The sequence below is a fragment of the Stegostoma tigrinum genome, chromosome 26 (genome assembly GCF_030684315.1).
Source record: "Stegostoma tigrinum isolate sSteTig4 chromosome 26, sSteTig4.hap1, whole genome shotgun sequence".
In the NCBI taxonomy this organism is placed as follows: domain Eukaryota; kingdom Metazoa; phylum Chordata; class Chondrichthyes; order Orectolobiformes; family Stegostomatidae; genus Stegostoma; species Stegostoma tigrinum.
Window position 1 is genome coordinate 47822158 of NC_081379.1, and position 143716 is coordinate 47965873.

General features: G+C 46.6%; 4 protein-coding genes across 8 annotated transcripts; 3 read left to right on the top strand and 1 right to left on the bottom strand.

Annotated features, from left to right (window-relative positions):
- The first annotated feature begins 20628 nt into the window (after positions 1–20628).
- On the top strand, positions 20629–39530 carry LOC125463960 (glutathione S-transferase theta-1-like). The gene is made up of 5 exons (XM_048555785.1): positions 20629–20968; positions 21349–21436; positions 22833–22983; positions 24707–24883; positions 39207–39530. The coding sequence occupies exons 1-5, from the start codon at positions 20857–20859 to the stop codon at positions 39411–39413; spliced, it is 735 nt and encodes a 244-aa protein (XP_048411742.1). The 5' UTR covers positions 20629–20856; the 3' UTR covers positions 39414–39530.
- Positions 39531–42087: 2557 nt separating this feature from the next.
- Positions 42088–63169, bottom strand: LOC125463959 (glutathione S-transferase theta-1-like). Its single transcript, XM_048555783.2, has 5 exons — positions 62838–63169; positions 56999–57086; positions 50409–50559; positions 46347–46523; positions 42088–42391 (listed from the first exon to the last, which is right to left on the bottom strand). The coding sequence occupies exons 1-5, from the start codon at positions 62947–62949 to the stop codon at positions 42188–42190; spliced, it is 732 nt and encodes a 243-aa protein (XP_048411740.1). The 5' UTR covers positions 62950–63169; the 3' UTR covers positions 42088–42187.
- A 7261-nt stretch (positions 63170–70430) lies between these two features.
- ddt (D-dopachrome tautomerase) lies at positions 70431–80351 on the top strand. Of its 4 annotated transcripts, none has more exons than XM_048555790.2 (4): positions 70431–70524; positions 71611–71743; positions 78959–79134; positions 80136–80351. In XM_048555790.2, exons 2-4 carry the CDS (start codon positions 71636–71638, stop codon positions 80206–80208), a joined length of 357 nt encoding a protein of 118 aa, XP_048411747.1. In that variant the 5' UTR covers positions 70431–70524; positions 71611–71635; the 3' UTR covers positions 80209–80351. The 4 variants fall into 4 exon arrangements, with proteins under 4 accessions (XP_048411747.1, XP_048411744.1, XP_048411746.1 ...); XM_048555787.2 differs by lacking the exon at positions 70431–70524 and adding an exon at positions 70805–70930; XM_048555789.1 differs by lacking the exon at positions 70431–70524 and adding an exon at positions 70941–71068.
- A 9819-nt stretch (positions 80352–90170) lies between these two features.
- klhl22 (kelch-like family member 22) lies at positions 90171–141073 on the top strand. Of its 2 annotated transcripts, XM_048555770.2 has the most exons (8): positions 90171–90569; positions 93725–94194; positions 103854–104136; positions 108723–108888; positions 123498–124216; positions 130116–130308; positions 137119–137352; positions 138352–141073. In XM_048555770.2, the coding sequence occupies exons 3-8, from the start codon at positions 103928–103930 to the stop codon at positions 138724–138726; spliced, it is 1896 nt and encodes a 631-aa protein (XP_048411727.2). In that variant the 5' UTR covers positions 90171–90569; positions 93725–94194; positions 103854–103927; the 3' UTR covers positions 138727–141073. The 2 variants fall into 2 exon arrangements, with proteins under 2 accessions (XP_048411727.2, XP_048411729.2); XM_048555772.2 differs by lacking the exons at positions 90171–90569; positions 93725–94194 and having other exon boundaries at positions 104017–104164.
- Positions 141074–143716: the final 2643 nt, after the last annotated feature.

Below are 143716 nucleotides of genomic sequence, written 5' to 3' on the forward strand. Positions count from 1 at the left end.
CCAAACTAGTTCAACGCCAACTGCCCTCTGATGTGACCACATCAGTCATTTACATGAGAGGGGCAAATAAAGTGAGCCTTGCACTCAGAGAGAGTAAATGGCTGATCATCGGACTGTTTTATCCCCTCAGCCCAATAGTTCCTAACAGATTCCCACAATCCCAGCATACAATCAGCTCATATCGCAGCTGGGAATGTCCTGTAAATTCTTCAGTGTGTGAAGGAAATATCCCCTTCATTCCCAGACTGTGACCAGAAATGTCCCCTTCATTCCCAGTGTGTGACCGGGAATGTCCCCTTCATTCCCAGCTTGTGACCAGAAATGTCCACTTCATTCCAAGCGTATGACCAGGAATGTCCCCTTCATTCCCAGTGTGTGACAGGAATGGCCCCTTCATTCCCAGTGTGTGGAGGGGAATGTCACCTCCCTTTCCCAGTGTGTAACTAGGAATGTCCCCTTCATTCCCAGTGTGTAACTGGGAATGTCCCCTTCATTCCCAGAGTGTAACCAGGAATGTCCCCTTCATTCCCAGTGTGTAACCGGGAATGTCCCCTTCATTCCCAGAGTGTAACCAGGAATGTCCCCTTCATTCCCAGTATGAGACAGGAATATCCCCTTCATTCCCAGTGTGTGAACGGGAATGTCCCCTTCATTCCCAGTGTGTGACCGGGAATGTCCCCTTCATTCCCCAGTGTGTGACCGGGAATGTCCCCTTCATTCCCAGTGTGTGACCGGGAATGTCCCCTTCATTCCCCAGTGTGTGACAGGAAAGTCCCCTTCATTCCCAGAGTGTGGCGGAAATGTCCCTTTCATTCCCCGTGTGTGACTGGGAATGTCCCCTTCATTGCCAGTGTGTGACAGAAATGTCCCCTTCATTCCCAGTGTGTGACTGGGAATGTCCCCTTCATTCCCAGAGTGTGACCAGGAATGTCCCCTTCATTCCCCGTGTGTGACCGGGAATGTCCCCTTCATTCCCTGTTTGTGATGGGGAATGTCCCCTTCATTGCCAGTGTGTGACCGGGAATGTCCCCTTCATTCCCCAGTGTGTGACCGGGAATGTACCCTTCATTCCCAGTGTGTGACGGAAATGCCCCCTTCATTCCCCAGTGTGTGACTGGGAAGGTACTCTTCATTCCCCGTGTGTGATCGAGAATGTCCCCTTCATTCCCTGTTTGTGATGGGGAATGTCCCCTTCATTCCCAGTGTGTGTCCGGGAATGTCCCCTTCATTCCCCAGTGTGTGACCGGGAATGTACCCTTCATTCCCAGTGTGTGACGGAAATGTCCCCTTCATTCCCAGTGTGTGACCAGGAATGTCCCCTTCATTCCCTGAGTGTGTGACTGGGAAGGTACCCTTCATTCCCCGTGTGTGATCGAGAATGTCCCCTTCATTCCCCAGTGTGTGACCGGGAATGTACCCTTCATTCCCAGTGTGTGACGGAAATGTCCCCTTCATTCCCAGTGTGTGACCAGGAATGTCCCCTTCATTCCCCAGTGTGTGACCGGGAATGTACCCTACATTCCCAGTGTGTGACAGAAATGTCCCCTTCATTCCCAGTGTGTGACCAGGAATGTCCCCTTCATTCCCCGTGTGTGACCGGGAATGTCCCCTTCATTCCCGGTTTGTGACCGGGAATGTACCCTTCATTCCCCGTGTGTGACCGGGAATGTACCCTTCATTCCCAGTGTGTGACGGAAATGCCCCCTTCATTCCCCAGTGTGTGACTGGGAAGGTACCCTTCATTCCCCGTGTGTGATCGAGAATGTCCCCTTTATTCCCTGTTTGTGATGGGGAATGTCCCCTTCATTCCCAGTGTGTGTCCGGGAATGTCCCCTTCATTCCCCAGTGTGTGACCGGAAATGTACCCTTCATTCCCAGTGTGTGACGGAAATGTCCCCTTCATTCCCAGTGTGTGACCAGGAATGTCCCATTGATTCCCTGAGTGTGACCGGGAATGTCCCCTTCATTCCCAGTGTGTGACCAGGAATGTCCCCTTCATTCCCCAGTGTGTGACCGGGAATGTACCCTTCATTCCCGGTGTGTGACAGAAATGTCCCCTTCATTCCCAGTGTGTGACCAGGAATGTCCCCTTCATTCCCCGTGTGTGGCCGGGAATGTCCCCTTCATTCCCGGTTTGTGACCGGGAATGTCCCCTTCATTCCCCGTGTGTGACCGGGAATGTACCCTTCATTCCCTGTGTGTGACCAGGAATGTGCCCTTCATTCCCCGTGTGTGACCAGGAATGTCCCCTTCATTCCCTGTTTGTGACAGGGAATGTCCCCTTCATTCCCAGTGTGTGACTGGGAATGCCCCCTTCATTCCCCAGTGTGTGACCGGGAATGTCCCCTTCATTCCCAGTGTGTGACAGAAATGTCACCTTCATTCCCCGTGTGTGACCGGGAATGGCCCCTTCATTCCCTGTTTGTGATGGGGAATGTCCCCTTCACTCTGGTGTGTGACCGGGAATGTCCCCTTCATTCCCAGTGTGTGATCGGGAATGTCCCCTTCATTCCCTGTTTGTGATGGGGAATGTACCCTTCATTCCCAGTGTGTGACTGGGAATGTCCCCTTCATTCCCAGTGTGTGACCGGGAATGTACCCTTCATTCCCAGTGCGTGACCGGGAATGTCTCCTTCATTCTCAGTGTGTGACTGGGAATGTCCCCTTCATTCCCAGTGCGTGACCGGGAATGTCTCCTTCATTCTCAGTGTGTGACCAGGAATGTCCCCTTCATTCCCCAGTGTGTGACCGGGAATGTACCCTTCATTCCCAGTGTGTGACAGAAATGTCCCCTTCATTCCCAGTGTGTGACCAGGAATGTCCCCTTCATTCCCCGTGTGTGACCGGGAATGTCCCCTTCATTCCCAGTGTGTGACCAGGAATGTCCCCTTCATTCCCTGAGTGTGTGACTGGGAAGGTACCCTTCATTCCCCGTGTGTGATCGAGAATGTCCCCTTCATTCCCCAGTGTGTGACCGGGAATGTACCCTTCATTCCCAGTGTGTGACGGAAATGTCCCCTTCATTCCCAGTGTGTGACCAGGAATGTCCCCTTCATTCCCCAGTGTGTGACCGGGAATGTACCCTACATTCCCAGTGTGTGACAGAAATGTCCCCTTCATTCCCAGTGTGTGACCAGGAATGTCCCCTTCATTCCCCGTGTGTGACCGGGAATGTCCCCTTCATTCCCGGTTTGTGACCGGGAATGTACCCTTCATTCCCCGTGTGTGACCGGGAATGTACCCTTCATTCCCAGTGTGTGACGGAAATGCCCCCTTCATTCCCCAGTGTGTGACTGGGAAGGTACCCTTCATTCCCCGTGTGTGATCGAGAATGTCCCCTTTATTCCCTGTTTGTGATGGGGAATGTCCCCTTCATTCCCAGTGTGTGTCCGGGAATGTCCCCTTCATTCCCCAGTGTGTGACCGGAAATGTACCCTTCATTCCCAGTGTGTGACGGAAATGTCCCCTTCATTCCCAGTGTGTGACCAGGAATGTCCCATTGATTCCCTGAGTGTGACCGGGAATGTCCCCTTCATTCCCAGTGTGTGACCAGGAATGTCCCCTTCATTCCCCAGTGTGTGACCGGGAATGTACCCTTCATTCCCGGTGTGTGACAGAAATGTCCCCTTCATTCCCAGTGTGTGACCAGGAATGTCCCCTTCATTCCCCGTGTGTGGCCGGGAATGTCCCCTTCATTCCCGGTTTGTGACCGGGAATGTCCCCTTCATTCCCCGTGTGTGACCGGGAATGTACCCTTCATTCCCTGTGTGTGACCAGGAATGTGCCCTTCATTCCCCGTGTGTGACCAGGAATGTCCCCTTCATTCCCTGTTTGTGACAGGGAATGTCCCCTTCATTCCCAGTGTGTGACTGGGAATGCCCCCTTCATTCCCCAGTGTGTGACCGGGAATGTCCCCTTCATTCCCAGTGTGTGACAGAAATGTCACCTTCATTCCCCGTGTGTGACCGGGAATGGCCCCTTCATTCCCTGTTTGTGATGGGGAATGTCCCCTTCACTCTGGTGTGTGACCGGGAATGTCCCCTTCATTCCCAGTGTGTGATCGGGAATGTCCCCTTCATTCCCTGTTTGTGATGGGGAATGTACCCTTCATTCCCAGTGTGTGACTGGGAATGTCCCCTTCATTCCCAGTGTGTGACCGGGAATGTACCCTTCATTCCCAGTGCGTGACCGGGAATGTCTCCTTCATTCTCAGTGTGTGACTGGGAATGTCCCCTTCATTCCCAGTGCGTGACCGGGAATGTCTCCTTCATTCTCAGTGTGTGACCAGGAATGTCCCCTTCATTCCCCAGTGTGTGACCGGGAATGTACCCTTCATTCCCGGTGTGTGACAGAAATGTCCCCTTCATTCCCAGTGTGTGACCAGGAATGTCCCCTTCATTCCCCGTGTGTGGCCGGGAATGTCCCCTTCATTCCCGGTTTGTGACCGGGAATGTCCCCTTCATTCCCCGTGTGTGACCGGGAATGTACCCTTCATTCCCTGTGTGTGACCAGGAATGTGCCCTTCATTCCCCGTGTGTGACCAGGAATGTCCCCTTCATTCCCTGTTTGTGACAGGGAATGTCCCCTTCATTCCCAGTGTGTGACTGGGAATGCCCCCTTCATTCCCCAGTGTGTGACCGGGAATGTCCCCTTCATTCCCAGTGTGTGACAGAAATGTCACCTTCATTCCCCGTGTGTGACCGGGAATGGCCCCTTCATTCCCTGTTTGTGATGGGGAATGTCCCCTTCACTCTGGTGTGTGACCGGGAATGTCCCCTTCATTCCCAGTGTGTGATCGGGAATGTCCCCTTCATTCCCTGTTTGTGATGGGGAATGTACCCTTCATTCCCAGTGTGTGACTGGGAATGTCCCCTTCATTCCCAGTGTGTGACCGGGAATGTACCCTTCATTCCCAGTGCGTGACCGGGAATGTCTCCTTCATTCTCAGTGTGTGACTGGGAATGTCCCCTTCATTCCCAGTGCGTGACCGGGAATGTCTCCTTCATTCTCAGTGTGTGACCAGGAATGTCCCCTTCATTCCCCAGTGTGTGACCGGGAATGTACCCTTCATTCCCAGTGTGTGACAGAAATGTCCCCTTCATTCCCAGTGTGTGACCAGGAATGTCCCCTTCATTCCCCGTGTGTGACCGGGAATGTCCCCTTCATTCCCGGCTTGTGACTGGGAATGTCCCCTTCATTCCCCGTGTGTGACCGGGAATGTACCCTTCATTCCCAGTGTGTGACCAGGAATGTGCCCTTCATTCCCCGTGTGTGACCGGGAATGTCCCCTTCATTCCCTGTTTGTGACAGGGAATGTCCCCTTCATTCCCAGTGTGTGACTGGGAATGCCCCCTTCATTCCCCAGTGTGTGACCGGGAATGCCCCCTTCATTCCCAGTGTGTGACAGAAATGTCACCTTCATTCCCCGTGTGTGACCGGGAATGGCCCCTTCATTCCCTGTTTGTGATGGGGAATGTCCCCTTCACTCTGGTGTGTGACCGGGAATGTCCCCTTCATTCCCAGTGTGTGATCGGGAATGTCCCCTTCATTCCCTGTTTGTGATGGGGAATGTACCCTTCATTCCCAGTGTGTGACTGGGAATGTCCCCTTCATTCCCAGTGCGTGACCGGGAATGTCTCCTTCATTCTCAGTGTGTGACCGGGAATATCCCCTTCATTCCCAGTGTGTGATGGGGAATGTCCCCTTCATTCCCCGTGTGCGACCAGGAATGTCCCCTTCATTTCCAGTGTGTGACCGGGAATGTCTCCTTCATTCCCAGTGTGTGACCGGGAATGTCCCCTTCATTCCCAGTGTGCCACTTGTGTTACGAAGTCGCGTAGAGTTCTCATAAACTGAGAAGTAGGAAGCTAGAATTTGCCTGGAAAAATAATGAGGGAGGGGGAAAAAGTGCATGGCCCCTTCAATTCCTTTTAGCTTTTTCTAAATTTGGAGATTTTAACCGAAAATATCCACAAGGAGCTGCAGAGAGTTTGTGTATCAAAGGGTTATACTGTTAGCAGACAAAGACAACAAATTTTTGAATTTCGCCGATTATTTTAAACCAGGGCCTAGAGACTGAAAGCCAATCAAAATTAAATCAGATAACAAAGTGTGGAGCTGGATGAACACAGCAGGCCCAGCAGCATCTCAGGGGCACAAAAACTGACGATTCGGGCCTAGACCCTTCATCAGAGAGGGGGATGGGGAGAGGGTTCTGGAATAAATAGGGAGAGAGGGGGAGGCGGACCGAAGATGGAGAGAAAAGAAGATAGGTGGAGAGGAGAGTATAGGTGGGGAGGTAGGGAGGGGATAGGTCAGTCCAGGGAAGACGGACAGGTCAAGGAGGTGGGATGAGGTTAGTAAGTAGGAGATGGAGGTGCAGCTCCACATAAATAGGGAGAGAGGGGGAGGTGGATTGAAGATGGATACAGGAGAAGATAGGTAGAAAGGAGACAGACCGGTCAAAGAGGCAGGGATGGAGCCAGTAAAGGTGAGTGTAGGTGAGGAGGTAGAGAGGGGATAGGTCAGTCCAGGGAGGACAGACAGGTCAAGGAGGTGGGATGAGGTTCGTCGGTAGGAGATGGAGGTGCGGCTTGAGTGGTTGTGATGGGGAATGTCCCCTTGGGAGTGGTTGATGGGTGAGAGGAAGAACAGGTTAGGCAGGCGGGGACAAGCTGTGCTGGTTTTGGGATGAAGTGGGGGAAGGGGAGATTTTGAAACTGGTGAAGTCCACATTGATACCATTGGGCTGCAGGGTTCCCAAGCGGAATATGAGTTGCTCTTCCTGCAACCTTCGGGTAGCATCATTATGGCACTGCAGGGCTTCCAGGATGGACATGTCGTCTGAGGAATGAGAGGGGGAGTTGTTTAGTGTGGTGGGGTTGTAGGGCAGTGTGGAGCGAACAAGGGAGTCACGGAGAGAGTGGTTTCTCCGGAAAGCAGAAAAGGGTGGGGAGGGAAAAATGTATTTGCTGGTGGGGTCGCATTACAGACAGCAGAAGTGCCTGAGGATGATGCATTGTATCTGGAGGTTGGGGGGGGTGGTGGTACGTGAAGACGAGAGGGATTCTGTTTTGGTTGTTATTGCGGGGGTGGGGGTGTGAGGGATGAGTTGCGGGAAATGCGAGACACTGAAGAGGGTATGTTCGATCACCGCGGTGGGGAAGTTGTGGTCCTTGAAAAAAGAGGACATCTGGGATGTATGGGAGTGGAATGTCTCATCCTGGGAGCAAATGCAGCGGAGGCAAAGGAATTGGGAATAGGGAATGGAATTTTTGCAGGAAGGTGGGTGGGAGGAGGTGTATTCTAGGTAGCTGGGGGAGTCAGTGGGCTTGGAATGAACATCGGTTTCTAGGTGGATGCCAGAGATGGAGACTGAGAGGTCAGGAAGGTGAGGGATGTGTTGGAGATGGCCCAGGTGAACTGAAGGTTGGGGTGGAGGGTGTTGGTGAAGTGGATGAACTGTTCAAGCTCCTCATGGGAACATGAGGTGGTGCCGATACAGTCATCAATGTAATGGAGGAAGAGGTGGGGTTTGGGGCCTGTGTAGGTGCGGAAGAGGGACTGTTCCACGTAACCTACAAGGAGGCAGGCATAGCTTGGGCCCATGTGGGTACCCATGGCCACCCCCTTAGCCTGTAGGAAGTGGGAGGAATTGAGAAGAGAAGTCCAAGCTGTCCGTTCTCCCTGGACCAACCTATCCCCTCCCTAGCTCCCTACCTGCACTCATCTTTACTGGCTCCAACCCCGCCTCTTTGACCTGTCTGTCTCCTCTCCACCTATCTTCTCCTCTATCCGCTTCCCCTTGTCTCCCTATTTATTTCAGAATACCCTTGCCCTCCCCCATTTCTGAAGGAGGGTCCAGGCCCGAAATGTCAGCCTTCCTGCTCCTCTGATGCTGCTTGGCCTGCTGTGTTCATCCAGCTCCACACCTTGTTATCCCAGATTCTCCAGCATCTGCAGTTCCGACTATCTCTGAATTTAAGTCTGCTGGTGTTGACAACCTGAGACCAATCCCAGTGTAAGAAATGGATGCATCATCAACGGTATAAAAAAGGGGGCATTTGGACAATCGGAGAAAGTCAACTGCCATCTGTGAAAGCGAAAGCAAATCTGCCATCTGAGAAATCAATTTGGCTCTCATAAAAGAAAACCATTAAGATCTCTGAAAAAACACTGTCAAAGGTGCCACCAGATTTGTAGCACAGAGGCCTCACTGAAGAAATTCCAAAGAAAACATCCCTAACATCAGAATGAATGGAAGAAAGATACTTACGGAGGGAGATCAACAGAAGGCAGAGATTTCCTGTACAAGCTTGGAGATACTATGTTTTAATTTATTATTGTCTTATTAATTGGGTTAATTAGGATTTATTTCAATTAGGGAATAGTTAGTAATCAGGGGAAATTGTTTGGTTTGTTAGTATTTCTGTTAATTTGTTCACTGTTAAGGTAAATAAATGAATTGCTACTTGTTATTGATAAATCAGAGATTTTCTTTCTTTTAACCACTTTCTTAGTGAAGTACGAGGGAAAGATGAGCTTCTCTGGGAGTTTTGGGTGTAATTATTAGGTGTAATGCCAACTCCCATCATAACAGATTGGAGCTTGTGTTCCAACTTTAATTATCACAGGACCTCGATTAATTTCCACATCCTAACACTGGGAATTTGGCCTTCATTTCCCATTGTGTGAGTGGGAATGTCCCCTTCATTACCAAGTGTGTGACTGGGAATGTCTCCTCCATTCCCCAGTGTGTGACTTAGGGGCACAGACAGACATAGCCCTGGTTAGGGGCACAGAAAGATATTGCCCTGGTTAGGGGCACAGACAGGTATTGCCATGGTTAGGGGCACAGACAGATATTGCCCTGGTTAGGGGTACAGACAGACATGTCCCTGGTAAGGGGCACAGACAGATATTTCCCTGGATAGGGGCACAGACAGGTATTGCCCTGGTTAGGGGCACAGACAGATATTGCCCTGGTTAGGGGCACAGACAGACATTGCCCTGGTTAGGGACACAGACAGACATGTCCCTGGTTAGGGGCACAGACAGATAATTCCCTGGTTAGAGGCACAGACAGACATTGCCCTGGTGAGGGGCACAGACAGATATTTCCCTGGTTAGGGGCACAGACTGATATTTCCCTGGTTAGGGGCACACACAGACATTGCCCTGGTTAGGGGCACAGACAGACATGTCCCTGGTAAGGGGCACAGACAGATATTTCCCTGGTTAGGGGCACAGACAGGTATTGCCCTGGTTAGGGGCACAGACAGATAGTTCCCTGGTTAGGGGCACAGACAGACATTGCCGTGGTTAGGGGCACAGACAGATATTGCCCTGGTTAGGGGCACAGACAGACATGTCCCTGGTTAGGGGCACAGACAGACATGTCCCTGGTAAGGGGCACAGACAGATATTGCCCTGGTTAGGGGCACAGACAGGTATTGCCCTGGTTAGGGGCACAGACAGATATTGCCCTGGTTAGGGGCACAGACAGACATTGCCCTGGTTAGGGGCACAGACAGGTATTGCCCTGGTTAGGGGCACAGACAGATAGTTCCCTGGTTAGGGGCACAGACAGACATTGCCCTGGTTAGGGGCACAGACAGATATTGCCCTGGTTAGGGGCACAGACAGACATGTCCCTGGTTAGGGGCACAGACAGACATGTCCCTGGTAAGGGGCACAGACAGATATTGCCCTGGTTAGGGGCACAGACAGATATTGCCCTGGTTAGGGGCACAGACAGACATTGCTCTGGTTAGGGGCACAGACAGATAGTTCCCTGGTTAGGGGCACAGACAGACATGTCCCTGGTTAGGGGCACAGACAGACATGTCCCTGGTAAGGGGCACAGACAGATATTGCCCTGGTTAGGGGCACAGACAGGTATTGCCCTGGTTAGGGGCACAGACAGATATTGCCCTGGTTAGGGGCACAGACAGACATTGCCCTGGTTAGGGGCACACACAGACATTGCCCTGGTTAGGGGCACAGACAGACATGTCCCTGGTTAGGGGCACAGACAGACATGTCCCTGGTAAGGGGCACAGACAGATATTTCCCTGGTTAGGGGCACAGACAGGTATTGCCCTGGTTAGGGGCACACAAAAACATTGCACTGGTTCGGAGCGCAGACAGGTGTTGCCCTGGTTAGGGGCACAGACAGATATTGCCCTGGTTAGGGGCACAGACAGGTATTGCCCTGGCTAGGGGCACAGACAGATATTGCCCTGGTTAGGGGCACAGACAGACATGTCCCTGGTTAGGGGCATAGACTGATATTTCCCTGGTTAGGGGCACAGACAGGTATTGCCCTGGTTAGGGGCACAGACAGATATTGCCCTGGTTAGGGGCACAGACTGATATTTCCCTGGTTAGGGGCACAGACAGATATTGCCCTGGTTAGGGGCACAGACTGATATTTCCCTGGTTAGGGGCACAGACAGGTATTGCCCTGGTTCGGGGCACAGACAGGTATTGCCCTGGTTAGGGGCACAGGCAGGTATTGCCCAGGTTAGGAGCACAGACAGGTATTTCCCTGGTTAGGGGCACAGACACGTATTGCCCTGGTTAGGGGCACACACAGTATTGCCCTGGTTAGGGGCACAGACAGACATTGCCCTGGTTAGGGGCACAGACAGATATTGCCCAGGTTAGGGGCACAGACTGATATTGCCCTGGTTAGGGGCAGAGACAGTTATTGCCCTGGTTTGGGCCACAGACAGGTATTGCCCTGGTAAGGGGCACAGACAGATATTGCCCTGGTTAGGGGGCACAGAGAGACATTTCCCTGGTTCGGGGCATAGACAGGAATTGCACTGGTTATGGGCACAGACAGATATTTCCCTGGTTAGGGGCACAGACAGACATGTCCCTGGTAAGGGGCACAGACAGATATTGCCCTGGTTAGGGGCACAGACAGACATTTCCCTGGATAGGGGCACAGACAGGTATTGCCCTGGTTAGGGGCACAGACAGATATTGCCCTGGTTAGGGGCACAGACAGACATTGCCCTGGTTAGGGGCACAGACAGACATGTCCCTGGTAAGGGGCACAGACAGATATTGCCCTGGTTAGGGGCACAGACAGCTATTTCCCTGGATAGGGGCACAGACAGACATTGCCCTGGTTAGGGGCACAGACAGATATTTCCCTGGTAAGGGGCACAGACAGATATTTCCCTGGTAAGGGGCACAGACAGACATGTCCCTGGTTAGGGGCACAGACAGATATTCCCCTGGTTAGGGGCTCAGACAGACATGTCCCTGGTTAGGGGCACAGACAGATATTGCTCTGGTTAGGTGCACAGACAGATATTGCCCAGGTTAGGGGCACAGACTGATATTGCCCTGGTTAGGGGCACAGACTGATATTTCCCTGGTTCGGGGCACAGACAGGTATTGCCCTGGTTCGGGGCACAGACAGGTATTGCCCTGGTTAGGGGCACAGACAGACATTGCCCTGGTTAGGGGCACAGACAGATATTTCCCTGGTAAGGGGCACAGACAGATATTTCCCTGGTAAGGGGCACAGACAGACATGTCCCTGGTTAGGGGCACAGACAGATATTCCCCTGGTTAGGGGCTCAGACAGACATGTCCCTGGTTAGGGGCACAGACAGATATTGCTCTGGTTAGGTGCACAGACAGATATTGCCCAGGTTAGGGGCACAGACTGATATTGCCCTGGTTAGGGGCACAGACTGATATTTCCCTGGTTCGGGGCACAGACAGGTATTGCCCTGGTTCGGGGCACAGACAGGTATTGCCCTGGTTAGGGGCACAGACAGACATTGCCCTGGTTAGGGGGCACAGAGAGACATTGCCCTGGTTAGTGGCACACACAGACATTACCCTGGTTAGGGGCACACACAGACATTTCCCTGGTTAGGGGCACAGACAGACATGTCCCTGGTTTGGGGCACAGACAGATATTGCCCTGGTTAGGGGCACAGACTGATATTGCCCTGGTTAGGGGCACAGACAGATATTTCCCTGGTTAGGGGCACAGACAGGTATTGCCCTGGTTCGGGGCACAGACAGATATTGTCCTGGTTAGGGGCACAGACTGATATTTCCCTGGTTCGGTGCACAGACAGACGTTGCCCTGGTTAGGGGCACAGACAGATATTTCCATGGTTAGGGGCACACACAGACATTTCCCTGGTTAGGGGCACAGACAGATATTGCCCTGGTTAGGGGCACAGACAGACATTGCCCTGGTTAGGGGCACACACAGACATTTCCCTGGTTAGGGGCACAGACTGATATTTCCCTGATTCGGGGCACAGACTGATATTGCCCTGGTTAGGGGCACAGTCTGATATTTCCCTGGTTAGGGGCACAGACAGATAATGCCCTGCTTAGGGGCACAGACAGATATTGCCCTGGTTAGGGGCACAGACAGCTATTTCCCTGGATAGGGGCACAGACAGACATTGCCCTGGTTAGGGGCACAGACAGACATTGCCCTGGTTAGGGGCACAGACAGATATTTCCCTGGTAAGGGGCACAGACAGATATTTCCCTGGTTCGGGGCACAGACAGACATGTCCCTGGTTAGGGGCACAGACAGATATTCCCCTGGTTAGGGGCTCAGACAGACATGTCCCTGGTTAGGGGCACAGACAGATATTGCTCTGGTTAGGTGCACAGACAGATATTGCCCAGGTTAGGGGCATAGACTGATATTGCCCTGGTTAGGGGCACAGACTGATATTTCCCTGGTTCGGGGCACAGACAGGTATTGCCCTGGTTAGGGGCACAGACAGACATTGCCCTGGTTAGGGGGCACAGAGAGACATTGCCCTGGTTAGTGGCACACACAGACATTGCCCTGGTTAGGGGCACACACAGACATTTCCCTGGTTAGGGGCACAGACAGACATGTCCCTGGTTTGGGGCACAGACAGATATTGCCCTGGTTAGGGGCACAGACTGATATTGCCCTGGTTAGGGGCACAGACTGATATTGCCCTGGTTAGGGGCACAGACAGGTATTGCCCTGGTTCGGGGCACAGACAGATATTGTCCTGGTTAGGGGCACAGACTGATATTTCCCTGGTTCGGGGCACAGACAGATGTTGCCCTGGTTAGGGGCACAGACAGATATTTCCATGGTTAGGGGCACACACAGACATTTCCCTGGTTAGGGGCACAGACAGATATTGCCCTGGTTAGGGGCACAGACAGACATTGCCCTGGTTCGGGGCACACACAGACATTTCCCTGGTTAGGGGCACAGACTGATATTTCCCTGATTCGGGGCACAGACTGATATTGCCCTGGTTAGGGGCACAGTCTGATATTTCCCTGGTTAGGGGCACAGACAGATAATGCCCTGCTTAGGGGCACAGACTGATATTGCCCTGGTTAGGTGCACACACAGACATTGCCCTAGTTAGGAGCACACACAGACATTTCTTTTGCCTTGCTTGAGTGGCGTCCCTGGTGCCATGATGGGGGACGTCTCTGAGTGGTTGCACAAAATTTTTGACGGGGAGTTGGAGCCGCCAGAGGTCGTGTTTCACGTTGGTCCCAATGACATTGATAGAAAGAGGGATGAGGTCCTATGGATTGCGTACAGGAATGTTAGGAATGCGGCTGAAAAGCAAGACCTTGATGGGAGTAATCTCTGGGCTAACCAGGGAAATGTCTATTACCAGCCCCATGTGCTCGTGAGGCACGGGATCGAAAGGCAGGTCAGATGAGTGCATCCCTCAGGATCTGGTGCAAGGACAGGGTTTCAGTTTCCTGGAGTACGGGGCGAACCCTACCAGAGGAATGGGTTGCTCCTCAACTGGAGCGGAACCAATACCCTCACAGCGAAGTTCACGGGTGCTACTTGGGAGGGTTTAAACTAAAGTGGCAGGGGGCTGGGAACCAGAGCAGTAGATCAGCAAGTAGAGGGATTCAGGGTAAGTTAGGTGGTGGTCAATCAGAAAGAAAGGACAGGCAGAGACAGGTGAACGAATATGATGGTGCCATTTGATGTGTGTTTATTTCAACGCAAGGAGTATTATAGGAAAGGCAGATGAGACTAGGGCCTGGATCAGTACATGAGACTGTGATGTCATGGCCATTACAGAGACTTGGTCGAGAGAAGGGCAGGGATGGCTGCTCAGCGTTCCAGGGTTTCATTGCTTTAGGCGAGATACAGAGGGAGGTAAAAGAGATGGAGGAGTTGTGTGACTCTTCAGGGAGAATGCTACATCTGTACATATTGGAGCGTTCATCCATCACTGAGGTAATCTGGCTAAAGCCCAAAAATAAGATGGGAGCAATCACTCTGATAGGATTATACTATAGGCCCTCCGCAACAGGCTCCGATACATTGAGAAACAAATATGTGGGCGGAGAATATTGAAAGACGCAATAACAACAGGGTTGCCACAGTAGGTATGATACTGAACTTCCACAAAATAGACTGAGGCTCCCTTACAGCACCAGGTTTAGATGGGGCAAAATTTGTTAAGTGCATTCAAGGGGGTTTCTAGCTAATGAGTGTGGCCAAGTGACGGACGTGTCAATAGGAGAGCACTTTGGAAACAGCGATCACAACTCCTCAAGTTTGAAGATAGGTATGAACAAGGAAAAGTGAGGACCTTGTGGCAAGGTACTACATTAGGGGAGGACAAATTATCTCAGTGTTAAGCAGGAGGTGAGGAGTGTTAATAGGGAGGAGCTGGTATCAGGCAAATCCACATTTAACATTTTGGAATTGTTTAAAGATCTGCTGATGAGAGTTCAGGTCCAGCAGGAGGAAGGACAAGGACGGCAAGGTAAGGGACCCACAACGAGGGAGGTTGTGAATTTAGTCAATATGGAAGAGGAAAGCATACGTAAGGTTTTGGAAGTTAAAATCAGACAGAGCCCACGGGGAATAGAAGGAAAGCAGGAAAGAATTCAAGCAGGGAGTTAGGAGAGTGCGAAGGGGCCATGAAATGACTTTGCCAAGTAGGGATAAAGAGAATCCTAAGGCATTCTATACATATATTAAAAACAAGAGGACAATTCGGGAGAGATTACTGAAGGATACAGAAGGGAACTTGTGCTTGGAGACAGCAGTTATAGGCAAGACCCTAAATAGGTACTGTGTGTCAGTATTCACCCGGGAGAAGGATATGGAGGACAGTAGGAATTATGTGGAGCATGCTAATATGCATGGGCATTTGGAGATCAAGAAAGAAGTGATGTTGAGTCTCTTGAAGAGCATTATGATGGATAAGTCCCCAGCTCACATTTACCCTAATAGCTCCCTCTGATACTGCGGGCTGGCACCCCTGCGGGGGGGGCAAGTGTTGTTTCAGAAACTAACTTTCACCCGAACAGGGGAGGTCGGTTTGTGCGTTAAATAGTTACATCAAGATGTCTTGCTGATAATTTAGCCATCAGCATTGAAAAGTGTATATTCAAAAACCACACCAATAGAACATAGAACAGTACAGCACAGAACATGCCCTTCGGCCCTCGATATTGCACCGACCTATGAACTAATCTAAGCCCCTCCCCCTACACTATCCCATCATCATCCAAATGCATATCGAAGGACTGTTTAAATGCCCCTAATGTGGCTGAGTTAATTACATTGGCAGGCAGAGCGTTCCATGCCCTTACCACTCTCTGAGCAAAGAACCTGCCTCTGACATCTGTCTTAAATCTATCACCCCTCAAAATGTTTCCTTTTCCATTCTCTCTCACAGATGTGGACATCCTAGCTGGGCCAGCATTCCTTGCCCATCCCCAGTTGCCCTTCAGAAGGTGGTATTGAGCTGCCTTCTTTAACTGCTGTAGTCTGTGTGCTGTAGATTGACCCACATTGCCACTGGGAAGGGAATTCCAGGATTTTGACCCAGCAGCACTAAAGCATCGGCGATATATTTCCAAATCAGGGCGGTGAGTGGCTTCCAAAAGAACTTGCAGGGGGCTGCTGTTCCCATGTACCTGCTGCCCTTGTCCTTCTAGGTGGAAGTGATTATGGGTTTGGAAGGTTAAAATAGTATCAGAGATAATGGGAACTGCAGATGCTGGAGAATCCAAGATAATAAAATGTGAGGCTGGATGAACACAGCAGGCCAAGCAGCATCTCAGGAGCACAAAAGCTGACGTTTCGGGCCTAGACCCTTCATCAGAGAGGGGGATGGGGGGAGGGAACTGGAATAAATAGGGAGAGAGGGGGAGGCGGACCGAAGATGGAGAGTAAAGAAGATAGGTGGAGAGAGTGTAGGTGGGGAGGTAGGGAGGGGATAGGTCAGTCCAGGGAAGACGGACAGGTCAAGGAGGTGGGATGAGGTTAGTAGGTAGCCGGGGGTGCGGCTTGGGGTGGGAGGAAGGGATGGGTGAGAGGAAGAACCGGTTAGGGAGGCAGAGACAGGTTGGACTGGTTTTGGGATGCAGTGGGTGGGGGGGAAGAGCTGGGCTGGTTGTGTGGTGCAGTGGGGGGAGGGGACGAACTGGGCTGGTTTAGGGATGCAGTAGGAGAAGGGGAGATTTTGAAACTGGTGAAGTCCACATTGATACCATATGGCTGCAGGGTTCCCAGGCGGAATATGAGTTGCTGTTCCTGCAACCTTCGGGTGGCATCATTGTGGCACTGCAGGAGGCCCATGATGGACATGTCATCAAGAGAATGGGAGGGGGAGTGGAAATGGTTTGCGACTGGGAGGTGCAGTTGTTTGTTGCGGACTGAGCGGAGGTGTTCTGCAAAGCGGTCCCCAAGCCTCCGCTTGGTTTCCCCAATGTAGAGAAAGCCGCACCGGGTACAGTGGATGCAGTATACCACATTGGCAGATGTGCAGGTGAACCTCTGCTTAATGTGGAATGTCATCTTGGGGCCTGGGATGGGGGTGAGGGAGGAGGTGTGGGGACAAGTGTAGCATTTCCTGCGGTTGCAGGGGAAGGTGCCGGGTGTGGTGGGGTTGGAGGGCAGTGTGGAGCGAATAAGGGAGTCACGGAGAGAGTGATCTCTCCGGAAAGCTGACAGGGGAGGGGATGGAAAAATGTCTTGGGTGGTGGGGTCGGATTGTAAATGGCGGAAGTGTCGGAGGATAATGCGTTGTATCCGGAGGTTGGTAGGGTGGTGTGTGAGAACTCCCCCTCGTTCTCACACACCACCCTACCAACCTCCGGATACAACGCATTATCCTCCGACACTTCCGCCATTTACAATCCGACCCCACCACCCAAGACATTTTTCCATCCCCTCCCCTATCAGCTTTCCGGAGAGACCACTCTCTCCGTGACTCCCTTGTTCGCTCCACACTGCCCTCCAACCCCACCACACCCGGCACCTTCCCCTGCAACCGCAGGAAATGCTACACTTGTCCCCACACCTCCTCCCTCACCCCCATCCCAGGCCCCAAGATGACATTCCACATTAAGTAGAGGTTCACCTGCACATCTGCCAATGTGGTATACTGCATCCACTGTACCCGGTGCGGCTTCCTCTACATTGGGGAAACCAAGCGGAGGCTTGGGGACCGCTTTGCAGAACACCTCCGCTCAGTCCGCAACAAACAACTGCACCTCCCAGTCGCAAACCATTTCCACTCCCCCTCCCATTCTCTTGATGACATGTCCATCATGGGCCTCCTGCAGTGCCACAATGATGCCACCCGAAGGTTGCAGGAACAGCAACTCATATTCCGCCTGGGAACCCTGCAGCCATATGGTATCAATGTGGACTTCACCAGTTTCAAAATCTCCCCTTCTCCTACTGCATCCCTAAACCAGCCCAGTTCGTCCCCTCCCCCCACTGCACCACACAACCAGCCCAGCTCTTCCCCCCCACCCACTGCATCCCAAAACCAGTCCAACCTGTCTCTGCCTCCCTAACCGGTTCTTCCTCTCACCCATCCCTTCCTCCCACCCCAAGCCGCACCCCCGGCTACCTACTAACCTCATCCCACCTCCTTGACCTGTCCGTCTTCCCTGGACTGACCTATCCCCTCCCTACCTCCCCACCTACACTCTCTCCACCTATCTTCTTTACTCTCCATCTTCGGTCCGCCTCCCCCTCTCTCCCTATTTATTCCTGTTCCCTCTCCCCATCCCCCTCTCTGATGAAGGGTCTAGGCCCGAAACGTCAGCTTTTGTGCTCCTGAGATGCTGCTTGGCCTGCTGTGTTCATCCAGCCTCACATTTTATTATCATGGGTTTGGAAGGTGCTGTCTGAAATCCTTGGTGAGTTTCTGCAGTGCATCTTGTAGGTAGTACACACCGCTGCTACTGAGTGTCGGTGGTGGAGGGAGTGGGATGTTGTGGATGTGGTGCCAATCAAGCGGCTGCTTTGCCCCGGATGGTGTCAAGCTTCTTGAGTGTTGTTGGGGCTGCACCCATCCAGGCAAGTGGGGAGTATTCCATCACACTCCTAACTTGCGCCTTGTAGATGGTAGACAGGCTTTGCAGAGTCCTGAGGTGAGTTACTCCCCTCAGTATTCCTAGCTTCTGACTGCTCTTGTAGCCACTGTGTTTGTGGTGTCTCTAGTTGAGTTTCTGGTCAATGGTAACCCCCCCAGGATGTTGATAGTGAGGAATTCAGTGATGTTAACACCATTGAATGCCAAGGAGTGGTGGTTAGATTATCTCTTATACATGATGGTCATAGTCTGGCATTTGTGTGGTGCGAACGTTCAAAGACATTGATGAAGCATCTGAAAATGATTGGGCAGAGGACACTGCCCTGAGGGGCACCTACAGAAATTTCCTGGAGCTGAGATGATTAACCTCCAACTCCAACCATCTTTTTATGTGGAAGAGACCCGGAGCGTTTGCCCCCTGATACCCATGGTTCCGGTTCTGCTCAGGCTCCTTGATGCCACACCCAGTTGAATGCAGCCTTGATGTGAAGGGCTGTCACTCTCACCTCACCCTCTGGGATTCAGCTCTTTTGTCCATGTTGGAACCAAAGCCAAAATGAGGTCAGGAGCTGAGTGGCCCTGGCGGAACTCAACCTGGGTGTCACTGAGCAGGTGCTGCTTGATAGCTCTGTTCAAGACACCTTCCATCATTTTGCTGATTATTGAGAGGAGACTGATGGGGCAGTAATTGGCCGGGTAGGATTTCTCCTGCTTTTTATGAACAGAATTTTTCACGTTGTCGGTAGATACCCATGCTGTAACTGTGCTGGCACAGCTGGCTAAAGGAGCGGCAAGTTCTGGAGCACACGTCTCCAGTGCTATTGTTAGGGCCGATAGCCTTCGCAGTATCCAGTATCTCCAACTGGTTCTTGACATCAAATAGAATGAATTGAATTGGCTGAAGATTGGTATCTGTGATGGTGGGGACCACTGCAGGAGGCTGGGATGGATCATCTACTCATCACTTCAAGTTGTACAGCATGGAAACAGGCCCCTCAGTCCATCTCACCCATGCTGACCGGGTGTCCTAAACTGAACTAGTCCCATTTGTCTCTAAACCTTTCCCACCCATTTACCTGTCTAAATGTCTTTCAAATGCTGTAACTGTACCCCCATCTACTACTTCCTCTGGCAGCTTGATTCACACACACATCACCCTCTGTGTGAAAATGTTGCCTGCCAGGTCCCTTTTAAATTCTCCTCCTCTCACCTCAAACGCACGCCCTCTAGTTTTGGACTCTCCTGCCCTGGGAAAAAACAGCTTTGGCTATTCACCCTATCCAGATCCCTGATGACTTTGTAAACTTCCCAAAGTTGACAACGCTCCACGGAGAAAGTGCCCCACCCTTTCCAGCCCTTCCTTATCGGTCAAACCTCCCCCACCCCAGTCCCAGCAACATTGTTGTAAATCTTTTCTATACCCTTTTTCTAGTTTAACAACATCATTCCTTTAGCAGAGCGAAACCAGAACTAAATGCAGTATTCCAAAAGTGACCTCGTTAATATCCTGCACAGCCATAATATGATATCCCAACTCCTATACTCAATGCACTGGCCAATTAGTGTAAAAGTACCCATTTTGTCAGCGTTTTTGGAGATGAAGCTGATTGCCGTGAGCCCAGGTTTTCAGTCCCACGCAGTGACAGGACTCCCCTCTCCATGCCTACCTTCCATTTGTCCCAACACCCTTCTTTTTCTGCCACTCACTGTGACATTTCTACCTGCTAGTGGCTGTAAATTTGAATATCTGAGCTTGACCTAGTAACTTGTAGGTTTTTTTCAATTCTCTGTGTTCTAATTAGCTTTCAGTAATTCTCTAACCCCGGTGGTATGCATTTTTCTAAAAGAAAGTCTTTGAATCCAGGCAGTAAACAGAGTGATGATTGGGTTTTGGTGAATGAATGGCGTTGCTTGTGACCTGCTAATGGTGGGTAATGGGTCAATGCATATTGCTGCCTGTGCACTCTCTGACACTGAGCATGTGCAGCAAACACACTCCCCCTAGTGACTGAGTGTAAGGCTGCACTTAATTAACATACATGGGAGGGGGCGGGGTCTGTCTGTGGATGGGCGTGTCTCACCTGGGGTGGGTGGGGCTTAGTTGTGGGTAGGGCAGGTCTCACCTGGAGTGGGTGGAGCTCAGTTGTGGGTAGGGCAGGTCTCACCTGGAGTGGGTGGGACTCATTTGTGCATTAGGTGGGGCTTACCTGGGGTGGGTGGAGCTCAGTTGTGGGTGGGGCTCAGTTGTGGGTAGGGCTCAGTTGGTGGGTGGAGCTCAGTTGGTGGGCAGGGCTCAGTTGTGGGTCGGCAAGGCTGACCTGGGGTGGCTGGGGCTCCTGTCCGACTGATGGTATTCACCTGATATGGGCGGACCTTAGCATGGGTGGGTTAGTCCCAGGTGGTTGGGGTGAGCGGACTGGGCTCCCGGAGCTGTGAGTCAGTACTGTGTCAGGGCGGAAGCAGGCTGCATTCCTCATTCCCGGTTGGCATGGCCCTGCAGCTTTACGTTGACCTGATATCCCAGCCCTGCCGCTCAGTTTATCTGTTCGTTCAAAAGAACAACATTCCCTTCGAGCTGAAAGAGGTCCAGCTGCTGGCAGGTAAGGTGCTGGCAGACAACACACTGAGGGAGAGCACTGGGAGAGAGATAGGGGGTGAAAAACAGAGTGAGTCAGAGAAATGATCCAGAGGGAGACAATGAAATGAGGCAATGTGAGAAATCAGAGTGAGAGAGATGATGCAGTGAGGCAGTATGTGTGAGAGTGAGAAATCCTGAGAAACTGGAGAGGGATGATGTAGAGGTTAAATACAAAAGCATCAAGGCACTGAGAGTTGAGAGCAGGAGGAGAGTAACCAGAGGGAGAGAGTTGGGGGCTGGGGGGGAGTGAGGTTGGTATGGTGGTCCGGGGGGTGGGGGTGGTGTTAGGGATTTCTGCAAGGTGCTGAGCTGTTTTGCTGAGTGGTGTGTCTCTCTGTGCAGGAGAGCAACATTCGGAAGAGTTTCGGAAATTGAATCCTCTGGGGAAGGTGCCTGTGATAAAGGATGGGGACTTCACCCTGACCGAGAGGTAAAGTAGCTGGTGCCAGGCTGGCAGCAGGCACGGATCGATCTGAGTTCTTGCTGCTGTCTCTGGTTGGGAACATAATACCTTCCCCTGGGTACAGTGAAAGTGATTCACAATCAATTCGACAGGTTCTGCCTTTCCTGGATCAAACTGACTCAACAGGAACAACACTTGCTGTGTGTGACTTGCATTTCTGTGTCACCTATCTTTCCCCAAAGTGCTTCACCGCCACAGCTCACTTCCTGAAGTGTCATCGCTGTTATAGAAAATACTCCGTATCAAATACTCATGTGTTCCCTGCATCTACCTGTGTATGCAGACTCACTTTCAGAGAAAATAACTCTAAAACTGCAGTGCTCCCTCAGCACTGACCCTCCAACAGTGCGGCACTCCCTCAGCACTGACCCTCCGACAGTGCAGCACTCCCTCAGCACTGACCCTCCGACAGTGCGGCGCTCCCTCAGCACTGACCCTCCGACAGTGCGGCGCTCCCTCAGCACTGACCCTCCGACAGAGCGGCGCTCCCTCAGCACTGACCCTCCGACACAGCGGCGCTCCCTCAGCACTGACCCTCCGACAGTGCGGTGCTCCCTCAGCACTGACCCTCCGACAGTGCGGTGCTCCCTCAGCACTGACCCTCCAACAGTGCGGTGCTCCCTCAGCACTGACCCTCCGACAGTGCGGTGCTCTCTCAGCACTGACCCTCCGACAGTGCGGCGCTCACTCAGCAATGACCCTCCGACAATGTGGTGCTCCCTCAGCACTGACCCTCGGACAGAGCGGCACACCCTCAGCAATGACCCTCTGACTGTGCGACGCTCCCTCAGCACTGACCCCTCAACAGAAGCTGTTTGACAGTAATGAAGACAATTCTATTAATAAGGGTGATTCCACTGAAAGGACACATCGTACCATTCTCAAACCAGTTTTGTTGGTTTGACGAAGAATCTTTCGACATTCTAAGGGATATGGGTCAAAATATTAGATGGGAGTTTTCCAAAATTCCTGAGTGTGGTGAAATACTTGCAAAATACTATTGCAACACAGGTTCCAGGAAAATAAAATCAAACTCTAAATGGCTGGGTCAGGATTCAAGCTGTGTGGTGTAGCTGCAGAGAAATTAAAAACAGAGACTCGAAGATAGAGATAGTGGGAACTGCAGATGCTGGAGTATCCAAGATAACAAAGTGTGGAGCTGGATGAACACAGCAGGCCCAGCAGCATCTCAGGAGGAGCACACCTGAGATGCTGCTTAGCCTGCTGTGATCATCCAGCTTCACACTTTGTTATCTCAAAGGTAGAAATTTGAGTGACGGTGATTTCAGGCAGAGGGACTTTGTATTGAGGACCTGAGGAGGATACTGGTGAAGGATGATTGTTTGCCCCTTGTCTCTCCCAGTGTGGCGATTCTGAAGTACCTGGCATGTAAATACAAGACCCCCGACCACTGGTACCCAGCTGACCTCCAGAGCCGCGCTCGCGTGGATGAGTATCTGGCCTGGCAGCACACAACTCTGAAACCACCAGCTGGGAAAATCTTCCTGTTGCAGGTGAGAGATTCTCAACATCTGTTTTTTTTTGTATTAACCGACTCAGCGCTTGTGAAAGCCAAAATGTGCCTTGTTAGATGTGATTCTAATGTTAGGGTCGCTAATAGCTAACAATAAATAAAGATAATCAGCCCATGTTATGATGGAGCGGTTTTGCACTTTATAAGACGTGCATCCTCTTGTACACAGACTCCACATACTGCAAACAAATAAGGTATTTGTTACGTTTGTAAATATTTGAAATATTCTTAAGCCTTTACCTTTGAATTACCTGGAGGCTCTACTACCCTGTTGCTTTCTCCATGGAAACACCTGAACCAATCAGTTGACCACCAGCTATTCCTGGCGTATAAATTGTTGTCACCATTTGCAATTTGGCACTCTTGTGTTGGTCCTGACAAGGGCAAGGCAGAATAATTCAGAATCATCCTCTCAGCAAGATTCAAGTTCGGCCGGAGAGAGAGACAGGGGGACAGAGAGAGAGACAGGGAGAGAGAGAGCACGAGCGAGAGAGAGAGACAGAGAATGAGAGACAGACAGACAGACAGAGAGAGAGGGACAGAGAGTGAGAGAAACTGATGGATCTTGTGACCACTTCTGGAGGCAGGGAGGGGCATTCCTTGAAGGGGTTGTGTGTGATGGAGGGTTAGTGCTGGGACATTTTAATACTTGTTAATGTTTGGTGAGTGTTGAGCAATGACTGAGATTGGCTGCACCAGTTTTAATCCGGATTAATTAATGAAAGGTTCCTCACATGCCTTCAGCTGAACAGGTTCTACAGGTCTGACCATCTGTCTCACTTTCTCCTGCTCTCTGTCCCTCGGCGCCTCCACAGCAGTTTGAGTATCACATCACTCTCAAAGCGTGGGTCAGTCACCCTGGAGACAAATTGCCTTGTTTCTTGTTGCTCAGGAGAAAGGACACATTCACACACACACGCACGCACACACACACTCACTCACTGATACTCTCTCACTCTCTCTCTCTCACACTCACACTCTCACTCACTCACTCTCTCACCCACACGCACAGGCACACACACACTCACGCACACACACCGGTGCACACTCTCTCTCTCTCTCTCTCACGGACACACACAGGCGCACACTCTCTCACTCTCTCTCTCTCTCACACACACACACGCGCGCGCTCTCGCTCTCTCTCTCACGCATACACACAGGCGCACACTCTCTCGCTCTCTCTCTCACACACACACACGCGCGCGCGCTCTCACTCTCTCTCTCACGCATACACACAGGCGCACACTCTCAGACACACGCACACTTACACTCTCACAACACACATTCTCACTCTCTTGTGTTTTCCGTCTCTCACATTCTCTCTCTCTCTGTCTGTGTTTGAGTGAGGTGTTATCATGCTGCCTGTACTAGGACAAGACTGGGTGTTAGTGGAGGGGGTGAAAGCAACAGGAGAATTCTGTGTCTTTACCACCCCCTGTGACTGACATCAGTGCCCTGGGTACAGCCAATGGAACCTGAATATGAGCCCCTTTGAAACAGTTCCCTTGTACAATAGGACCTGCCAGTTTCTCACTCTAAACAGCCTGTGTGTCTGAGCAGATCAGCCATTGCCAGACAGATCCCAGTTACCACCATGAGGCCAACTGTACCCTGGGCCCTTCCTGAGCTTGGCCTGGTGTCCAGGCCTGGTCTTCAGTTTTGGGCCGTTATTCCTGATTTCTCTCTGGTTCTTGGGTCTGCAGGCTTTATTCCCAGTCGTGACCGGGGCACCATGTCCCAAAGAGAAGATGGTGGAGGCCCAGGATGAACTGGCCCAAGCTCTGAAGAATTTTCAAGAGAAGTTCCTTCAGGAGAAGCTGTATGTTGCTGGCTCGAAGATCTCACTGGCTGACTTGGTCGCCACTTCTGAGCTGATGCAGGTGCGTATCACTGAGTGATAGGTTTTCTAGCGTGAGGAGGAGGTCTTTCAGTCCTTCTGTTTGTGCTGGCCCTTCAACAGCAGCTGGAACCCTCTAGACTCCGCAGAGATCCAATTCCTTTGAAATGGTTATGATCGCAACCTCAGCAACCCTACTTTGTGGTGAAGTGTCCATGTGACATCAGCCCTCCATGAGATCATTAGATATAGGAGCAGGAGTAGACCATTCAGCCCATTGAATCAGGTCCACTGTTCAGTTGGTTCGTGGCTGAGCTGATAACCCTACAATTACCAACTTTCCTGCCTTACCCCATCACCCCTCAATTCCTTTACAGATTACAATCTGTGTCTCTCTCATCCCTGAATATACTTCATGGCCCAGTCTCAATAGCACTGTGTGCTAAAGATTTCCACACGTTCGCTCCCCTCTGAGAGAAGAAATTTTTCCTCATGTCTGTCATAAATGGGCGAGACCTTATTCAGAGATTATGCCCCCTCAGGTCCTAAACTCTCCCACAAACGGAGGCAGCCTTTCCACATCGACCTGGCAAATTTCCCGAAAAATCCTGTTTGTTTCAATAAACGCTCTCATTCTTCTAAACTCCAATGAGTACAGGGCAAATTTACACAACCTGTCCTCGTAAGACAGTCCATCTGTACCCAGGATCAGCCAAGTGAACCTCCTCTGAACTGCCTCCAATGTCAGTCTATAGATGAGGGAACCAAAACTGTTCACAGTATTCCAGCTGTGGTCTGACTAGAGCCTGGTATAGTTTCAGCAAAGCCTCCCTATTTTTAACCAAATCCACTCAAAATAAAGGCTGCTATTCCATTTGTTATCCCTATTGTCTGCTGCACTTGGATGCTGGCTTATTGTGTCTCATGGATGTGAAATCCCAAATCTCTCTGTGCTACAGCTCTCTGCAGTCTTTCTCCATTGAATTATATATATATAAGATCACATTTCCCCGCATTAAGCTCCACCTGCCGAGTTTTTTTCTTTACCCACAGTCTATAAAACTTTAAGTTAAAGTGTCGATATCCCTCCACAAACTCTGTGTGTTATCCTCACCACTTGCCATCTGCAACTTTGGCTACAATACGTTTTCATCATTCAATCTATCCTGTAAATATTGGTGGCCCCGGCACTGATCACTGTGGCACTCAGATAGTTACAACTTGCTATCCTGAAAATGCCACCTGCTAATCCCAACTACGTCTTCTATTAGTTAGTCTCTGCTTCTATCCATGCTAACATGCCATGCCCAAAACATAGAAGATAGGAGCAGGAGGAGGCCATTCAGCCCCTCGAGTCTGCTCCGCCATTTATTATGATCATGGCTGATCATCAGGCTCAGTATCCGAATCCTGCTCTGCCTCCCCCATCAATAGCCCAAACCCCTTTAGCCCCAAGAGCTAGACCTACCTCCTCCTTGAAAACACAATGTTTTGGCCTCAACTACTTTCTGCAGTAGTGAATTCCACAGGCTCACAACTCTCTGGGTAAAGAAGTTCCTCCTTATCTCATTCCAGAAGGTTTACCCCTTTGCCTTAAACTGTGACCCTGGATCTAGAACCCCCACCACACACTTTTGGGAACATCTCCCTAGATCTAATCCATCTGATCCTGCTGGAACTTTATGTGGGGTGCCTTAGCTAATGCCTTCTGAAAATCAAACACGTAACATCGACTGGTTCCCCTTTATCTATCCTGCTTGTTACCTCCTCAAAGAATTCTGGCGAATGTGTCAGGCAGGATTTCCCCTTCATGAAGCTATGCTGACTGTTTGATCATATTATGTATTTCTAAATGCTCTGCTATTACATCCTTTATGATAGACTCTGGCATTTTCCCAAGAACTTATTTTGGCAAACTGGCCTTTAGTTAGCTTTTTTTTTTGGCCTCCTTCCCTTTTTAAATAAAGATGTTATATTGACCATTTTCCAATCCTCTGGGACTTCCAGCATCATAAGATACCTGGAACATTACTGCCAGTTCATCACTATCTCTGTAGCTACTTCCTTTAATATCCTGGGATGCATCTCATCAGCTCCAGGGGACTTATAGGCCTTTAGCCTCCTTAGTTTTCTAGTTGTCTAGTGATTGTTATTGTATTTATTCCTTCCTCCTCATTTTGCTCCTTGATTATTTAGTAATTTTGCAATGGTCTTATTGTCTTCTAATGTGAAAACTGCTCAAAGTCTTTATTCAACTCCTCTGTCATTTCCTGGTTCCCCACTATTATTTGTCCAGCCTCACACTTTAAGGGACTATGCTCACTTTCTCTTTTATTTTTTGTCTATCTAAAGAAGCTCTTGCTATCCATCTTGATAGTACTTACCCTCAAAGTTTATGTTCTTGCTCTTTTTGTCTTCGTGTCTTTTGTTGGTTTTTTAAAACTTTCCCAATCCTCAGGCTCACCACTAATCTTTGTTTCATTGTATGTTCTTTCTTTCAATCTGATGCTATCCATAACTTGCCTGGTTAGTTATGGTTGGTTCATCCCCTTCCTGGAACCCTTCTTCTTCACTGGGATATTTCTTTGCTGTGAGCCAAAAACAATTTGCTGAAACATCTGCCACTGTTCCTCAACTGTCTTTGCTTCTAAACTCCGTCCCCAGTCTATTTCAGTTAGCTCTGTCCTTATTCCTCTGTCATTACTTTTAATTAAGTATAGCACGGTCGTGTCCAACCCAGGTTCCTCTCTCTCAAACTGAACGCTAAAGTCTACCATGTTATGATCACTGTTTCCTTTGGGATCTTTGACTGTGAGATAATTTATTAAATCTGCCTCATTACATTTCACCTGATCCCTGATTGGATCCATAGCATATTGTCTAGGAAATGGTCCCAAATGCAGTTTTAAGGATTCTCCCTGTTGTGTAACTGCAGGTAGGGGTCCAAAGACATGACCCACCGATGGTGTCTTCCCTTTGTTATTTCTCATCTGAATGAACACATAGCTTCCAGCCTCACCCCCTTCAGTAATTCAAAAACTCTGCACCTGTTTCTCTCTCATTTCATTATTTTAAAATCTACTCTTCAGTTTCTCCCCTCACATTATCAGTTGCTATTTTTTAAAAACATCATTTTCCAAAACAATTGGTGTTCACAAGTTTCATCGCTGAGGTGCTGTTGTGGCTTTTTGGGAGTTTTGTAACAAGTAACTCTCACCTCCCCAAAGCCTGCCCACCAACTACAAGGCACAAGTCAGGAGTGTGATGAAATACTCCCCTTCTGCCTGGATGGGTGCAGCCCCAACAACACTCAAAAAGCTCGACACAAGGAGTGGCAGATGGAGTTTAATTTAGATAAATGTGAGGTACTGCACTTTGGGACGGCACATCAGGGCAGGTAAGGCCCTGGGGTGTGTTGCTGAACAAAGAGACCTTGGAGTGCAGGAAATTAGAGTCACAGGTAGACAGGATATGGAGAAGGTGTTTGGTACGCTTGCCTTCATTGGTCAGTGCATTCAGTGTAGAATTGGGAGGTAATGTTGCAGCTGTACGGGTCATTGGTTAGGCCACTTCTAGAAAACTGCATTCAATTCTGGTATAACAAGGTGTAGAGCAGGAAGAACACAGCAGGCCAAGCAGCATCAGAGGAGCAGGAAGGCTGACGTTTTGAGCCTAGACCCTTCTTCGGGAATTCTGGCCCCTCTGTTCTGGAAGGATATTGTGAAACTTGAGAGGGTTCAGAAAAAATTACAAGGATGTTGCCAGGGTCGGAGGGTTTGAGCTACAGGGAGAGGCTGAATAGGCTGGGGCTATTTTCCCTGGAGTGTTGGAGGTGGTGGGGTGACCTTGTAGAGGTTTATAGAATCATGAGGGGCACAGATAAAGTGAATAGTCAAGGTCTTTTCTCCAGGGCAGCGGGGTCCAAAACTAGAGGGCACAGGGTTAAGGTGAGAGGGGAAAGGTTTAAAAGGGACCTGAGGGGCAACATTTTCATGCAGAGGGTGGTGTGTGTATGGAATGAGCTGCCAGAGGAAGTCGTGGAGACTGATACAGTTACAGCATTTAAAAGGCATCTGGATGGGCACATGAACAGGGAAGGGTTTAGAGGGATGTCGGCCAAATGCTGGCAAATGGGGCTGGATTAATTCAGGATATCCAGTCAGCATGGACAAGTTGGACTGAAAGGTCTGCTCCCATGTTGTACAATTCTATGACCATCCAGGACAAAATGCTTGATTGGCACCACATCCACAAACATACACTCCCTCCACCACCGACACTCAGTAGGAGCAGTGTGTACTATCTACAAGATGCACTGCAGAAATTCACCAAAGATCCTCAGACAACACCTTCCAAACCCACAATCACTTCCATCTAGAAGGATAAGGGCAACAGATACATGGGACCACCAGCCCCTGCAAGTTCCCCTCCTAGCCACTCACCATCCTGACTTGGAAATATATCGCTGTTCCCTCACTGTTTCTCCAGCACTTCCTGCCCTGTCCTGTATTAAAACTCCTGTCCTGTCCTTGAATGACCGAAAAATAATTCCTGGGTCAAGCAAGCAATTAGGAATTCTAAAGCAATGTACCAGATGCTGGAGATCTGTTATTTAAAAAAACACCCAGCAGCACCTGTGGAGAGAGAAATGGATTTAAGATTTCAAATGTGAGATGGCTCTGAGGGAACACTGAGGGAAATGTAACCTATTGTTGCAAAGGGGCTAATATTGGAAGTGTAAAAAAATCATATTCCAATGGGGAGATTTTGTGAAGACTTGGGCTGTATTCCTTGGCATTTAGAGAAATGAAGGTAACTGAAAAGAAACAAAATTGTTCATGGAGTAGATTGTGAGGAGATCTTTCCCATCATGTTGGAATCTGGAACAGGGAGGTGGTAGAGTTGAATGTTCATATCAGGCGCACCGAAAGTGAGTTGGGTTGTTTCACAACATCTAAAACATGTGGACGACATGACAGACTCCACCATTCTCCTTATCCACATAGCGTTTGGTTTCATGGTGAAGTTTCTGAGCCCTGGTGGTGTGCACATGGAGATGGGGTGGCCCTCTGCTCTCACACAGAGTGGTCCAGTTTCCAACACGGTTTGTAGACCTCCTGCACCCTCAGTGGTTAGTTTACCAACGTATTTTTCTCCACTTCCTGAATGTTTTAAGGGACCTTCTCTAATGGATAAAGTACCGTAATGCATGCCAACACTTGCACAATGATGGTATGTGTAATTGTTAACCGATTTTTGCAGGGCAGAGCACTATGGTAAATCTCTGCTCTACATTTATGTACATTTCAATATAGCAGCTGATCATCCTCTTTGAAGGTCATAGAGTCATGGAGTCTTCAGTATGGAAAGAGACCTTTCAGTCCAACCAGTCCGTGCCAAACATAATCCCAAACTAACCTAGTCCCACCTGCCTGTTCCGGGCCCATATTCCTGCAAACGTTTCCTATTTGTGTACTTACCTCACTGCCTTTTAAACATCGCAACTGTGCCTACATCCACCACCTCCCGAGGATGCTCATTCCACCCTCTGTGTGAAACAATCTGTCCATCGTGCCTTTTCTAAATTTCTCTCCTCTCACCTTAAAAATGTGCCCCCAGTCTTGAAAATCCCCCTATCCTAGGGAAAAGGCACCCACCATTAACCCTCATGATTCTACAATCGGGATCAGGGGTGACGGGGAGAAAGCAGGAGAATGGGGTTGAGAAACTTATCAGCCATGATTGAATGGCAGAGCAGACTCGATGGGCTGAATGGCCTAATTTCTGCTCCTATGTCTTATGGTCTTAAGGTCTTACAAACCCCTCAACCTCCTACGTTCCAGTGAAAAAAATTCCCAGCCTATCAGGCTCCTCCTTAGAACCTCAAACCTTCCATACCCGGCCACATCCTGGTAAATCTCTACCAAACCATCTCTAAGCCTAATAACATCCTTCCTATAACTGGGTGTGGTAACAGTTTACATTCACCAGTCAGGAATTTCGCGATTTCATAACATTCTGCGCGCGCCCCCCACCCCCCACCCCAACCCCAACCCCAACCCGGGCAGCGGTCACAAACCAAATGAGTTTCTCTTGTTAAATTTTCCAAAACCTGCACATGGTAATGGTGAATGGGAGCAAACACTGTTTTCCTGCGGTGATCATCTCCAGGCCCACCATCCTGGAGGTTCACATTTTACACCCAGAGGGGCCTTGATGGTTTGCAAAAAGGCTGCATGAAAATGGTTTGGGGGTGGGAAGGCCCAGGAACTTCACATCACTTGTGAAAACCTGAGAGCTCACCACCATCACAGGACAACAAAGGACAGCCAATCAAAACTAGCCTAACCCAGTGGCAGCCATGTCCCACTTCCTGCTTCTGGAAGAGACTAAAGAAACTCAGCCCCAAGTCTCAGGATAAGGGGGTGAAAACTGAGAGGATGATCAGCTTTTTCACTGAGAGGGTTGTAAATCTTTGGTTGGAGGTCCAGGCCAGTTGCAGACCTTCACTTGTTGAGGATATTGAAGAACCAGAGATGGATAAATGTTTAGATCCTGAGGGAGTTGAGGGAAATGAGGAATTGAAGACCAGTGGGAGCTGAGTTTGTGGGCCACATTACAAGTAGGCAGAACACTGTTCAAACTGAGTTCTGTGGATGGGTCACCAGACCCAAAACATTAGCTCTGATTTCTCCCCACTGATGCTGCAAGACCTGCTGAGCTTTTCAAGAAATTTCTGTTTTTATTTCTAATTGACAGAATTTGCAGTTCTTTTGGTTTTTGTTCAAACTGTGTCTGTCTGTGAGTGTCTCTATGTCTGTGTGGGTGAACATGTGAATGTCTCTGGCCATGTGTCCATGTGAGTGAAGGTCTGTGTGAAGGTCTGTGTGTGTGTGTCTCTTGTGTGTGTCTGTGAATGTGTGTCTGTGAGTGTCTGTGAATGTGTGAGTGTGTGTGAGTGAGTGTCTGTGTGAATGTGTGTGTGTCTGTGTGAATGTGTGTGTGTCTGTGAGCGTGTGTGTGTCTGTGAGCGTGTGTGTGTCTGTGAGCGTGTGTGTGTCTGTGAGCGTGAGTGTGTGTGAGCGTGAGCATGAGCGTGTGTGAGCATGAGTGAGCGTGAGCGGGTGTGAGCATGTGTGTGTCTGTGTGCATGTCTGTGTGTCTGTGAGAGTCTGTGTGTGTCTGTGAGTGTGAGTGTGTGTGAGCGTGAGCATGAGCGTGTGTGAGCATGAGTGAGCGTGAGCGGGTGTGAGCATGTGTGTGTCTGTGTGCATGTCTGTGTGTCTGTGAGAGTCTGTGTGTGTCTGTGAGTGTGAGTGTGTGTGTGTGTGTGTGTGTGTGTGTGTGTGTGTGTGTGTGTGTGTGTGTGTGTGTCGGCCTGTCTGTGAGTGTGTGTGTGTGAGAGAGAGAGAGAGAGAGAGAGAGAGAGAGAGAGTGTGAGAGAGAGAGAGTGTGTGAGAGAGAGAGAGTGTGTGTGAGAGAGAGAGAGTGTGTGAGAGAGAGAGAGAGTGTGAGAGAGAGAGAGAGTGTGTGAGAGAGAGAGAGAGAGTGTGTGAGAGAGAGAGAGTGTGTGAGAGAGAGAGTGTGTGAGAGAGAGAGAGTGTGTGAGAGAGAGAGAGTGTGTGAGAGCCTGTGAGTATGTGCGTCTGTGGGTGCGTCTGTGTGTCTGTGTGAGTGTCTGTGTGAGTGTGCGACTGTGCGTGTGTGCGTGTGTGCGTCTGTGTGTCTGTGTGAGTGTCTGTGTGTGTGTCAGTGACCGTGTTTGTGTCTGTGTGAGTGTGCGTCTGTGTGAGTGTGCGTCTGTGTGAGTGTGTGAGTGTCTGTGTGAGTGTGTGAGTGTCTGTGTGAGTGTGCGTCTGTGTGAGTGTGCGTGTCTGTGTGAGGGTGCGTCTGTGTGAGTGTGCGTCTGTGTGAGTGTGCGTCTGTGTGAGGTGTGTGAGTGTCTGTGTGAGTGTGCGTCTGTGTGAGTGTGCGTGTCTGTGTGAGTGTGCGTCTGTGTGAGTGTGCGTCTGTGTGAGTGTGTGAGTGTCTGTGTGAGTGTGCGTCTGTGTGAGTGTGCGTGTCTGTGTGAGTGTGCGTCTGTGTGAGTGTGCGTCTGTGTGAGTGGGTGCGTCTGTGTGAGTGGGTGCGTCTGTGTGAGTGTGCGTGTCTGTGTGAGTGTGCGTCTGTGTGAGTGTGCATCTGTGTGAGTGGGTGCGTCTGTGTGAGTGTGCGTCTGTGCGAGTGGGTGCGTCTGTGTGAGTGTGCGTGTCTGTGTGAGTGTGCGTCTGTGTGAGTGTGCGTCTGTGTGTCTGTGTGAGTGTCTGTGTGAGTGTGCGTCTGTGTGAGTGTGCGTCTGTGTGAGTGTGCGTGTCTGTGTGAGTGTGCGTCTGTGTGAGTGGGTGCGTCTGTGTGAGTGTGCGTCTGTGTGAGTGTGCGTCTGTGTGAGTGTGCGTCTGTGTGAGTGGGTGCGTCTGTGTGAGTGTGCGTGTCTGTGTGAGTGTGCGTCTGTGTGAGTGTGCGTCTGTGTGAGTGTGCGTGTCTGTGTGAGTGTGCGTCTGTGTGAGTGTGCGTCTGTGTGAGTGTGCGTGTCTGTGTGAGTGTGTGCATCTGTGTGTCTGTGTCCACGTCTGTGCATGTCTGTGTGAGTGTCTGTGTCTGTGTGAGTGTGTGCGTGTGAGTCTGTGTGTCTGTGTGTGCATCTGTGTCTGTGTGTGCGTCTGTGTGAGTGTGTGTGAGTGTGTGTGTCTGTGTGAGTGACTGTGTGTCTGTGTGTGTGTCTGTGTGAGTGTGCGCATCTGTGTGTGTCTGTGTGAGTGTCTGTGTGAGTGTCTGTGTCTGTGTGTGAGTGAGTGTGTGTGAGAGTGAGTGTGCGTCTGTGTGAGTGTGCGTCTGTGTGAGTGTGCGTCTGTATGTGTGTGCGTCTGTGTGAGTGTGCGCATCTGTGTGTGTCTATGTGAGTGTCTGTGTGTCTGTGTGAGCGCGCGTGTGTGTGTGTGTGTGTGTGTGTGTGTGTGTGTGTGTGTGTGTGAGTGTGCGCGTCTGTGTGAGTGTGCGCGTCTGTGTGAGTGTGCGCGTCTGTGTGTGTGTGTGTGTGTGTGTGTGTGTGTGTGAGTGTGCGCGTCTGTGTGAGTGTGCGCCTCTGTGTGAGTGTGCGCGTCTGTGTGAGTGTGCGCGTCTGTGTGAGTGTGCGCCTCTGTGTGAGTGTGCGCGTCTGTGTGAGTGTGCGCCTCTGTGTGATTGTGCGCCTCTGTGTGAGTGTGTGCGTCTGTGTGAGTGTGCATCTGTGTGAGTGCGCGTCTGTGTGTGTGTGCGCACGTCTGTGTGAGTGTGCGCGTCTGTGTGTCTGTGTCCGTGTGTGTGTCTGTGTGAGTGTGCGTCTGTGTGAGTGTGCGCGTCTGTGTGTCTGTGTGCGTCTGTGTGTGCATCTGTGTGAGACTGTCTGTGTGTCTCTGTGTGTGTCTGTGTGTCTGTGTGAGTGTCTGTATGAGTGTCTGTGTCTGTGTGTGTGAGTGAGTGTGTGTCTATGTGTCTGTGACCGTGTGAGTGTCTGTGTGTCTGTGTGAGTGTCTGTGACTGAGTGAGTGTCTGTGTGTCTGTGTGAGTGTCTGTGTGAGTGTGTGTGTCTGTATGTGTGTGTGAGTGAATGTCTGTGCGAGTGTGTGCGTCTGTGTGAGTGTGCGTCTGTGTGAGTGCGCGTCTGTGACCGTGTGTGTGTCTGTATGAGCGTCTGTGTGTCTGTGTGAGTGTCTGTGTGTGTCTGTGTGAGTGTGTGCGTGTCTGTGTGAGTGAGTGTGTGTGTGAGTGAGTGTGTGTGTGAGTGAGTGTGTGTGTGAGTGTGTGTCTGTGTGTCTGTGTGAGTGTCAGTGTGTGCGTCTGTGTGAGTGCGCGTCTGTGACCGTGTGTGTGTCTGTGTGTGTGTCTGCGACTGTGTGTGTCTGTGGGAGTGTGTATGTCGCTGTGAGTGTGTGTCTGTGTGAGTGTCTGTGACTGTGTGAGTGTCTGAGTGTCTGTGTGAGTGTGTGCGTCTGTGTGTGCGTCTGTGTGTGCGTCTGTGTGTGTGTGCGTCTGTGTGTGTGTGCGTCTGTGTGAGTGCGCGTCTGTGTGAGTGTGTGAGTGTCTGAGTGTCTGTTTGAGTGTCTGTGTGAGTGTCTGTGTGTGCGTGTGTATTTGTGTGCATCTGGGTGATTGTGTGTGTCTGTGAGTGTGTGTCTGTGAGTGTGTGTCTGTGAGTGTGTGTCTGTGAGTCTGTGTGTCTGTGTCTGTAAATGTGGGTGTGTCTGTTTGTCTGTGAGTGTGTGTGTGAGAGTGTGTCTGTGAGAGTGTGTCTGTGAGAGTGTGTCTGTGAGAGTGTGTCTGTGAGTCTGTGTGTCTGTGTCTGTGAATGTGGGTGTGTCTGTTTGTCTGTGAGTGTGTGTGTGAGAGTGTGTCTGTGAGAGTGTGTCAGTGCGTCTGTGAGAGTGTGTGCGTCTTTGTGAGTGTGTGTCTGTGAGAGTGTGTCTGTGAGAGTGTGTCAGTGCATCTGTGAGAGTGTGTGCGTCTTTGTGAGTGTGTGTCTGTGTGAGTGTCTGTGACCATGTGTGCGTCTGTGTGTGTGCGTCTGTGTGAGTGTGCGCGTCTTTCTGTCTGTGTGTGCGTCTGTGACTGTGTGTGTGTGTGTGTGACTGTGTGTGTGTGTGTGTGTGTGTGTGTGTGTCTGTGTGAGTGTGCGTCTGTGTGAGTGTGTGCGTCTGTGACCGTGTGAGATCTGTGTGAGTGTGTGTCTGTGTGAGTGTGCGCGTCTGTGTGAGTGTCTGTGTCTCTGTGTGTGCGTCTGTGTGTCTGTGTGAGTGTGTGCGCCTGTGTGTCTGTGTGAGTGTCTGTGTGAGTGTGTGCGTCTGTCTGAGTGTGCGTCTGTCTGAGTGTGCACCTGTCTGAGTGTGCGCGTCTGTGTATCTGTGTGTGTGTCTGTGACCGTGTGTGTGTCTGTGACCGTGTGAGATCTGTGTGAGTGTGCGTCTGTGTGAATGTGTGTCTGTGAGTGTGCGTGTGAGAGTGCGTGTGTGTGTCTGTCTGTGAATGTGTGTGTGTGTCTGTCTGTCTGTCTGTGAATGTGTGTGTGTGTGTGTGTGTGTGTGTGTGTGTGTGTGTGTGTGTGTGTGTAATTGTGTCTGTGTGTGCCTCTGTTTGTGTCCCAGTGTCTGTGTATCTTTGAGTTGAATCCAGCAGGAACCTCCATCATAAATATTTATCAATAAGGATCGCAAGTACATAAGTCCATTTGGGAAGTGTGGAAGTGAGGACCGCGTTGGGAATTTTGTGTTCCTTTCCCTGTGACCTCTGTCTTTTCGCCCACTCTGATCTCTCCTGCCTGGACCCAAGCTTAATCTTTTATTGTTCTGGCAGGAACCCATTCAGCTTTTGAGATGATGGCTTTACGAGACAGCGAAGAGGCCAGTTTAAAGGTTCATGTGAAGACTCAGGAACAGCAGGCCTGACCGACAGGGCCATGCTTCTTGCAGTCTCAGTGTTGGGGACAGTCACCCTGAGGGTCTGGCGCTCCGCTCTGGGGCTCAGGGGCTATCTGCTGCAGTAGCTTGTGGTACACAGCCTGCAGTGACCACCCACCCCTCTACCCCAAGGACAATACATTGTTCCCACCCCCACACCTTGACACCCCCACAGCTCCCACACTCAACCAAACACACCCACTTCCTGCCTCTGCAGGCCTACACAAGCAACACCAGCCCCTAGTCCACACTGAGGCAGGCCGAGTGAGCACCAAGAGGGAGGGAGCCATCATGGACTGGAAACACAGAAAATAGTGTCGAGAGGAAGCCACTCAGCTCTTTGAACCTGCTCTGCCATTCAATACAATCGTGGCTGATTATACAACTCAGCCACACCCCCATTCCCACTTTCTCCCCCACACCCTTTGTTCCCCTTTGGCTCTGGAACCTCTAAGTGCAGCTCCATCCTCTCCGCCTGACCCTGCTGGCTTTCACAGAACAGAAAGCAGCATTGATCGAGGGGACAGAAAGGACTGCGGACTCTGGAAAGCCAGACTCAATAAATGTGGAGCTGGAAAAGCACCAGCAGATCAGGCAGCACCTGGGAAGCAGGGAAGTCGGTGTTTCCGACCAAAGCCCTACGTCAGGACTGGGGAGGGGGGAGAGGAGCCCAGAAATAAATGGAGGGACAGTGGTGTGGCTGGAGGGAGGGGAGGTGAGATGGTAATGGGCGGATGCAAGTAGGAGGTAATTGTAATTGGTCAGTGGGAAGGGTGGAGAGGATAGCTGAGTGGGAAGATGGACGGGTCAGGTCAGGGAGGTGAGGGGGACGGGGAGGGCTGGACATGGGATAAGGCTGGGGGTGGAGGGATTTTGAAGCTAATGAAGTCAATGTTGAGGCTATTGGGCTGAAGGTACCAAGGCAAATTATCAGGTGTTGTTCCTCCAGTTTACACTTGGCCTCACTCTGACAGTGGAGGAGACCGAGGATGGACATGTCACCGGCGGGGGGGTGTGGGAGGGGGAGTTAAAGTGGATGGAAACCGGCAGGTCGGGTAGAACAGGCCCTTCAGTTCACTAAAGCTCATTAAAAGGTACACACACACACACACACACACACACACACACACACACACACACACACACACACACACACACACACACACACCCCTACCTTTTAAAATTAATAGCTTTTTACCTCTACACGGTCCCTGTCCCTCTATTCCTGTTTCTGTTAAGATGCCTCTTAAACATTGTTATTGTAACCCACCTCCACCGTCTCGCCTGGCAGTGCATTCCAGACGCTTACCACCCTCCGTGTGGAAATGTTCGCCCCTCCCATCTCCACCCCTTTACCTATATCCACGTGTAACTGACATTTTTACCCTGGGAAACTACTCTGACTATCCATTCTATCCAGGCCACTCATCATCTTGTAAACCTCAGCCAGGTCGCTCTTCAGCTTCCGACATTCAAGTGAAGCAAAACCAATTTTCCCAACCTCTCCTTATGGCTAATACTCTCCAAACCAGGTAACACCTTGGTAAACCATTTCTGTACCCTCTCCAAAGCCTCCACATCCTTCTGGTAGTGTGGCTACCAGAACTCTACACAAGCTTCCAAAGGTAGCCTAACTAATGTGTTATACAGCTGCAACAGAACAATGTTTATACTCTGAGCCTGACCGAGAAAGGCCTGCATGCCATGCACCTTCTTGACCACCTTATCCACTTGCGCTACCACTTTCAGAGGACTGTAGACCTGAACTCCTAGATCCTCCTGTACTTTGTGTTAATGCTTGTTGAGGCTCTCTGTCATTTATTATACACTTCCATCCTGCATTAGATCTCCCAAACTCCAACACCTTGTATCGGTCTGGTTTGGGATGTGTTAGTGGGAGCAGTGGAAGGGAAAACCAGGCCCTGTGACCCCACAAGGGATGTGTGTTGTGGGACAGTGTGGAGTCCTCCATTCTAACCCTGATCCTGCACCACCCCACCCTCCCCGGGCTGGTCAGAAACACACCAAACAGTGGGTGTAGTTCTTTCATTGATGGAGCGGTAAGAGAACACAAAGCCTCACGTGGAAGCTGGGATTGTACCCAGGTGAATATCTGGGTGTGAGCGGACCTGGGAGGGGGGGGCTCAGGGTGACACCTGGACATTGAGTGGGGAGGGGTGCTCAGTGTGACCCGGACAGTGGAGGGGCTCAGTTTGCCCAGAAAGTGGTGGGGGGAGGGGGGTTCGGTGTGACCCAGACAGTGTGTGGGGGGTGGGGGGAGCTGCTCGGTGTGAACGGACAGTGGGGGGGCTCAGTTTGCCCGGACAGTTGGGGGGTGGGGGTGGTGTGTGACCCGGTCGGTGGAGGGGGGGAGGGGGGGGTGTGTGACCCGGTCGGTGGAGGGGGGGAGGGGGGTGGGGTGGGGACCCGGTCGGTGGGGAGGGGGGGACCCGGTCGGTGGGGAGGGGGGTGGGGTGGGGATCCGGTCGGTGGGGAGGGGGGGGGCCCGGTCGGTGGGGAGGGGGGTGGGGTGGGGACCCGGTCGGTGGAGGGGGGGAGGGGAGGGGGGGGGGTGTGACCCGGTCGGTGGAGGGGGGGGTGTGTGACCCGGTCGGTGGAGGGGGGGAGGGGAGGGGGGGGGTGTGTGACCCGGTCGGTGGAGGGGGGGAGGGGAGGGGGGTTGTGTGACCTGGTCGGTGGAGGGGGGGAGGGGAGGGGGGGGTGTGTGACCCGGTCGGTGGGGAGGGGGGGGCCCGGTCGGTGGGGAGGGGGGGGGGCCCGGTCGGTGGGCTCCAGTGCTCTGTGGGATGTGGGTAAAAGATGGTTCAGTCGGTTTCTGTGCGTTCTGCCCACCGTTGGTCTGTAGCCCATGTTCTCCTCTTCCTTGTGTCCCTGCAGCCCCTCGGCGTTGGCTACGACCCATTGAAAGGTTCAACCACGCTTACTGCTTGGAGAGATCGGGTGAAGGCAGCGGTTGGCACAGATTTATTCGACAAGACCCATGAACCAATCCTTACAGTCATGGAATCACTCAAATCACTGTCCCAGAGCCAGCCCGAAGCTCTCGCAGTTATAAAAACCAGCTTCATCAAGTACTTCAAATAAAATGACAGAGTTCAGCACGGTGCAGTAAAACTACTAATTCCATCGAGATCTTCTCATCCCATATAGCCATGTGGATCTGCTCTCATCATATGGATAATAAATATATTGTTTAACCTGTTTGTAATATAATTCCTTCTTGACTTGTTCCAAATTCTGTAATGGAGAATGTCAAGTGTCCAAATACAACACAACAGTTGTTCTGAGGAAGGGTCACCAGACCCGAAACCTTAACTCGGTTTTCTCCTCCACAGATGCTGCCAGACCTGCTGAGCTTTTCCAGCAACTTTGTTTTTGTTCCTAATTTACAGCATCCGCAGTTCTTTTGGTTTTTATTTGTATCCAATTACAATGTTGGGCAAACAACAGTATAAAGATCAAATGGAAAGGTTTCCTCAAACATGTACAAGAGAACACTGTGTTCCCAGACAATGAGGAAAGAAGGGTATTGAATCGAGTTCTTGTGAATTAATTGGGGCAAGTGAAGCAGTGTTCAGTTTTGGAAAGGGGGGAGTGAAGGAGGAGAGCCTTTGGGGAAGAATGATCATAATATCGGCATTGCAGTAATTGTGGGTCAGGTCTTTACTGAGCCTGGTGGCACATTTCTGAGTGGAATGCCCATAACTGTAATTGGACAGGCAGGATCTAGGAAAGCCTGCCCATCGTCCGCTCCAGTTGAGGCCCTGAAGCGTCCACACCTCGCTTGGTATTAGTTTTGAGGTCGTTGGGTGAAACTGGGGATGGTCATCCTGACCAAATGTTCTGGTGGGTGAGGGGTTGCCACTCTCAAGGGCCTTCCCACCAAATTCGGTGCCCCGTTCCGGCTGAAACCTTCCTAGCAGGCTGTCAAACCCCCAGTGTTACAGGAGCTTTCACACTGGGCAGGGGCATTCAGCATCCTGCCAGGCTGGTTTACGGCCAACATTTGCCCTTGTGTGTTAATATTGTGTAACTCGCACACAGCTGCACAAGGGTCATCAGTCAAAGTACCAGGCAATCCTGACTTTACAGCTCGCTTAGCTTATGTTTGCTTTTGCAAAGTTTGTTGATTGTGGAGGAGGTTGGCTTCTGAAGGGAGTATTCCTGTGCTCTGGTGGGGTGTCAGGGGAGATTTCTGCCCCTCCCTGCACAAAAAGCTGGCTGGGATGATCAGATTTAATCTAATCGATTCGTTTCTCAGACTGTAACACAGCATGGAGCAGATATTGAACAGTGTTGTGTCCACGAATCAGTTGCTCATCAGGGGATTGTTTAACCCAATGGGTCGGTTTATTAAAAACAGTAAAACACATAACGAACTGGAAGCAGATGTTACCATAAACCTACAGCAGGATAACTCGCAAACCTATAGCAGACTATCTGGCAGGCAGAGTCACAACATTGTTTCTGAATAGCTCATCGTTTAAAATAAGCTTTCTTAGAAGCTAGTAAGAAAAGGAGACGGAGAATGGCTCTCAATGACCTTAGCCACCTTCAGGGCACCATTGCCTGACTACCTCAGTCAGGGGTCATGTGCAAACTGTTAGAGGTTGAGCTGGATTGTAGTTATTGACTATGTGCTGACCCACGCTGCCAGTGTTGCCAGGATCACTGGTACCCACAGCTATACACATGCAGGGACAGAGCCAACACTGTACAGTTGACTGCCCAGGGGCTGTATCAGGGAGGTGTAGAGGTGCAGGAAAGTAAATATCACTTAGCTCCCACCATACCAGAGAGAAGCGGGAGGGCGGGGCGGTAGCTGGGACAGTGGGATTTCCAGTGGTGTATCCACTGTATACACACGACACTGTGAAGCCTCATATGTGACAGGGAAATGGCACAGACTCCACTCGCATCAACATACAGTTGGTGTGAGCACGCTCTGAGCATCGGCCTGGTGAATATCACTCTCCATCCCCGCTCACAGCACCCCCACCCCCACACCCCCCACCAACCTCTCCTGGCAATAACCACGACACCCTCAGCTATTCTCCCTTTGGGGAGAACTGTGGGCCACCACATTGTACCAGATGCTACCTGGTCCATGACGAAGGATGCCTTCCACATGCAAAATTCCACTGCGCCTCCAACCAGAGGAGGGCAGCTGTGCCAACAGTTTGCATTTGTATAGCAAAAGCCATGAACGCGCAAGGAATGCAGTGGAACGAACTGTAAGTGAGGGTGTTCCACTGCTACAGCCTCAGGAACAATCCATCTCAGCCTCGATTATACTAAACGACCAAGACTCAATAATCCTCTGCAGGGGAGAACTGCGTGGATTCACTCCCCTCTCTGAGAGAACTGGACACAGAATCAATCGACAGATTCAAGAAAGAAACAGATACCTTTCTGATGAAAAGCAGGATAAAGGGCCCTGGGGAGCAGGAGCAGTATGGAAAGTGGGAGTTGAGGCCAGAATAAGATCACGTCAAATGGCAGAGTGAGCTCAAAGGGCAGAATTACCTACTCCTGCTCCTGATTCCCGGGTTCCCCTGTCACGTCCTCGAAGAATATTGTATGTTTCAATCAGGTCACCTCTCAATCTTCTGTTCAAGACCCCCTTGCAAAACTGAAGTGCCTGTGTAGATAATTAACTCAGATTACTCACATGTTTGTTGGCATTATCAGACCAAGGGAGAAATAATGATGAGAAAAGTGTGAAGTAAAGGCAAATCTGCAAAACACTGGAGCCTAATTTTTCATTGTTTCTGGCGGTTTATTGGATTGCAGGGGATAATGGAGGGCATTAGCCAAGCTGCAGTCAGCATCAGAGACATTGAGACTCGCTAACTCCTTCATTTGAATTTCTTCTGCAGTTGTTTTACAAACTGCTGCATTGCAGGAGAGTGACGATCCATAGCGTTTATCACTTCCATACACTTCATCATCTCCTCGTGGGCCTCATCAAATAGCTCCTTGCCCACGGCACACTTGACCCGCTCGCGCCATTCGATGAGTTTAGGCCGACCTTCCAGGGGATCGAGTCCAGTTCCTATGGGCTGTAGGGAAAGGATAAGAAACAAAATAGAAAACTGAAGACTAGGCTGAGGGAGAAGAGGGAGACAGATAGACAGGAACGTAAGTGAGAATGTAAGTGGGAATGAGAGATTAGAGAGTGACAGATTCCCAATTTAATCAGCGGCCAAAGCTGAAATGGATTGGCCACCGGGTCCCCTTTCATGTTGGCAGCCAGTGCCCAGTGTAATATATGTGAAAACATAAAGGACTCGCAGGGTATAGAAGAATGGGCGGGGGTTTGAACTAGTGGACCCTGCTATTGTCATTCCTGTCACTTAATCTGCTTCAACAGTGATTCACTTACACTCCTTCTCCAGTGCTGATTGGCTGGATGGCTGGTTGGCAGTGTAGAGAGATGCCAACAGCGTGGATTCAATTTCCACCCTAGCTAAGATTACTGTGAAGGACTCTTCTTCTAGGCCTCTCCCCTGACCTGACCCATGGTTAAAACACCACCAGTCATCTCCCTCTAGTGAGACAGCAGCCCTTTGGTCTGCCAGGACTAGAGCACGTTTACCTTTAGACCTCCATGATACCTGCAATGGGCCTATATTTGTCCCAGGTAACTTCTCCCCTTTCATATTCCTAAAGGAGCTTAAACAATCAATCAGTCTCCATATTTCTCGCCAGTTTGCATTAATATTTTTTTTCCCTTTCTATGTCAGTTTATTAGTTCTTCTTTATTGGTTTCTAAATTGCTCCCAATCTTCAGGCTTATCACTTTTTTTCTTATATCCTTAACTGCTTTCTTTTGGTCTATTGTAACCTTCACTATTTATTGATTTACTGTTCCCTTTGGATGCGTGTGCCTTTTAGGAATGTATTTCTGTTGTAGACCATGCGATATGTTGTTAAAAACTAACCACTCCTAGCAAACAGTCAATGTTTTCATGCATTTTCCAATCCGCCACACTCATGTGCCCCTCACAACTTTACAACTTCCTCTGTTCAAATTTAAGACCCTAGCTTCAGAACAAACTCAATTACATTGAACAAAACAGAAATTGCTGGAAAAGCTCAGCAGGTCTGGTAGCCTCTGTGAAGAAAAAAATCAGAGTTAACATTTCGGATCGGAACAGAAAGAGTCTGACGAAGGGTCACTGCTACCCAAAACATTAACCCTGATTTTTCCTTCACAGATGCTGCCAGACTTGCTGAGCTTTTCCACAATTTCTGTTTTTGTTCCTGATTTACAGCGTCCGCAGATCTTTTGGTTTCTATTACATTGAAGCTTAATGTGGACTTAAGGTCACTATCTTTCAACACACTCCTTTAACAGCAAGGAAATGAATTAGCCCTTTCTTGTTACATTACTCTAAAACCGAAACAGCCCAATCCTAATTGGTTCATCAATAAACTATCCAGAAACCCATCTCTTATCCAATCCAAGAATTCATCCTCCCTCGTGTTAGAGCTGATTATGTTTACCCAGTCTATATGTAAACAATGTTATATTGCATCTGTAATTTACTGATTTATAACATGCCTAACACTACCAGCACATTGGTGCGTGGTAAACAATTATCCTTGGATATTCAGTTCCCACCCTAAGTCACACTATCTTTGCCTGATCACCTCAATTTGTGCCTTCAAATCATTAAGCTTGTGATTGCGAAGTGCATTCAGATAACATACCTTTAATTCTGCCTTTTCAATATTATTCACAATTCTGATCCTATTTAATGACCTATTAATAACTATTTTTCTACCTCTTTTCACCAGTTTGGCTTGCCTCAAATTGCAGTTTGGTTTCACTCAGGTTTCCACTCCCCTTCAAACCCTCTCTAATCATACCAGTAAATCCCTCTGGGAGGACATTAACCCTAGTTCTGCAATGATGCAGCCTGTCCATCTTAGATAGGTACCACTGGGCCCCAGAATTGGCCCCAAAGTCCAGAAATTTGCTGCTATCCCTCCTACATGTTCAATTCTTCGATTCTCCCATTCTTATCCTTGTGAGCGTCTTATACTTGGGGAACTATTTATATTATTCCTTTCGAGATCCTGCTTTGTAATCTCTGGCCTGTTTTCAGGACCTCATCCCCCTTTCTACCGAGGTCGTTGGTACCAACGTGGGCCATTACCTCTGGCTGTTCATGCTCCATTGTACCCTCGAGCATAGCAATAGTGAAAGCTACAGACAATCCTGGAGCCATATCGACAGCCACAGAAAACATGGGAACATAGGAGCAGGAATAAGGTATTCAAGCTGTGAAGTCTGCTCTGTCATTCTAGATCACAGCTGATCACATACCTCACCACTGCGTTGCTACAATGCCCCATTATCCCCTGATGGTATGAGTAACAAGAAATCTATCAATCTCTGCCTTGAACTTATTGACTGGAACACAGATATAATGCCTGTTTGTTCCACTAACTGAAGACTCCCCTATCATTACTACTATTCTATACAGTGTTGTTAATGCCCTGAATCTCACTGCCCCAGTTAACTGTGTCATTTGCCAACCTTATCCAATGGTTTACATATATTCATTCTAACTGGCATTCCTAATCCTCATTGTTCTTTTTATCCTGCTGTTATCGTATATGGCATTACTCCTTTGTCTAGATTTGCCCCAAATACTCACTCCTTTATGCCCACCTTACACTCTTGGATTTTTTTATTCATTTGTGGGATGTGGGTATCCCTGGATAGCCAGCATTTCTTGCCCGTCCCTAGTTGCCCCTTGAGAAGTTGGTGGTGAGCTGCCCTCTTGAACTGCTGCAGTCCTCCTGCAATGCCCGTAGGGAGGGAATTCCAGGATTTTGACCCAGCAACAGTGAAGGAACAACAACATATTCTCAAATCAGGATGGTGAGTGTCTTGGAGGGGAACTCGCAGGTGGATGGTGTTCCGAGGTATCTGTTGCCCCTTGTCCTTTTAAATGGAAGTGGCTGTGGGTTTGGAAGGTGCTGTCTGAGGAACTTTGGTGAGTTTCTGCAGAGCATCTTGTAGATAGTACACACTGCTGCTACTGAGCGCCGGTGGTGGAGGGAGAGGGATGTTTGAGGGTGTGGTGCCAATCAAGCGGCTGCTTTGCCCCGGATGGTGTCAAGCTTCTTGAATGTTGTTGGGGCTGCACCCATCCAGGCAAGTGGGGAGTATTCCATCACACTCCTGACTTGTGCCTTGTTGGTGGTGAGCAGGCTTTGGGGAGGCAGGATGTCAATAGTAACCTCCTGAATGTTGATAGTAGGGGATATAGTGATGGTGACAGCATTAAATTTCCTGGGGTGAAGGTTAGATTGCTTCTTATTGGTGATGGTCATTGCCTGGCATTTGTATGGCACTTAGCCACTTGCCACTTGTCAGCCCAAACCTGGATATGGACTGCTTCAGTATCTGAGGAGTCACAAATAGCGCTGAACATTGTGCAACCATTGGCGAACATCTCCACTTCTGGCCTTATGATGGAGGGAAGGTCATTGATGAAGCAGCTGAAGATGGTTGGGCTAGGACACTGCCCTGAGGAGCTCCTGCAGAGATGGTCTGGGGCTGAGATGACTGACCTCCAGCAGCTACAACCAACTTCCTACAGCAAGGCATGACTCCCAACTGTTCTATTTGTACAAGGTGGCCACCTCCTTGAATCTGTAGTCATCCCTCTTGTACAGTGCTTCCAATCAGATACTGACCCTCTATCTCTTCCTATTTCTAGTCTTGATAAAGAGTAATCCAGAGAGTATTAGTTCCATGTTCTCAATTTGTAAATTATTCCATAGCACCTCAAAGTCTGATCATATGACCCAAATGTGACTAATTGTCATTTAAACAACATTTTGGAGCTAATGAAAAGGAAAGCAACAGTTTGTGAGGCGCATTTTCCAATTCAATTTCTCGGAATTCCACCTGAGTCCATCCAACCCAATTTGTGGAACCCGGAGATCACTCTATCCATTGGAAGGTGCCATCGAGCCCAGTTCCAATTCTCTCACCTGCATCAGCTCGACGAGAGCGACCAGGTCAGCCAGGGATACTTCCTGTCCTGCGATGTACGGTCTGTCCTGCAGAAACTTGTCCTCAAGGATCTGGATGGATGTTTGCAGATCCTCTACTGCCTCGTCCATTCTGTCCTTGGGCATTGGCTGCCCAGTTAAAACTGGCAACAGGCTCTAGGGGCAAACACATGAGGAGAGGTCACCAGGCAGAGGGTAACTCACAGGAGGTCATCTACTGGCCTGGGGATCATGGACAGAGCAAGGACTGAACTCAAACATTGGAATTGTGTTCAGGCAAGCTTCTGTCTCACTTACATTTTGTCAGTGTCTGTGCAAACATAAATGCTAAACAAATCTATCCATTTTACAAACTGATAGCCACGTTTTTAATTAGGCAACATAAGACCTTCTGAGTTGTACAAGAATTTTATTGTACAGGTAGTTCTCCTAGAATGTGATAATTGTACTTTTGCATGATCTTGCACTATAGAAACTCATGCTAGAGAAAATCACTGTAGAAAATTGTTATAGAAAACCGCTATAACTGTACAGGAGAAAGTTCGCATTATCCATTCAGTGTCCACTATTCGTCAATCGATTTACAGCCAATTCACATTAATGACACACGCGTTATAGCAGAACTACCTGTAAACTTATAGTTGAGCAGATACATCAATAGAACATAGAACATAGAACAGTACAGCACAGAACAGGCCCTTCAGCCCACGATGTTGTGCCAACCACCCTCTCATCATCCTGAATAAACATTCACCCAACATCTCCAATAAACTTCTCATCATCTATTAAACAGCCCCTGTAATCCCCAAAAAACATGTCTCCGTCACCCCCAATACACATACCCCGTAATCTGCAATACGCATCTCATCATCTCTATTAGACATCCCCCTGTCACCCCCGATAAACATCCCCCTGAAATCACCTGTAAACATCCCGTTGTCATTCCCATTAAACCTTCCTTGTCATCCCTAATAAATATCTCCTCCTCGTTCCCAGTAAACATCCCTTCATTGTCCCCAAAGTGCATCCCCCTGTAGTCCCCAATGTGCATCCCCCTGTAGTCCCCAATAAACATTCCCTTGTAGTCCCCAATGTGCATCCCCCTGTAATCTCCAACATACATCCGCCTGTAATCTCCAATAATCTCCCCAACCACATTAAACATTCTTTCATCATCCCCAATAAATATTCTCCCATCCTCCCTAATAAACATACCCCTGTAATTCCCAAGGAACATCCTCTCATCATCCCCAATGAACATTGCTCTGTTATCCCAAATAAACATTCCACAACATCCCAAACAAACATCCCCACAACATCCCTCATAAACATTCCCTCGTCATCCCCAATAAACATCCATACGTCATCCACAACAAAAATCCTCCTGTAATGCCCATTAAATATCCCCTCTTCATCCCCAATAAACACCGCCCAGTAACCCCCAATAAACATATTACAGCTGAACAAAGGAGACTACAGAGGTATGATGGAGGAACAGGGCAGAATTGACAGGAAGAGGATCCTAGCAGGAAAGACAGTAGAATAGCAGTGGCAGGAGTTTCTGGGAGTAATTCAGGAGACACAGCAAAAATTCATCCTTGGGATAAAGAAGCATGGTACAGGGATGATGAGGCAACCCTGGCTGACTATGGAAGTCAGGGATAGTATAAAAGTAAAAGAGGAAGCACAGACTGTGGCAAAGGGCAGTGGGAAACCAGAGGATTGGGAAGCTTACAAAGGCCAACAGAGGGCAACAAAAAAAAGAAATAGGGAGGGAGAAGATTAAATATGAGGGTAAGCTAGGCAGTAATAAAACTGCAAGTGTTTCTTTAGATATATAAAGGGCAAAAGCAAGGCAAAAGTAGACATTTGGCCACTGGAAAATGACTCTGGAAAGATGGGAATTGGGAACAAGGAAATGACTGAGCAACTGAATAATGACTTCATGTCAGTCTTCAGGGTGGATGACATGAGTAATCTCCCAAAAATTCAAGAGAGTCAGGAGGCAGAGCTGAGTATGGTGGCCATCACCAATGAAAAGGTGCTCGTTAAACTGATTGGCCTGAAGGTGGATAAATCATCTGGACCAGATGGACTCCACCCCACAGTTCTAAAGGACATAGCTGAAGAGATAGTGGAAATGTTAATGGTGATCTTTTGGGAATCACTAGAGTCAGGGAGGGTCCCAGAGGACTGGGAAATTGCTAATTTGACACCCCTGTTTAAAAAGGGAGTAAGACAAAAGATGAAAAGTTATAGGCTGATTAGCCAAACCCCAGTCGTGGGTAAGATTTTGGAGTCCATTGTAAAGGATAAGATTTCTGAATATTTGCAAGTGTATAGTGAAATAGAGCAAAGTCAGCATGGTCTCATCAAGGGGATGTCATGCCTGACAAATCTGCTAGAATTCTTTGAGGGAGTAACAAGCAGGATAGACCAAGGAGAACCGATGGATGTTATTTACCTGGACTTCAAGAAGGCCTTTGACAAGCTGTCGTACAGGAAGCTGCTGTGTAAGATAAGGGCCCATGGTGTTAGAGACAAGATGCTAGCATGGCTAGAAGATGTGCTGTCTGGCAGAAAGCAGAGAGTGGGGATGAAAGGGTCTTTCTCAGGATAGCAACCAGGGACAAGTGATGTTCCACAAGGGTCAGTGTTGGGACCACAACTTTTCACTTTATACATTAATGGTCTAGATGAAGCAACTGTGGGCATTTTGGCTAAGTTTGCAGACAATACGAAGATAGGTGGAGGGACTGGTAGTATTGAGGAGGTAGGGAGACTGCAGAAGGATTTGGACAGGTTAGGAGAGTGGGCAAAGAAGTGGCAGATGGAGTACAACGTGGGGAAGTGTGAGGTCATGCACTTTGGTGAGAAGAATAAAAGCATGGATTATTTTCTAAATAGGGAGAAAACTCAGAATTCTGAAGTGCAAAGAGACTTGGGAGTTCTAGTCCAGGATTCTCTCAAGGTAAATTTGCAGGTTGAGTTGGTTGTCAGGAAGGTAAATGCAATGTTGGCATTTATTTTGAGAGGACTTGAATATAAAAGCAGCGATGTGCTACTGAGGCTTTATAAAGCCCTAGTCAGGCCACATTTGGAGTATTGTGTGCAGTTTTGGGCCCTGTATCTCAGGAAAATGGTCCCAGGAATGGAAAGCTTAACATATGAGGAATGTTTGAGGACTCTGGGTCTATACTCATTGGAGTTTAGAAGCATGAGAGGTGAATTGAATTGAAACTTACAGAATACCGAATGCCTGGACTGAGTAGATGTTGGGAAGATGATTCCATTAGTAGGAGAGATTAGGACCTGACAGCACAGCCTCAGAGCCTATAAGCTGTGGATAACAGCCTGTAAACCCAATAAAGATTACCCCATCATCTCCCTCCCCATAGACATCCCACTGTAATCCCCAATAAATAACACCCTGTAATCCCCAATAAACATCCTCTCTGATAAACACCAACATTTCCCCAATAAACATTATCTGCTGTCCTCAATAAACAACTGCTGCTCCAGTGAGTGGAAGCTCACCTACCACCTTCCAATAAACAAATCCTCTCTCAGGTGAATAGCTCTTCCCTCTAACCAAATTCCCTATTTCCCAATGACCATCTCCTAAATCCAATGCCTTTTCCTGTAACGAAAGCCCTTGCTGCAATGTCCCCCTCTGGTAAATGGCCTCTTCCTGAAAGACCACCCCTGCCTGCCCTGCCAATAAATGGCACCACCATCAATAGGCGCCTCCTTCAGCTTCCTTCCCCACCTCAGGCTTTGGGATAAGCAGGGAGAATTCAGGGACTATGTTGAGGAAGGAGAGGGAGAGAGGGTTGTGGAGATGTTTAGAGAAGGGATTTGAGAGATTAGAGTCTCAGCAGCTGACGGCACTGCCATATCTGGCCGGGCAAAGAAATTCGTGAAATGTCAGTGAGGGCAGGGAAGTCTGAGGAATAAAGGAGTGTGGGGAATAACTTCTTTGTGGATGCTGACTAAATCGATCCTGTCCAAGAAATGAAGCAAGAGAACTGGTGTTGTTACCCTGAACATGAAAAGCCTGGATCCATGATATCGAATGGTCGTGTGCTGCCAGGCCAGATATTCATCCACACGAGCGCGCCTCTGGAGGTCAGCCGGGTACCAGTGGTCGGGGGTCTTGTATTTACACGCCAGGTACTTCAGAATCGCCACACTTCAGGACAGAAGCAGAGAGACGGCCTGTTATCATCGTCACTGTCTGTCAGGGTCACTCCCTGCTCCAGCATCACTCTCTACTCCTGCTCAGTGCCCCTGTCCACCCACTCTCATTCTGCTCATTCAGCTCTAAAGCTGCACCTCAGAGTTCAGGCTGCAGATGGATCCCACCCTGAGGTGTCTGTTTGGGTTTTTCCTCAGGATTTCTGTGTGTTTTCAATCCCGTAAAGCTCAACCCACATGTCACATCCTGTTCTCTATACCTCTTCCCTCTAGTATTTAACACTTCTCTTAAGTTGCTCCTTAATATTCCCTATTCTCAGATGAGTCCCTTAAAATCAGAAGAATTAGAAACAGGAGCAGGAAAGCATTCAGTTCCCCCAGCCTACAGCACCAGTCAGTAAGACCAAGGCTGACATCGGTGTGAATATAACTCCATTTCCCTGCCTGCTACCTATATAACCTGCTCCCTTTGTCTAAGCCTTGGATTTATTCAGGGACCCAGTCTCCACCACTGCCTGGGACGACATTCCAAAGATTAACAACCCTCTGAGAAACTCATCTCCACCTTGCATGGTTACACCGGTTTGAAGATGTGCCCCCTAGTTCTAGGTTCCCCAGAAAGGGGGAAACCACCTCAGTGCATTAACCTTGTCTCACCACCTCAGAGTCTGACATGTCTCAGTAAGATCACCTCTGCTCTTCCAAACGTTAATAAGTACAGGCCCAACATGCTGAAATCTTTCATCAGGGGTCAGCCCCTTCAGCTGAATGTAGACGCAGTATTCCAAATGCGGTCTCACTAATACCCTAGATAGTTATAACATGACATTTCCTACTTTTATACAGTGATACTCTTGCAAAAAGTACCAATATGCTATTGACTTGCCCAATTTGTCTTTTTTATTCATCCATGTGACGTGGGCATCACTGGCTGGGACGGCATTAATGCCCATCCCTAGTTGCCCTTAAGAAGGTGGTGGTAAACTGCCTTATTCAACCACTGCAGTCCATGTGCAGGTAGGTAGACCCAAAATGCTGTTGGATGGAAGTGATTATAGGCTTGGAAGGTGCTTTCTGACGATTCTTGGTGAATTTCTGCACAGCATCTTGTAGATAGTACACACTGCTGCTACTGAGCATCAGTGGTGGAGGAAGTGGGATGTTTGTGGATGTGTGCCATTAAAGCAGGCTGCTTTGTTCTGGATGGTGTCAAATTTCTTGAGTGTTGTTGGGGCTGCACTCATCCAGGCAATTGGAGAATATTCTATCACTCTCCTGACTTGTGTCTCGTAGATGATGGACAGGCTTTGGGGAGTCAGGAGGTGTGTTACTCGCTGCAGTATTCCCAGCTTCTAACCTGCTCTTGTAGCCACTGTGTTAATATGGTGAGTCCAGTTGAGTTTCTGGTCAATGGTAAACCCCAGGATGTTGATAATGGGGGGATATGGTGATGTTGAACTCATAGAATACAGAAGAGACAGTAGGAGCTGCTGATGCTGGAGTCTGAGGTAACAAGGTGTAGAGCTGGATGAACACAGCAGGCCAAGCAGCATCAGAGGAGCAGCAAAGTTGATGTTTCGGGTCTGGACCCTTCATTAGAAGGTAGTCTTGGTCATAGAAGACAGATTGTAGATGTAGAGGGGTGTTTTTCTGACTGGACCTCTGTGCCTAGTGGTGTTCCACAAGGATCAGTGCTGCGACCTGTGTATTGCTTGTAATTTATACACAAATGATTTGGATGAGAAAGTGGGCGGCCTGAGTATAAGTTTGCAGATGCTGAGAACATTGGTGGAGTTTGGAGTTGTGTGTAGTGATACAGTAGGATATAGGCCAGTTGCAAAGTTGGGTGGAGGAATGGCAGATGGAGTTTAATCCAGCAAAATTTGAGATGAAGCTTTTTGGGAAGTCAGACGCAAGAAGAAAATATACAGTAAATAGCAGGACCTTTAGGAGCATTGCTATACTGAGGGATCTTGTGATGCAAGTCCATAGTTCCCTGAAAGTGGTAACATAAGTGGATAAGGTGGTTAAAAAAAAGATGTGCAGCAGGCTTCCCTTCATTGATTTGTGCGTTGAGTATAAATGTTGCAGCTGTATAAGACTTCAGTTTGGTCACATTTGGAATATTGTGTGCAGCTCTGCTTCCCACACTATAGGAAGGATATGCAGGCTTTGGAGGGGTTGGAAAAGACGTTTACCAGGACATTGCCAGGACTGGAGTGTATGAACTATAAGGACAGATTAGTCAAACTTGGATTGTTTTTGCTAGAGTATCGAGGCTGAGGGCGCAATCTGACAGAAGTTTATAAAATGATGACAGGCACAGATTGGGTGGCTAGTCAGAATCTCTTTCCCAGGGTGAAATGTCAAATTCTTGGGGGGGGGGGCATAGGTTTAAAGTGAGAGGGGCAAAGTTTACAGGAGATGTGCAAGGCAATCTTTTTATGCAGAGGTGATAGGTGCCAGGGGAGGTGGTGGAAGCAGATACAATAAGACGCATTTTTTCACATGACTAGGCAGGGACTGGAGGAATACTGACCATGCATAGGCAGATGGGATTGGATTACAATGGGATCACGGTCGTTACAAACATGGTGGTCTGAAGGGCCCGTTCCTGTTCTGTTCTATGTTCATTGTATGTCAAAGGGTTGTGGTTACATTGTCTCGTATTGAAGATGGCCATTGGTTAGCATATGCCAGGCATGAATGTTTCTCACCGCTTTCCAGCCCAAACGTGGATAACTGTCCAGGTCTTGTTGTATTTGGACATGGACTTCTTTCACTATCTATCCAAGAGTCCTGAATGGTGTTGAACGTTGTGCAATCATTAGCAAAATCCTCACTTCTGACCTTGCGATGAAAGACCATTTCTTACAGAGAAATTACTCATTTCGAAAGAGTTGTGAATCTGTGGAATTCACTAACCTTGTGTGTGAGGGATGCTAGGACAACAAGTAAATTTGAGGTTTATTAGTAACGGGTTGAACAGTTATGGAGAGCAGGCAGGAAAGTGCAGTTGAGGTCAAGATGAGATCAACCATGATTGTACCAAATGGTAGGTCAGGCTTGATGGGCTGAATGGCCTCCTCCTGTTCCTATTTCTTGTGTTCTTCTGAAGGTCATTGAAGAAGATGCTGTACATGTTTGGGCCTAGATTGTATCACTAGTATCAGTGTGCTAACTTCTATATTTCATGTACAAAGACATTTAAATCCCCCTGTACTTCAGAATTCTATATTTGGATCAGACACTTGCATCTGAAAGATAGTCTGGGTTCAAATCCCACCGCAGGGCTTCAGCTCCCTGGTCAGGATGAACATATGCTTCTGCTATCTCAACCCTCCCAGCAAGGTAAATATATCCAAATGAACCTATTGTTAATCTCAATCCTCAACCAGGAATGATGTTATATCATTATAGGAGCTCTGTCAACACTATTCGCTACAGACTTGTCCTAAAGTAAAATGCCCTCACTTCCAAGGAGTATTCAGACTAAACGGAGATATCTTAGATCAACCATGATTACATTGAATTGATGGGTGAATGGTTTACTCCTGTTCCTCCTTGGGCTGAGGAGGGCCAGATGGAGTTTAGTTTAGATAAATGTGAGGTGCTGCATTTTGGAAAGGGAAATCAGGACAAGGTCCTGGGGAGTGCTGCCGAACAAAGGGACCTTAGATTGCAGGGTCATGGTTCCTTGAAAGTCACGTCACAGGTTGACAGGATGGTGAAGAAGACATTTTGTATGCATGCCTTTATTGGTCAGCGCATTGGGTTTATGAGCTGGGAGGGTCATGTTGCAGTTGTACAGGACACTGGTTAAGCCACTTATGGAATACTGCGTTCAATTCCATCATAGGAAAGATGTTATGAAACTTAAAAGACTGCAAGCAAAGATTAACAACAATGTTGCTGGGGTTGGAGGCTTTGAGCCCTCCAAAGTGTAGAATACACAAGCAAATTACATCCTAAGATTATACCCAAAATCATATATAGATCGTTGTTTTGCTCTCATCTCTGTTTTGAGAAGATGTTATGTAAGACCCCTACCTTCTGCTTGGCTGCTGATAGCCAGGCCTGACCTCAATGTCCACATAGCTAAAGAAATCTCTCTTGCTTTGGCAATTGACTTTTGTTGTGTAAGCATATTTTTTTCAGATGGATTCAATATTTGTGTGTATTTCAGCTTGTCTCAAGGCTCTTGGCTTACTGCAAACAATTTCAAGGCTGCGAAAAGCTTTCACTTTGCTTTTGGCAAAGATTCGAATTCTGCATTAGTTGTGTTGGACCTTTAACAGACAGTCCACTTCAGAGCCAAGGGAACCTTGTGGTATTGGAGAGATCATTCAGAAATGGTTCGCTCATCTGATTTCTGGGATGAAGGGATTATCTTATACGCACCATTTGGGCAAGTTTGGCTACGTTCGCTGTAGTTTAGAAGTGAGAGGTGATTCTATTGGTAGGATGTTGGTGAGGCCACGTTAGGAGTACTGTATGTAGTTCTAGTCACTCAACTATAGAAAGGATATTATTAAACTAGAAAAGATTTGCTGGAGCCCTACCTGAACTGGAAGATTTGAGTTATTAGGAGAGGTTGGATAGGCTGGGACATTTTCCCTGGAACATAAGAGACCAAGGAGTGACCTGATAAAGGTCTATAAAATCACGAGAAACATGAGTATTTAGCCAACAGTTTCTCCCCATGGTAGGGGAGTCTAAAACTAGAGGGCACAAGTTTAATGTTAGAGGGGAGCAATATAAAACAGTCCAGGGGAGCAATTTCTTTCACTCAGACTGTCCGGAATGGTCTGCCAGAGGTAATGGTGGGAGTGTGTAAAATTTTGTTATTTAAGAAACACTTGGACAGGTACATGGATGGGATGGGTATGGAGGGATATGGGCCAAATGCAGGCAAATGGGACTAGATTGATTGTGAAAGCTGGGCAGCATGGGAAAGTTGGGCTGAAGGGCTCATCTCCATGCTGTAAACCTCTATGACTCTGAGGTGATTTAACAAGAGGGATGCTTTGCCTTGTGTGTAATGTTCCCTCTAAGCCATATCACAGGCACAGTCATCACAGGCACAGACATCAGAAGCAGCTCCTGTACACAGAACGTGGAGGTCCATATTGTGGCTGAAACAATTGGAGGAAGCGTAGCTCACCAGAGAGGATAGAATTATGGTACACCAATTAAAAATGGATGTTTAAGATGGAGATTAGGGTATTTAGTTCACTCAGAGGAGCATGGATCTGTGGAAATTCCTTCCCCAAGCAGCAGAGGAGGCTGGGTCATAGTCATGGAGATTTACAGCATGGAAACAGACCCATCAGTCCAACATGTCCATGCTGACCAGATATCCTAAATTAATCTAGTCCCATTTGCCAGCACTTGGCCCATATCCCTCTAAACCCTTCCTATTCATGTACCCACCCAGATATCTTTTAAATGTAAAACTGTACCAGCCTCCACCACTTCCTCTGGCAAGGCATTCCACACACGCAACACCCTCTGTGTGTGAAAAAGTTACCCCTTAGGTCCCTTTTACATCTTTCCCCTCTCACTGTAAACCTAGGGCTCCCCTACCCTGGGAAAAAGGCCTCACTGAGGTCATCCCCTCAGCCTCCGACACTCCAGGGAAAATAGCCCCAGCCTATTCAGCCTCTCCCTATGGCTCAAACCTTCCCACCCCTCATCAAACGCGATAAAGATGCTGAAGGTTCGAAGAAGAGTCACGCAGGTCTCACAACATTAACCCTGTTACTCTCTCCACAGGTGCTGCCAGACCGGAATTGCTCCAACACTTCCTGCTTTTATTTCAGGTTACCAGCATCTGCAGCATTTTTGGTTTGATCTGAATGCAACCAGTTTGAAAACTGTTCACTATGTTGCTTTCTGGAAGCGAAGGTGTTATCTTGGGAGGAAAGATATGCCTGTAATCATTGGTATTTAGAAGAGTGAGGCAATTGTATAGTAAAACATTAAATTCTGAGTGGCCTTGACTGGGGAAATGCTGACATAGCCTTTCCCTTCGTGTGGAAATCGAGAACTAGGGGGCATAGTTCAGTTGGAATGTTGTCTCCCCCAGGTGATTATTCTTCCGAATGGCCTCCTGCAGATATCGGTGGAGGTTGGGTCACTACATACATTTAGAACTGAATTAGACAGTATTTCAACCCACAAAGAGTCAAAGGTTATCAAGATGAGGAAGGAAAGTGGCTTTCCGGCCAGAATCAGATCTGCCATGATATTACTGAATGTCAAAGCAGGCTGAAAGTGTACATGGCATCCTCCTGCTCCTGCTTATTATGTTTTTATGATCTTCATGCCCTCTGTTTCTGTGGTACAATAATTTAACAAAATAATTCTTTCTCCCATTGGCCACAAAGCCCTCACCTCAGTCAGAGCAGCTGAACTCAGGAGCATGTCCTCACCTCTCTCCCATGGTGAAGTCTCCATCCTTTAGAGCTGGCACCAGTCTGAGGGGATTCACTTTGCCAAACTCCTCACTGAACTGCTGACCTGCAGACAACATGAGACCATAAGAAACAGGTGCAGATGGTACACCATTCTCGAGCCTCCTCTACCCTTTAATAAAATCATAGCTGGTCTGCCACATCCACTCCACCTTCTCACACTTTCCCCTGCCCTCAAATTCTCAAAAACTTATTGAGCTTTGTGCTTGATATATTCAATGGTTGAATAACCATAGCTCTCTGGTGTAGAAAATCCCAGAAATTTCTCCTCACCTGATAGATGACTAATCATTCATTCTGACACAAAACCCCCAAGCCAGGGGAAAGACCCTCCAAGCACTTATTCTATAACTTTCAAAAGAACTCTTCAACATTGCATTCCATTTGCCTCAGTCTTTCACCTTCCCCAGCATAGTCCTTCAAAGCACTCCAGCTAAATTTCCTACCTAATACAATATCATCAGTAACTGTACACATTCAACTCACTCATCCAAACCAATGAAATGGATTATAAATAGTTAAAGTGCAGACATTGAAAATCTAAATCAGCATTCACTGGTTCCCTTATCTTCCCAACTGGAGAAAAACCTTCTAAAACCAACAGATTCATTTAAAGTTTTGGCAAAGATCTGTAGCTCGGGTTGTGGCTGAGCTTGTTGACTTGCTCACCAAACTGGCTTGTTCTTGTTCAGATGTTTCATCACCATGCTAGCTAACATCATCAGTGGAGCCCCCAGTGAAGCGGTTATTGTACTCAGAGGGTCCACTGACAAAGTCACCTAGAAAGGTGGCGAAACTATTTTTTAACTGAGAATATTTCTTCAGCTTTCTCGTTCTTGAAGGGTCCTTCGTGTGCCCATATTTTTAGAATGGTTTACAGTGTTGTTATCTACCGTGAAGATTAATGCAAGGAATTTTCTTAAAGTTCGTGCCATTTCCTTATTCTCCACTACAACTTCCGTGACGCCATTTTGTTCTAAAAAGCGTGTTCCCGAAAATCTCCGGGTACCCCACCAACCCCCCTGGCCGAGAATGACAAGTTGCACTTTGAGGGCGAAATTTGAAATTCAAGTCCGACGATGAGGCACCAAAAACCTGCAAACGCTTCTCTATACAACTTCACTTGTTCAGCTTTGCTAGGCTCAAGTTCATTTTCCTAAATTGAACAGCTGTCCTTCTAGATGGTAGTGGTCATGGGTTTGGAAGGTGCTTTCTGAGGATCTTTGGTGAATTTCTGCAGTGCATCTTGTAGATAGTACACACTGCTGCTACTGAGCATTAGTGGTGGAGGGAGGGAATATTTGTGGATGTGATGCCAAAAAATGGGCTGCTTTGTCCTGGATGGATTCAAACTTATTGATTGTTGTTGGAGCCATACTCATCCAGGCAAGTGGGAAGTATTTCATCACATTCCCGACTTGCACCTTGTAGTTGGTGGACAGGCTTTGGGGAGTCAGGAGGTGAGTTACTCGCCACAGAATTCCTAGCTTCTGACCTGCTGTTGTAGCCACTGTGTTTGTGGTGAGTCCAGTTGAGCTTCTGGTCAATTGTAATCCCCAGGACATTACTAGTGGGGGATTCAGTGATGGTAACACCATTGAATGTCAAGGGGAAGTGGTTAGATTATCTCTTGTTGGTGACGGTCATAGTGTAGCATTTGTGTCACGCGAAGGACACTTGCCACTTGTCCAGATCTTGTTGCATTTGAACATGGACTGCTTCAGTACCTGAGGAGTCACGAATAGTGCTGAACACTATGCAATCATCAGTGAACATCTCCGTTTCTTACCTTATGATGGAGGGAAGGTCATCGATGAAACAGCTTAAGATGGTTGAGTTTATTTTGATACGCAATGCAAAAAGGGACCTCTTGTGGAACAGTGGTAATGTCCCTACTACTGGACTGGGAGGTCCCAGGTTCAAATCCCCACCCACTCCAGAGGTGTGTAATAACATCCCTGATTGATCAGAAAAATAGGTTAAATAGAAAATGTAGACAGGCAGGGCTGGAAACACTGAGCGCATCCTGCAGGAGTTAACATTTCCAATAAAATATAATTCTCATTCACAGCTGGAATGGTAAGAATTTCCACCACTTTGTTTTTATTTTAGATTTCCAAATCTGCAATATTTTGCTTTTATTATCAGCTCCTTTAATGTAAATTCCCAATCTGCCTAAGCTAACTTGCCCTCATGCCCATGTTGGCTTTGTCCAGGTTTAAGATCCTAGTTTTGGAGTTTACAAAATCACTTTCGAACTTGATGTGTAATCTCTACTTTTATTGTCACTCTTTCAGGAAGACCCTTTTTCCATGAGGTTATTAATGAATTCTTTCTCATTGCACAATATGACATCCAAAACAACCTGTTTCCCATTTGATTCCTCAATTTTCTGATCTGAAAAGCTATCGTGTATACATTGCTTGAACTCATCTTCTACATGTTTACCACAAGTTTGATTTGCCGGTTGTTATGAAGATTAAAGTATCCCTTGATTGTGCTATGACCTTTACTGTGTGCCCCTGTAATTTCTTGACCTAAATTCTTTTTTACAATATAAATACTGTTTGGGGGAATGGCTTTAAACCACTCTCACAAAACCCCTTGCTCTGTCTTAGCCCCATCCAGACTGATTCTCCTTGATTTTCCCTTCATCCCACTCTTTAACATAGCTACCCTCCCCACCATCCCTATTCCATCAACCACCACCTTTTCTACTCTCTAAAGTCAACAATCCTTGAACAGATAGACAGGTAGCAGTTCAAGAAGGCAGTTCATCACCACCACCTCCAGGGCAAGCAGGGATGGCAATAAATGGCCAGCCTGTGATGGCCTCATCTTTGAAAGAATAAAAAACAAAATCCTGGAATATTTAGATCCAACTTTGGTCACTTGCTAACCAGACTGCCTTAAGGCAATTAGATCAAATTTATTAACTTCTATCAGTTCATCTAATTTCATGTGAATACCTTGCACTTTATGTTTGACTCTTCATTAATTTCCCTGACGCCACCTTAGTCATTAATGTTTGTTCCTCACTCTGCCCCTTCCGGATCTGTTCTGTCAACTTTTACCCAACAGTCTGCTCCATTACTCTTACTGCTCTCCAATTTCTTGAATCCTTTCATCTCCTTCACTAGTTTGCAACCCTAACTAATCCCTGACTATTTGATATCCTGGGAAACCGGCCTCAGAATGCCTTATGGTGAAGTTTGTCCCAGTGGAAGGCACTCCATTTTATCCTCAGTAGCCAGGTGACGGTGACACGTGCAATGAAACACCTGGCCTCTCAAAACACTCTGTCAGCCATGTATGTTATTCCTAGTTTATCCCTGTGCCAATCAGTGCCTTGCTGTGGCAGCAAATAGGGATATTGCATTAGCCACCTTTCCTGTGAATGCCAGCATCAGGGGGAGTAACTGCACACACAGGAATACAGTGTCGTGCCTCAGTAATGTCACTGGCCCCATCTGCGCAAACCCCAGGGAGTATTTTATCAAGCAGATGGGTGAGGGAGAGTATGTGGAGGGAGGGGCACGAGCAAGGTGAGTGTTTGAGGGGACGTGGTGGAGAAATGAGTGGGTGGGGGACAACAGTGACAGAGTTGTGGTGAGCACACAGCAATGAGATGCAGAAGTAGCCCCAGCACTGGAGGGGTCCAGGCAGTGGGACAGGCGAGTGAGAGGGGGACTACTCTGCTGTCTGTGTTGGGGAGGATCCCCAGTTCCAGCTTAGTGATGCCAATCACACAGTCACCAGTGACATCAGGGGCTTGTACCAGAGATAATGGGAACTGCAGATGCTGGGGAATCCCAGATAACAAAGTGTGGAGCTGGATGAACACAGCAGGCCAAGCAGCATCTTAGGAGCACAAAAGCTTTTGTGCTCCTAAGATGCTGCTTGGCCTTTTGTGTTCATCCAGCTCCACACATTGTTACATCAGGGGCTTGGTTTGCTTGTGTGAGGACCATTTTGCTCTAATACATAATCAGGTCATCTTATATTTGAAGTTTTGCTTTTCAGCTTGGATCCTAACTCCTCAAACTCTTTGATAGATCCTCAATCTTAGTTATAGAGTTACAGAGCATGGAAACGCACCCTTCGGTCCATGCCAACCATCATGCCAAACAAAAGTTGCCCCACCTGCCTGGTCCTAGCACATATCCCTCCAAACATTTCTTAATCAAGTACTTATCCAAATGTCTTATAAACATTATCATTGTGCCTGTATCCACCACTTCGTCTGGAATTTCATTCCACACACAAGTCTCTGTCTGAGTAAAAAAGTTGCCCCTTGTGTCTTTTTAAATCTTTCTCCTCTCATCTAAAATACCCCCACAAGTCTTGAAATCCCCCCACCCTAGGGATGAGACACCCACCTTACCTGTACTCCTCATGAGTTTATAAACCTTCTATAAGGTCACCTCTCAATCTCCTGCACACCAGTGATAAAAGTCCCAGGCTATCCAGCCTCCCCCTGTAACTCAAACCCTCCATTCCCGGCAACATCCTGAGGAATATTTTCTGAACCCTCTCCGGCTGAAGAGTATATTTCCTACAACAGGGTGACCAGAATTGGATACAGTACTCCAGAAGAGGCCTCACCAATGCCCTACACAGCCTCAACATGATGTCCCGACTCCTATACACAAAATGTTTGAGCAATGAAGGCAAGTGTGCTAAACGCCTTCTTAACCGTCCTGTCTACATATGATGCAAACTTTGTGTACCTGAACACTGAGGTCTCTGTGTTTTACAACGCTACCCTAGTTCTACCATTGTATGAGCCACAACAACTGGTTTCTCACCTCCCACTGCAGGTCATGCTTCAGCTGAGAGGTGCTGTGTTCACTTTAGAACTGGACAGTGGTGAAAGAAACCGTGCAACTCCCAGATACAACTGCATCTCCCCGAATATACCCCATTCGACCGAAATCACATATTTTTCCACAGCCCACCACCTAAATGGTCCTCACACCACAGTGCCACGGTCAGTTTGCTCATCCACCCTACACTTATCATTTTCATTCGAGCACACAGCAGGATATCAAAGCATCTGTCAACACTCATGGCCCCTTTTACCCAGTCAATCACTGACAAGAAACAAAGCCAATGCAAAACAGAACTTATGTCCTGTTCTGAATTGTGAGGAAGGACCCGAAACGTTAACTCAGACTTTTTTCTTCACAGATGCTGCCAGACCTGCTGAGCTTTTCCAGCAACATCTTGTTTTAGTTGCAAAAGCAGAACATTCTGTTGATCAGATATGACACTTTGTGGAATGATTCCACGTGTATCAGGTCAAGGGCTTAGGGGATAACAGCACAACAAATGGGAAACAAGAGAGGGAGAGGGCAGCAGGAACAGGATAGGAGAGATGGAAGAGGAGAGATGAGAGATGAAGAAAGGTGAAGAAAAGGGAACAGCAAAAGAAGACAGTGGAGGGATAGAGGTGGCATAGGGAGGAGAAAGGAGAGAAGAGGTGAGGGAGAAGAAAGAGATTGGGAGGGAGTAAAGAGCTGGGGGAGAGAAAGGATAGAGAAGAAAAAGAGGAGACTAGGAGGGAGGAGAGGGAAGAGGAGAAGGAAACCAAAGGAGGAAGGTGGGAGTTGGTAGGGAGGAGGACATAAAGGGAAGAGGAGACAGGAGAGACATTAGGAGAGGAAGGGAGCAAGATGTCAGAGACAGAATATGGGAAGGGAAGAGGTAGGAAAAGGAGCAAGTGTAAAAGCTCAAATTGCAGAAAATGTTCATGAGGCTGTAATGTACTGGACTCTGACATTCTACTGAACCTTACCTTTCGACAGACTGACCAGCTTAAACTCAAACGCAATGTTATTCTTCTTGGTGAAAATGTAGACAGCTCTGCAGGGCTGCGAGTGCAGATCCAAATACAGCTCCAGGCCCATGGCGTTCCCTCTCGAGTTTGCAGAAATAACAGGACCTGAGGAACCAGAAGCTCAGCCTTTGCCTGATGTCAAGTCAATCCCTCCCCCAGTTCCCACAGACACGTAGTAGAGGAGTGACTAAAGATCAAGTGATTGGAAGCACATTCCTGCTCCAAAGTGAAAAACAACAAATCTCGCTATGACTTGCCAAAACCAAACAGTATACACAGGATGAGGAAATGTGATCACATTTCTTAAAAATATGCCATCTGATTATTTATTGTTTCCACTCGTGTTCCAAGATTTTTAAACTGTACAGAACTGTGCGCAGAATTCTAAGTGCCAGGAATCTGTTCCAACCAGACGGAAGACACAGCTGCAGCTCTCCAGTTAAAGAATTACCCCATAAATTAAACACTAACTGATGTCTCCTGTGACTGTAAGTCAGCTAGAGAATGTAACTTGTGCTTAACAGAGACGCACTGCTGATACCTGTGTGCCCCTTGAATGAGGCAGACAGCTCATTCATGTTTGATCGCTAACCCTGAACTGAGAGATTTGGGCTGCTCTAGTTCTGTCCTCATGCGCATCATTGATTTTAATGGTTCTACCATTTGTGGCCCTATTTCAGTTGTTTATAGGCCCCAGTTTCTGGAATTCCCTTCTTACACCTCCCCAATTCTGTGCCTCACTCCCTTCCTTTAAAGTGCTCCTTAAAACCTACCTGTTGAACCTACTTTTTGGACAGCTGATCTAACATTCCTTTCTGCAGCTTGTTTCATGATGCTCCCATCACAGGCTTTGCGGGAGTAAGAGGGTGATGTTGTATGTTGTTCTATTGTTAGATATAAGTTGTTAAGTTATTGCTATTGGCACAATACAGAGTGCAGGAGGATGTGTCAGGAACAGCACCAGGCATACCTGAATATGAGGTATAAACCTGGTAAAGCCACCAAACAGGACTACTTGCACACCAAACAATGAAAGCAGCAAGTGATAGACACAGCTGAGCAATCCCACAACCAACGGATCAGATCTAAGCTCTGCAGTCCTGCCACATCCTGCCGTGAATGGTGGTGGACAATTAAACAACTCACTGGAGGACAAAGCTCCATAAATATCCCCATCCTCAATGATAGAAGAGCCCAGCACATCGGTGTAAGATAAGGTTGAAATATTCACAATTTTCAGCCAGAAGTGCCGAGTGGATGTTCCATCTCCCTTCTCCCACCTGCTTCTCATGGAAATGTTTTGAAAACCACTGAAAGCAGTGGGTCATACATCGGGAAGATGTGGAGATGTGGGTTATGGGTGGCATGATGCATCAAGGGCATGGTATTGCTCAGTTTGGACTGAATTGCTGAACATAGATTGCATTTATCTTAAAGCAAACCCAGCAATGTTTAATACAAAGAGAAATTGGCAGGCATCTTTATGACACATGTTGGCAAATTTTAGCGGAGTGACTCTATGGAATTTGGAAGTATCCAAACGTTGCTTGTATGTATTCAAAAGTTTTATTTAAACAGAGGGTCTTCTGTTAATAAAGCAAGTAGTTAGGGAAGTGGTAACAAGAACTGTTGATGCCAGAAATCTGAAACAAAAACAGAAATTGCTGAAGAAACCCTGCAGGTCTGGTTTCATTTGTGGAGTTCTGAAGAAAGCTTATTGGTGCTGAAACATTAAATCTGCTTTCTCTCCACAGATGCTGCCAGACTTGCCGACTTTCTGATTGGAGTTGATTGGTTACTAAATTAACATTTCATTAAAAAGTTGGAATGCCTAAAGTTGAATATGTTGAAGCCTGAGTGATTTGAAAGATTACTCCACATGCACATGTACATAATAGGTCAGCATAGAATCTCTACGGTGTCGAAACAGACCCTTCAGCCAACAAATCCACACCAAATCAACCCACAGAGCATCCCACCGCACTATAACCCACCTAATCTACACATCCCCGAACATTATGGGAAATTTCCCATGGTCAATCCACCTAACCTGCATATCTTTGGACCGTGGGAGGAAACCCATGCAGACACGGGAAGAATGAGCAAACTCCACGCAGGCAGTCACCCGAGGGTGGAACCGAACTCGGGTCCCTGGGTGATGTGAGGTAGCAGTGCTAACCACTGAGGCACCGTGTTTCAGTAACTGAAAAGTTACTGAAGATGAATTTGGGGAAGATGAGGGAATTTGGGCCTAACAAAGAGGGCTGGCATAATTGGGGACTAAAGTTATTGTTTTATTAAAAAACATGAGGATAAAGCAAATATTTTCCTCATCATTACAGGGATAAATGCTTTCTAGATAAAGATAACCACACCTCATCACCAAAGATGGGAACTTAACAATACATTCATATCCAGCAAAATATTATACTTCTCGAAGCTTAGTATGCCCAGTGTCAATTCTAGTATATGCATAATAATGGTGTTACTGTAAAAACATCTGCACTGTGTACACATTTGTACTAAAGTGCATAACAGCCATGCTAATTTCAACAATGTCTATGTGAAGAAAATTTGTCTGATTATAACAGCATCCATGCTTGCAAAACAACATGTGTAAATAAGAAAGACATCTGGGATGTCTTTCTTATTGAAGGATCTGGGATGTTTTAATGCAATTTCTACAGGAATTGAAGAACTGGATTTCTCACACGGCAGAATTTGACAAATCATTTTAACAGTGGAATGCAACAATATTGTTACTCAAAATGTTCAGCAGGAAAAGCTATCGCTGCCTCCCTAGTCCCTGAGAGACCATGGGAACCAGAGAAAAAATGCTTTCTTTCTCACAGAGAGAGAGAGAGAGAGAAGGGGGGTGGTGGGAGGTGGGGGAGGGTGGAAACTTACTGGGATGTTCATTTTGGCTGCACCTCGATTGAAGGACTGCAAAAGGCAGGGGGTGGGGAGGGAAGATTGAAGTCAGCTGGGAAGGGAAGGCCCCTGCACATTTAAGGAAAAAAGATGCAATCAAGAATGTCCTTTGAGACAAAGTTTGTGATCACTTTGCTTTGCATTCAGGCTCCCCTCTTACAGCAATATTATTTTTAGCTGGGAAAACAGTTCTTTCAATTAATGACTGGTAGTAAGACCACGATGCACAGAATAAACTAGCTCCAGCAAAAACAGGGATTTATGATTCGGTACCAGAGATATCAGAGACAGTTAGAGAGAGCAGGTATATTGACAGAACATTGAGGAGAAACTGCCTAAGTGCACCTTGAACACTCTCGAATCACCCAATCAAAGTTTGTGAATCGAGTTGGAGACAACTGAGCAGATGGAAGGAGTTGGAAGAAAACTCTCCAAAGCAATTTGATTTCTGACCAGGAACCATAAATCACAACCAGAATCACTGAACACGAAGAGAATTTAAAAGAAAAACAGGGGGTCATACTGAGCTACCAACTAAAGAAACCAGAGCTTGGGGGGCTGACTTCCAGCAGTCTGAAAATCACTGGAGGAGGGAAGGCTTGTGAAATAGCATTGGAAAACATTGGAAGTGAAGTTCAACATCTTGCCAATATTCCCAGAAAATGGGAACAGTCACTGTGTGGTTGCTCATGGGCCAGAGGCGTTTCACTGGCAACTGTACAGGCCTCAGCTCAGTGTTTCTATTGAGTCAGCCTTCCAAAGGAGTTCCAGTGAAGGACAGGGTGGCACTGGGCTTTTTGCTTCTGGGAATGGGGAATGCAAAATCCATGGAAGGGCTTCTTCACAGTAATGGTAACCATGCCTGCTCACCCTGTGGACCCGCTGACCTCCAAATTGCCAGTGGAGGGTACATGGTCCCTCACCTCCAGTTATTGCTTGCTCCCCAGACATCAAAAAAGATTCCTACTTACACATTGAGGATGCCTCAACATGGAAGTGCCCTCTCCTTCTCCCAGCTGCTTTGGCAGTCACCTTCAGTGGGAGGCAGTACTGAGGCTATCAATGAATCAACCTCAGTTTGCGCTTGCAGTGGTGAGTCACCATCCTTAATCAAAATGGGCACCACACACTTAAGTGAACATTGCCTGTAAAATCAACCCCAAGGTCCAGTTTATCCACCAGCCAATCTCATACCCTGCTTAGAGTCCGAGCACTGGTCTTCACTGTCACTGTTTAAGAAAGGTGGTCAGAAAAACCCAGCGAACTATAGACTGGTGAGCCTGACACCAGTGGCGGCTAAGTTGTTGGAAGGGACTCTGAGAGACAGGATTTTTGTGTATTTGGAAAGGCAAGGACTAATTGCGGGTAGTCAACATAGCTTTCTGAGTGGGAAATCGCGTATCACTAACTTGATGGAGATGTTTGAAGAAATGACAAAGAAGATTGATGAAGACAGAGCAGCAGACCTTGTCTATATAGACTTCAGCAAGGCATTCAACAAAATTCTGTACGGTAGACTAATGTTTCCTTTCTTCAGTACCAGCCTCAGCACGGACCCAGTGAGGCATTCTTTCTGCCCTGCCCAGCCCAGCCTGAGATAGTCTCTCAGTACAACCTCCCGGCTTGGTGTGATGGTCTCTCAGTACAGCCTCCTGGCTTGGCGTGATGGTCTCTCAGTACAGTCTCTCAGCTTGGCGTGATGGTCTCTCAGTACAGTCTCTCAGCTTGACGTGATGGTCTCTCAGTTCAGTCTCTCAGCTTGGCGTGATGGTCTCAGAGTTCAGTCTCTCAGCTTGGCGTGATGGTCTCTCAGTACAGCCTCCCGGCTTGGTGTGATGGTCTCTCAGTACAGCCTCCCGGCTTGGCGTGATGGTCTCTCAGTACAGCCTCCCGGCTTGGTGTGATGGTCTCTCAGGACAACCTCTCAGCTGGACGTGATGGTCTCTCAGTACAGCCTCTCAGGTGGGCGTGATGGTCTCTCAGGACAGCCTCCCACTTGGCATGATGGTCTCAAAATACAGTCTCTCAGCTTGGCGTGATGGTCTCTCAGTACAGTTTCTCAGCTTGGCGTGATGGTCTCTCAGTACAGTTTCTCAGCTTGGCATGATGGTCTCTCAGTACAGCCTCTCGGCTTGGCGTGATGGTCTCTCAGTATGGTCTCTTGGCTTGGTGTGATGGTCTCTTGGCTTGGCGTGATGGTCTCTCAATACAGTCTCTCAGCTTGGTGTGATGGTCTCTCAGTACAGCCTCCCAACTTGGTGTGATGGTCTCTCAATACAGTCTCTCGTGTTGGTGTGATAGTCTCTCAGTACAGTCTCTCAGCCTGGTGTGATGGTCTCTCAGTTTGGCGTGATGGTCTCTCAATACAGTCTCTCGTGTTGGTGTGATGGTCTCTCAGTACAGTCTCTCAGCCTGGCATGATGGTCTCTCAGTACAGTCTCTCAGCCTGGCGTGATGGTCTCTCAGTACAGCCTCTTGGCTTGGCGTGATGGTCTCTCAGTACAGTCTCAGCTTGGCGTGATGGTCTCTCAGTACAGCCTCTCAGCCTGGCGTGATGGTCTCTCAGTACAGCCTCCCGGCTTGGTGTGATGGTCTCTCAGTACAGCCTCCTGGCTTGGCGTCATGGTCTCTCAGGGCAACTTCTCAGCTGGGTGTGATGGTCTCTCAGTACAGCCTCTCAGTTGGGCGTGATGGTCTCTCAGGACAGCCTCCCGCTTGGCGTGATGGTCTCAAAATACAGTCTCTCAGCTTGGCGTGAAGGTCTCTCAGTACAGTTTCTCAGCTTGGCGTGATGGTCTCTCAGTACAGTTTCTCAGCTTGGCATGATGGTCTCTCAGTACAGCCTCTCGGCTTGGCGTGATGGTCTCTCAGTATGGTCTCTCGGCTTGGTGTGATGGTCTCTCGGCTTGGCGTGATGGTCTCTCAATACAGTCTCTCAGCTTGGCGTGATGGTCTCTCAGTACAGCCTCCCGGCTTGGTGTGATGGTCTCTCAGTACAGCCTCCCGGCTTGGCGTCATGGTCTCTCAGGGCAACTTTTCAGCTGGGTGTGATGGTCTCTCAGTACAGCCTCTCAGTTGGGCGTGATGGTCTCTCAGGACAGCCTCCCGCTTGGCGTGATGGTCTCAAAATACAGTCTCTCAGCTTGGCGTGAAGGTCTCTCAGTACAGTTTCTCAGCTTGGCGTGATGGTCTCTCAGTACAGTTTCTCAGCTTGGCATGATGGTCTCTCAGTACAGCCTCTCGGCTTGGCGTGATGGTCTCTCAGTATGGTCTCTCGGCTTGGTGTGATGGTCTCTCGGCTTGGCGTGATGGTCTCTCAATACAGTCTCTCAGCTTGGCGTGATGGTCTCTCAGTACAGCCTCCCGGCTTGGTGTGATGGTCTCTCAGTACAGCCTCCTGGCTTGGCGTCATGGTCTCTCAGTACAGCCTCCCGGCTTGGCGTGATGGTCTCTCAGGGCAACTTCTCAGCTGGGTGTGATGGTCTCTCAGTACAGCCTCTCAGTTGGACGTGATGGTCTCTCAGGACAGCCTCCCGCTTGGCGTGATGGTCTCAAAATACAGTCTCTCAGCTGGGCGTGATGATCTCTCAGTACAGTTTCTCAGCTTGGCGTGATGGTCTCTCAGTACAGTTTCTCAGCTTGGCATGATGGTCTCTCAGTACAGCCTCTCGGCTTGGCGTGATAGTCTCTCAGTATGGTCTCTCTGCTTGGTGTGATGGTTTCTCAGTACAGTCTCTCAGCTTGGCGTGATGGTCTCTCAGTACAGTCTCTCAGCTTGGCGGGACAGTCTCTCAGTACAGCCTCTTAGCCTGGCATGATGGTCTCTCAGTACAACCTCTTGGCTTGGCGTGATGGTCTCTCAGTACAGCCTCTTGGCTTGGCGTGATTGTCTCTCAGTACAATCTGTCAGCCTGGCGTGATGGTCTCTCAGTACGGTCTCTCGGCTTGGTGTGGCTGTGTCTCTGGTTTGCAGTATCTCGGTTAGGCGTGCAGGTGGGTCCTGCCCAGGCACGGTCTGGAGGCAGCAGGAGGAAATTGGGGAGATGGCAGCTTCAGACGAAGTGATGGGAAAATAGCCTAATGCAGGGAGAGCGAGCACCCGGTACAGCAGTGGCAGCATTGAGAACAGCCAGCTGAGATCTCCTGGAGAGTGAGCTAAACGGAGGCACTCATCAAAGACTGTTGAACTTTTGCATTTGTTCCTTTGTTTTTTCTATTTTATATTAGGAAGGACTTTGATGTTAAATATTACCTCGTTTCTTTGTTTTTCTACTTCTGTGAAAGTAATGCTTACCATGTTCTTCAGAGTTTGTACCTTTTACTACTTTGTACCCAAGTTTTTTCTACTTAGGTACCTTTGACCTTAAGACGGTGCAATGTGCAGCAGCATTATACACTTTTCATTGCACTGCTGTACTTGAGTGGATGTGACAATAACATCTAAAAAAAACTGGACCAGATCAGTTTAGGATGTCTGGTTGGCACGGAGTTTGATTGAAGGGTCTATTGCTGTATATGAGTCAGTAATAGGACCTTTGCTTTTCCTGAGTTGTGTTAATGATTTAGATCTTGGCATGCAGGGACAATTTCATACTTTGCAGATGATACAAAACTTGGCAGTGTTGTAAACTGTGGGAAGGGCAATGTAGAATTTATAAGGACGTCGAAAAGTTGGTGATGTGGGCAGATAGGTGGCAGATTAAGTTCAATGCAGGCAAGTGTGAAGTGATTCATGTGACAACATCGGATATTCTGATTCTGATACATTTTGGTTATAAGAACGTGGACAAAGAATACAAAATAGGTGGTACAATCCTAAAGGGAGTGCAGGTGCAGAGGGACTGCGTGTACATGTGCACAAATTATTGAAGGTGGCAGGACAGATAGTGAGAACAGTTAATGAAATGCACAGTATCCTGGATTTTATTGATTGGAACATAGAGTACAAGAGCAAGTATGCTATAGCGAACATGTACACAAAGACACGTGTCAGACTTCAGCTGGAGTTTTTCTGGGTGCTGTACCATAGGAAGGATGTGAATGCATTAGATACGGTACACTGAGGTTTACTAGATGGTTCCAGGAATGAGAAACTTCAGTTATGAGGATAGACTGGAGAGGTCGGTATTATTCTCCTCGGACAGAAGAGGGATGAGAGCATGAGGGGACTTGGATAGAGTAGGTCGGGAGAAGCTGTTCCTGCTTGTCAACGGACCAAGAATAGGACGGCGCAGACTTAAAAGTGATTTGCAAAAGTAGTAAGTGTGATGTGAGGAAAAATAAACTTGTTCACACTGGTGGCTTGGGAAGTGTGGTGAACGCAGTTTAATTGAGGCATTGAAGAGGGTATTAGATGATTATTTAAACAGAAAAATGCACAAGGGTATTGGCAAAAGGTATAGGTTTGGAATTAAGTGGTACGCTCCACACATGGTCTCCCTCCTGCATCGCTACAGTTTTGTTATAATTATAAATGCAATCAACGACAACACCGGAAGGGAGTGGTTTGTTCCTGTATTTTAATATGACTTGGGAACAGCTACAAACAATGTTTTGCATAAAGCAAATGGCATGATAGAGGTGAGGGGAGAATATTTTCCAGCTACTGGAATGTCTGCTACAGAAAAGAGAACAGAAGATACCGGGGGGATACTGAGCAGCCCCGCTAACACGTGTGGGAGAGTGATAGTTTAAACTGAGGGATTTTGCGACCTTGCAGCAGAACTGGGCTGTAGGTTTAGCTCCACCTAATCTCCTGCAGACTTCCCGAACTGAGTCTATTCATTCCTCTTTCTAACAGTGGGATTGCGGGCCGTTGTGTGAAAATGCCCTTCCTTGAGCTGGAGAGTAACCTGCCGGCAGGCCAGTTCACGGAAGAACTGCTGAACAAGCTATGCTGTGCGGCCGCCAGGATCCTGGACAAACCCAGGGAGGTGGGTGCACAGTTATAGGGACTAGTCAGGGGGAGAGAGAGAGAGAGAGAGCGCTGCACTGTCTACGTGAAACTACCTTTCTGCACTTCACACCCTCTCTGCACATCGCTCCAGCCTAACTTTCAACACCAAAACTATGACTCAGGGCAAGAGTGCTGCTGAATTTGTGTACTTATTCGACTGGCGGCGTATCTCAAACATCTTTGTACTACAGTGATAATGGGAACTGCAGATGCTGGAGAATCCAAGATAATAAAGTGTGAGGCTGGATGAACACAGCAGGCCAAGCAGTATCTCAGGAGCACAAAAGCTGACGTTTCGGGCCTAGACCCTTCATCAGAGAGGGGGATGGGGAGAGGGAACTGGAATAAATAGGGAGAGAGGGGGAGGCGGACCGAAGATGGAGAGTAAAGAAGATAGGTGGAGAGGAGAGTATAGGTAGGGAGGTAGGGAGGGGATAGGTCAGTCCAGGGAAGACGGACAGGTCAAGGAGGTGGAATAGTATCAGAGATAATGGGAACTGCAGATGCTGGAGAATTCCAAGATGATAAAATGTGAGGCTGGATGAACACAGCAGGCCAAGCAGCATCTCAGGAGCACAAAAGCTGACGTTTCGGGCCTAGACCCTTCATCAGAGAGCTCTAACCCTGACCCTAACCCTAACTTCTCCCCTTCCCCCACCGCATCCCAAAACCAGCCCAGTTCGTCCCCTCCCCCCACTGAACCACACAAACAGCCCAGCTCTTCCCCTCCACTCACTGCATCCCAAAACCAGTCCAAACTGTCTCTGCCTCCCTAACCTGTTCTTCCTCTCACCCATCCCTTCCTCCCACCCCAAGCCGCACCTCCATCTCCTATCTACTAACCTCATCCCACCTCCTTGACCTGTCCGTCTTCCCTGGACTGACCTATCCCCTCCCTACCTCCCCACCTATACTCTCCTCTCCACCTATCTTCTTTTCTGTCCATCTTTGGTCCGCCTCCCCCTCTCTCCCTATTTATTCCAGAACCCTCACCTCATCCCCCTCTCTGATGAAGGGTCTAGGCCCGAAACGTCAGCTTTTGTGCTCCTGAGATGCTGCTGGGCCTGCTGTGTTCATCCAGCCTCACATTTCATTATCTTTGTACTACAGCCTGGATCTCTGATGCTAATCGTAGAATCCCCACATCGTGGAAGCAAGCCATTCGGCCCATTGAGTCCACACCGACCCCCTGAACAGCATCCCACCCAGACTCACCACCACCCCCCCACCCCTATATCTCAGCGTTTCCCATGGCTAGACCACCCTAGCCTGTATGCTATGGGTAATTTAGCATGGCCGATCCTGCACATCTTTGGACTGTGGGAGGAAACCAGAGCACCCGGAGGAAAGCCACGCAGATACTGGGAGAATGTGCAAACTCCACACAGACAGTCGCCCGAGGCTGGAATCGAACCCAGATCCCACGTGCTGTGAGGCACCTGCTAACCATGGCACCTAATGCTAATGCGTTCACTGGCAGAACAAGCAAACGAGACAGAGATATTGACAAAGTTTGAGAATGGTTGGATGACTACCTGGATGTGTCAAGAGGGAAATTAGTTCTTGGGCAGTGTACAGGAGTCAGCTAAAATCTGGGTTCTAGGTCATGGAGAATCAACGCTGGCTGGGTTTTTGTTAGCCCACTACAAAGTGTACATTCTGTTCCCTGTAAAAGAGAGCCTCACTGCCTAAGTACAGTCCAAAGACCATGGTGCAGGTTAACAGAAAATAAGCTTCAGTAAATACTTTTCAATCCAAGTATGATGAGGGATTGTTTAGAGTTTAACTTGATAAAATGGCAATAGTTATCAACGTGAAGAACTGCTAAGTGGCTCACTCACAGGCGCCCCATTGTGATCTCTAAATACCTTCAAGTCAGATCACACAAAGAAACAGTGTGATAAAGGTGAGGTGAGATATCAGAGATAACAAGGTGTAGAGCTGGATGAACACAGCAGGCCTAGCAGCATCTTAGGAGCACAAAAGCTGACGTTTCGGGCCTAGACCCTTCATCAGAAAAGGGGGAGGGGGAGAGGGTTCTGAAATATATAGGGAGAGGATCGAAGATCGATAGAGGAGAAGATAGGTGGAGAGGAGACAGACAAGTTAAAGAGGCGGGGATGGAGCCTGTAGAGGTGAGTGTTGGTGGGGAGGTCGGGAGGAGATAGTTCAGTCCAGGGAGGACGGACAGGTCAAGGAGGTGGGATGAGGTTAGTAGGTAGGAGATGGATGTGCGGCTTGGGGTGGGAGGAAGGGGTGGGTGAGAGGAAGAACAGGTTAGGGAGGCAGAGACAGGTTGGACTGGTTTTGGGATGCAGTGGGTGGAGGGGAGACTTCTTCCCTTCCCCCACCGCATCCCAAAACCAGCCCAGATCGTCCCCTCCCCCCACTGAACCACACAACCAGCCCAGCTTTTCCCCTCCACCCACTGCATCCCAAAACCAGTCCAACCTGTCTCGTGCCTCCCTAACCTGTTCTTCCTCTCACCCATCCCTTCCTCCCACCCCAAGCCGCACCTCCATCTCCTACCTACTAACCTCATCCCACCTCCTTGACCTGTCCGTCTTCCCTGGACTGACCTATCCCCTCCCTACCTCCCCACCTATACTCTCCTCTCCACCTATCTTCTTTTCTCTCCATCTTCGGTCCGCCTCCCCATCTCTCCCTATTTATTCCAGAACCCTCACCCCATCCCCCTCTCTGATGAAGGGTCTAGCCCGAAACGTCAGCTTTTGTGCTCCTGAGATGCTGCTGGGCCTGCTGTGTTCATCCAGCCTCACATTTTATTATCTTTGTACTACAGCCTGGATCTCTGATGCTAATCGTAGAATCCCCACATCGTGGAAGCAAGCCATTCGGCCCATCGAGTCCACACTGACCCCCTGAACAGCATTCCACCCAGACTCACCACCACCCCCCCACCCCTATATCTCAGCGTTTCCCATGGCTAACCCACCCTAGCCTGTACGCTATGGGTAATTTAGCATGGCCGATCCTGCACATCTTTGGACTGTGGGAGGAAACCGGAGCACCCGGAGGAAAGCCACGCAGATACTGGGAGAATGTGCAAACTCCACACAGACAGTCGCCCGAGGCTGGAATCGAACCCAGGTCCCACGTGCTAATGCTAATGCGTTCACTGGCAGAACAAGCAAACGAGACAGAGATCTTGACAAAGTTTGAGAATGGGTTGGATGACTACCTGGACGTGTCAAGAGGGAAATTAGTTCTTGGGCAGTGTACAGAAGTCAGTTAAGATCTGGGTTCTAGGTCCTAGAGAATCAACACTGGCTGGGTTTTTGTTAGCCCACTACAAAGTGTACATTCTGTTCCCTGTAAAAGAGAGCCTCACTGCCTAAGTACAGTCCAAAGACCATGGTGCAGGTTAACAGAAAATAAACTTCAGTAAATACTTTTCAATCCAAGTATGATGAGGGATTGTTTAGAGTTTAACTTGATAAAATGGCAATAGTTATCAACGTGAAGAACTGCTAAGTGGCTCACTCACAGGCGCCCCATTGTGATCTCTAAATACCTTCAAGTCAGATCACACAAAGAAACAGTGTGATAAAGGTGAGGTGAGATATCAGAGATAACAAGGTGTGGAGCTGGATGAACACAGCAGGCTTAGCAGCATCTTAGGAGCACAAAAGCTGACGTTTCGGGCCTAGTCCCTTCATCAGAAAAGGGGGAGGGGGAGAGGGTTCTGAAATATATAGGGAGAGGCGGATCGAAGATCGATAGAGGAGAAGATAGGTGGATAGGAGACAGACAAGTTAAAGAGGTGGGGATGGAGCCTGTAGAGGTGAGTGTTGGTAGGGAGGAGATAGGTCAGTCCAGGGAGGACAGACAGGTCAAGGGGTCGGGATGAGGTTAGTAGGTAGGAAATGGAGGTGCGGCTTGAGGTGGGATGAGGGGCTAGGTGAGAGGAAAAACAGGTTAGGGTGGTGGGGACAAGCTGGGCTGATTTTGAGATGCGGTAGGGGGAGGGGAGATTTTGAAGCTTATGAAATCCACATTGGTACCATTGGGCTGCAGGGTTCCCAAGTGGAATATGAGTTGCCGTTCTTCCTCTATCAGCACCAGTTCTCTGTAAGTCTTCCTGGTTGAAAGGTTAGAGTATTGTGTTTGTTACTGAGGATTAGAACTGTGGAAGTTTACACAGAACAGAATCCACATGTTGGTCACAACAATTTCTTTGCATATCAACAGGGAAGACCAATAAAAGCACGCCAGAATTTGAAATTCAGTTTGAGGAGAAAAAACTTGAGTCCCACATTGGTGTTCTGTTGTTAAACAACGGACGTGGATAGATCTGGCCCTAGTGAACTGGGCAGAAACACTAAAAGGTAGGAACATTGATGAACAGTGGCAGGCAGTCAAAGAGATATTTAATTCCTCCAAACTAAAAGATATTCCAGACAGTAAGAAAGATTTTAAGTTGGTGAAAAACTATCCGTGTGCTAAGCAAGGAGGTTAAAGATAACATAAGGGCAAAAAAAAATTGATCGCTGGCAGGCTGGGGGATTGGGCAACTCTTAAAGATCAACAAAGAGTTACTAAAAAAAAGTAGTTTAAAAAGCAAAGGTTAATTATTAAAGAAGACTCACACAAAGTATAAAAACAATAACAAAAACTGCGGGTCGGGACTCTTTTTCAGAAATGGGGGAGGAGGAAGAGAGCTCAGAAATAAACAGAGATGGGGGTGGGACTGGGGAATGTAGGTGGCATGGTGATGTGATAGGCAATGGTTGGGTTGGAGGAGTGGATAGGTGGGAGAGAAGATAGACAGGTTATGTCAGGTCAAGGAAGCGGAGATGAAAGGGAGGGTTGGTCATGGGATGAGGCCAAGGGTGGGGAAAATTTGAATCTGGTAAAGTCCACATTTAGGCTATTGGGCTGTAGGCTGTATTGGAGACAGCTCAGAGTAAGGTCCTTAGATTAATTCCAGGGATGAAAGGCTTGTTTTAAGAGGAGAGGTAGAGCCATTTAGATCTATACTTGCTAGAGTTTAGAAAGATGAGATCTAATTGAGATATAAGGTTGCCATTGTCCTACAGGAACATACCCAGACCTACTGGGCTGCTCTCTCAGAGAGAAACAACTGGTGGTTTAACCTGATGGTCACCAACCTGAGGTTGAGAAGGAGAATCCTTCCGGATAACCTTGGCAAGTATGGGAATTGAACATCACTGCATCAGCCATCCAGCCCACTGAGCTAACTGACCCCCAGCTGAGGTATATAAGATGCTAAAGGGGTTTGACAAAGTAGATGCAGACCAGGTGTTTCCCTTTGTGGGACAATCTAGAATGAGAGGCCATAGTTTTCGGTTTAAAGTTGACGGATTTAATTCAGAGATGAGGAAAAATTACTTCCCTCAAAGGGCTGTGAACCTGTTGAAATCACGAGCCCAGAGTGTGGGGGGCACCCGACAGTGAAAGGAGGAGACAGGCAGGTTTTTAATTAATAATGGGTTGCACGGTTTACGGGGAGCGGGCCAGAAAGTGGAGTTGAGGACAAGAGGAAATCAGCCATGGTCATATTAAGTGGTGAAGCAGAACCCAGAGATTGAATGCCCTATTCCTGCTCCTAATTCTTACGTAACAATGACTTGGGGTATTTCACAGAAAGGCAATCAGACAGAATTGTGAGTCACACCAAAGGAGGGGGCATGATCCAATGCTTGGTCAGAGAGTTGGTTTTATATGGTGCCTTAAAGGAGACAAGAAAGTGGCATTTGTGGGAGTTTAGGTGGGGGTGTTTCCAGTATGGGAACTATGTGATTAAAGGTACTGTTATCAGCATGGGGTAAAGAGATGGGAGCGACAGTCACAGCCAGAATTCTAAGAATAAGAAGTTTCCACAGAATTATTGAACTGAAGGAGAGGTTAGAGAGAGACGAAAACAAAGAACATGTGAGATTTAAACACGAAGGTTCAGCGTTTTATACTGGAGGCATGGAAAAACAAAGTGCCTATGTAAATCAACGCCTGTTACAGCAAACTGCATTAGAAACCTTTCTCAAATTTCCTCTTAGCCCCTGGTGTTCTGGCAAAAGAATCTTGTGTTCTCACTCATGACCATCTCTGCCATCTGTGTAATCATTCCAGTGAAGTTATACCGGGTTATGTTTGCTATGTCTGCTTTGTAATGCACCCAAAGTTGTGGTCAAGCTGCTCTCAAACCATATTAACTATGTCCCTTTCAACTTTGTACATGTCCAATATGCTACAAGCTTAACCTGCACTGGGAATTTTGTGTCTCTGAAAAGAAATGAAGTGTAATCAATTTGTACATCTCAGAATGATCCTGGTGTTTACATGTTGCCATCTATGGTAGTGCCATATACCATAGAATCACCCACCTCCTCCTGCTATACGGGCAGACAAGCTTGGGAATTCTGGAATTCTCCTCCCTTCCTAACTCCTTCCTCTTTTTAAACAACTTATTTTTCACCTTTAACATAATAAAGTGACCCATGGTGTTTTGCAAGAATGTTATGAAACAAAATATGACTCAAAGCCACAGTAGCACATTATGTTCGATAGGCAAAACCTTGATCAAATAGCAGTGTTTGAAAGAAGGCAAGTGAGATAGAGAGATTTGGGAAGGGAATTATAGGGAACTCTGTTTTCTCTCTACAGATACTGCCAGATCTGCTGAGTTTCTCCAGCAATGTCTTTTTTTTTGTGTGTTTCAGATCTCCAGCATCCTCAGTTCTTGGTTTTATTCCGGATCTTGGATAAGCAGCCTGACAGTTTTGGGATTAAGGGGTCAGAAGGGGTGGAGCTGCCTAAATTCTGCATACTCGTGGAAACTGGCACCACGTTTTTGGAAGATATAGCCAAGGGACTGTACGTCACATAGGATGTCATTTGTGACATAATTAAGAGCCATTTCTGTATTGCGGCTGGATGAGAAACCTGATTGGAGCCATTCAAACATGGAGAACCAAGTCAGGTGGGCAGAATAAATGGAGGCAAATTTAGGAAGGAAAGAGGGAATGGAGTTGGGGCAGAAATTTGCAAAAACAGAAATAGTGACAGCAGATTTGAAGGAGAGAGGGATATACCTGAACCCTGTGAACAATATTAACTAACATGGAAGCCAGGAAGGAAAGTGAGGTTATGTGAGTAGTTTAAGATCCTCTTTAAAATATTATTTCTGAAACAAAGATTTTTCTGCTTACAGAGAATTAACATGAGTGTGAAACCAGGCCTGCTCATGACCGTTGGAGGCAGCACAGCCCCCTGTGCCCAACTGATCGTGTCTTCCATTGGTGTGGTGGGCACAGCTGAGCAGAACAAGCAACACAGTGCCAAGTTCTTTGAGTTCCTCACACAAGAACTGGGTCTAGCCCCAGACAGGTAAGTGTGAGGGTTCAGAGTCTTGTGGTCGAGATCACATCTGTGCTTCTGGTGGTAGCCCTCTCTCATCTCTATGGCACTGGGTTGCGATGCGATGTTATTCGTGGTGCTGACCTTGCATTTTTATAGGGCCTGTCAAAACCTCAGGGCCCGAACCACTTTGCAGCCAAATAAGTACTCACGGTCTGTAACCAGGATAGATTTTCTCAGTTCAGCCTTTTGCACACAGATTGGCTGTGTCGTGTGAAAAATCACTAGTGTGTATCTGTAGCGTAAGGTGTGGGACTTATTGAAGCATGCATGACATTATTTCTTTTGCCACTGAAAATTCTGATTTAATTTGAGATTTTGGCTTTGCCAACTATCTGACTGCAGTGTGCTTGGGTTTTTCCACTTTCAATACTGCATCCCTAAATCCATGTCACACAGCAATCAAGGTTAAAATATTTTAACCTAAAGCACTGACAACTAGAATGCCCAGGAAAGAGAGCAGCCCAATGGAGACTTATGCTAGAGTCCAAAGGAGCAAACCGTCGCGAGAAATTTGGTCATTAATAGCAATCCAACTGACGCTGCACCAGGAATCAGCTAACTGACAGACCAAGGTTTAAAACTGAGGTGTAATCAGTTTTTGCATCTGTGATACTTGACTGAAACGTGAGTTCATGAGTGGAGAAGTTACATTATTAATTTATCTTTATCCATCCATATAACTCCAATCACGTAGGTCAAGTAGCTGTTTCATTCTGCTTTATTGGAGATGGTACATTTGGAGCTTTTGAAGGGTGTTGTTCATGCATCTCGAACATGCACGTAAGACCTGTTTTTAAATGCTTGGGAAATCACAGTGAATGGGAATGTTGTTTTGAATTTTGTATATATCCCACGAGGCTTCATACTGTTATCCCAAGCATGTGGCAATGATAACCCTAACTGATAATCATTAAGTGTTTCATAACTATAATTTGCTGCATATTAACCTTTCAATTATTTCTTTCCAGGATCCTGATTCGATTTTACCCAATAGAGAAGTGGCAGATAGGGAAAAATGGGACTGTCATGACTTTTCTGTAAACAAACTCTGGACTGAAGTCTTGTGTGTTGACACATATACGTTTGTCCTACCCTGCCTACCAGTTTGTACTACCAGTTGTGTTCTTGAATGCAGCACTACAGTACCTAACATTAAACAATTCCAGTGATGCAGTGAACTTTAATCTTGACACTAATTCAATGCAAAATGAGTCAGAAGTAAAGAAATGAATTTGGAGTCACAGAAATCAGCTCCTCTCCCAATATTAGAAGAATCCTTGGCTTAGGGAGTGAGTTCTGGACAACAATTACTGATCTCTGGCTAACAAGTTGCAAGGCTCTGTAATATATCTGTAGATATCAGTAGATAAGGATCGCCATATAAATACAATGATGGCCAGTCAGCTGAAGTCCATTGCTTAGTATCTGTTGTGCTTTTGACTAGCACGAATACATTGGAGTCCATTGTGCAGAAATCATTGCGTTACACGCTGGTTTCAACAAAATACTCTCACTTGTAGAAATATGTAAGATAACCAATGAACAAGAAAGGGAGGAAATGGCTGGGAGAAAATTGTTACTCACATGAAGAGAACGCAGAGATACTAGGAAATTGCCATCTTGGGTCACATCAAGTTTTCAGAGGTTAACCCCGATTAACTACCTTAGTGGCACTGCAACTGGAAAGCCGATGCGCCCTGACAACATTCCAGTGGAGTACTATGCAGAACTAGCTGTGCCCTAATCAAGCTGTTCCCGTACAGCTACATTGATGGCCCATATCCAGCACTGTGGAAAATTTCCCTGGTACATCTTGTTCACAAAGGGCAAGTCAATTACCACACCACAGTCAACTCTCACTCATCAGTGAAGTGATGGAAGTGGTCACCATTAGTTCTATCAAGAGGCACTTACTCAGCAATAACCTGTTCACTACTGTTTGGGTTCTGCCAGCACCCCTCAGCTCCTGACATCATTACCCTTGATTTATACATGGACACTCCAAACCCCAGAGGGGAGGTGAGAGTGACTGGCCTCAACATCAAGCCAGCACATTGACTAAATGTGTCACAGCTTTCCAAGGTAGGATTTGGTCAAATGTGACATCAAAAAGCCTAGCAAAACTGAAACCAAAAAGGCAATGGTTGTGGTTGTTGGAAGTCAGTATTCTCAGTCACATGGCATTGCTGCAGGAGTCTAATGGAACATTCTCCATTGCAGCTTCAGCTACACACAGGAAACTCAACCATCACGATGAAGTAGCCCACTCAACTACCACACTGTTGATTACCTTAAACATTCATTCCCTCTACATGGTGGTAGTAGTGTGTACTATCTACAAGATACCCTGCAGTAACTCATTGGGGCTCCTTCAACAGTGCCGTTGTGCAAACTCTACCAACAAGAAGGACAACAGGAGAAGATGTAAGAGTACACCAAACTTGCAAGTTCCCACCAAGCCACACACCATCCTTACTTGGAAGTATATCACCATTTCTTCACGGTTGCTGAGTCAGAATCCTGAAATGCTCTCTATAACAGCACCATGGGTGCATTTACATCACATGGCCTGCAGCAGTTCAAAAAGGCAGCTCACTACCACCTTCTCAAGGGTAGTTAGGGATGGACAATAAATGTTAGCCCGTATCCCATTAAAGAATCCAAAGAAAACTTTTCTCAGTACATCAGAAAAATAGTAACAAGGCTGAGACTAAACTTTCATGTACAATCTATTTGAGAAATTAAGGACTGAAGAATAACATGGCACATTTTTGGAACACCTAAAACTGACTTTGAGGGCATTTGAGTCATTAGAAATTTGGACATGCGCGCATCATATTCGGGTACATGGGTCAGCATAGTATGTAGCTGAAAATATTGCAGCCCTGACAAAATAGAACATAGAACAATACAGCACAGAACAGGCCCATTCAGCCCTCGATGTTGCACCGACCTGTGAACTAATCTAAGCCCATCCCCCTAAATTACCTAAATAACCTACATTATATTAGTCTGGTTTGTTATGGGTATGGGATCCTTTACACATCCTGTCGTAGGGTGGCGACTCCATCTTCAAAAGGAACTGATACCCGAAAAGCACAATCCGCTGTTACCTCTGAGACAGACCATAACAGGAAGACACGACACAGCCAAAATCACTAGCCACCCTATCGTACATCAAGGACATTTCAGAGATGACCACAAGATTACACAGATCCCCAGGTATCAAAAGTAGACCACAAACAACAACGTAGTATACAAAATACCATGCAAGGACTGTGAGAAACATTACATGGGCCAAACCAGAAGAAAACTGGCAATACAGATACACAAACACTGATTAGCCACCAAGAAACACGACCAATTCTCACTTGTCTCACTACACACGCACGACGTGGGGCACGAATATGACTGGAACAACACATCAATAATCGCACAAGCCAAACAGAGACACACCAGGGAATTCCTGGAGGCCTGGCACTCTAACCAGAACTCTATCAACAAACACATTGAATTCGACCCTTTGTACAAACCACTGAAAAACAGAACTGGAAGTAACAGAGCAACCACCCCAGCAAATGGAGGCATATAAATAACAAGTGAGACAGAACACCAACACTTCACCGGACGCACACTGATGATGTTATCTGGCGGGGTGACAAAACATTTGCAACCAAACCCACCAGCTCAGCAACCAAGTCTACAACATCAGAGTCATGGAGTAATACATTATCGAAACAGGCCCTTTGAGCCAAACTGGTCCATACTGACCATGGTGCCCTCTCAGCTAGTTCCAATTGCCTGCATTTGGTCCATTTCCCTCTAAACCTGTCTCATACATGTACATATTCAAATGTTTTTTAAATATTACTATTGTACCTGCTTCATCCACTTTCTCTGGCAGCCCATTCCATTTACGCACCACTCACTGCGTGAAGAAGTTGCCCCTCAGGTCCTTCTTAAATCTTTCCCCTCTCACCCTGAACCTAAACCATGTAGTTTTCAATTCCCCATCCCTGGGGAAAGAGTGCATGCATTCATCCTATCTATGCCCGTCATGATTTTATACACCTCAATAAGGTCACCCCTCAATCTCCTACATTCCAAGGAATAAAGTCCTATCCTGTCCAACCTTTCACTATAACTCAGGCCCACTAGTCCTGGCAACATCCTCATAAATTTTCTTTGCACACTTTCCAGTTCAACTATGTCTTTCCTACGACATGGCGACCAAAACCGTACACAACATTCCAAATGCGGCCTCACCAATGTCTTATACAACTGTAACATAATTTCCCAGCTCCTATACTCAGTGCCTCAACCGATGAAGGCCAGCATGCTAAATGCCTTCTTTATCACCCTGTCCACCTGTGATCCCGCTTTCAATGAACTATGTACTCGTATTCCCAGGTCCCTCTGTTCCAGGACACTCCTCAGGACCTTACCATTTACTGTATAAGTCCTACCTTGATTTGACTTTCCAAAGTACAACACTTTGCAATTATCTGTATTGAACTGCATTTGCCAATTGTCAGCCCGCTTTCCCATTTGATCGAGATCCCTCTGTAATTTTTGATAACCTGCACTATCAGCAATACCTCCTAATTTTGTATCATCTGCAAACTTACTAATCATTGCCTTGTATATTCACATGCAGATCATTTATGAAAATGAAAAATAACAAAGGTCCCAGCACCGACCCCTGTGGCACAACAATAGCCACAGCCTCCAGGCTGAGAAACAACCTTCAACCATCATTCTTTGCTTCCTACCATCGAGCCAATTTTGAATCCATTTAGCTCGCTCTCCCTGGATCTCGTGTGACCGAACCTTCATGACTAGGCTGCCATGCGGGACCTTGTCAAGAGCTTTACTAATTCGATATAGACAACATCCACTGCTCGATCCTCATCCATCCTCTTGGTTATCTCTTTGAAAAATTCTAAAAGATTTGTTAGACATTTCTTCACACGCACAAATCCATGCTGACTATCCCTAATCAGACCTTGGCCATCCAAATGTTGACTGATCCTGTCCCTCAGTACCCTCTCCAATAACTTGCCTACCTCTGATGTCAGGCTGACCGGGCTGCAGTTCCCTGGCTTGTCTTTGCTACCTTTCTTAAACAATGTTGAACAACATTAGCCACTTCCCAGTCTTCTGGAACTTTACCAGTCGCTAAAGATGAAGCAAAAATCTCTGCAAGGGCCTCTGCAATTTCTTCCGTAGCCTCCCAAAACATCCGGAGATAGACTTGATTGGGCCCAAGGGATTTATCCACCTTAATACGTTTTAGGGCTGCAAACATCTCCTCCCTGATATTGTGTATCCGGTCCAGAACTTGTTTCCATTATTTCCTTGGCATCCAAGATTCTCTCCTTAGTAAACACTAAGGAAAAATATTCATTAAAAATCTCCCCATCTCCTGTGGCTCCACACACACATGGCCAAGCTGATCTTTAAGGGGACCCTAATTTGGGGTGGCTCAGTGGTTAGCACTGCAGCCTCACAGCACCAGGGACCCGGGTTCAATTCAAGCCTCAGGTGACTGTCTGTGTGGAGTTTGCACATTCTCCCTGTGTCTGTGTGAATTTCCTTCAGGTGCTCCAGTTTCCTCCCACAGTCCAAAGGTCTGCAGGTTAGGTGGATTAGCCATGCTAAACTGCCCATCGTGTTCAGGGATGTGGAGATTAGGTGGGTTATGTGGCTGGGTTGGTGAGGACTTGTTGGTTCAAAAGGCCTGTTTCCATACTGTAGGGATTCTATGATCTATTCTCTCTCTTGCCACCCTTTTCCTCTTAAATTGCTATGGAACCTCTTGAGATCATCTTTAACTTTATCTGACAGATCCATCTCATACCCTCTTTTTGTTCTTCTGATTTCCCTTGTGTGTGGTCCTACACTTTTCATAGTCATCTAGGGATCCAATTGAGCCCGAGAGCTTAAACCCAATGTATGCCTTCTTTTTCCTGACCAGAGCCTCAATATCCCTCATGAGTCAGGAATCCCTAAACCTGCCAGCTTTTCCCTTCACCCTAACTAGGACTCTTGATATTACACTTTTAAAAGCATCCCATTTGCCAATCGTTCCTTTTCCTTCAAACCGACTCACCCAGTTGACCTCTGCCTGATCCTGCCTAATGTCCCCAAAACTGGCCCTGCTCCAGTTCTTAACCTTAACGCGTGGACCTGTCCTATCTTTTTCCATGAGTATGTTAAAACTGAAAGAGTTACGGTCACTGGACCCAAAGTGCTCTCTGACTGACACTTTAATCACTTGCCCAACCTTGTTTCCTAAGAGGAGGTCCAGTGTTGCACCCTCCGAAGTAGGGCCCTCGACATATTGATTTTGGAAACTTTCTTGGACACATTTGACAAATTCCACGCCATCAGGGCCTTGACTGGGTAACCCAGTCAATACAGAGGAAATTAAACTCTCCAGTCAATGCTACTCTGTTATTCCTGTAGGTATCTGCAATCTCTCTCCACATCTGCTCCTCCAGTACCTGCTGGCTATTTGGGGTCTGCAATACAAGTCCCAACAGAGTGACCATCTCCTTCTTGTTTCTAAGTTCTAATCATATGGCCTCATTTGATAAAAACCAAAAGAACTGCGGATGCTGTAAATCAGGAACAAAAACAAAGTTGCTGGAAAAGCTCAGCAGGTCAGGCAAAACCTGTGAAGGAAAAAAACAGTTAGCTTTTCGGGTCCGGTGACCCTTCCTCAGAACAGTGCTGAGGAAGAGTCACCAGACCCAAAATGTTAACTCTGTTTTTTTCCTTCACAGATGCTGCCAGACTTGCTGAACTTTTCCAGCAACTTTGTTTTGGGCCTCATTTGATGACTTCATAAGAATATCATCTCTAAGAACTGTTGTTATGTCCTCCCTTATCAAAACACCAACTCCCCCTCCTCACTTACTTTAGTTCTGTCACATCTGTAGTTTCTGTATCCTGGAATACTGAGCTCCCGGTTCTGCCCTTCTCTCAGCCCTGGTCCCATTATGTCTGTAACATCCCGGTCCGCTGGGGCCAATCCATGCTCTGAGTGCATCTGCCTTACCAGTCAGGCCTTGTGCGTTGAAATAAATACACTTTAAACCAGAAGTCTTTTCCTTCCCTTTCCTGCGCCCCTGGCTATCCTGAAGAGTAAACTTGCTCTCCATGGCTAATATATTTTCCCCTGATTTTTTTGCTGGCCCCTCTTCTTCAGAGTCTCATCTCCCTGCCAAACTAGTTTAAACCCTCCCCAGGTAACACAAGCAAATCTCCTTGTGAGGATATTGGACCCTCTCCAGTTCAAGTGCAACCCGTCTCCTCTACTCCAGAAGATCCAAAAACTGAAAACTCTGCCCCCCTATACCAGCTCCTCAACCACATATTCATTTGGCCTATCTCTCTATTTCTATCCCCACTGGCGCGTGGCTCTGGGAGTTATCAGAGATCACTACCCTTGAGATCCTGCTTACCTAACTCTGTATACTCGTTGCGCAGGACCCCAACCCTTTGTTTACGTATGTTATCGGTACCGATGTGCACAATGACCTCTGGCTGTTCAGCTTCCCCCTTCAGAATGTTCTGCAACCAAGCAGAGGCATCCTTGACCCTGGCATCCGGGAAACAACACACCATCCTGGTGAAACAACACACCTCTGATGAAGGGTCTAGGCCCGAAACGTCAGCTTTTGTGCTCCTGAGATGCTGCTTGGCCTGCTGTGTTCATCCAGCTCCACACTTTGTAAATGAAATGTGAGGCTGGATGAACACAGCAGGCCCAGCAGCATCTCAGGAGCACAAAAGCTGACGTTTCAGGCCTAGACCCTTCATCAGAGAGGGGGATGGGGTGAGGGCTCTGGAATAAATAGGGAGAGAAGGGAAGCGGACCGAAGATGGAGAGAAAAGAAGATAGGTGGAGAGGACAGTATAGGTGGGGAGGTAGGGAGGGGATAGGTCAGTCCAGGGAAGACAGATAGGTCAAGGAGGTGGGATGAGGTTATTAGGTAGGAGATGGAGGTGCGGCTTGGGGTGGGAGGAAGGGATGGGTCAGAGGAAGAACAGGTTAGGGAGGCAGAGACAGGTTGGACTGGTTTTGGGATGCAGTGGGTGGAGGGGAAGAGCTGGGCTGGTTGTGTTGTGCAGTGGGGGGAGGGGACGAACTGGGCTGGTTTTGGGATGCGGTGGGGGAAGGGGAGATTTTGAAGCTGGTGAAGTCCACATTGATACCATTGGGCTGCAGGGTTCCCAAGCGGAATATGAGTTGCTGTTCCTGCAACCTTCGGGTGGCATCATTGTGGCACTGCAGGAGGCCCATGATGGACATGTCAGCTAAAGAATGGGAGGGGGAGTGGAAATGGTTTGCGACTGGGAGGTGCAGTTGGTTATTGCGAACCGAGCGGAGGTGTTCTGCAAAGCGGTCCCCAAGCCTCCGCTTGGTTTCCCCAATGTAGAGAAAGCCACACCGGGTACAGTTGATGCAGTATACCACATTGGCAGATGTGCAGGTGAACCTCTGCTTAATGTGGAAAGTCACCTTGGGGCCTGGGATAGGGGTGAGGGAGGAGGTGTGGGGGCAAGTGTAGCATTTCCTGCAGTTGCAGGGGAAGGTGCCGGGTGTGGTGGGGTTGGAGGGCAGTGTGGAACGAACAAGGGAGTCACGGACAGAGTGGTCTCTCCGGAAAGCAGACAGGGGTGGGGACGGAAAAATGTCTTGGGTGGTGGGGTCAGATTGTAGATGGCGGAAGTGTCGGAGGATGATGTGTTGTATCCGGAGGTTGGTGGGGTGGTGTGTGAGAACGAGGGGGATCCTCTTTGGGCGGTTGTGGTGGGGGCAGGGTGTGAGGGATGTGTTGCGGGAAATGCGGGAGACGCGGTCAAGGGCGTTCTCAACCACTGTGGGGGGAAAGTTGCGGTCCTTGAAGAACTTGGACATCTGGGATGTGCGGGAGTGGAATGCCTCATCGTGGGAGCAGATGCGGCGGAGGCAGAGGAATTGGGAATAGGGGATGGAATTTTTGCAGGAGGGTGGGTGGGAGGAGGTGTATTCTAGGTAGCTGTGGGAGTCGGTGGGCTTGAAATGGACATCAGTTACAAGCTGGTTGCCTGAGACGGAGACTGAGAGATCCAGGAAGGTGAGGGATGTGCTGGAGATGTCCAGGAAGGTGAGGGATGTGCTGGAGATGTCCAGGAAGGTGTCTCTTCTGAAGCCACAGAATCTCCTGTCTGTCTTCCTCACAACTAAGTCTCCTATCGGTATCGCTCTGCCTGACTGCACCCTTTCCCTCTGAGCCTCAAAGCCGGTCACAGTGCCACTGACCTGCTGGTCGCCCCTGAAAGATCATCCCACCCACAACAGTATCCAAAACGGTGTACCTGTCATTGAGGAATGACCTCAGGGGAACCGTTTACTATTTGTCTTCCCCCTTTACTTCTTCTCGTGGTCACCCAGCTCCCTGCAACCTGCGCCTTAGGAGTGACCACTTCATTATAGCTCTTATCAATGACATTCTCTGCATATTTTCAACTAAGGAGGGAGTGTAGTGTACTGCAAGATCTGGGTAGTTTGTTATACTGTTATGAAATTGGGCTGAGCACATGCTAATCATGTCTTGGAATTCCACTGTGACAAATCTCAGCCGCTTGGATTTAAGGTGAGAGGGGTAAGATTTAAAAGGGACTTAAGGGGCAACATTTTCACTCAGTGGGTGGCGCATGTATGGAATGGTGAAGGCAGGTACAACATTTATAAAACATCTGGGTGGGTACATGAATAGGAAGAGTTTAGAGGGATAAGGCCCAATGTTGGCAAATGGGACTAGCTTAATTTTGGATATCTGGTCTGCACGGACGAGTTGGACTGAAGGATCTGTTTCAGTGCTGTACAACTCTGTGACTGTAGTCAACGGCAGCATATTTCCCATGACAAATGGACTGTAATGGATTGGACTGTAATGCATATACAGCAGTATGCCATACCAATCTCACAACTGCACCATATGCCAGATCCAAACACAGCAAACACACTTCATGTGCAACATGCAGTAATAGTCATAAACGTTTTGGTTGCAAATGCAATAACAAGCATGCAATCCATCACGTCTGCATTGGTCAAGATCAATCACCTAATTATGATAATCCTATTTATGAGCACTTGGCTTGGTATGCCTTGGCATTGCCAGTGGGCATCTAAATACTTCTGAGATATCATGAAGGTTTTCTGTCTTTACCACCTTCCCAGGTAGCGAGTTCTAGATTCCCACCGTCCTCTGAGTGAAAAGATTTTTCCTCACATCGCCTCTAAACCTTCCACCCCTCATCTTAAATCTGGTTAATGGTCCCTTCATCAAGATGAAATATTGCTTCCTGTCATGTCCTTCATAATTTTGTACATTTTAATCATGTCCCTTCTCAGCTCCAAGGTCATAGCGTATTCTGGGAACTCAGTAATATGCAACATTTAAAATTTGAAAGGGAGGGAGGGAGTGCAGTAAACTTCAAGAACTGGGAAGCTGGTTAAACTGTTGTGACGCTGGGCTGAGCTCGTGCTAATCATGTCTCAGAGCAATACATAACAACACATGTGCCCTGGCGTGTTGGTCGGTGTGTTCGGGGTTCACTTCCCACAGCAGTCCTTCAGCACGAACTATCAGGCTAACCCTTCCGGGATACGGTTATGGGGATGAGGCATTGAACTCTGTGCAGCATTCCTATGGCCTGTCCAACACTTATTCCCAGGGACAACATGGTGGCTCAGTGGGTAGCGCTGCCGCCTCGCCGCGCCAGGGACTTGGGTTCGATTCCACCCTCAGGTGACTGTCTGTGTGGAGTTTGCACGTTGTCTGCGTGGGTTTCCTCCCACAGTCCAGAGATGTGCGGGTTGGGGTGGACTGGCACATGGTGCCCAGGGATGGGTGGGCTGGCCATGGGGAAACGCAGTGGGGTGGGTGGAGGGGCCTGGGTGGGAGGCTGATGTGAAGGGCCGGATGGCCTGTCCCCACACCGTAGGGGACTCTAGGATTATAACTCTCTGTCGAAGATAAGTGAAGGTGGGCGGCGTCTTTCCAACATGCCCGCAAAAACCAGCTGTGGGGAGGAGGCAGGCGCGATCGGAATGCAGCTCTTCCATGGCACCCGAGCAGGCGGATTCACACGGAGGCAACTGCATGTACGTGTGTGTGGGGAATAAATACCAGAACAGGAGCAGAGGCCGATACTGATAGCCGGCCACTCGGCCCGTCGCCCCCGTGGTGTCATTCCTCAGCAGAGGTTGCTCCCTCCTGCGTCAGCGCCGGCCGCCATTTTGTGATCGGGCGGGTACGGCGATGAGAGACAAAATGGCGGCCGGCGGGCCGGGAGGCCCAGGCTTCAGAGCCAACCTCGGGGGGCCCGGACTCTCTTCAACCAAGGTAGGCGGTACTCATTAACTCCTCACTGGATAGCCTCCCGAGCCCGTACTCCCAGCCCTGAACGCTAAGGGTCGCGTTTTCAGTTGTATATTTGCTTCCTCTCGACTACCGAAGGGGCTTTCTGCAGTCTTTGTTATTGTTTCAGCGCACACCGCCACCTCAACAACAACAAAATAATAAATAACACCAGCACTCTGTTAGTTTTAGTTATATTTTTCCAATCAGCCAGCTCAGTGATGCTGTCACCCAGTTCTGGGGCAGGTGGGACTTGAACCTGGGTCTCCTGGTCTACACGCAAGGACACTACCACAACAGCCCTTGCCATTTATTTTCTTTTTAAATCTTATTTCTCAACAATCTGTTCAGAGAGGGTATCATCCACCTCTGGGGTAGGTGGGACTTGAACCTGGGTCACTTGGTCTATTACAAAAGCCCTTATCACTGATTTTAGATGCTGCATCGAGTTACATCTTACATGAGACCTACTTAAATACTCAAATCTGACTTCTTCCCCTCCCTCTCCTTCCTCTTTTTTTTAGCTTCTCTAATTCCTTTTAACCCTTCCTGGTTCCTTAAATCCACCTATTAGAATTGATCCTCGCATTCCCAAACCACTCCCAAGGTCCAAAATTCCTTCAGTTCCCATTGTTCCTCCCATCCCTTCACCTTTCCAAGTCCTACTGCCACTCTGATTCATATGTAATCTGCATATTTCCATGATCCTCCTGAACCCCCTCCCACATTATCTGTATGAGGCATGGGGTTCAAGGTCCGCATGCATACCGATGAGAATCCTCCACCGCTCATGTTGTCAGATAGACTCTGATATCATTGTGCATGAACAAAACGTAAGGAGGTGAGTTGGGGCCATGTTCCGTAAACATTCCACAATGTTGTGATACCCTCCTACATTAGTCAAGACATAGTTCAGGTGAGATGCAGTCTTATGGGACAGCAGAAAAACCATTACACAAACCATACTTTTAAAAAATCTGGAACATTTTGGTCCAATAATCCTCTGGTGATAGAAACCAGTCCAGGAAAACACGCTGATTCTGATGTATTTGTTTGTGTCTCCCTGTCTCTTCTGTGGTGTAACTTCCTGCACAAACGGGAACTGATCCAGCTTCCTCAATCTTGAATTTACACTGAATAAGTTTTCAGTAGGTTACGATCATGTAACTTGTTCCATTGCTCTGCAATTCCATCAGCAGTTCAACCTGTTGTCTTGATGTTCCAAGTAGCCTGCACACTTAATCTGCCCCTGCCATCCAATTTGTGCATTGATCAGCTACCCATGGTTGTGAAGGAGATGGGAAGTGGAAGCCAGGCAGATTCCAGACTCCACAAACATGTCTCCAAGGAGGAATACCATCCTCTTGATCTGAGAAGGTGGAACAGGATGGGGTTCTCATTGAGCCCTCATAGCTCAATTGCTAACTCCATGCCCCCACCCTCCCTACTCACTTGTTAAATGTCCAACATCTACTGAATCAATGACACATTGGCAAGTCTTGATAATTTTTAAAAAATGCCTAGGTAAATGTCACTATAAGCAAAGAAACTTTGGAAACCTACTGAGATAACCAGGTGTAAATCTGGATGAACACAGTAGGCCAAGCAGCATCAGAGGAGCAAGAAAGCAGGAAATGTCAGCTTTCCTGTTCCTCTGATGCTGCTTGGCCTGCTGTGTTCATCCAGCTCTACACCTTGTTATCTCAGATTCTCCAGCATCGGCAGTTCCTGCTATCTTTGAAAACACACTGTTGAAATAAAGCAACAGGCAAATAAAGCCTTACAACTTCAATTAAAAAAGTTAGTCCATCACAAACATTTATAGTATCAGTGACGTCAGGCTACTTCATACTTTTTCATCTTGTGTCAGTAATAACACAATCACACAAGCATTCAAAAAAATAATAACTTTTTACAAGGTAAATTAAACCACCTAAACAAAGCTACCACTCCTCTCTGTGGCTGCTTACACATTGGCTGTTGAGTTAAGTGGCTCCATCATTTTTGGAGCTTTGTCAATCATTCATAATGAGGCTTTATATAGAATGTTTTTACATATAGCCTTATTATGAACGATTGACTAAGATTCAAAATTGACTCAGCAATGTTTAACAACTACAGAGGGAAGCAGTAGCTTTGTTTAAATGACTTAATTAGAACCTGTAGTAACCCGATCTTTGAAGATCCTTAGTACCTACGCGTTTGGTAACATAAAATTAAAAGTGGAGAATAGCTTTTTGACATCGATACTATGAATAACTAATTGTGATTGCCTCTTACTTTTGCATAAAGCTGTCATTGTCATTTAAGAGAAATGTCGAATGGCTGTATTTTTTTTTGGAGTGTGTGGGTGTGAATGGGGACCAAGTTTCACTCATGGTTCATGACTTCTCTATGGTGCCATAAACCAAGTCTTCTAACAGATTTGATGCTGTGTGTTTGGAATGCTGAATGAAATTCCTGCAGTGGATGGTGGGAAGTGGGTGTGCGGGTTTACCCCATATTCTTATCTTCCACTGGTTGGAAGCAGGAATTCTGAAATCAAATCCGACTACCATTTCTAAAGGCCCCTGCACCATGAAAGTCCAGCCCCAAGTCCCATTTGTCTATTGTTAAATCATCACTGACTCCATTTCAATTTGGTTGGTTTACTCACCAATTCTGACAGTATCAGTGAAGAGAGAAATTGAAGAGTCAATGACCTTCCATCAGAGAAAGTTCTATACACAGAGAGTTTTGAAAACATGGACTCATGACTGCTTGAAGCACTTGGAACAATGAGCATTGATGCATTTAGGGGAGGCTTGATTTTATTTATTATTGCCACATGTACTTAAGTACAGTGAAAAGCTTTGTTTTGTGCACATTAACATACATGATATGACAGGGTGATTGAACAGAGTGAGGATTATAAAGTTACAGTTGCAAAGAAGGTGCACAAAAAGCAAGATAAACATTTTGCATGAGTCAAAGGAATTGAGGGAAATGGGGGTTGGGTGGTAAGAAGTAGCCAGAATTAGGAGGCAGGGGATAGTGTTCAGTTAAAAACACTGACATGGGTTAGGTGGGCTGAATTACCTCTTTCTATGCTCTAAATCCAACTGCATTTCCTTATGTGGCTGGTGTTTCTTTTTCCGTAGCTTTGGTCGTGACTAGTGGACGATGGTATCACAACTCTCCACCGTCAAAGACCCAGATATATGGATCCTGCATGATAGAAGTTTCAGCCTTTGGGATGTCCTCTGACCAGTACACGTGAAGTAATCATGACTGCATATCCAAGCAATATACTTAAGTGAGAAAAGCGCGGACCTGGAATACGTTATCTCAAGGATCTCCTTCTGACCTTAATGGATTTTCAACAAAGACGCAGCGTGTAAAACTACCAGTCAATGGACATTGTAGTGGGCAGTTATACTTGCTGAAATATTTAATCTCTCTTTCTGGTTGAGTGCCACTGAAAGTTGTGTTTGCAGAGACTTGAAATGAGAGACAGTAACTGTGAAAATAAATACAAGGTGCTGGGATTACTCAGAAGATCTGTCAGCATGTGAAAAGGAGAAGTTGAATTCATGATTCGAGTGGAGACACTGTCAAATCTTGTAGTTGGGTAGGTCCAGTCTCAATCTATTTAATGTTGTATCAGAGATAATGGGAACTGCAGATGCTGGAGAATCTGAGATAACAAAGTGTGGAGCTGGATGAACACAGCAGGCCAAGCAGCATCTTAGGAGCACAAAAGCTGACGTTTCGGGCCTAGACCCTTCATCAGTAAAAGGTCTTTTCTGATGAAGGGTCTAGGCCCGAAATGTCAGCTTTTGTGCTCCTAAGTTGCTGCTTGGCCTGCTGTGTGCATCCAGCTCCACACTTTGCTTTTCAGACTGACATTGAGATAATAACATTGTGGAACTCTCAAAAGGCTTTTGATTTTAAATTTCAGAAGTGTGACTCAATGGTAGTACTTTTGTCTCTGTGTCAAAAAGATTTTAGTTCAGTACCACTTCAATGATATTGTATGAGTACATAATCTGTTACTTTGTGCAGCACTGAGAATAATGCTGTCTTTCCTTAAAAGGTGCTCAAACTAATGTAAATTATTTATTTATTTAAATACAAATGTAATACAAGGAACCTGTTTAGTTAACATGCTGTTGGAGCTTGTACTCTCTTACCCAAGCCCATGCTCTAGGGCTTACTCTATAAATGCCTCTGGTTCTCAACTCCTTCCTTCTGATTGAAATCCACTCCTTAGCCAGCCTTTTAGTTACCCCACTCAGTAGTTTTTGGCTCAATGTCTATTTTCCTTTGGTTTTTCTCTGCAAAATGCTTTGGATAAATTTCTGAGTTAAAGGGGCTGTAGAAATGCAGCATGTCGTTGATATTACAAGGCTTTGAGCAGAAGGGTGCATTCCAGTCACACTCTTTGTCACCTGGAACTCAAATTTATAATCTGAACATTTTCGTTATCTCATATATAAGTTTGAAAATTACCATTAGAAAGTTAATGCTCGGTGCATGTTACCTTTTCTGGCTGGTGCTTGGTGTGGGTGGAAAATTATTGTGTGGTGAATGTTGTGACGTTCCCCCAAAATTGCCTAATGTGCTAACAATGTCCAGAAGAGAAACAATCACAGTTGAATATTGAATTTCAGAAATTATTCTAAGCCCTTGGAACAAATCTTTCTTTGTACAACTTAGTGTACACTTTTTGTTATTTGATTGTTGTAGACTTCCCTTCTCCGCATGTATTAGACTTCCCTGTGTAGATCTCTTACGGTTTCAACATAGTTCAATCTTAAAAACTAGTTTATTTCTCCTGGGTAGCTACTTTTCAGTTAACCTCCACCTGAATTCTCCTGCTATTGTTCATCCTCCACAAGGTGCTCTGCTCACAAAGTTGAGTTGCGTTTTGAGATGCAGTGATTTTGTTTTGTAGAGTTACTGATTTTGTGAGATTTCCACCAACAAAATTTCTGAAGTTAATCTGAAAGAAATAATTTCCAATGTTCAGTTTAGTATCTGGGGAATACACCTTTTGAGATTATTTTGGTATTAAATTTGGTGTTACAGGAGTCCTCTCCATGGGGAGTGATGGCTCCCGTTTGGTATTGTTCTTCCATTCTCATTATTCCACGGTCAAATAAGAGGGACAGTTTTTTTTTTATCAAATTTGTTTCTCTTGATTATACAGCACAATGGGTGGATGGGGTTTGTGCCTTTCATGATATTGTTGGTTCTTTGAAAACATTATATCAAGTCCTCATTTGAAAATTACAATTGAATATGCTGCCGCTACGCTTTCATACAGTGCAATTCAAATCCTCGTAACATTAGGAAAAGGAGGACACCATTCAACCCCTCAGAACCATGATTCTGTTCAGAGCTCCATACATCCATCTTTGTTCAATATTTCTTTGCATTCTTTCTTAATGGAGTCTATCCATTGCTGTCACGAAAGCTTCTGTTGTCCCAGTATCTATCCACAGCCTGTCGGGCAGAAGATTTTCAAATATCTTGATCCATAACTGTTCACAATTACATAACAGGGTTGACTCTAGTTCTCCGGTGGTGACCATTTACGTAGGTAGTAGCAGAAGTGAGTTTTGTCAGATCAAAGACTCCCAAGGCCACATTTCTCCTCAAACTCAATCAAAATGATTGCAGTGTACAATTGGGTGTAGCACTATGGTAGAAAGGGAGTTTTGGTGCTTTGGAGACCCGGAACAGAAAGAGATTAGGACTGTTTCTTTGAAAATCGTTTCAAAATTTGAGAGATAAGTTTCAAGTAACGTATATTTTTGGTTAAATTTTATTCATAGAATCATAGAACTTTTCAGAACAGCAGGAGGCCATTTGACACATTGTGTGTGTGTACCAGCTCCAGAAAGAGTTACTCATCTACTCCCGTTCTCCAGCTCCATCTCCATAGCCCTCTTAATTCATCACTTCCAAATGTATATCCTGTCTCTTCTGAAACCTATGGAACCTACCTCTACCACTCTCTCAGACAATACATTCCAAATCTTGACAACTCTGAATAAAGAAGATTCTCCTCATCTCACTCAGATCTCTCTTGCTGACAGTCTTGAAATTGTGACGGCTAGGTACTGACTAGATACTAACTAGTGGAAACAGAATGTCCTTCTTTATCCTGTCAAAATTGTTGATAATTTTAAACCCCTTATTCAGGTCACCTCTTAACCTCTGCTCCGAGCAAAATAAGGTTAATTTCTATAATCTTTCTTAGTATCTAAAACCCCTCAATCCTGGTATTGTGTAGTAAATCTTCTTTGAACTGTATCAAGGATTTAACATACTTTGCTAAATAAAGTGTCCAGAAAAAAACATGATATTGAAATATAGTCTGATCAATGATTTGTACAGGTGTGGCATCCCTTCTTGCTTTTGTACTCTATGCCTCTACATATAAACCAAAAGAGCTTGAACAATTATTTCAACTTGCCTGGTTGCCTTCAGGGAATCATGTACGTATATCCTGAGGTCCTGTGCTCCTGTACTCTTCCTGAAGTTCTACCATTGAGCCTGTATTGTCTGCCCATGTTTCTTCTATTAAAATGCATTACCTCACATTTCTCTGCATTGAATTTCATCTGTCTGTTTGGCCAACTTGTCTGTGTCCCTCTGAAAATTGCTTGGTGTTATCCTCATAATTTCCTATCCTCCCTAGCTGAGTGTCATCTGCAAATTTGGAGATTTTGCCCTCTGCACCCATCTCCAAATCAGAAAAAGCAAAGGTCCTGACATTGATTTCTGGGCAACACCACTTCCAACTCATCTCCAGTCTGAGAAATGCCCATCTATACCTACCTCATAGAACATAGAACATTACAGCACAGTACAGGCCCTTCGGCCCTCGATGTTGTGCCGACCTGTCATACCGATCTGAAGCCCATCTAACCTACACTATTCCATGTATGTCCATATGCTTATCCAATGACGACTTAAATATACCTAAAGTTGGTGAATCTACTACCGTTGCAGGCAAAGCATTCCATTCCCTTACTACTCTCTGAGTAAAGAAACCACCTCTGACATCTGTCCTATATCTTTCACCCCTCAATTTAAAGCTATGCCCCCTCCTGCTCGCCGTCACCATCCCAGGAAAAAGGCTCTCCCTATCCACCCTATCTAACCCTCTGATTATTTTATATGTCTCAATTAAGTCATATCTCAACCTTCTTCTCTCTAACAGAAACGGCCTCAAGTCCCTCAGCCCCCCTCAGCCTTTCCTTGTAAGACCTTCCCTCCATACCAGGCAGCATCCTAGTAAATCTCCTCTGCACCCTTTCCAAAGCTTCCACATCCTTCTTATAATGCGGTGACCAGAACTGTACACAATACTCCAAGTGCGGCCGCACCAGAGTTTTGTACAGCTGCAGCATAACCTCTTGGTTCCGGAACTCGATCCCTCTATTATTAAAAGCTAAAACACTGTATGCCTTCTTAACAGCCCTGCCAACCTGGGTGGCAACTTTCAAGGATCTGTGTACATGGACACCGAGATCTCTCTGCTCATCTACACTACCAAGAATCCTACCATTAGCCCATTACTTTGCCTTCCAGTTACTCCTACCAAAGTGCATCACCTCACACTTGTCCGCATTAAACTTATGTTTCTTATCTTTTGGCCAACTTCTAATCCACACTGCCAAGGACCCATCAGTCTCAAATATTTCTAATTTGCGAACCCACCTCCACATGGAACTATAGCAGATGCTTTGTGACAGTCCATATATACAGTATCCGCAGCACTACTGTCTCTTCCACTGTCTGTGTTACCTCACCAAGCAACCCATTTAAATCTATCAGACATGACCTGCCCTCGACAAAGCCATGTTGACTGTCTAGTATTAACTTATTTTTCTCTAAGTGTATGTTTGTCTTATTATGGCCTCCATCAGTTTTACTACTATTGATATCAAGCCGACAGGTCTGTATTTTCTTGTGTTATCCTTTGCCCCTTTCCTCAACAGCAGTGTCACGTCTTCAGTCTCTTGGGACTAATCCTTCGTTCAGAAAGGCTTCAAAAATTTATGTCAAAGCTCCACGATTTGCTCCCTTACCTCTGTCAACAATCCAGGATGCACCCCATCCAGGTCTGGGTACTTCTCTATCTTGGGTGTTGCCAGCCTTTATTTTTTAGCACCTTTTCTTTATCTATCACTATACTGCTCAATTGCTCAACACACAAATTTTCAACTGGGCCATCATCACCATCTTCTAATTTGGTAAAGTGACATTTTTATTTAGAAAAAAGAGACTTTGTTCAAAGTATTGCTGTCACATCAAATAACGTCACCCCAAATCCAGAAGAGTAGTTTACCTTTTGTGCTGTTCTGGTGCTGAAGTAACTAAAACTGTTAAATGCTACCTGTAGAAGCAGGAATGCTAAGGTTTAATGGGCATTCTGCCCTGGATTTGCATCTAGTATTTACAATGTAATCCCCTCTTCAAATGTAGGCACTAAGGTAGTTTGGTGAGAGTGCCAGGGTTACAGTAATACTGAATGCAGAATGGACCTAAAGGATTTCACCTATTTTATTTCCTGCACTTCAGCTGATTTTTCAGTTTTCTCTTCTACAGCTTGGCTGACGGAAAAATCTCCACTAATAAGAGGAGTTCTAAAACCTCAAGGTGTCCCACAATGCAGTCCAACTGATAAAGTACTTTTAAAGTCTAGTAATTGTTATTCTGTCAGAATGCAGCAGTCGTTTGCACACAGCAAGGTTGCACAAACAGCAATGTGATTATATCTGGATGATCTGTTTTGGTGATATTGGTAAACAAATAGATTGTGACCAGGATTCAAGAGAGGACTCTTATCTCCTGTACACATTGGGCTGTGGGATCTTTTATCCATAATTAAGCAGGTTGATGGGACCTTGGTTGAAAATTTAGTATGAAAGTTCACACCTCTGGTAATAGAGCAGTCCGTCAGTATTACAGAGAAGTGTCACCTAGGTTATGTACTTAAGTCTCTGGGGTGGAAATTGAACCCACAACCTCCAACTTTGGGGCAAATCTCTACCACTTCACTAAGGCCACATTTCTTCTACAGTATTAAAGGTGCAGTAGTGGTTGAATTAAGCTAATCCTGCATTAGCTAGAAATAGAAAAAAATTCATTTGGACTTAATACTTCTGGAATAAAATTAGTTTTTTGAAGCTAGGTAGTCTTCCCTTTTAAGAGTGACATGTAAAGATTCACTGATTAACCTTGAAATCCTAAACCATGATCAATCAAATGTCGTTATTCTGTTTAATGTGGATGAAAGGATATTGAAAGTGAAACTGATTTGGAGTTCATTGCAATTAGGACAAGGAGGAATGTTTCTACAGAAACTTCCTTCCACATAGTTCTCCCTGTTCTGTGAAGGTGATGGTTGTGTTGCGCTGTATTGCAAAGTGAAATTCACAACAATGGTGCATTTCTAGAATCATTGTGCCCATTGGATAGAAGTAAGTGCTTGTCTTTCTGTCCGCCTATCATAGTTTATCATAGATCATAGAATCCCTACAGTGTGGAAACAGGCCCTTTGGCCCAACAAGCCCACACTGACCCACTGAGCATCCCACCCAGACCCCCCTCCCTATAACCCACCTAATCTACACATTCCTGAACACTGCGGGCAATTTAGCACGACCAATCCACCTAACCTGCACACCTTTAGACTGTGCGAGGAAACCGGAGCACCCGGAGGAAACCCATGCAGACATGGGGAGAACGTGCAAACTCCACACAGACAGTCGTCTGAGGGTGGAATTGAACCCGGGCCCCTGGCACTGTGAGGCAACAGTGCTAACCACTGAGCTACCTTATCTTGTCTTAGCACCTTTATCCAGTTTATCGTTTTTGAATGTTATAATTGAACGAGACAGCAAAGGGAGACCCATTGATACATTGTATTTTTGTCCCAGATCTTTGAGAGACTTAATTAGTGCCAAATACTGCATTATATGCACACTCTTCCCCTTCAAGCGCTTATCCAATTCGCTTTTGAAAGTCACCATTGAACCTGCCTTCAGTATCTTTTCAAGCACCATATTCCAGATCATAACAACTCATGAAATAAAAACATAAAGAACTGTTGGTGCTGTAAATCAGAAACAATGATAGAAATTGCTGGAAAAACTCAGCAGGTCTGCCAGTTCTGAGGAAATGTCACTCGACCTGTTGACTGATTTTTCTCCACAGATGCTGCCAGACCTGCTGAGCTTTCTGAGCAATATCTATTTTTGTTTTCCATAGTAACTTGTTAAGTGTTAGTTTCTCTGAGAAAACTGTGTGAACCTTTGGCTTTGATTGATCTTGTTATCATCTTTTCCAGCACATTCTATGGTGTCCCTCATGGTCAAACAGGCTCGTACGGTTATGGTACGGTAGTGGAGGAAAGGCAGTAGGTGACTGTGGGCCATAAAACTCATAAGAGTTGACAGCTTGAAGAACAGACAGGATAGTGATGTAAAGTTGTTTGCTGGAGTGATGAACTTCCCTGTTTGTATAGATTTTTCACTGTAGTGTAGTTAAACTTCATAAAGAAGTGAAACCTCTTACTAAACCTGTTTTGTGAATTGTGGTAAATGTTACATTTTAAAGTAAATGTCTCTAACATTTGGATTTCGATAAGTATGGACAAGAATGATTTAAAGTTACACCTTTACAATGGATGATGCGTCAGTGCATTCCAAGGCGTTGTGCTGAACCTTGTGGTGCAGGAAAGTTCCAACGAGTCATATGGCATGGAAACAGACCCTTCAGTCCAACTCATTCATGCCAACCAGATATCCTAAACCGATGTGGTCCCATTTGCCACCTGGCCCGTATCCCTCTAAACCCTTCTTATTCATGTATGCATACAGATGCCTTTTAAATGTTGTAATTGTACCAGCCTCCACCACTTTCTCTGGCAGCTTATTCCGTACATGTCCCACCCTCTGCATGAAAAAGTTGCACCCAGGCCCCTTTTATACCTTTTGCCCATCACCTTAAACCTATTTCCTCTAATCTTGGACTTTCCTACCAGGGGAAAAGACCTTGCCTTTTTAACCTTTTTAACCTATCCATGCCCCTCAAGTTTGTATAAACCTGCATAAGATCACCCCTCAGCCTCTGACACTCCAGAGAAAATAGCCCCAGGCTATTCAGCTTCTCCCTGTAGCTCAAAACCTCTAACCCCAGCAACATCCCTGTGAATCTTTTCTGCACCCTTTCAAGCTTAACAACATTTTTCCTTTAGCATGGAGATCAGAATTGAATGGAGTATTCTGAAAGCAGCCTAACCAATATCCTGTACAGCCACAACATAATATCCTAACACCTATACTTAATGCACTGACCAAAGAGGGTAAGAATACCAAATACCTTCTTCACTACCTTGTCTACCTGTGACTCCACTTTCAAGGAACTATGACCCCAAGATCTCGTTGTTTGACAACACTCCCCAGGACCCTGTCATCAGGTGTATTAAGTCCTGCCTTGATTTGTCTTTCCAAAATGCAGCACCTCACATTTACCTAAACTAAAATCCATCTGCAACTCCTTAGCCCATCTGATCAAGGTTCTGCTATACTCTAAGATAACCTTCTTCACTGCCCACTACATCACCAATTTTGATGTCATCTACAAACTTACTAACCACTCCTCCTCCATTCACACCTAAATAAGTTTTATATATAAGTGACAAAAAGCAGTGGATCCAGCAGTGACACACTGCCTCCAGTCTGAAAAATAACCCTCTACCACCACCCTCTGTTTCCTACCTTCAAGCCAATTTTGCATCAAAATGACTAGCTCTCCCTGTATTCCATGCCATCTAACCTTGCTAACCGGTCTGCCATGTGGAACCCTGTCGAATGCCTTACTGAAGTCCATACAGACAATGCCGACTGCTGTGCCTTCATCAGTCTTCTTTGTCAATCAGATTAGTGAGACGTGATTTCCCACACACAAAGCCATGTTGACTGTCCCTAATCAGTCTTTGCCTTTCCAAGTACATGTAAATCCTGCCCTTCAGAATTCCCTCCAGCAGCTTACCCACGACTGACATACCCATCTTTCCTATCTTCTAGAAACTCACTCATGGTTATCGATGTTGCACATATCTTGGCAAGAGGCCCAGCAATCACTTCCCTACCTTCCCTCAAAGTTCTATACACTCGATCAGGTCTCAGGGATTTATCAACCTTTATGCGTTTTAAGATGTCCAGCACCACCTCCTCTGTAATATGGACACTTTTTGAGATATCACTGTTTATTTCCCCAAGTTCTCTGGCTTTCATGCCTTTCTCTACAGTTAATACAGATGCGAAATACTTGTTTAGTATCTCACCCATGTCCTGTGGTTCCACACATAGATGATCTTGTTGATCTTTACAGGACCCTATTACGTCCCTAGATACTTTTTGCCCTTAATGTATTTGTAGAATCTCTTTGGATTCTTCTTAACCCTATTTGCCAAAGATATCTTATGAACTCTTTTTGCCTTCCTGATTTCCCTATTGAGTATACTGCTACTGCCCTTATTGAAGGATTCACTTGACTCCAACTGTCTATACGTGCCATATTTTGCTTTTGTTTTTTTGACTAGGTTCAAGGTTCCTCCAGGATTTATTGATCTGGTATCATTAGAGACTGCCTACTGAATATCAAAGAAGATCAAGATCAACTTGGCTCTTTGCTTTCTTGAAGTCAATAAAATGAGACTGTATTGGTAAGGTTGGGCAAAGTTAGCATCAATCAGGGTTCTTTATAATTGAAAGAAATCACAGTCAGAACTCAGCTGAATGTGAGGTATGGTACACATTTCAAAATGTCTGGTTCAGCCTGTGACGGTGAGCAGAGTGAATCATTGACAAGGGAATGGAATTACTGCTTGACTTTCACTGACCTCATCTTTATACCCTTTTCCTCTCCTTTGTGCCCTCAATTTCTCCCTTCCCCTCTTGAAGTAATGATTCGCGAGAGTTCACGCATGCAATTATACTACATTTATGAGCCAGTCATATCTGATCACAGAAATGGATGTTAGAGCATATTTGATATAGTCTTTAATGGATGGCCACAAGTGCTCTTTTCCAGCAATGGCTAGGTAGGGAACTCTGGTTAGTACTTATTTTCCCTCCTTGTTAACCCAAGACACCAATCCACCTAGCTACTATCAAGTTCTGGTCTTTATTTGTGACTTTCCAGCCAAACAAGCCTAGTCTCTTGGCTGCTGAATAATTTTGAGAAATTTTCAATCTTTTTCAGAAGAGTCATTGCGGAAAACTGCCTGTTGGTAAAACACTTGTTGCTGAAATCTGGATGACATTGGCCGCATTTGTATGACCATGGCAGAAGAGGGCGAGGACAAACAAAAAAGTCAGAAAAAAGTCAGCCAAATCTATCAGAGCTCAGCACATTCCCAGTCTCTGCTGGATGGACTAGTTGCACTTCGGAACAGCGCAAGCTTATTTGATGTCACCCTAATTGTAGAGGGGAAGTCGATTGAAGCTCACCGCATACTTCTGGCAGCATCATGTGACTATTTTAGGTATTGTACCTGTCTCGCGTTGGCATAGGTATGTCGATGTGTGTTTTAAAGGGAATGCTTCTGTTATGAGGGCCATGTGCTTGGGAATGTCTGTATGTATTTGGGATTGTGTGTGTTTTAGATAATGTGTGTGGTGGTGGGAAGATGTGCTCGGGAGTATGCATGCCTTTTAGGGCGTACGCATGCCTTTTAGGGAGTACCCGTACTTTTGAGATTGTGTGTATTTTTGGAATTGTATATGTATATTGGATGTGTTTTGGGGTGTTCTGTGCGAGCATGTGATTGTGAGAGGTATTTGTGTATGTTTAGAACAATGTGCTTGTTTGGCTGAGTGTGTATCTGTTTGAGTTATTTTTGTACGTGCCCAGAACATCGCCCACGCGTATATGTGTGTATAAATGGTGGGGATGCGGCAGTGTCCTTGGGTTCATAACAACAGAAGCCAAAACTAATATTTTTGGGAGAAGACAGGAGAATGGGTTCGAGGAAACATCTCAGCCATGACCATATGGTGGACATGACACGATGGGCCTAATGGCCCAATTCTCTTCCTATATTTTATGGTTTTATGGTGTGTTTGGCAATGGCTGGTGTCTGGTAGCTGCTGTATTATGTGTGCATTTGGGGAAGTGTATGCAAAGTTTTGAGGGTTCGTATGTGCTCATGTTTTTGTATATCTTGGGTTGTGTGCATGTATTTTGTGATTTATACATGTGTGTATTTAAGATTTATGTCTATGTAAATTTCAGGCATGAAATATGTGTTTTTTTTTGGATTGTATTTGTGTTAGTGAAATGTTGTGCTTATTGTTCTGTCAAATTGTAATTTGGTAAGGAAAAGCACTCTTTCCCATTCATTTTATTGTCTGTGTGTCTTGATTGGTGATGCTTGATTTGGAGTCTTCGTCTAAGATCACATGAACACCAACTGAATCCCATCCTGTCTATACCTCAGCCATAGTTTGACTATGATCCTTATTTACACTGTCATCTGTGCTGCTTCTTGTCCTACCACGATCAATGTGATTTATGATGCTCCTGCCCCATTCAGTTTGATTCCAATGATGGAAGATTTGCCAAATCAAAAACGAAGTTAATCAATTTCATCTTGTATATGCAGAATCTCATCTCTTTGCGATGCTATTTTAATGGTACGCATTGTTATTTTGTTCAGTCAAGACATGGCCCGAATATTTTATCTCATAAGCAAACAAATTCTGTATACCGTATGGTGTGACACTGTGCCCCTAAAGATAGGATAGTTGACTTTACGTTTACGTTCCGTGAGCTTTGGGTCTGATGTCTGAACCTCATTTACACAAGACCATTGCAGTACTGAGGGGGTGCTGCGCTGTTGAAGATGGCCACTTTTTGGGTTGGGATATTTAAAACAAGGCACCTTCTGCCCTGCCATGTGGATGCAAAGGCTCAAGATTATCAGGGGTGATAGACAAATTCACCCCTAGAATCACTGGACGACCAATCAGAGGAACGTTATTTCCCTAAGTAGAATGGCCACAATCTCTGAGGAGCAGCAAGGTTAGCTATAAGACAATCAGCAGTAAATGTGGGAGGGGAACAACTTGTATTGGAGGAACAGCAAGCGAGGTAAACAAGCAAGAAAATAAGGAAGGAAGGAGATTAAGTGAGTGAACCACTACAAAATAATTTTGCTAGAGTATGCTGAAGCCAGGGCATCTGAGATGAGGTATGGGTTGTGTGCTAGTGGCAGCAGTGTCCAGAGCCTGTGGGATCTGGAGTGCGCTGATGCCGGGGAGGTTTGAGGACAGGGAGCTCTTTTACCAGGAATGCTGAAGCTGGAAGGTAGAGAAGTAGGATGCATGTCTGGAATTCTGTCTGTTTAGTACTGGGGTAATGGCGTTGGAGGAGAAAGATGCTACAAGGGGTTTGGGAGGAAGAAAGAGATTATGAAGGGGTGGATGGAACAAAGAGTCCACAAGTGGGTTAGGCAAAGATCAAAGCTGCATGGAGTAGTAGGGTAATCAAAGAGACTGCAAGGTACGGTGGAGAGAAGAAGGACGCTGAAAGGGGGTGTGAGGGAGAAGGTAAGGCTACAAATGGAATGAAAGAAGCTACAAGATGGTTGGGGAAAGTGGAAATTTGTGAGAAGGTGAAACAGAGAATAGCTGTGGATGGATGGATGGTGGGGAGATGTGTCTCCAAGATGGGTGGGGGAGGAAAAGGAGGCTGTAGTGGGGGAGAGGGAAGTTTCAGTGGGGCCTTGGTGCTAACGGTTTTAAGCCTGTCAACAAAGCAACAGTGAGGTAATTACTTTTATGCAAATCAGTGCGGAATCTCTTGTTTAAGGCTACATATTTTCAGGAGCTGCCATATATGGAAATGTGGTGGTTAATATTTTCAGACTTTGTGCATATGTGGTGGAAACAAATTAGCTATGATTTCAACAGTCTGTGAAAGGTGTACTTAGAGCGTTGGCTTTTTATGTGCAGACCTGTGATAGTTACTTGAAGCAAAAAGTGTTGCTAACTAATGCATGTTGTCCTGTGCCAACTGCAATATGTTGATTGCTAGGAAATTAATGCTTTCTTTGTGTGTTGCAGCCTAGTGCAAGATTAGTAATTATTAAGGATATTGACAAATTCTTCTAATTCTGTTTCTGACTCGAAGTACCTAATATGTCAGTATGATTACAGGAGATATTGCACTATGTGACAACCCAATAAATGCCTGAGAAAGAATGAAAAAGCAACCGCTGTAAACCAAAAGGAACCCTTGAGAAAATCTCAAGAAGCGCCCTCAGCAAAAAACAAATATTTTATGTCCTGTGTAGTTTTAAAACATCAGTATTTCAAAGATGAGCAGAATAGTTATCCCTGGTATCCTATCCAAAGTTTACCTACATTAGACAAATGAGGAAGAAACATCACTGGCCTGCACTCTCACTCCATCCTATTCTGAGGATCTCCTTTCTTGGTCATCGATTTATTCCATTCAGGTTTACATTATCGGCGCGTCAATGTAGATGGGTAGGATTAGATTTTGCCCATTTTATATATATAAAACAATATGATCTCCCTTCATCCCTGGCATAGAGGAAATTCCTCATAGAATGTGAAAAAACACTGAATGTACTTGCAATGTGAAAATGCCTGGACACCCTAACTAATGGCTAACAAATTCACCCTAGCCAACTCAGTAAATGTCTTTGAAGGCTGTGTGCAGGGTTTGGTTGCCCAGTAACACATCCAGCAACTAGTAAACATTTTTGCCAAGCTTTGTAGCTTGGGTTGTGGATAACTTTGTTTGCTTGCTGCCGAGCTGGATGGTTATTGTACAGATGTATTGTCACCATGCTAGGTAACATCATCTGTGTGGCCTCTGATGAAGCGATGTTGTAGGGGCGGCACGGTGGCACAGTGGTTAGCACTGCTGTCTCACAGCGCCAGGAACCCGGGTTTGATTCCAGCCCCAGGTGACTGTCCAAGTGGAGTTTGCACATTCTCCCCGTGTCTTCATGGGTTTCCTCTGGGTGCTCCGGTTTCCTCCCACAGTCCAAAAATGTACAGGTTAGCCGGATTGGCCTTGCTAAATTGCTGGTAGTGTTCAGGGATGTGTAGATTAGGTGGGTTATAGGGGGTTGGGTCTGGGTGAGATGCTCTGAGGTTTGGTGTGGACTTGTTGGGCTGAAGGGTCTGTTTCCACACTGTAGGGATTCTATGATTCAGTTGTCATAAAAGTAGATCATTTGGTGAATCACACATTACGGTTTGTGGAATATTGATGTGCACAATTTGGCTGCACAGCATTTCTTACATTACAACAGTGACTAATCTTCAGAAGCGTTTAATTGGCTTTAAAGCCTTTGGGTTCCATAAAGCATCCTGAGATCATGACTGCCTTGATAGAAATGCAGTCTTTCTCTTCAAACCAAAGGCATCATGCTTGCTCACAATAAAGGGGTTTTCCCAAAGCAGTTTGGACAGTGGTCTATATACAATCTCTGTTCGATCAGAGGAAAGTGTTAGGGCATTTAATGAGCTGCAAGTTTTAGGTTTGTGCTCTGACATCTGGTATATCTTTCTCTGAATTCTTTATGGAAGGTATGTTGTGTGTGAAGCTATGATTGATGTGGCTGAGGCCCTGGACTCCATGACTGAAGGTCTAGATGGTGTGATGAAAGTTGCTGATGGCATGACAGGAAGTTGTGGATGCTATGATGGGAGGTTCCAGATGCTGTGATGGGCTGATTCGGTGTGGATGAATGAGCTGGGATACCCCTATATTATCCCTTGTATCTATCCAGAGTTTCTGGGTCAGACAGCTTTAATTTAACTGTCAGACTGATGATTTAGCTAAAACTCATGTTGTTGTACGCTGTTGGCCCTTCTCATAATCGGTGTTGATTGAATTGTACCTGGGAAGGCTTTCATGCAGAGTGATTACCCTGGGAATTTGACCAATCCATTTTATTTTTGGAAAGTTGTCTATAATATATCAGTGAAGACAATTTTGTTTTCTCTGGGTCGTGGGGAAGTGCTTCCATAAACTTGGTCTGCACCTTAATTTTACTGACTGAAGACTGATCAGTATCTGTCTTGTTCACAGGGGAATGTTTGCTGGTGGGCTACGGGAGATGCAGGAGAAGGAAATATTTTTACATGACATAACCTATATGGCTATGTGCAAAATCTTGGACTTCATCTACACTTCTGAGATGGAACTGAACCTGAATAATGTACAGGACGTGCTGGTGGCTGCTTGTCAGCTGCAGGTAATTGAGCTATAATCTTGAAGCATCAGCCTGAGCGCAGTAATAAAACTCATATCAACTGGGGAGCCTAACATTCAGGAACTGAATATGATCCTGTCCATTTGGGATCCGTCATGATGGACTCATGTAGTGGGTGAATCTTTACAGTTAACACAGATCAGGAGTTCCTGTTACCAAATCCAAAGAGAATAACTGGAATCATTTCTGGATTTCAAGCTATCATGGAACTGTCTTTGCTATACATTCCTTCCTAGTGTAAATATCTCACCTGAAGACCTGAAATAAGTGAATTGAAACCTTGAGGTACCTGCAACAAAGGTTATTTGGCTACGAGCTGGCTGATCTAAAGATGCGTAGCTTTCAAGTTGTCATTTGTCTCTGTCCTTGCACATTCCCAAGGTTCAGATTCACAATTGTCATATTGAACTGCTTATCTGCCTTCCCCTGTTCCCCAGGTTTTCACATAATGGCTCAGCAAACCGCACAGCTCTATCAAGCCACAACAATTGGATAATACGCATAAAGGTGAACAGACCACTCTGCATTTCCTAGGCAGCAGATGCAATAAAGCTGTGTCCTCCCAGTTGACCCTACAAAATCCATTTCTCTAAAATTGGGGTTTGGATGAAAATTGGGAGAGCTATAGATTAGTTAAGCACTGTCTGGCATATTGATACGGATGAGTCATACCTTTTGGACAATGCCCCAGACTCTTCCAACACCCTCATGACTTATGTTCTGTCCCATTGACAGGACAGACCTGCCAAAGGTGGTCTGCAGTCTTCAGCAAGTAAAAAATGGAGTCTTCAACATTGATGTACACCTTATGAAGTTGATGGCCTGATGTAAAGTATGGACAGGGAAACCTCTGGCTGATTATCAGCAACCACACCCCCGCCTGTGTCTTAGATGGTGAATCAGCTCTCCCCTATTTGAATGTCACTTGGAATAAATACTGGGGGGGTAGCAAGAACAAAGAATGTATACTGGATGGGCACTTAACATTAATCATCAAGAGTGGCTTGGTAGCACCTCAAATGACTGAGCTTGTCAAGTTTTAAAGGGTGTAACTAACAGATGAAAAGGTGACTTAACCTCATCCTCATCAGGCCACTTGTCAGAGATGTATATACCCACTTCAGTATTGGTGGCGCTAACCAACACATGATGAAACCCTGCTTTCACATGGGAGTTGCTCTTCATTAAGTTGCGGGACGCTACTTGTTAAATAGGATACATAAAGAACAGATCTGGCAGCATAAAAATGTACAACCAGTAGTTATTATAGGCTCTCTGCAGCAAAATTGTATTCCATCACAATCTGTAATCTCCCACACTAGCACTACCTAATCAGTGGACCAACCGTTACGGATATTTGAAGTCGGACCATGCATTCTAAAAATTGATAAAAGCAAAGTAATGTGGCTGCTGGAGATCTGAAATAGCCCACACAGTGTGGCTTCAATTCCAGCACCAGTTGAGGTTACCATGAAGGACTCTCCTTCTCAAGCTCTCCACTCTAAAATGCTCCCAATCCTCAGTCTTGCTATGACTTAGGTATGGTCACTCTCAGGTTAAACGTTATCATTCCTCTCTCTCTCTAATGAGAGAGCAGTCCTGTAGACTGGTAAGACTATGGCTACTTTACCTTTTACCATTTACATGCCTTTCTGTTGCAGAAACAACAGGAAAAGTGGCCAAATCATGGCTAACAAAAAATTAAGAATAGTACTAGGTCCAAAGAGTAGTGATATAAAGTAGTCAGAAGTCATAGCAAGACTCAGGATTAGGAGCATTTTAGAATTCAGCAATGGAGAAGCAAGGGAGTGATTAAAAGGGTACAAATAGACTATGAAAGTTAGCCTGGGAGAAACATAAAAATGGACTGTAGATGCCTTTTATAAGTATGTTTAAAAACAAGTTAGTGAAGACAAATATCATTGTCAATGACCTTTTTCATATTTTGTTGATGGTTTAAGAAGAGACTGATAGGGCAATAATTGGCTGAATTGGATTTGTTCTGATTTTTGTAGATAGTACATACCAGGATAAATTTTAACATGTTTTATGTGAGCGAGTTACATCCAGGTCCCTGGTGCTGTGAGACAGCAATGCTTACCACTGAGCCACTTACATCCACCACTTTAAACATTCATTCCCACCATCACTGCTGCACAGTGGCAACAGTGTGTACCATCTACAAGACCTATTTGTAATCCCTCAATACTGCCTTTCAAACCCATGACCCCATCGAGAAGGATGAAGACAGCAAGAAGCATGGCAACACCATCACCTGTAAGTCCTCATCTAACCGAGGCAATATCCTGACTTGGAACTAGATCACTTTCTTTCACTGCCACTGGATCAAAATATTGTAACTGCCTCCTTCACAGCAGTGTGGGTGTCCCTGCATCTCACAGACTGTACTGGTTCAGGAAGGTGGCATCATCAACATTTTCTCAAATCCTATTAGGAATGAGTATGAACTGCTTTTTCCACTTTGCTTCAACAATGCAGCTCTCGAACTGTGTCCTCTGGTCTATGTGGACGATATAGTAGAAACCATAAACTGGATTGGTGATCTTTTCCCAGCCTTATGGAAACTTTCCTTCACCATACTGCTCCAGGGGGTTTTGCCTTCTTTGTGAGATGGGGCCATGTGCAGTAACGTCCATCTCCCGTGAAAAAACAGTTCCAAGATTAACCATTACTGTATTAGACACGTAGCAATGAATGGATAAGGGTACAGAAACTAGGAGCTTCATTGTAGAGTTAGTGTATGAGATTAGAAGGAAGAGTTAACATTCTAGAGGGATGACGTAGATGGGAGAATTCAGGCATCAGAGGCATCCGTGGGTCAAATGGCCGTGTCCTGTGACTGAACTTCAAAGCTATTTATCAAAGTTGTTCTAGTGAATTGTCAGCAAGTGTTTAACCTGCAGCCAAATGTTGTATTTTTTTTTGCAATATTCGGTTCCTGCCACTAGATGGTATAAAGCCACTTTGTAAATGCAAAAATACATTTAAAGAGCAGCCACAGTTCACAGAAAATTTAGGTACAAAAATAGTGCAGCATCTGAATTTGAATTATTGGATTAATTGAACTTTGTAGTGAAAGAATTAACAGGAACAAGCAGTAGATATCAGCCTTTGACATTATGAGCCCCTCGGGTGTATGTGCATATACTCAAAATGGCTGGTTGGTTTAACTGTGCTGTTTCTTCTGGACAACATTAAAGAGCATCCTCCTGAAGGTGTCATCTGCTGGGCTGGCTATTTCATTATCGGAACTGTCCAGGAACCAACGTTGTTCAACTCAGGATCAGTGTAAGGTTGACCATTAACCTACTGTTGCTTTAGTAAGTCTCAAAGCAGTTATCTCAACTCATGCTGTCAAGTGTTGATGTGACACCCGCTATGTTTCATGTGGGACATATCGATGCCTGCTTGGCACATGATGATGTGCTAAAAATACTACCTCTTCTTATCATTCACTGGAACCAATTACTTCTCAAAAGGAGGCACTGGATCACACATCAATATACTGAATGTACTCCAGTCTTACTGTGTATTTGACACTGAAGTTCAACCCTATACCTGCTGCATCACAACGTGCTTATTTTCACCTCAGGCCAGGAAGTGTTGAAATCTTCATCCATGACTATTATTCTATTTCAACTATTCCAATGTTCTCCTAACCTGCCTCTTAACTTGCACCCTCTTTAAATTTGAGCTCAGCTGAAGCTTTGTTACCTATATCCTAACTCACAACCAGTTCCATTCACCTATTATCCCTCTAATCACTGTCCTATAATGTGTTCCAAGTTACCAAATGTCCAGTTCTAACATGCATGCTTTTGTGTTCAAATCTCTCCATGTTTTTGTAATCTTCTATCTGCCATGTTCTTGAGCATTCATTAAGCCTCCTAAAACCATCCTGAAGCTGCACTTCATTGCATAAGAGTACAGTAGAAATCGGGAACTGGCTTCCCCTAAGTGTAGATTGTTGATCAACTGAAGTCTTAGATTGATAATTTTTTTATTTGGTAATAGGTTCAAAGAATATGGAACCAAAGTGGGTAAGTGGAATTGAGAAGGAAGTAAAATTCACCTAGTGTCCATTCCTCATCATTATCCCTGGCTATTGACAGGTAGCACATTGGTTTAGGTCAGGGATCAGGCTTACCCTTCTTTAATCTCATGTGAGAAAAATGTTGGTGATACCAAGGGCTGGTGGCAACTATGAAATTGTATTGTGAAGGGTATTACCAGAAGAAGAAAAATCTAACTGAGCTAATTGTTCAAATTTTTGTATACACCTTACTGGTTTAAGCAGTTTTTGTTGAAAAGTGACAGAGTTAGTACTAGTCACTTTATTTTCAACTACCTTTCATAAATGATGGTGCAACCATTCAGTAATGTTTCACATTCACTCGCAATGACAGTTCAAGTGATTGTTAAGAGCTGCCACATCCCCAAATATTTCTTTGAGAATGGTAACTTGGAGAGTAATGCTCAGTTTCAGTGACACAAAGACCAAACACAATGATGTCATAAATGTTGGATTTTGTGTCTAAATTAAATACAATTAGATTTGATGGTAGAAACATATTATTATATTATACACTATATACACCTATATCAAGGTTTAAAGGTTTCTGTTTCCTTGTTATAGAGTTATATGGTACAAGCTGACCCTTTGGTCCAAGCAGTCCATGCCAACCGTAATCCCAAACAAAACTAGACCCTCTTTGTAGGTTACGTGGAACAGTCCCTCTTCCACACCTACACAGGCCCCAAACCCCACCTCTTCCTCCGTTACATTGATGACTGTATCGGCGCCGCCTCTTGCTCCCCAGAGGAGCTCGAACAGTTCATCCACTTCACCAACACCCTCCACCCCAACCTTCAGTACACCTGGGCCATCTCCAGCACATCCCTCACCTTCCTGGATCTCTCAGTCTCCATCTCAGGCAACCAGCTTGTAACTGATGTCCATTTCAAGCCCACCGACTCCCACAGCTATCTAGAATACACCTCCTTCCACCCACCCTCCTGCAAAAATTCCATCCCCTATTCCCAATTCCTCCGCCTCCGCCGCATCTGCTCCCACGATGAGGCATTCCACTCCTGCGTATTCCAGATGTCCAAGTTCTTCAAGGACCGCAACTTTCCCCCCACAGTGGTCGAGGACGCCCTTGACCGCGTCTCCCACATTTCCCGCAACACATCCCTCACACCCCGCCCCCGCCACAACCGCCCAAAGAGGATCCCCCTCGTTCTCACACACCACCCCACCAACCTCCGGATACAACGCATCATCCTCCGACACTTCCGCCATCTACAATCCGACCCCACCACCCAAGACATTTTTCCATCCCCATCCCTGTCTGCTTTCCGGAGAGACCACTCTCTCTGTGACTCCCTTGTTCGCTCCACACTGCCATCCAACCCCACCACACCCGGCACCTTACCCTGCAACCGCAGGAAATGCTACACTTGCCCCCACACCTCCTCCCTCACCCCTATCCCAGGCCCCAAGATGACTTTCCACATTAAGTAGAGGTTCACCTGCACATCTGCCAATGTGGTATACTGCATCCACTGTACCCGGTGTGGCTTCCTCTACATTGCGGAAACCGAGCGGAGGCTTGGGGACCGCTTTGCAGAACACCTCCGCTTGGTTCACAATAAACAACTGCACCTCACAGTCGCAAACCATTTCCACTCCCCCTCCCATTCTTTAGATGATATGTCCATCGTGGGCCTCCTGCAGTGCCACAACGATGCCACCCAAAGGTTGCAGGAACAGCAACTCATATTCCTCTTGGGAACCCTGCAGCCCAATGGTATCAATGTGGACTTCACCAGCTTCAAAATCTCCCCTTCCCCCACCGCATCCCAAAACCAGCCCAGTTCGTCCCCTCCCCCGACTGCACCACACAACCAGCCCAGCTCTTCCCCTCCACCCACTGCATCCCAAAACCAGTCCAACCTGTCTCTGCCTCCCTAACCTGTTCTTGCTCTCACCCATCCCTTCCTCCCACCCTAAGCCGCACCTCCATCTCCTACCTACCAACCTCATCCCACCTCCTTGACCTGTCCGTCTTTCCTGGACTAACCTATCCCCTCCTTACCTCCCCACCTATACTCTCCCCTCCACCTATCTTCTTTTCTCTCCATCTTCGGTCCGCCTCCCCCTCTCTCCCTATTTATTTCAGAGCCCTCACCCCATCCCCCTCTCTGATGAAGGGTCTAGGCCCGAAACGTCAGCTTTTATGCTCCTGAGATGCTGCTGGGCCTGCTGTGTTCATCCAGCCTCACATTTTATTATCTAAAACTAGACCCACCTGCCTATGTTTGGCCCGTATCCCTCAAAATATTTCATCTTTGTGAACTTATTCAAATGTTTTTTTAAATGTAGTAACTGCATCCCCATCTACCACTTCCTCTGGAGGTTCATTCCACACATGAACACTCTCTGTGTGAAATGGTTGCCCCTCCCTGTCTTTTTAAAATATTTCTGCTCTCACCTTACAAATATGCCCCCAGTCTTGAAATCCCCCACCCTAGTGAAAAGACACCTGCTATTTACCTTATCAGCCCCCCTCTTGATTTCACAAATGTCTAAGGTTACCTGTCAACCTCCAATGCTCCAGTGAAAAATGAAGAAAAGCCCGGCCTATCCTTTATAATTTAATCCTTCCACTATGTTTGAACTGTCACATCAGGGCTAAAAGATTGATTTGCTTCTACATAACATCTTTCATGGCCACAGAATACTTCAGCCCAGAACGAGCCATACCTCTAGCCACACTATTCCAATCAGCTACAACATTGGCACCTACCCACCAATGTGTACAATTGCCTAGGTATGTCCTGTTCACAAAGAGCAGGATAAGTCTGTCCATCCATTTACTGCCACATCAGTGTACTGTACCCTCCATTTGGAGCAAAAGACTGGAAGGGTTTGTCTACAGTGGTATGAAGCAGCACCTACGCAATATAACGTGCACGCTGATGCTCGGTTTGGGCTCTGCCAGGGCCATAAAACTCCTATCTTCATTACAGCCTTGGTCTAAACATAGACAAAAAAGCTGAATTTCAGATGTGAGATGGATTCAGGAGCAAAACTCTCCACTTGTTGGGAGTCATAGCCAGCACAAAAAAAGATGATTGTAGTTGTTGGAGGCTAATCATCATGACCAAAGGACATCATTGCATGAGAGATAGTAGGAACCTCAGATGCTGCAGTCAGAGGTAACACTGTGTAGAGCTGGAGGAATACAGCAGGTCCGAGGAACAGGAAAGTTGACGTTTCGGGTCAGGGCATTTCCAACATCATTGCATGAGTTCCTTAAGGTGGTGCCCTTGGATGGTGTCCCAGCCCCAACCACCCCTCCCCCCCAAACATAGGATGATAAATAGGAATGTTTTCTGATGTCTGATTGCTAGGGAAACTTCAGTAGGTCCAGTAGTACAGAACCTTGTGAAGAAGGGTCACTGGACCCGAAATATAACCCTGCTTTCTCTCCACAGATGTTTTTGATTTTGGTTCAGAAGCTTTTACTACTGTTGGGTTACGGAAGCAGTTTATGCCAATACCAGCAACATTCAGGCTTGGCCTGATAACTGGATAGGCAAATAATATTTGTGTCACAAAAACACCAGGCAATGATTACCAGCAAAAAAAAGACATAACCTAATCTTCTCTCGTTCAGAAGAGAAGGTGGTGGGGGGGATTACCATGGACCAGAAACTTATCTGGACCAGCCAAATGAACATTGTGGCCAAAGGCTGGCAGTCCTGCAGCAAGGAACTTGCCTACTTACTCCTCAAAGTCTGTGTGCTATCTACAAGGAGCAATTAAGGAGTATGGTGGAATACCTGGATGATTGCAGCTCCAACAACATACAAGACATGCTCACATACACGCGCACACACGCCCCGCCATCACCCCCCTCCAAACAAAGTAGCTTATTTAATTGTTACCCCAGCTACCACCTTCAACATCAGTCCCTCAGCCATTGACATACAGTGGTAGCAGTATGTACCAGCTACAAGATACAGCCATTTGCCCAAGCTCTTTGACAGCAGCTTCCAAACCACTGACCTTTATCACCTAGAAGTGCAAGTACAACATGTGTGTGGGAACACAACTTTCAAGCTCCCTCCCAATACTTCCACCATCCTGTTGAAATAATATGACTGTCCCTTTATTTTCGCTGTTTGGAAGCAGTGAAGCTTCCTTGCCTATGCAGTGTGGATGTGATTAACCCCTGCAGCAGTTCACAAAGGTGGCTTCATAAGCAAATTCTCAAAGGCTGTCAGTGTTGGACAACGAACCCTAGCCTCACCAACAAAGCTCACATCCTATGAATGACTTCAGAGAAAGGAATGACTGAAGTGTCAACCTAGGTTAAGTGCTTAAGTGTCTGAAATGGGACTTTTAACCGGCAAATCATTGGAAGTGCATTTCTTTACTAATGTCCTTAGCAGTTGGAATGGTTTTCTGGATCACCAACAGGCCAGCCTAGACTGGGTATGATGCAGTGTAAAAGAAATAATTGATCCTGTAGTAGTGAGAGACCCCTTGGGGATGAGTGACGATAATATGATGGAATTCTTCAACAAGATGGAGAGTGAGGTAGCTGATTCTCTGTGTCCTGAGTCTTAATAAGGGAATCTACGATGGTGTGAGTTGGCTATGATGGATAGGGAAATGTTACTGAAAGGAATGGCAGTCATTAGGCAATTGCAGATTTTCAAACAGCGAATGAGTGGATTACAAAAACTATTTATTCCTGGCTGGCACAACAGAGCAAAGAGAACAATGGCCACACCACAGCTTATGAGGGAAATTAGTGATAGTATTAGATGTAAAAAAGAGGCATACAAATTGCAAAAGAAAAGCTGAGGGGTGACCTTTATAGGGGTTTATAAAATCATGCAGCTCATAGATAGGATGAATAGCAAAAGCCTTTTCTTGGGATATGGGAGTCCAAAACTAGAGGGCATAGGTTTATGTTGCGATGGGAAAGATTTAAAATGGGCCTAAGGGACACCTTTTCAAATTGGGTGCGGGGCGTGTATAGAATGAGCTGCCAGGTGAAGTGGAAGAGGTGCGTACAATTAAAACATTTAAAAGACATTTGGACAGCTACGTGAATAGAAACAGTTTAGAAAGGTATAGGCCAAATGCAAGTAAATGGGACTAGTTTAGATTAGATTAGGTTAGATTCCCTACAGTGTGGAAACAGGCCCTTCAGCCCAACAAGTCCACACTGTCCCTTGGACCATCCCACCCAGACCCATGCCCCTATAACTCACACACCCCTGAACATTATGGACAATTTAGCATGGCTGATCGACCTATCCTGCACATCTTTGGACTGTGGGAGGAAACCGGAGCACCGGGAGGAAACACGTGCACACACGGGGAGAATGTGCAAACTCTGCAGACAGTCGCCTTAGACTGGAATTGAACCAGGGTCCCTGGTACTGTGAGGCTGCAGTGCTAGCCACCATGCTGCCCTTTAGTTTTGTTTAGAAAACCTGGAAGGCATGGGCGAATTGGACCAGAAAGGGTTTATTCCTATGCTGTGGCTCTTTGATTCTATTAGACCTGAGGATTGGGAACAGTTTAGAAGTCAGCAAAGGAAGCCCAAGGGATTGGTTAAGAAAGAGTTTTGGAAAATAGAGTAAAATTAGAAAATAGAATAAGCTTGCAGAGAACATAGAACTAGTTGAAAAAATGTTTCCGTGTGTATGTAAACAGAAAAAGATTGAAAACTAATGTAAGTGCCTTACAGTCAGAAACAGTGAGTTTATAAAGGGGAGCAAAGAAATAGATGACAAACTAAATTCATTGTTCTCTCTGTCTTCAAAAAGGAACACACAAATAACATACTAAAATTGATGGGGAACATCGGGTTCAGTGAGAGGGTGGCACTGAAACAAATTAGTATTAGACGTCTTAGAAATATTGATGGGATTGAAGGCGGATAAATCCCTAGGGCCTGATAATCTACATCCCAGAGTATTTAAGGAAGTAGCTGTAGGAATAGTAGTGGATGCATTGGTGGTGATCTTCCAGGATTCTATAGACTTTGAAACAGTTCCTCCAGATTGGAGAGTAGCTAATGTAACCCCATTATTTAAAAAGGCAGGTAGAGAGAAAAAAGGGAATCAGAGAGTAGTGATCTGACGTTGGTAATGGGGAAGATGCAAGAGTCCAATGCCAAGCATTTTATAACAGGGCACTCAGAAAGCAGTGATAGAATCAGACTGAGTCAGCATGGATTAACAAAAGAAAAATCATGCTTGAAAATCTGCTGCAATTCTTTGAGGATGTAACTATTTTATATTTAAGATGGTTTCTCTTAAATTTAGGTTTTTGTCCTTAAGATGGTGTCAGAGAATGATGACTTTGTAAACTTTTCACTGTACTCCTGTACTTCTGTCCTTGAGTACACGTGACAATAAAACCCAGTCTAGTTCAGTTCAATAGCAGAGTTGATCGGGGGAGGGGAGCCAGTGGGTGTGGTTTATTTGGACTTTCAGAAGGATCTTGACAAAGTTCCGCATGAGAGATTAACGTACAACATGATGGGATTGAGGTGGATTGAAAATTGGCTAGCTGACATGAAACAAAAAGAACGAATAAACGAAGGGTCCCCACCCAGAATGCCAAGCTTTCCTCCTCCTCTGATGCTGCTTGGCCTGCTTTGTTCATCCAGCTGCACACCATGTTATCGCAGATTCTCCAGCATCGGCAGTTCCTACTGTGTCAGGACGAATAAGTCGTCTTTTTCTGATGACAGGCAGCACCTAGCAGGTATTGCAGGTGGTAATGCCAAATATTCACAAAGTAGGTTAATGATTTAGATGAGGGAACAAAGTGTAATATCTCCAAATCTGCAGATGACTCAAAGCTGGGTGGGAGGGTGAGCTGTGAAGAGGATGCAGAGATGTTGCAGTATGATTTGGAAAGTCTGAGTGAGCAGGCAGTTGAATTGAATTAGGGTTTTATTGTCAACGCTTGGTAGTTGCAGTAAAATATGGGTAAATGTGAAGTTAACCACTTCGGTTGTAAAAATAGGAAGGTAGAATATTAAGTGAATGCCCATAAATTGAGGAGAGGGAAATGTTCAACAAGACCTGGATGCCCTCATGCACTAGGCATTGAAAGTAAGTGTGTAGGTGCAGCAGGCAATAAAAAGGCAAACTGTATGTTGGCCTTCATAGACAGAGGATTCAAGCACAGGAACAAGGATACCTTACTACAATTACACAGGGCCTTGGTGAGGCCACACCCAGAGCATTGTGTATGGTTTTGGTCTCCTTATCTGAGGAAAGATGTTCTTGCTGTGGAGGGAGTCTAGTGAAGGTTTATCAATAGATCCCTGACATGAGGAAAGATTGAGTTGGTTAGCATTGTATTTATTGCTGCTTAGAAGAATGAGGAGGGATCTCACAGGAACCTATAAAATTTTAACAGGAGCAGACAGGTTAGGTGCAGGAAGGATTTGCCAGATCTTGGGGGAGTCCAGAACCAGGGGCCATAGTTTAAAGGATAAAGGGGTAAACGTTTAGGACTGACATGAAGAGAAATTTCACCCAGAGAGTGGTAACCCTGTGGAATTCACTTCCGCAGAAAGTAGTAGAGGCCTAAGCATTGTGTTTTCAAGATGGAGGTAGATATAGCCCTTGTGGCTGATGGGATCAAAGGATATGGGGGGAGGGTGGGGATTAGATTATTGAGTTTGATGATCAGCCATGGTCATATTGAGTGGCAGAACAGGCTAGAGGGGTCAAATGGCCTACTCCTGCTCTTTCATTGTTCCTGTGTTATGTTTTGTTTAGCATTGTACCTTAGCTTTGGCTCACTTAGTAACACTCTTGCTTCTGAGGCAGAATACAGTAGGTTTTTGTCCTAATCCAGAACTTGAGCGCAATAATCTTGACTAATTATGTAATGTAATGAGAAATTTCTGCACTGTTGTAGGAGCTGTCTCTTTAAATACAATGTTAAACCCTAGTCCCAAATGCTGTCTTACAGACTTAAGAGATTCCATGGTACTGTTTTGTGGAAGAGCAGAGTTAGTTATTTCTTGTCCTAGCCAATAATTCTCCCTCGACCAACATCAGTAAGATTTATTTATTGATTGATTGTCAGATATGCCTAGAAAGATACGGTGAAAAGTATTTTGTTGCTATAATCTGGTGCCGTTTTGATTTACAAAAAGAATAAAAGGAAATTACATAAATAGAGTTCATCCTGTGTACAAAAGGTCTTCACCCCCAGCTCCAGGGCTTCGAGGTCTTTGTAAGGTGTCCTGAACCTCAGGAAGTCCCTGCTCTGGGTACAGCAACGACAACACCACCAAGAGTCCATACTTCAGGCATACCGCAGTGAGCAGCACCCGCTCCAGGCACTGCCACTGATCACTGCTGCCAATTTCCTGCCTCGAGCTGACGCTTCAGTCTAAGCTGTGGGCACAGCCACCGTCACAGCTGACGCCTTATTGATACCACTCTGGCTTCCGCACGACATCAGGATATGAAGGAAAGTAAAAAGAGAAAGCGAAAGATGCAGCCGCCTGGAGCGGATGGACTCAGGAGCCCAAACACTACCTACTGTGCTGGTGCCGCCATCTTGGAGATTTTTTGATCACTACCACTTTGCTGTTCGTGTGTGCAAGTTGGCGGCTATGTTTCCTGTATCCCATAAATAACTGTACTTCAAAAGTAATTAGTTGAAAGTATTGGAAACTATGCAGTGTAACTATGTGTGTAACTATGCAGTTTTACAGTGATTCAGTGAACTGTTGCCTGGTAATGCATTCTGCTTGGAGATGATTTGTCCCTGATCAAGAATCCTATTGATCTGAGCCTGTGTCTTACAATTGGCATTAATATCCCTGAACTAGGAGGGAAGAGATTCTCTGGTGAAGGGGCATATACCTAATCCCTGCATTGTGTCAGCTGCCAGAAAGTATGACTGTGAATGCTGGAACAAGACACATTTAAGTTTGCCAGCACTTACTGTCTGTGTTCCTGCTGAAGGATAGTCACCTGGTTAAGGTACCAGTGAGAGTGGGGCAGAAACTAATGAGAAAAAGATATAGAATGATACAGCAAAAACACATTTCAGTCTATCTTGCTTGTGCCAAAAGCTTTTCCAAAGATCCCTTCAATCATTCCCTCTCCCATGGCTTTTTAACCCTGCCCTTTTTTGATGAGTATATAATTTTTTTTAACTAGAAATACACACAAGCAGAAATTAATTCCCAGGCAGAGTTGTTGTACTGCTCTGTATTGTTTGAGACCCTTGTAACTGTAAAGACTTTCCCAATATAATGGGCTGGTGCTGATGATCTGATCTCAGCCTAATAGATAGAACAATACAGCGCAGAACAGGCCCTTCGGCCCTCGATGTTGCGCCGACCTGTGAACTAATCTAAGCCCCTCCCCCTACACTATCCCATCATCGTCCATATGCGTATCCAAGGACTGTTTAAATGCCCCTAATGTGACTGAGTTAACTACATTGGCAGGCAGGGCGTTATGCTGGAACTGTATTAAACTTCACTTAGGCCACCGCTAGAGTATTGTGTGCAGTTCTGGAATCCACATTGCAGGAGGAATGTGATAGCACTGGAGACAGTGCAGAGGAGATTTACCAGGATGTTAAATAAAAACCAAAAGAACTGCGGATGCTGTAAATCAGGAACAAAAACAAAGTTGGTCTGGCAGCATCAGCGTTCTGAGGAAGGGTCACCGAACCCGAAACGTTAACTCTGATTTCTCCATCACAGATGCTGCCAGACTTGCTGAGCTTTTCCAGCTGCTTTGTTTTTGTTCCTTTTTTTTTACCAGGATGTTGCCTGGGCTAGAGAGTTTCACTTAAGAAGAGACCTGGACAGACTGGCATTGCTTTCCTTAGAGGAGAGGATATTGAGAACGGACATGATTGAGATGTATAAGATTATGAGAGGCATAGTAAGGGCAGAAAGTTTAGAGGAGATGTGAGGAAAAGCATTTTCACCTGGAGGGGGTGGGAATATAGAACTCATTGCCTGTAAGGGTGGTGAAGGTGGAAGCCCTCATCACATTGAAGAAGTATTTAGATGTGCACTGGTGATGCCAAGGCACACAAGGCAATGGACCAAGTGCTGAAACATGGAATGAGAATGGTTAGGCACTTGGTTTTAATCAGCACAGACCTGATGGTCTTTTTTAGTGCTGCAGCTCTCTATGACTGTTAGCAGTAATCACATTGCTGTGGGTCTGGAGTCATAACCAAGTAAGGAAGGTTTCCTTCCTTAAAGGGCGCTAGTGAGCTCGGTAAGATTGTGATGGTAATTTGAGGTCACCATTACTGAGACTAGTTTTCTGTCTCAGATTTTATTAATTAGGTTTAATTTCCACAAGCTCTGTGCTGGGGTTTGAACATGTGTACTGAATAGGGCTTTCCTGGGCCTCTGGATCATTAGTGTACTCCCATTATCATTGCAGCACTATCTGCCCACAATTGTGAAGAGTCTCCTGGGATGGGTTTTCATGCAGAGCTCTGAGTGCTAATGGTCTGTCTTTGTTTGTTTCAGATTCCTGAAGTAATCGATTTCTGCTGTGACTTCCTTGTGTCTTGGATTGACGATGATAACATTATTGAGCTGTACAAGCTGGCTGAGCATTATAATTTGACCCAACTGAGCAACAAGATTGACTTATACATCCTCCAAAACTTTCTGACCATCAGCAAGACTGCGACCTATCGCCGGCTGCCCCTAGCCAAGGTGCAGAGCCTGCTGAGCAGTGATAAGTTGCATGCCAGCTCTGAGAATGAGGTCTATGAGGCTGCTTTACTTTACCACTATAGCCAGGAGGAGATTGACAAGGACCAGGTCTCTTTGCATGACCCACCAAAGCTCCTGGAGATGGTCCGCTTTGCACTGATTGAACAGCACACCTTCCAGAAACTATACAATCGGCTGAGTCCCTGTCCTCTCAAGGAGGTCTTGGCAGATGCCCTGGCCTACCACCAGAATGAAATCCTGCAGCCTGCACTGCAGACCCCTCAGACACAACTGAGGTCAGAGTTCCGTTGTGTGGTAGGATTTGGAGGAATGTACTCTTCCCAGGACGAAGACTTGAGTGACGAGGTCAAGTTTCTGAACCCGTTGACCCAGGAATGGCGAACCCTGACTCAGGCACAAATGCCAAAGATGTCAAACCAGGGAATTGCTGTTTTAAATAACTTTGCTTACCTGGTGGGTGGAGACAACAATACTTCCGGGTACAGAGCAGAGGTGAGCTGCTGGAGGTATGCTATTTTTCCTTTTTAGTTTATATTTGACAAGATAAACTGAGGGATAAAAGAATTAACTCTATAAAATTGTAATTTTTCACTATTCTGCAGAAATAATAATGTTGATTTTCTTTCCCTCAGAGAAGGTGTGACTTTGGAACTTTCTGCTACAGCAGGGTAGTGGACATGGGTATCATTGAGTATTTTTAAGGCCAGCTCCGATAGACTCTTGGTAGGCACGGGAATGAAAGGTTTTTGGGGATATGTGGGAAAATAAATTACAATCATTTGACAGATCAGCATGTTCTTAGTAAATGCACTAAATGGCCTACTTTTGCTTCAAAAACATACATCACAAGATTTCATAATGCCCTCCATGCTCCCATTTACTCCAATTCCACTCACCTTATCTGAGAGGGAACACTTAGGGAAAAGAACGATGAATCTAATGAGTATTCTTAGCTAGGTTCTTCAGGTGTGAAGGTCTTTGTTTAGGAACGTAACCTCCAAACTTCTTACTTGTATGGAGTGATCCAGGATATTGGTGAGGGGCATAAATTTGGGCTTATCCCAAACCATTTTGGCTCCATGAGGAAGAGAGATGATAGTATTTTCATAAATCTATTGTTATTTTTGTAACCATCTCCTTCAGTTATTTTAATCTGCTGCCAAAAATAAAGAAAGAAAGGAGCTTGCTCCTTGCCCTCTCCTCTATCACAGGGAGCTCAGTGTGTGTACACTGACCCGATCCCTCTCTCCTCTGTCACAGGGAGCCTGGTGTGTGTACGCTGACCCCGATCCCTCTCTCCTGTATCACATGGAGCACGATGTGTGTGCACTGACCCCGATCCCCCTCTCCTCTATCACAGGGAGGGCGGTGTGAGTACACTGACCCTGAACCCTCCCTCCTCTATCACAGGGAGCACGATGTGTGTACATTGACCCCGATCCCCCTCTCCTCTATCACAGGAGGCGCGGTGTGTGTACACTGACCCCGATCCCTCTCTCCTCTATCACAGGGAGAGTGTTGTGTTTACACTGACCCTGATCCCTCTCTCCTCCATCTCGTGGCGCGCGGTGTGTGTACACTGACCCAGATCCCTCTCTCCTCTATCACAGGGAAGGTGTTGACTTTATATTGAACCAGATCCCTATCTCCCCTATCACAGGGAGCTCGGTATGTGTACACTGACCCCGATCCCTCTCTCCTCTATCACAGGGAGCACGATGTGTGTACACTGACCCCAATCCCCCTCTCCTCTATCACATTCCGCGTGCTGTGTGTACACTGACCCCGATTCCTGTCTCACCATCACATTGGAGCGCGATGTGTGTATACTGACCCCGATCCCTCTCTCTTCTATCACAGGGAAAGTGTTGACTTTATATTGATCCAGATCCCTCTCCCCTCTATCACAGGGAGCGCGGTCTGTGTACACTGACCCCAATCCCTCTCTCCTCTATCACAGGGAGCTCGGTGTGTGTACACTGACCCCAATCCCTCTCTCCTCTATCACAGGGAGCTCGGTGTGTGTACACTGACCCCGATCCCTCCCTCCTCTATCACAAGGAGCGAAGCGTCTGTACATTGACCCCGATCCCTCTCCTCTGACACAGGGAGCAGAGTGTGTGTACATTAACCCAGATCCCTCTCTCCTCTAGCACAGGGTGAGTGTTGAGTTTACATTGACCCAGATCCCCCTCTCCTCTATCACAGGGAGCGCGATGTGTGTACACTGACCCCGATCCTTGTCTCACCATCACATTGTAGTGCGATGTGTGTACACTGACCCCGATCCCTGTCTCCTCTATGACAGGGAGAGTGTTGTCTGTACATTGACCCCGAACCGTCTCCTCTGTCACAGTGAGCACGGTGTGTGTACACTGACCCAGATCCCTCTCTCCTCTATCACAGGGAGCGCGGGGTGTGTGCACTGATCCCAATCCCTCTCTCCTCTATCACAGCAAGCACAATGTGTTTACACTGACCCCGATCCCTCTCTCCTCCATCTCACGGCGCGCGGTGTGTGTACACTGACCTCAGTCGCTGTCTCCTGTATCACAAGGAGCTCGGAGTGTGTACACTGACCTGGATCCCTCTCTCCTCTATCACAAGGAGCGAAGCGTCTCTACATTGACCCTGATCCCTCTCCTCTGTCACAGGGAGCAGGGCGTGTGAACACTGACCCAGATCCCTCTCCCCCATCACAGGGAAAGTGTTGTGTTTACATGGACCCAGATCCCTCTCTCCTCTATCACAGGGAGCGCGGTGAGTGTGCACTGACCCAGATCCCTCTCTCCTCTATCACAGGGAGCGCGGTGTGTGTACATTGACCCCGATCCCTCTCTCTGCTCTTACAGGGAGCTTGGTGTGTGTACACTGACCCCGATCCCTCTCTCCTCTATTACAGGGAGTTCGGTGTGTGTACACTGACCCCGATCCCTCTCTCTGCTCTTACAGGGAGCTCGGTGTGTGTACACTGACCCCGATCCCTCTCCTTTGTCACAGGGAGCGCGGTGTGTGTACACTGACCCCGATCCCTCTCCTCTGTCGCAGGGAGCAGGGTGTGTGTACACTGGCCCAGATCCCTGTCTCCTCCATCACATTGAGCATGATGTATGTACACTGACGCCGATCCCTCTCTCCTCTATCACAGGGCGAGCGCTGTGTTTACACTGACCCGATCCCTCTCTCCTCTGTCACAGGGAGCCTGGTGTGTGTACGCTGACCCCGACCCCTCTCTCCTGTATCACATGGAGCACGATGTGTGTGCACTGACCCCGATCCCCCTCTCCTCTATCACAGGGAGGGCGGTGTGAGTACACTGACCCTGAACCCTCCCTCCTCTATCACAGGGAGCACGATGTGTGTACATTGACCCCGATCCCCCTCTCCTCTATCACAGGAGGCGCGGTGTGTGTACACTGACCCCGAACCCTCTCTCCTCTATCACAGGGAGAGTGTTGTGTTTACACTGACCCTGATCCCTCTCTCCTCCATCTCGTGGCGCGCGGTGTGTGTACACTGACCCAGATCCCTCTCTCCTCTATCACAGGGAAGGTGTTGACTTTATATTGAACCAGATCCCTATCTCCCCTATCACAGGGAGCTCGGTATGTGTACACTGACCCCGATCCCTCTCTCCTCTATCACAGGGAGCACGATGTGTGTACACTGACCCCAATCCCCCTCTCCTCTATCACATTCCGCGTGCTGTGTGTACACTGACCCCGATTCCTGTCTCACCATCACATTGGAGCGCGATGTGTGTATACTGACCCCGATCCCTCTCTCTTCTATCACAGGGAAAGTGTTGACTTTATATTGATCCAGATCCCTCTCTCCTCTATCACAGGGAGCACGGTGTGTGTACACTGACCCCAATCCCTCTCTCCTCTATCACAGGGAGCTCGGTGTGTGTACACTGACCCCAATCCCTCTCTCCTCTATCACAGGGAGCTCGGTGTGTGTACACTGACCCCAATCCCTCTCTCCTCTATCACAGGGAGCTCGGTGTGTGTACACTGACCCCGATCCCTCCCTCCTCTATCACAAGGAGCGAAGCGTCTGTACATTGACCCCGATCCCTCTCCTCTGACACAGGGAGCAGAGTGTGTGTACATTAACCCAGATCCCTCTCTCCTCTAGCACAGGGTGAGTGTTGAGTTTACATTGACCCAGAACCCCCTCTCCTCTATCACAGGGAGCGCGATGTGTGTACACTGACCCCGATCCTTGTCTCATCATCACATTGTAGTGCGATATGTGTACACTGACCCCGATCCCTCTCTCATCTATGACAGGGAGAGTGTTGTCTGTACATTGACCCCGAACCGTCTCCTCTGTCACAGTGAGCACGGTGTGTGTACACTGACCCAGATCCCTCTCTCCTCTATCACAGGGAGCGCGGGGTGTGTGCACTGATCCCAATCCCTCTCTCCTCTATCACAGCAAGCACGATGTGTTTACACTGACCCCGATTCCTCTCTCCTCCATCTCATGGCGCGCGGTGTGTGTACACTGACCTCAGTCGCTGTCTCCTGTATCACAAGGAGCTCGGAGTGTGTACACTGACCTGGATCCCTCTCTCCTCTATCACAAGGAGCGAAGCGTCTCTACATTGACCCTGATCCCTCTCCTCTGTCACAGGGAGCAGGGCATGTGAACACTGACCCAGATCCCTCTCCCCCTATCACAGGGAAAGTGTTGTGTTTACATGGACCCAGATCCCTCTCTCCTCTATCACAGGGAGCGCGGTGAGTGTGCACTGACCCAGATCCCTCTCTCCTCTATCACAGGGAGCGCGGTGTGTGTACATTGACCCCGATCCCTCTCTCTGCTCTTACAGGGAGCTTGGTGTGTGTACACTGACCCCGATCCCTCTCTCTGCTCTTACAGGGAGCTCGGTGTGTGTACACTGACCCCGATCCCTCTCCTTTGTCACAGGGAGCGCGGTGTGTGTACACTGACCCCGATCCCTCTCCTCTGTCGCAGGGAGCAGGGTGTGTGTACACTGGCCCAGATCCCTGTCTCCTCCATCACATTGAGCATGATGTATGTACACTGACGCCGATCCCTCTCTCCTCTATCACAGGGCGAGTGCTGTGTTTACACTGACCCAGATCCCTCTCTCCTCTATCACAGGGAGCGCGGCGTGTGTACACTGACCCTGATCGCTCTCTCCTGTATCACAGGGAGTGCGGCGCGTGTACACTGACCCTGATCCCTCTCCTCTATCACAGGGAGCGCAGTGTGTGTACACTGACCCCGATCCCCCTCTCCTCTATCGCAGGGAGCAGGGTGTGTGTATGCTGACCCCAACCCCTCTCTCCTCTATCGCAGGGAGCAGGGTGTGTGTACGCTGACCCTGATCCCTCTCTCCTCTATCACAGGGAGCACGATGTGTCTACACTGACCCCGATCCCTCTCTCCTGTATCACAGGGAGTGCGGTGTGTGTACACTGACCCTAATCCCTCTCTCCGCTGTTACAGGGAGCTCGATGTGTGTATGCTGACCCCGATCCCTCTCTCCTCTATCACATTGAGCGCGGCGTGTGTACACTGACCCCGATCCCTCTCTGCTCTATCACAGGGAGCGCGATGTGTGTACACTGTCCCCGAGCCCTTTCTCTTCTCTCACCGGGAGAGTGTTGTGTTTACACTGACCCAGATCCCTGTCTCCTCCATCACACGGAGCATGGTGTGTGTACACTGACCCCGATTCCCCCTCTCCTTTCTCACAGGGAGAGTGTTGCGTTTACACTGACCCCGACCCTATCTCCTCTATCGCAGGGAGCAGGGTCTGTGTACACTGACCCCGATCGCTCGCTCCTCAATCGCACAGAGCGCTGTGTGTGTACACTGACCCTGATCCCTCTCTCCTGTATCACAGGCAGCAGGGTCTGTAGACTGGCATCCTGTTCCTTCTGTATTGCACGGACCTAATATGTGGCCAGTGTTATTTTTGTGCTGTTATTCCTTACCTTGAATTAATGGAAAACATTGCTTCCTTTCTCTGTGCCTCCCGAAACATTGTACAAGGCAAGAATATATAGTTCTGGAACCCAGGACTGGATTTGGCTTGTATTTATAAGCTGGTATAGCATACCAACACACCATCTTTAGTTCAGTTTTAAAGAGTTTTCTTTGTTTTATTGGTTTTCGCACCAGGTTTGAAAATGTTTTTCCCTGTTGTAGTTCTTCAGATTTCTTGTCCAAGTATTTCTTTCTATTTATGTTGTTCATTTGTGTATTAATAAAGTTAGCTTTGATGGAGTATGCTGTTTATCTTGCGGGATGTGTAGGCTACCACGTTGTGGCTTTCCTGTTGTTGAATGGGTGTGTGGGGTGTTGGCACTGTGGTGAGAGCTCAGTGCAGTTTGAATTTGGCTACTTCATCTGTCTTGTTTGAAGGTACGACCCACGCCATAACAGGTGGACTCGAATCCAGTCGCTGCAGCAGCCGCATGCTGACCACTGTGTGTGTGTGGTGGGCGAGTATCTGTACGCTGTAGGTGGCCGAGACTATCAACATGAGTTAAACGTGGTGGAACGTTATGACCCCCGGTTAAATACTTGGGAATATGTGGCACCGCTGGACAAAGAGGTACGTGTCCACCCACTGTGACAAGTTTTTGAAGCTTTATATCAGGTCTGTTCAATGTGAAACCACCTATCTTTCTGTTCACCAGCATACTTTCACACTGCATTCTTCAGATAGTGAGACAGACTGTTGTACATCTGGTCACCTAGCAGTGTAGGGCATCACAAGTAGGGATGGGAGGGTATGTGCAGAAGCAGTCCAGGAGGAAGTGTATTGCAAATGGTCATTTAGGTTTATGTACTGTGGATTGAAGATTCTCAATCTAAAGGACTACCAGGGCTGTTTATATTTGAAAATGCTTTGAATCACTTGTGTTTTCAATACCGAAGTGCGAGATAATGTATCTTGGTAGAAAGAATAAGAGATAATATAAACTAAATGGTAGAACAACAAGTATATTTCAGTAGCACCTTTAAACATGCAATTTTGACAGGGCTGCAATCCCTTAGAGACTGTGGGATGTGCAGAGGTGTTTATGTACAAGTGAATGAAACATGAAGGATCCTTGGCTTTTTAAATGGAAGCAGGAAGTACAAATGGCAGGAGGTTATGTTAAACCTACCTAAAAATCACCTAGACTGCAGTTGAAGTATTGGACATAACAAAGTGTGGAGCTGGATGAACACAGAAGACCAAGCAGCATCTTAGGAGCACAAAAGCTGACGTTTCGCCTAGACCCTTCATCAGAGAGGGGAATGGGGAGAGGGTTCTGAAATAAATAGGGAGAGATGGGGAGGCGGACCAGATCCTCCAGCATCTGCAGTTACCATTATCTCTGCAGTTGAAATATTATCCAGTTTTGGGCACCATACTTTAGGATGCACATATGTTTTGAGATTTACCAAAATGGTTCCAGGGATGAGGAATCACAGTTAGAAGGAATATGTAAGATTTTGGGGCTCACTTTATGTGTAATGGTAAGACCTGAGCAAATTACAATTATAGACTGAATTTGAGAAAACTGTCTAAACGTTTACTAGTCCTGAGTGATTGTAAAACCCATTCCAGATACAAGTATATGTGTACATCCATCACAAACTCACCGGTTCCACAGTTACTTCGACTGTACATTCTCATACCTGGTTTTCCTGTAAGGACTTCATCCCATTCTCCCAGTTTCTTCATCTTCATCGTATCTGTTTAGATGATGCAACCTCCCACAACAGGAACCTCAGAAATGTCCACTCTCTTCCTCAACCAAGGATTTTCGGCTACTGTGATCAATAGAGCCCTTAGCCGTGTCCAACCCATCTCCAGGACTTCAGCCCTCACGCCTTCTCTTCCCCTCCTTAATCGCGATAGGGTCCCCTTTGTTCTCATTACTCCACCTGCATCTACATCCAAAGGACCATAAGCTGCAACTGTCACTGCCAGTGGGTTGCCAGCACCAAATCCTAATTCCCCTCCCCTCCCTTATCGATATTCCACAGGGACCGTTTCCTCCCGGACGCCCTGATCCACTTCTGACTGTACGCTCTGTCCAGGTCCTTCATAATCTTGCAGCCTTGCACCCCCCACCCCCAACCTCCGTCGTTCCAGTGAGAACAACCCAAGTTTCTCCAACCTCTCTTCATAGCTAATGCCCTCCATACCAGGCAATATCCTGGTAAATCTTTTGTGTATCCTGTCCAAAGCCACCACATCCTTCTGGCAGTGTGGCAACGAGAATTGAACAGAATACTCCAAATGTGGCCTAACTAAGGTTCTATAAGGCTGCAACATTACCTGACAACTTTTAAACTCAGTACCCTGGCCAATGAAGGCAATCGTGCCATATGCCTCGTTGACTACCTTTTCCACCTGCAGTGCCACTTGCAGTCACCTGTGTACCTGTACACCCAGATCCATCTGCCTATCAGTACTCTTAAGGGTTCTGCCATTTACTGCATATTTTCCAAGGGTTTTTTTCTGAAGAAGGCTATAGACCCAAAACGCCAGCCTTCCTGCTCCTCTGATGCTGCTTGGCCTGCTGTGTTCATCCAGCTCTACACCTTGTTATTTCAATTTAAAACATTACTGTGGCCTTGAGTAAAAGCATTTTAACCTCAAAAGTGTTTGCATATTTGTTAGCCTAGATTTACATTAGCTTGAATCACAACCAGCCATAAAATCTTAACATTACTTTTGATCTGAGCCATATAGTTATTTTCCTCACAGAAAGGGTTTTACAACAAACTGTATTGAACTAAATAAAATGTAATTCCTCATTTGCTTAAACAAGTCAAAAATGATTAGTTATTGAAAATAACTGAATCCTAGAGGGACTGGAGTGGCTGGAATTGCTTTCCTTGGAGGGGATGAGCAGGAAATATTTAAAGACATGAAGTTCTAATGGAGCTATGAAAAGTAAACCATTTCCAAAGTATGTAGGTTCTGTCCCAAAAAGTTAGAGATGAACAGTGATTGTCAAAATAATCTAAGGTGAAATTATTAAAACTAGAAATTGTTTGAGCAGTGATTAGGATTTGGAATGCATTGTCTGACACAGTGGTGGCTACAGATTTGATAGTAGCTTTCAAAAGGAAATTAAATTCATGTAGGAAAGCAGAGTTGTATAGATATGCAGAATGACTGGGACTAATGGAACTGCTTTTCAAAACAGCCAGCATAGATTCACAGAGCCAGGTGGCCAGCTCCTGTTCTGCAGTGATCTCTGAATCTGTCGTTTGCTCCCTGTAAAGCAACTCCACTTCCCATTTCAGCTTTTAGATTAGAGCTGATGCGCTGCGGTGACAGAAGCTGTGGACTCTCTGTGGAGCATTTTCTCTTCTGATGATATCAGAAGACCCTAAGGTAAACAAAGACTGACCTGAGCATAGCCACTGTATTTGTAGTTTGGTAATCCTCGGGGTAATCCTTGGTATTCTTGGGTAAGACGAAGGATGGTGGTGTATGCTTCCTGATCAACACTTGCTGGTGCTCGGATGTAGTGATCCAGGCAAGCCATTGCTCCCCAGACGTAGAACATCTTACAGTAAAATGCCTTCCTGCTATCTACCATGGGAGTTCACTTCCACCACCCTGACAGCAGTCTACATACAATCCCATGTGGATCAGATTTACACCGCCACACACACTCTAGAGACAAGATTCCCCGAGGCCCTCTTCTCACGGCCAGTGACTTCACCAAGCTAACCTCAAGAGGGTGCTGCCAAAATACCACCAACACACCTCCTGCCCCACCAGAGGACGGAATGTTCTGGAGCACTGCTACACAACCAAAGACACCTACCTCCCAATTCCCCGCCCACAGTTAGGAAAATCCGATCACAGCGCTGTGTTCCTCCTTGCAGCTTACAAGCAGGAGCTGAAAAGGGAGACTCCTTCCCAGAACAGTGCGGTGCCAGTGCAAGGCTGTGGAAGACAGTCTCTGGGAATGCCGGGACTCAGTGGGCTGGATCGTATTCCAGTCTTCAGCGGAAAACTTAGATGAGTACGCCATCTCCATCACGGACTTTATTACCAAACGTGTGGGGGGCGGTGAACCAAATCCGTGTGCTTCCCAACCGGAAACCTTGGATAAACCAGGAAACCCACTGAAGATCAAATGTGCAGCATTCAAGTCAGACCACATAGACCAAGACAGAAAATCCAGATATGACCTCCCGTAAACCCATTAGGGAGGCCAAGAGGCAGAACCAGACCAAGTCTGAGGCCCAAACTGACCAGATTCCCGCTGTCTATTGCAAGACCTAAACAACATTACAGGATCCAAAATGAAACCGAGAGACATAGCGGACAATGACACATCCCTCCCTGACATGCTCATTGCTTTCTATGCTCAGTTTGAGCAGAATGCCAGTGGCGCGGGGAAGCCCATCCCCACAGCCCCAGACACATCTGCTCGCTCCGTCAATGGTGCCGATGTTGGATTGGTTTTCCTGGGAGTCACCCCGAGGAAAGCGATGGGCCCCGACGGTGTCCCCTGCCGAACACTCAGATCCTGTGTGAACCAGCTGATGGAGGTATTCACCGACATCTTCAATCTCTCCCTCCTACAAGCCAAAGTCCCCACCTGCTTCAAGAAGACTCCCTGTACCCAAGAAAACACATGCAACGTGCCTTCATGACCACCCCCCAACAGCTCTGACCTCAGTAACCATGAAGTGCTGAGAAAGGCTGGTCATGGCCCACATCAACTCCAGCCTCCGAATCTGCCTCGATCCCCTACAGTTTAGCTTCCGATGTAACAGGTCCACAGAAGATGCAATATCTCTCGCCCTGCTCTCTCCGTGGAGCATCTGGACAACAAAGACACCTGCGTTGGACTCCTGCTTGTGGACTACAGTTCTACCTTCGACACCATCATCCCCTCCAGACTGATCTCGAAACGGTGTGACCTTGGTCTCGGCTCCAATCTCTGCAACTGGATCCTCAGCTTTCTGACGCACAGACTGCGATCAGTGAGGATAGGTAACTGAACCTCGTCCACAATAACACTCAACACTGGAGCCCTGCAAGGATGCATCCTCAGCCCCCTGTTGTACCTACCCCCTGTACACCCACGACTGTGTTGCCAAGTTCCAAATGAACGCCATCTGCAAGTTCACTGATGACACCTCTGTGTGGGACGGCTATCTAATGACAAGTCAGAATACGGAAGGGGGATAGAGGGCTTGGTGACGTGGTGCAATGAAAACAATCTTTCTCTCAATGTCAGCAAAACTAAAGAACTGATCATCGGCTTCATAAAGAAAGGAGGAGAACGCACCCCCATCTACATCAACGGAACTGAGCCTGTGAGTGAATAGCATCAAGCTCCTCGGAGTGACGATAACCAAAGACCAATCCCACACTTCCCACGTAGATGTTACAGTCAATAAGGCACAACAACGCCTCCTCTTCCTCAGGCGGCTCAGGAAATTTGCCATGTCCATAAGGTGCCTCACCAACTTCTATAGATACACCAGTGAAAGCAAACTGTCCGGGTGCATAACAGCCTGGTACGACAACTGCTCTGCCCAGGACCGTAAGGAACTATAGAAGATGGTGAGCACAGCCCAGACCATCACGGAAGCCAACTCCCCAACTACGGACTCCATCTACATGGCTCCCTGCCGCGGAAAGGCGGCCAGCATCGAAGACTCATCATGTCCTGGTAATGATCTCCTACAACCTCTTCCATCAGGCAGAAGATACAGAAACCTGAACACATGCACCAGCAGGTTCAGCTTTTTCCCAGCTGTTGTTAGACCGACAAATGGACTGTCTAGGCTCAAATAACACTGATCTTGCTAACATTGACCTCGCCTTGCCCATGCCCTGTGCAATGTAACCTGTACGCCTCTGGCTAATTCTTGTTGATCTGTACATCCTTTGCTCACTATGATCTGCCTGTAAACAAAGCTTTTCACTGTACTTCCGTGTATGTGACAACAAATTAATCAATAATCTTCAAACTTCCAGTCGGCTCATCTTGTGATGGGTTAGCCACGACCAACAGCTGCATAATCCCCCGTGAGTGGTCAGGAATCATATGTAAGTCAGACTGGATAAGACTAGCAGATTTCTTTCCCTAAAGGGCATTAGTGAACAATACAGGTTTGTACAACAATTAGCATTCTGAGACCAACATTTTTATGCTCTCAGATTTATTGATCTAAATTTCATTGGTAATCGGATTTAACCTCCTGTTCCCAAAACATTAGCCTGGGCCCTTCGATTACCAGCTCAGGGGCATTACCACAATACCATCACCTCTTCCCTAAATTGCTACCTTTATTTTATGCTGTGCTGAAGACAGTATGGGATGATGCTATATTCCCCTGTGAAATATGGTAATCGTCACACAGCAAGTTAATTCTTCCAGGTTAAAACTAATACAGGATTTATTTACTAACAAAACAATTGAACTAAAATAGAAAAACACATTAAGAAGCTGTGATATAATACACCACCTAAACAAAATTCTCAAACTTACAAATTCAAAATAAAGTTCAAAATCTCATCGTCCTTTTCAGAAAGGTCTGATTCTGTGAAGGTTATGAAAGGGCTTCATCCTTCATGATGTTCCTCCTTAACCCCTTGGTTTATTGAAGCAGTGTCCAGAATGGTACAGAGGACCATGGCAGCTAATCAGACAGATGAATAATTTTAGTTATTTTTATCGGTTAGTTCTGATGTGTTACGGTGGGAGTTCTGACTCAGAGGTAGGGATGTTACCATTGTACCACAAAAATCTTTGATGTCTGGTATGATTCTGACGTTAAGCAGTCTCATTTGATTATATTCTGTTCAACGGTCAGACATTTGATGTACAATGCACATCTAAACATACAAGCTGGTTCATTGTGAATCGTTAGTTCATGGCAATTTCATGGCCCTTTTGCTGTTAACATTCTGATTGCCCTCAAGTATTGTCCAGGATTAAAACCAATGAATTTATTACAAATTTTATAATCGCTCAAAAACAGAAACTGTTAATGCAATAGGTGACTTACCTGACTCAAATTATTTTAGTATTTTAAGAAAATGCATGTCGTTTCCTTCTTTTAGTTTGTGGATTTCTCTGCAGTAACTTTGCAAAGGAGGATGTCACCTTGCACTGTATTGCAAAGGTTAAAACTTTGAGGAACAGAAAATCTATTGGTAACCTGTTACATCGGAATTTAGTCAGAGAACGAAGATTGGAGTAGTTGTCCAGGGAGTTAAGGAGAGGGAGACCAGAAAAGTATGGGAAGCTACAGCGAGTACTGATTAGTGATAAATTGTTTCTTTTCCTTGTCAGATTTGTATTCTGAATGCTCCTGTGCTAATCTGTTGAAAGATCAGTAATCTTGCATAATGGTTTGATATCCCTCTGGATTTGATTAGGTTTATGCTCATGCAGGAGCAGTGCATGCCGGGAAGATATACATAGCCTGTGGAAGAAGTGGCAGAAGCTACTTGAAGGAGCTGCACTGCTACGATCCAGAGGCAAACCAGTGGGAAATGAAGGCCCGTGCCCCTGTGGAACGGGCTTGGCACGGAATGGCTGCAGTCCAAGGCCAGCTTTACCTACTCGGTGGCAGCAACAATGCCAATGGGTATAGGCAGGATGTCGTGCAGGTAAGCTTTGAGCAAGGTGGGATGTTTCTGCTTTTGGGCTTCTACCTCCTCGTCACCTAATCAGCTTGATGTGCAACATTAGAATGGCTGGGATTCGCAGTGTGAATCTGAGAGCTGTTAACAAAGAGACCTTCAAAATGGTGATGTCTCAGCCCCCTGGAAGATATCACGGATGACAAAAGCTACCTATTTAACAACATTTCTGCCCTCTTGTACATTCTTCATTTTTGTGGTGGCACAGTGGCTCAGTGGTTAGCACTGCAGCCTCACAGCGCCAGGGACCCGGGTTCGATTCCAGCCTCGGGCAACTGTCTGTGTGGAGTTTGCACATTCTCCCGGTGTCTGCGTGGGTTTCCTCCTGGTGCTCCGGTTTCCTCCAACAGTCCAAAGATGTGCAGGGTAGTGGATTGGACATGCTAAATTTCCCGTAGCGTTCAGGGGTGTGTGGGTAATAGGGGGATGGGTTTGGGTGGGATGCTTCAAGGGGCAGTGTGGACTTGTTGGGCCGAAGGGTCTGTTTCCACACTGTAGGGAATCTAATCTAAATGCTTAACCTATTGGCAGTTGCATTTTTAACTGCAGAGGTCCCAAACACATATTCCCTCAATGAGTTTGTCCATCACTCTACACCCTTTCTTACCTTAAAACCTGCCTTTTTTACAACCTGTCATAATACTCCGCAAATTTTATTTGATAACATTCTTGTGAAGCGCCTTGTGACGTTTGACTGTGTTAAAGGCACCATATAAATTCAGGTTCTTGCTGCTAAATGAATTGTGCCCCTTGCTGACAACACTCACTTCTGGCTTTGTTGAAGCAGCCAGTTGGCCTGGCTCACACCAGCAGCCATTCTTTGAAACAAGGCACCGTTGCTGCTTTGAAATTGCATTTGTATCAGTTGTAGTGGTGTGTGAAGTGTTACGCTGTTGGTTTGTGCCCTGCTTGTTCACACTGCTACCACCGTTTCAATGCTTTTTTTTTCCTGTTGTTCCTGTGAAGGTTTCCTGTTACAGCCCTGAGCGAGACCAGTGGTCAACGGTTTCCGAAATGCCCTTTGGTCATGGAGAGCCAGGCATTGCTGTCTTGGATGACAGGATCTACATCCTGGGCGGGAGGTCACACGACCGTTACACACGCACTGACTACGTCCACATATATAACGTGGTGGAGCACTGCTGGGAGCAAGCTCCGGATATTGAGTGTGCCAATTCTGGCATGTCCTGCTGTGTCCTGACCCTCCCGAGACAACTGGTGGAGGACTGGGGGAGCCCGACTCCTCGGAAACATTCAGAGCGTGCCTGCCGCCGTGCCTACGTGCTTCCCGAAATGGTCGGCCTGTCTGACTTTGAGGAATTCAGTTCCAGTGAAGACTGAACGTTTGGTTAAACAGGCCGTACTGTTCAGCCTTTCTGTTCTTAATGTGGCACAACCTATGGATTACTACTTTGTTTTTTTTCTCTGTGTTCTCAGCCCTGCTTTATGCAGGGGCATTGCGGAGGGGCTAGGGGATTGTGAAGGTATCACAGGGACAGGCAGTTTCCCCTCACCTTCCCTCATGTTACCTTATCTAAGTGGCTGCTCTTGAGCAGACAAATGTATGTTGACAAGTGTAGGATCTTGGAGAGGCCACAGAATCCTTGACACCACCTTCTAATCTGTGTTAAATGTAAAAATCCAAACCTAGAATTGCTATCTCAGTATAGGAAATGTATCATACCTGGCACTCAATGATTTACATGAGTTTATACCAAATCTTACAAAACTGGGGAACGTTATTTAATCAGTTTTCTTCCTTCAGTATTAGGAAGTCCAGCTGTAAGCTGGACAATAAATCCCGCAATATCTGTCTCTCATACACAAACTTTTCATTCCCATTTAATAATACTGCTTTGATTAGGTCCAGCCTTGTGAACAGACATTAGACTCTTCTCAAATAAAAGCAAAGTACTGCAGATGCTGGAAATCTGAAGTAAAAAGAGAAAATACTGGAGAAACACAACAGGTGTGGCAGGATCTGTGTAGAGTAAAACAGAGTTAATACTTTGAGTCCAATATTACTCTTGTTCCTGTTGTGAAGAAGTGATATTGAACTTAATTTTAACTCTGTTTCATTCTTCACAGATGTTACCACACCTGTTGAGCTTCTGCAGTGTTTTCACTTTTAGTTCGAGTCATCTCCCTGCACTTTCACTTTAATTATATTCATTCCTTTTTGTTCTTCTTTCCCAGGACTCCAGAGTTACGGATCCCCACACTTCCCTAGATTTCTCTTTTCCCTACGCAGCACACTCCAGAAAAGATCCAAGCTTTCAATCTTCCCCAGTTCAGAAGCTGGGTGGGTTCAGCTCCCACCCTGAAGACCTTAGCACATGGTGCTTTATTCTGAATAGAGGGGGTGCTGCATTGACAGCATTGTGTCATTCATTGAGCTTAAACCACCGTTCTGTCTGTTGTCAGGAGAGCTATTAATCTGTCCCTGTAAAAATGGAATAAAAAGATCTCCTGGCCCTGTTTTGAAGAGCCCAGATGTCCCTGGTATCCAGGTCAATGTTTGCTCCTTGAACAATTATCTGACGTCCTGACAGTTATCACATTGCTGCTTTGGCTGCTAGATATCTGACATAACAACAGTAGAATAGAATAGAATCTCTACCGTACAGTGTGGAAACTGTTTGCACTCCATTGGCTGTGAAGTGTTTCAGAGCATTCTGTGTTGCAGGTTTTTAATTGAATTGGTTGTATTTTTTCCATTACCATTTCACTGTTTCCTTTACACAAGGTCTGTTGTGCCACTACTTTGCTGTTTTTCACGACAAGCTGTCAGTGATGAGATTGCTGACTTATACTCGTCAGTGTTGACAAGGTCCAGTTCCCCTGCCCTGCTCCAAAAAATAAAACCACATTCTAACTCACCCTAGGTTGACAAATGGAGTATCTCGAGTAACTCCCATCCTCATAATATAGTAACTACTCCTTTAGCTCCGCATTCACTTTTCTTGCTCCTGCGAAGTGCCTTGGGATCTATGTCCACATTCAAGGTGCTATATATATGTAAGTAGCTGATGTAAACTGGGCCTGAAGTGATTATTATACTAGAAGTCAATTTGTTGACTTGTTTGAGGGATTTAAAGCACATAGTCCATGCATGGTTTTCTTCTCAAATTTGTATTCTCCATGAGCGATCCCACTAGAGATTGCTTTACCCCATTTCCGTGCAGACATGTCAACTCCTTCATGCTTTTTAAGGGTGGTACAGATTTGTGGATCATCTTCCTAAAACCAGGCCAAACCTGTGAGCTGACTGTTATGTCATTTGCCACCTCTAAAGATTGATGTATTTTATATCAAGAATTATCTGCCCAGATAAACATGACGGCATTTTTGGTAAAAGTCTAATCTAGAGATTTGAGTAAAGAACGGTTTAAGTGAGAAAAGATTGTAAGGATCTGGGAAGAGTTGGGAGATGTGTGTGTGTTTGGATAATGCATGTTATTTGCTTCAAAAGACCTTCTTAAATGTGTAAAGTTCTGATTTTATCAAAGTCTGATCACCTGGTGATGCCGTGAATATGAGGGTGGAAAGATTTTATCGAATTGAATCATGAAGCTATTGGAGCCTTGATATTTATTTTCCATTTTACAGTGCTTTGAAATTACACATTGGAAACAGTGCTGATTTTGTTTTTAACCTATAACCTACACTGCTGTAGTACATGCAACAATAAATGTAACTTATATTCAAATAAGTGTTCAATCTCTGTCTTTGCAATCCTTACACTGATTCAGAATATTATCTTGATGCGAGTGTATCTGAACTAACAGTTTGTTTAATAGTAAGGCAGATAGTTATCTGAATGATGATAGATTGGGAAAGGGGGAGGTGCAGTGAGACCTGACTGTCGTCGTACATCAGTCACTACAATGTAAGCATTGCCAGTGCATCAGGCAGTGAAGAAGGCAGATGGTTTTTTGGCCTTCATGGCAAGAGGATTCAAGTACAGGAGCAGGGAAATCTTGCTGTAATTGCACAGGGCCTTGGTGAGACCACACCTGGAGTATTGTGTGCAGTTCTGATTGCCTTATCTGAGGGGGGATGTTCTGGCCACAGAGGGACTGCTACAAAGATTTATCAAACTCACTTCTAGGATGGCAGGACTGATGTGTTAAAAGAGACTGAATTGGTTAGGATTATATTCACTGGAGTTTAGAAGAATGAGAGAGGATCTCATAGAAACTAATAACAGGACAATACAGAATAAATGTGAGAAGAAACGGCAAGAACTACAGATGCTGGAGTCAGAGTCAACACAGTGTGGGGTTGGTGAAACAGAGCAGGTCAGGCAGCATCAGAGAAGCAGGAGAATCTTCTGAAGAAGGGTCCTGACCTGAAACATCGACTTTCCTGCTCCTCTGACACTGCCTGGCCTGCTGTGTTCCTCTAGCTCCCCACTGATAAATGCAAGAAGGATCTTCCTGATGTCTCGGGAGTCCAGAACCACGTGTCACAGCCCATGGATATGGGGTAGACCATTTAGGACTGGGATGAGGAGAAATTTCTTTGCCTAGGAAGTGGGATTCTCTGCCATGGAAAGTGGTTAAAGCCAACACAATGTTTTCAGGAGAAAGCAGGAACATGGTGTTGAGTTGGATGATGAGACATGATAATATTAAATGGTGAAGCAGACTTACAGGATCTACTTCTATTTATATCTCTCACAAAGAAAGCCATTTTGTTCCAAGCATACTTAAATTCCGAGTGATGATATGGGACGGCATCATTCAGACACTTGGCCAGGTGTCTGATCCCCTGGCAGATTTGGAGACGCTGTATGTTGGGCTTCAGTGTTCAAGGGTTGACATCTCTGTTTTGTAAGAGACACGCCAATGTCAGAGACCACCCAAAAAAACCAAAAGCAAGAACTCCCTCGCTTTACACAATCACAGACCTCCTGCATTCACCTCCCCACCTACAGACTTAAGCATACGTTCCAAGTGATGCTCAAAGGCAGAAAGGAATTGCACTTTTAGAAGTGTCTTATTTTGGACAAGATCAAACTGTGATCTAATTTCCCTTAAAGGTGACATTAAAGATCCAACAGCTCTTATTTTGAAGAAAAGCAGAGAAGTTCTCCCCATTATCCTGACCAAAATTCCCGTTTGCTGCATGAATGAGCTTCGAACAGTGAGTTGCTTCAGAGTGACAGAGCTGTGGGCGGGGGGAGAGAGACCGTGGAAAATACCCTAGCGGTGGGTTGGCCTGTGAGGAAAGGGAGGTGTGTTTGAACTAAATAAAAGTGATGGAGTTTCAGGATTCAGGAACGTTTAGGTCAGCCTAATCGTATTTCTTCACCAATCACAGTTGGGTACTTTGGTTTGTTGTCTTTGTCTCTAGTCCATGAGTGTAGTTATATTGCCCATATAACTGCAGTGGCTGAGATTAGATATCTTGGTGCTAACTTGTTGCTCTGATGAAGGGTCTAGGCCCAAAACGTCAGCTTGGCCTGCTGTGTTCATCCAGCTCTACACTTTGTTATCTTGGTGCTAACAGTATTGGGACTTTTCTGGCTGCTCCAAATTTGCAACATTTTACCAGTCAAACAATTTGTCATGAGTTCAGCTTAACAGTTTCTTCCACAAAGGCAAATAGCTGCATTTGAAGAGAGTAACAACTTCAAGCTCTATGCAGGTGAAATCAAACCCAGGTGAATTTATTTCTTTCATATTGTTGCAGCTTTCTCAGGCATTACAATACAGAACCAAATGGCTCCTACAAAACACTGACTTTACTTACTCATGACCTCTTATGCCTGATAACAGACTCTTTACACAAGTGTGGTCAGGTGAGACATTTTCTCTTCCTATTGTGCTTTTATTTGTTTTGTTTTAGGGATTGGGTATTTCTTCCTTCATTCATAGGATGAGGTCGTCACTGGCCAGGCAGTACTTATTGCCCATCCATAATTTCCCCGAGGGCAGTTAAGAGTCAACCACATTGCTGTGGGTCTGGAGTCACATGTAGGCCAGTTTCCTTCCCTAAAGGTCATCAGTGAACCAGACGGGTTTTTCCGACAATCGACAATGGATTAATGGTCATTGTTAGACTCTTAATTCCAGATACTTTATTTAATTCAAATTCTACCCTGTGCTGCGGCGAGGTTAGAACCTGGGTGTCTGTATCAACAGTCCAGTGATAATACCCTGGAGAGGCGATAGCCCAGTTGTAAGCGGGACAAAGGCATTATTCAGCAATATTGCCCTTTCTCCTGCATTGCAGATACTTGGAAATCTTCTAGCAATTAATCCCAATGCTCAATATCCAAAGGTGGAATGCTAGCCGTGCAGTGCAATAAGGTGACTTCTGTTAA

Coding starts and splice junctions, on each gene's coding strand:
- LOC125463959 (XM_048555783.2), bottom strand. CDS start 62,949: ATGGGCCTGGAGCTGTATTTGGATCTGCACTCGCAGCCCTGCAGAGCT. Junction 50,560..56,998: donor GACTTCACCATGGGAGAGAG/GTGAGGACATGC, acceptor TCTGTCCTGAAG/TGTGGCGATTCTGAAGTACC. Junction 42,392..46,346: donor CTCTCGTCGAGCTGATGCAG/GTGAGAGAATTG, acceptor CTTTCCCTACAG/CCCATAGGAACTGGACTCGA.
- LOC125463960 (XM_048555785.1), top strand. CDS start 20,857: ATGGCCCTGCAGCTTTACGTTGACCTGATATCCCAGCCCTGCCGCTCA. Junction 20,969..21,348: donor AGAGGTCCAGCTGCTGGCAG/GTAAGGTGCTGG, acceptor CTCTCTGTGCAG/GAGAGCAACATTCGGAAGAG. Junction 24,884..39,206: donor CCACTTCTGAGCTGATGCAG/GTGCGTATCACT, acceptor GTGTCCCTGCAG/CCCCTCGGCGTTGGCTACGA.
- ddt (XM_048555787.2), top strand. CDS start 70,884: ATGGTTCCAGGAATGAGAAACTTCAGTTATGAGGATAGACTGGAGAG. Junction 70,931..71,610: donor TATGAGGATAGACTGGAGAG/GTCGGTATTATT, acceptor TCTTTCTAACAG/TGGGATTGCGGGCCGTTGTG. Junction 79,135..80,135: donor CTGGGTCTAGCCCCAGACAG/GTAAGTGTGAGG, acceptor ATTTCTTTCCAG/GATCCTGATTCGATTTTACC.
- klhl22 (XM_048555770.2), top strand. CDS start 103,928: ATGACCATGGCAGAAGAGGGCGAGGACAAACAAAAAAGTCAGAAAAAA. Junction 130,309..137,118: donor TGGCACCGCTGGACAAAGAG/GTACGTGTCCAC, acceptor GGATTTGATTAG/GTTTATGCTCATGCAGGAGC. Junction 137,353..138,351: donor ATAGGCAGGATGTCGTGCAG/GTAAGCTTTGAG, acceptor GTTCCTGTGAAG/GTTTCCTGTTACAGCCCTGA.